Source organism: Thermobia domestica, chromosome 9 (genome assembly GCF_964235325.1).
Source record: "Thermobia domestica chromosome 9, izTheDome1.hap1.1, whole genome shotgun sequence".
Lineage (NCBI taxonomy): Eukaryota > Metazoa > Arthropoda > Insecta > Zygentoma > Lepismatidae > Thermobia > Thermobia domestica.
In genome coordinates this window covers 253,807,445-253,951,623 of record NC_137462.1, presented here as the reverse complement: position 1 = coordinate 253,951,623, position 144,179 = coordinate 253,807,445, and positions in this window count along the sequence as shown.

Below are 144,179 nucleotides of genomic sequence, written 5' to 3'. Positions count from 1 at the left end.
AGTCAAGAATTTAGAAAGTATCAACAAGACAATGAAGAGCTACAGACAAGAATAGAAGAGAGTGAACAATCAATGGAAAGATTAAAGATTCAAAATGAGAGTTTAAGTCATATAGCAGTAGCATATACAGACGATAATTCAAAAGATAATTGCTTAATCATATATAAGAAAAACAAACCTAATGATCCTTTCCCTTATTATGCTATCAGATGCCAAAAGAGAAGCCTATATAAGCCTCTTAATGAAGCAGAAGAAAAATATCCGAATCATGTAATAATATACGAAAAGGTTAGAGATCCTAACAGCATTAAACTATTCAACCTAATGCTGCAAGAACTAGATATTCGTAAAGGTAAAGGTAATGAGTTTTGGACATCACTATCAGAAGAAGAATTGATTAACAGTATAGATTGTTTATATTATCAGTTATTATCTGATAGTTAAGGTTACTACTTTTATGGTATAATAGCCATAAAAGGTAATTAGTTAAGGATTAAACAAACCAGCTGTTGTAACATCGAATGCCAAATTCAATATACTACCTAAATCAGAATTATCATATGATCAGATATCTTCTTATTATAACTCTCCAATCCACGAAATGTCTAAATAAATATATAAACTCTACAGAGAGGTCTTGATAACTTGAAATGTTATACCAATGAACACTGTCTTTGAACTCTGCAATAAATTATTCTGTTAAATTTGAAACATGGAAATCATTGCCCAACTTACTTTGTCAGCGTAATCTCTTATAAGGTTTTCTGATAATTGCTGGGTCCCACATAAGCGCCTCCAAGAAAGTTTATCTGCATGTTCTCTTATAAAAGCTTCAGAGAGATTGTTTGCATAAGATATACCATCAAAATCAACTTTGTCTATTGTATTACCCTAAGTAATGCCTTAAAGACATTCAGTTCAAAAGAACTGGAAGTAATACCGGGAAGTATGAGTTTGTATCGCAATCCCAGAGAAATCAAACAAATTGTTAAAAATTAGCAATAACAATATTTTATTTCAATAAGCGTCTGTGGCTGCCTGATTATTGTTAGTAACTAAGAGGAATATATACATGGCCAACTAAGGCAAATCTGAACAGTCGAGCCCAACCGAAAATGCTCGATAATATCTCGGATAACGTTAGTAATTAAACAGTCAAGCCCACGGCTCGGAAATATATATATATATGGTACTTAATTTCTTCCAAGCAAAAGTACGCGAAGTAGAATGCTCATTAAATAAGATATTACTTTTTGATTCTGTTTAATAGCGACCAAGCTAAGAGACTAGATATATTCTTAGTACCCAATAAGTTTTCTAGTATTTTAGAAGCATTAAATATATATATATATAATCATACGTATAATTCAAGCGGTTCCAATAACTGGCTAAATGTAATTGCATCCGATACCATACTTATCGAACCCAGAACGTTACCAGTCTTGACATAATAGTAACAAAATAGCCTCAAATTAATCTCTCAATTTAAATAAAAACCTTCTATATGCGTGTAATCACTTATACTGGGACGAGTATTCAATAATCATTAACGGGATCGAACCCAGGACCCTTAAGATACAAACACAAGACGTACCCAGTCCCTCTTGTACTCGATATATAACCATGAATTTTAATTTCTCTGTAATAATTGTACTAGTTTTTAAATAAACCCTTTTAATGGAATCAACAACCAATTTAGACAAGCTAAAAGGTTTTTTTTTTTTTTATTATTTGCGTTAATCGCCTTGAATTATAGAGCAAACATTACGAACTAACGTTGGTGTAAACTTTCAGTTAAACTTCTCCCTTTTATATATTCTTTATAATGTTATATTCTTTTTATTTTTTTAACAGCCACAAAACCAGGAGTTTTGAGTCGTGATATAAACGTTAATAGTATAATAATGAAACTGTATTGTTACTACAAGTTACTACTAGTTACATTTCGTTTTATAAAATTTTTTTTTTTTTAAACAAAATAGTAATGTTACGATCGTTCATTTTGACTCAAAAGCCCTGATTCCGTTGTATCCCTAGTAATTACCTGTTTTGCACTGCAACGAAGCATTCGTTGCAGCCAAGCAGGTAAGAGGCAGCTTACGTCATCGTGCGAAGCACGCACAAGTCCTTTAAGGGGCGTGGCTAGCTACGAACACCGAGACAACTGCCACGTAACAGCTGGTGGTTCAGAATACAGCACTCATAGCCTCAGCGCCCGGAGATTAAAGAATGCTTGATTTTCTCTCCCATTCTCTTTTTTTTATAAGGAATCAATAAATTTCGCTACATATAAAGTTAACCGGCCCCTCCAAAATTTTACCTACATAAAAAAAAGAAATTTATTGATTACGTGGAAGAATTTAAGTTTCATATATATATTTACAATTAGAAATAACAATTTAAACTCAGATGAACAATAACAAAATAACAAATTTATAATAGTTAAATATTTATATAGCTATTATTCGTTTTGAAGATCGTAATATCCTTATAAATTTAAATAATTACTGCTAAAGTAAGGAATTCATGTAACTTACAGTGACGCAGACTACTCTATCCAACATAAGAATTACAAAGGTGTTAGAACTCCGGAGTTTCTTTCCTTTATGTCGGAGAACGTAGCTACTGCGAACAACCTTACAACGCTTAGGACCAGGAGAACATTTTACAGGCGCCTGCAAATATAAAAGTTTAAACACAGTATGATTGGTATAACAATATCTCCTTAGTCTAAGCTACACAAATTAAATTAACTTACATTAGTTACACTATTTCGTGGTGGAATATATTTCTTTACAAACATAACATGTCTTTTTATACGAATACTCGGATCTTCTACTAGTTCAAGCCAGACAGTGTTTCTGGTCGGGTAGCTTAATATTTTATAAGGACCTGCAAATTGGGTAGCGAATTTAGGATTAAAGTTCCTTTCTAAAGAGGCTTTCATGATCTTTTTAACAAGTACGAGTTCCCCAACCTCCAACATATTTGGAACCCTCCTACTATTATATAGGGCTTCTCGCCTCTTCCAAGCCTTATCAATATTGGCAGCGACAATTTCAGCAACTTGCTCCTTCGTAGCGTTATTATCTAAGATTCCGAGGTCACAAATCCACTTTACATCTAGAGGCGTAAACAATTTCCTCCCTAAATAAATTTCACTCGGAGCTTTACCAGTCAGACTACTTTGACTCGCGTTAATGGTAAATTGTACTTGATCTAATAATTGGGCCCATTTCCTTTGACATCTATTAACGTACGATTTCAAAATAGCCTTTACCGAACGAATTCCTCTTTCCGTGATATTACTGGAAGGATTATAAGGAGAGGTTTTAATATCCTTTACGCCTATACTATAAAGAAAATGCTTGAAGTATTCGCTACAGAAATAGCTCGCCTGATCGTGCACGACCTTGTTACAGAATCCGTATGAGTAGAATAATTTATTCAATTTTTCACAGATTACCTTTGAAGTTATGTTTGTTAGAGGTTCTAAAATTATAAACCTACTGGCTGCATCCATAATAACTAATATATAATTATAACCATAACTAGTAGGCCATCTACCCGCTACATCCAAATACCAAACATTATTGGGTTGAGTTATAACAGGAGCATAATATTTTCCGACTAATTTTGTATTTCTATCTCTGCATCGCTGACAAACATCACACCGTTTTACATAATCTCTAATCTGCTCTATCATTCCCGGCCAGGTAAATCTGATAGCGATTTTATTAAGTGTTTTATAAAACCCTTGGTGAGAGCCACCGACAATTTGGTCGTGAAAATATTCAATAATAGTACTTTGTAATTTTTTAGGAACAACAGCTCTAAGTCCCCCATTAACCTTTCCTTTTGTTTCCTTTAATAATACTTTATCCTTTATTAGGTAACCATTAACATGTTCCCTCTTTTCTATCTTCTCTATAATCTCTCTTAACCTAGGATCATCTCGCTGCTGTTGAGCCAATGGTTTATTTAACAAAGGTAACTGCCAAAAGTTAGCATAATTTACAAAAACCTGTTTTTCATCATGTGATTGAAGTTCTACTATAGAGTCATCAACCGGCTCATAATCTAAATAATTGTACATCCTACTGAAAAAATCAGCGACTTGGTTAGCTTTACTCCGCAAATGGATTATCTTAAACTGAAATTTACTTACGGTCTCAATTAGTGTCCCATACTTTTTTTGTCTTTTGTGATTATGTAATAACCACTTCAAGGACCTATTGTCACAATATACTGTAAAAGGAGAATGTAAAAACATTTCAAATTTATTAAGAGCCATAATTAATGCATTCATTTCCAGTTCGTATATATTCTTACTCCAGTGAGCTTCAGGAATCATTTTAGAATGGAAATACACAGGACGCAATAACCCATCTTCGGTATATTGACTGAGTATACAACTATAAGCTTTCATTGAAGAATCAATATGCAGAACAAAACTACTATTAAAATCAGGCACTTTTAATAAAATATGATTAGCGAAAGCTTCCTTTATTTTCTCCAGAATCCTATCTTCCTGTTCTTCCCACCTAAAGGGTGTTTTTTCAGATCTTAATTTATTCAAAGGATCCACCAACTCACCATAATTAGGTATAAACCTCTTGTAATAATTACAAAGACCTAATATTTGTGACAAGGCTCTTCTATTTTTAGGCCGTGGGATGTCATTAATAGCTTGTAATCGATCATTATCGATAAACATATTGCCACCACCAAATTCAAATCCCAAATACTTAATATTAGTTTGGAAAAGGTTGGTCTTCTTTGGAGAAACTGTGATACCCCATTGTCTTAACCTCTCTAACACTTGCTCAAGGATTTGCTTATGTTTTTCTAAGTCATCTGTATGTATTAGGAGATCATCATAATATATATCAAAATATTCTCCTACAATGCCCTTGAACACCTTTTGCATCAAACTACTTAATATAAATCCGCTATTAATGAAACCCATTGGCAGACATCTATGTCTAAGTAATCTGCGCGGAGTAGCAAAAGTGGTATATACTTTACTATCATCCGTTAGTCGGCACTGATTAAATGCTGATTTTATATCCAGTTTAGATATAATTTTATGTTTTCCTAAATTTGCAATACAAGTATCGACCTGAGGACTCGGAAAAGCATTTATAATTACCCTAGAATTAATATCACCATAATTAATAACGAGCCGTTTGGATTTATCCTTGTTAACTACAAGGAAGCAAGGTGAAACAAAGGGAGAAGTATCAACTTCTTCAACCACACCCATTTCAATTAATTCATCCACATACTTTTCGAGTTCGGCAAGTTTATCTTTTGGCAACTGATACGGCTGTTTAACACAAGGAGATTTATCCCTTATCTGAATTTGATATCTAAAATTTTTCACTTCTCCCAACCTATCAGTTATAACGTCTCCATAGTTATTCATAAGATTTACAACATATTCATTTAAATTAGGAAACTGTTTATGTAATTCAGAGGAAATAATTATATTACCTTTTTCCGAATCATGCTGCTTGGTATCTAAGCATGCTTGACCCTTGGCTTCATGTCCCTTCAGTTGTAGCTCAGGTTGGTTCAGCTGACAGTTTGGGAACACCCCTTGTGACTCTGTTTCAAAATTCCCATGCCGCTCCTGACACCCTGTAGACCAACGCTGATTTTCGGAACGCCTTGTTGGATCTTGCTGAGGCTGGTCCGATGAACGATGCTTGGTAGTATAATCCTGTACGCCTATTGGGACGTTTAAACCAGACACCCTGTAGTTACTCGAAGACCCCATCGCTGAATGCGCCACTGGTTGCCGCTGGACCGAAATACCCTTAGAAGAACCACCATAGAACTCGTCCTGGTTCTGCTTGGCTACCATAGTTCTGCTCTGAGCAAATTGCCTGGACTTCTTTGGAATGGCACCCCTCGACTGCATACATGACTGCGAACCATCAGACCCAGCGCGAAGTTGGCTGTTTTCATAACCATCCATAGGTTGACAATGCATAGGGCCTGTATCCCCTCTTCCCCCAAGTCCAAGGTGGCGTGGTGGACCGGGATCCGATAAGGAGACCCTACAAGTAGAAACATTACTCGGCAGAAAACTATTATTTGGTAATGGCGTTACTAACAAATTTGCAGTTAAATTCTCACTCGGTATGGTAAGTTTCTTGGCCTTATAGTCAATGATAACAGGATGTCTTAGGAAAAACTGATTTCCCAGCAACAATTCAAAATCATCCGTTGGGACAACGTAAAAGCACTCCGAAAACCGTTTATTTTGGATCAAGAAGTATAGTTCCGCAGCTTTTGTAATGTTAACATTATTTTTTCCTAGGACGTTAAATTGTAATTTAACTTCCGAAACTTTTGGTGAACACTTTTTAATAAGGTTTTCAAAACAACTCTCACTTATAAAGCTCACGCTAGAAGCTGTGTCTATTATTGCACGTTTTATCAAACCACATAATTTTACATACACAAAAACCATATGTGAATATTCATCACTACTTACATTACAATGGAAGGTTTTATTTTTTGTTGATTGATCGCAGTAGCGTGCCACATGAAATTCAGAATTACATTTAAAACATCTACGCACATTCTTTGCTTTATTTGAAGAACTACTTGGGAAAACTTTACTTTGATTCTTTGGCAAAGCTTCTTTACCTAATGCAGAAGAAAACTGTTTCGGATTGTTTACTTGAAAACTAGGGTAAAGCAAATTACTAGCAGGACGTACTTGTTGATTTATTTTCACAAAATCCATAGTATACCTTTTATGTGAATCATAAAGATCAGCCATTTGACGTAACTGTGCCAATGTGTTAGGTATTCCATTACTTAGGTATAGAGTATGTATTTCGGGAACAACTAAATTACAAATGAGACTGACAAAAGAAGCTTCATCAAAGGTCATTCCCAAAACATTCGCAATAGATTGTTTTTCATGTACAAATTGCATGAACGACTCCGTAGAATTCATTACGCGATATAGTTTTTGTTGTATAAACGTACAACGTGCGATCGTAGAAATAAATTTAACAAATAATCGGGAACAAATATCCTTCCACCCAGTGGTGGTTCCTAAAAGACATAATAATTCACGATATAATTCTCCCTTGGTTCGGCTTAGACTAGCCACTAATACCGCATCTGACGGAATAGCTTGTCTTTCTATCATATCATCGATACCCACTAGGAATTCAAATAGCATGTCACTATTCATGCCATCAACGAGTGGCAATTGATTTATTTGCAATTGAATAGTACTATATAATGCCCTCGATAAATCCTTATTAAATTCAAATCTTATAGGTGGCCTATCCATAGTTACCATTGAAGATTCAGCTTGATTACGATCCGTTATATTTATTAAATCTCCTATACGAGAACTAGTATTATGCACTCTACTATAGGTCCCCACCTGACCCGGTGCACATGCTTGCATTACTAATGGTTTAAGGGGATCAAAGTCATCCGAAACATTTACACTTGAATTAAAGGACATATTACGATCTTCATTACAATCCATTATTGATAAATATATATATAACAGTAACACAATATCGGAAACGTTTAATTTTATATAGCAACAGTTAAATCCAGTATAGTACTACAACCATTTGACCTTGTTTGATTTCACTAGTCAAATTTTCTGGGACGCGTGTATTGCAAGCCTGCCCTTTTTTGCCCAAGCTAAGCAAGCAACACTGAAAAGGCAGTGCAAAACAGGTAACTTTTATATGTATTACCCTAAGTAATGCCTTAAAGACATTCAGTTCAAAAGAACTGGAAGTAATACCGGGAAGTATGAGTTTGTATCGCAATCCCAGAGAAATCAAACAAATTGTTAAAAATTAGCAATAACAATATTTTATTTCAATAAGCGTCTGTGGCTGCCTGATTATTGTTAGTAACTAAGAGGAATATATACATGGCCAACTAAGGCAAATCTGAACAGTCGAGCCCAACCGAAAATGCTCGATAATATCTCGGATAACGTTAGTAATTAAACAGTCAAGCCCACGGCTCGGAAATATATATATATATGGTACTTAATTTCTTCCAAGCAAAAGTACGCGAAGTAGAATGCTCATTAAATAAGATATTACTTTTTGATTCTGTTTAATAGCGACCAAGCTAAGAGACTAGATATATTCTTAGTACCCAATAAGTTTTCTAGTATTTTAGAAGCATTAAATATATATATATATAATCATACGTATAATTCAAGCGGTTCCAATAACTGGCTAAATGTAATTGCATCCGATACCATACTTATCGAACCCAGAACGTTACCAGTCTTGACATAATAGTAACAAAATAGCCTCAAATTAATCTCTCAATTTAAATAAAAACCTTCTATATGCGTGTAATCACTTATACTGGGACGAGTATTCAATAATCATTAACGGGATCGAACCCAGGACCCTTAAGATACAAACACAAGACGTACCCAGTCCCTCTTGTACTCGATATATAACCATGAATTTTAATTTCTCTGTAATAATTGTACTAGTTTTTAAATAAACCCTTTTAATGGAATCAACAACCAATTTAGACAAGCTAAAAGGTTTTTTTTTTTTTTTTATTATTTGCGTTAATCGCCTTGAATTATAGAGCAAACATTACGAACTAACGTTGGTGTAAACTTTCAGTTAAACTTCTCCCTTTTATATATTCTTTATAATGTTATATTCTTTTTATTTTTTTAACAGCCACAAAACCAGGAGTTTTGAGTCGTGATATAAACGTTAATAGTATAATAATGAAACTGTATTGTTACTACAAGTTACTACTAGTTACATTTCGTTTTATAAATTTTTTTTTTTTTTTAAACAAAATAGTAATGTTACGATCGTTCATTTTGACTCAAAAGCCCTGATTCCGTTGTATCCCTAGTAATTACCTGTTTTGCACTGCAACGAAGCATTCGTTGCAGCCAAGCAGGTAAGAGGCAGCTTACGTCATCGTGCGAAGCACGCACAAGTCCTTTAAGGGGCGTGGCTAGCTACGAACACCGAGACAACTGCCACGTAACAGCTGGTGGTTCAGAATACAGCACTCATAGCCTCAGCGCCCGGAGATTAAAGAATGCTTGATTTTCTCTCCCATTCTCTTTTTTTTTATAAGGAATCAATAAATTTCGCTACACTATAAACTCATTAATAAATTCTTCAGATAGGTTTTGATTAAACGATACTTCTCTCCAATGAATTCTATCAGCAAATTCTCTTATAAAGTCTTCTGATAAGTCTTGGCTCTCCGAAATAATCTCCCAATCAACTTTATCAGCCAATTTTCTTATAAACTCTTCTGATAACTTTTTCCATGAACATATTTCACTCAAATTAACTTTCTGCTGATATTTGCGTATAAAGTCTTCTGTAATGTGATCATAGTTATTTTCCTCCTCATAATCATCATAACCTATAGATAACCATTGCTCATCAGTCAGTGAATCTAACATCTCATCGGACAAGTTCATAACGTTTGCATAGAGATTGTTTTGTATAAGATACGAATTCTTTTCTTTAGTAGCTTTCTTGAACAAATGATCTAACATACCTACGGATATGCTAAAATTTATTTTTTGTTCATCAGTATAGTCTCCAATATCTAAATGTTTACATACAGAATCAAATATAGGTTTGTAAGATAATATTTCCTTAGCACTAGTCATATTCACCTGTTCGTTTTTATTTTTAGATTTTATAAAATTTATTTCATTTTTGGTTTTCTATATAATAAATATGGAAAATAATAGTGATTTAATATATGCTCAGCTTAAACTTATTCACGAGGATCTTAAAGTAATAGAAGCATTACTATAGAAGCAAGCTCTGTTAATAGCGAAGAAAGCTTTGTTAATAGAGAAGCAAATACTGTTAAAGGAAAAAGAATTATTAATAACACAACAAAAAACACCTTATTTGCGTAGTGATAAATACGAATATGATAGTGATGATTATGACGATGAGTAAGTTTACAAAAATGATTCAGTTTTAAAATGTGTATATGTAACTTTGATGGGTTATTCCCATGAAAGCCATGTTCTAATACAACGCGTAATATGTAGACAATGGCAGGAGTGTACAATATTAAGTGTTGTATTAAGACATAGGAAAATAAAAATAGTACGAAAATGATTAAAAAAATTTTGATGAACATAAAAAATTGAAGAGTGATAATAAGATTTTCTATATAATAAATAAGATCAGTAATTATAAAAGATTTACTGTAATAGAGTTAAAAGGACAATGTAAAGAGAAGGGAATCAAAAGATATTCCCGATTACGAAAACATGAACAAATAAACCTTCCTAAAAAACATGACGATGAACAAAGCAAAAGACAGATTAGAAATATATTCCTATTTAAACAAGAAGTATTTGAAGAACCGAAACCAACACGTATACCTATAAAAGTAGAATTAGAAGAAATAGCAATTAAGAAACGATTAAAAACCATTAAAGTTAAAAACACAGGCGGTTATAAAGATCCGTTAAAATTTTTAGATACAAGTGGAAGAGTTGCTATTAACAAAATTTAAGGGGAATTAAAATTTCACCCTGTTAAAGTTAACCTTGTTTTCATTTGTGTTTATAATAACGATAAAGAATTTCAAGAACGCAATTTCAAAACATCAAATGAGAGAATATTAGAATCAACCGACTTAAATGAATATATATCTCATGCAAAACAAAAACTTCGTAGAGAAATGGAAGAATTTGAAGGTAGAGGATCAGGATGGACATTACACCAAATTAAATACTTACAAATCAGATTAAACAAATATGTACATTAAGAGCTTCTTCCTATATTGAATTTCCTAAATGAATTAAAGACAAAAAAGCAGCTATTAATATTAAAAATAAAGATAATAAATGTTTCTTATATTCTATTGGAAGTTACTTAAAACCTATTGAATTACATCCTGAAAGCTCTTCACAGTATAAACGACTTGTTGATAAATTAGAAAAGAAGTATTGTGATAACATTGAATTTCCAGTACAATTAAAAGATATTCCAAAATTTGAAAGAAGAAGTAATATTTGTATCAATGTTTACAGCTATGACAAGAACTATAATGTATATCCACTTCAAATCACAAAAACAAAGCAAGAAAAACATGTTAATTTATTATATGTAAAAGATGATCAAAATAATAATCATTTTTGTTGGATAAAAGACCTATCACGATTAATAAGAAGTCAAGTGACAAAACATACCGAGAAGTTATACATTTGTGATAGATGTTTAACAAGACACTTTCGAAATGAAAAGTAGTTGCAAAACCATGAGCTATATTGTAAAGAGCATGAGGCTGTTAGGATAGAACTTCCTAAATCATATGACAATCAAATAGAGTTTCAAAACTATAATCGATCATTAAGAGTTCCATTTGTGATAATTGCTGACTTTGAATGTATGTTATGTAAGTTAAAAATAGAGCATAATTGTAGTAAAACAGTAAAATATGAAAAGCATGAACCAATGAGTTTTTGTTCCCATGTCAAATATTCGAACGCAAAGTATAAAGCCCCTGTTAGTTATATTGATCCAGATGCTGCAAAAGTATTTATTGAAATGTTACAAAAAGAAGCAATAGAAATTATGAAAATATATAAAAGGATAGTTAATATGAACCCGCTTACCAAGGAGGAAACAGGAGCTTATAACAGTTCGGATACTTGTCATATATGTGAGAAAAACTTGAGTGACTTACCACCAGCCGTCGAGAAAAAATAAATATATTAAAGAAGAAAATACGGGGATAAAGATGATATGAGTGAAAAAATAAAAGAATGGAAATATGAATTAAGAAAATGTTTGTATAAGATAAATAAAAATAAAGCAAAAGTAAGAGACCATGATAATTTAACTGGAAAGTTTAGAGGTGCAGATCACAGTTATTGCAATTTAAACTACAAAAATCCTACCTTTGTTCCAGTATTTCTTCGCAACTTAACTGGCTATGATACGCATTTATTCATTAGAGAGTTAGCTTATGATACACAGAAAATTAAACTGATCGCAAATAATGAAGAAAGGTACATAACATATGAAAAATATATAAAAGCAGGACCAAAAGATGGAATTAATTTAAGATTTGTTGATTTATTTAGATTTGTCAAAGAGTCTAGTAGAATTAACTAGTAATTTACAACCAGAACAATTTCGAGAAATATTTAAGTTTTTCCCAAATGATAAACTTGATCTAGTTACTACTAAAGGTGATTATCCCTTTGGGTTTGTTGATTCATTTGAAAAATTGAAAGAACCTGTTCCATTATCACCAGACAAATTTACAAACAGATTAACAGGAGAAAAAATGAGTCCTGAACGCCACAAGCATCATGTACGAGTTTGTAAAGAATTCGATCTAAAGTTAACGGAGGACTTAACTGAACACTATAACAAAACAGATGTCCTTCAATTAGCAGATATATTTGAAAACTTTAGAGATGTGTGTTTAAAGGCATACATATTAGATCATGCTTGGTATTATACAGCTCCTGGCTTATCGTGGGATGCAATGTTAAAGGTGACTAAGATTAACTTAGAAATGTTAACTGATTATGATAAAATACTAATGCTAGAAAAGTGTATACGAGGAGGAATCTCACAATGTAATAAAAGATACGTAAAAGCGAACAACAAATATATACAAGATTATAATAAAGATGAGTGTTCAAGATATTTAGCGTATCTAGACGCAAACAACTTATATGGATGTACGATGAGCCAATGCATGCTCTATAAAGATTTTAAGTGGGTTAAACCTTACATAGATATAATGAACATTCCAGAGGACTCAGAAACTGGTTACATATTAGATATAGATTTAGAATATCCGAGGTATTTACACAACAAACATTCTGATTTACCATTAGCTCCAGCAAACATCTGTCCACCAGAATCTAAACAACCAAAACTACTAACAACACTTTATAATAAGAAAAGATATGCAATTCACTATAGGAACTTAAAACTATATATAACACCGTGTGCGTGGGTTTTCTCGGGGTTCTCCCGTTTCCTCCCACTTTCTTCATTCCACCATTTCATTCATCACTCATCATCACCGTCTCCTTTAGCCTAACCGGCATAACTGTGGGACGTAAAACTCAAAGATTTCATTTCATTTTTTAAAACGATATATGTCGCTTGGAATAAAATTAAAGAAAGTGCATAGAGTATTATAATTCAAGCAATCAGACTGGTTAAAGAAGTACATAGATTTAAATACAAATATGAGAACGCAAGCTAAAAATGACTTTGAAAAACATTTTTATAAGCTCATGAATAACTCAATATTCGGAAAAACAATGGAAAATATTCGAAAGAGACAACCCATACAATTAGAATGTGATCCTGAAAGAGTAGAAAAATAATTGAAAAACCAAATTTTGATTACAGAACAATATCTGCAGAGAATTTGTGTGCTATACATATGAAAAAGAGCGATTGACATTTAATAAGCCAATATACGTTGGTATGAGCGTATTAGAACTATCAAAACTATTACTGTATGATTTTCACTATAACACTATGAAAACGAAATATGGAAATAATATAGATTTATGTTACATGGATACTGATAGCTTTATATATGAGATTGAGACTGAAGACTTTTACAAGGATATGGCAGAAATAATTGACCAATTTGATACGAGCGAATACGAGGAAAATAACATATATGGACTACCACTAATAAACAAGAAAGTAATAGGTAAGATGAAAGATGAGAACAATAGTAAGATAATGACAGAGTTTATTGGATTGAGATCAGAGATGTATGCTTATAGAGTAGAAAATAAAGAAAATAAAAAAGCTAAAGGAGCAACTAAGTGTGTAATATCAAAACAGTTACAGTTTAATGATTATAAAGAAAGCTTATTTAAAAATGTTAAAACATATAAAGACATAAACCTCATCAGAAGTTATAAGCATGATATATATAATGTAACCGTTCATATGCTAGCATTAGATTCTTCAGACGATAAAATATATATATTAGGAGATGGTGTAAACACATTAGCTTGGGGCATTATAAGATAGAAAAGAAAAAGATGTAAGTCAGTTATAAGTTTTTAGATTTAAGTTTTTATGCTTTTAAATGTCATAAAAGCCTATGTGCAGTGCAATTACTCAATCTACTTTATGCTATCCTTCTGTGTTAAAGTACAATGATCTGTGGCGACTTCATAATTTTTTGGCAGTTAGGGCGGAGGGGGAAAAGTGTCCTAGAACATACATACATACCCTACTAGTGAGGGTGATGTAGTCAACTGAGGGTGAGGGTAGCTGAGAGTGAGAGTGAAGGAGTCAACTGAGGGTAAGGGTGGATGAGGGTGAGGGTGAGGAAGTCGATTGAGGGTGAGGGTGAATGAAGGTAAGGGTGAGGGAATTGATTGAGGGTGAGGGTGAGTGAAGGTTAGCAAAAGTGCCCATCACCAATGCAATCTCTTGGACCTTTCTCCACGTTGAGTGAGTCAGGTGAAGAAAGCAATCCTGTACACGAGTTGAGTTTCCGAAAGTTGCTTTTGCAGCCTGCATTTCCGCTATCTCGAAATCCATAACCACAGTTACAGGGTCCTGGTATTCACTAAATTCACTGCACTGGTGCACCACCGCACGAAACAGTTCTTCATATGAATTTTGTGTCTTGCTCTGGATTACGGCATACACCTAGTAAAGGAAGTCTCACCTCAAATAACATATAGGGCTTGCGTGATTTTTTAAAGGAGGAATTGAAAAGTTTCCATCCACCATCCATGTTTCACTTCTTAATAGTTCCATAAGGCTATATTTAAAGGGAATTGTTAGGAATATTTATATATTTGTCTTCCTTTATATAAATTTGTTTTCTTCACATATATATCCAATAACAATTCGTCAATGTTTAATCAGAGTTGAAATGTAACCTTTTTCTTTTAATAGCTTCTAAAAAGATCACTCTTTTCACATGACTCAGTTAACGTGGAGGAAGGTCCAAGATTTTGGGCTCGGAGAACGGTACAAGAACGATGCAAATTTCCGTCTAGTTTGCGGGAAAATGAACGGATAGGTATATCTTCTCATATTTGTTTGCAATTTTCTGTTCTGAAATTTTGATATTGGCGAAACTTAATATTTGCAAATAATGATATGTAAACCCATTAGTTCCCCACGTTGCCTTTGCTTTTAACATTTGCTGAAGTTGGCACTATTTTCTTGCACTGGTGCTTGCTTCTGCGTCGTGTACCCGAAACTTAAATTTTGCAGAGTTCAACAACAACCGAATTGATTTCCAAGTTTGATTAAAATAACGTAAGATGTTTTGGTCATTTAATTTGCCACTACTTAGTTCAAGAAATGTAAAAAAAAAAACGTGACAAAATTTCCTATATGATATGTATTTCTGTGATAGAATTACTAGAAACTTTTATCTCTTACCTCAAACACGATATCAAAATATGTAACGTTTTAATAATAATAATAATAATAATAATAATAATAATAATAATAATAATAATAATAATAAATAATAATAATAATAATAATAATAATAATAAATAATAATAATAATAATAATAAATAATAATAATAATAATAATAATAATAATAATAATTATTATTATTATTATTATTATTAGTATTATTATTATATTTCGACTAGCTTCAGTTGAAGATTAAAGAAAGCAATTTCAATAGGTTTTTCGAATCATACATTGTACTTGTATTATTTTCTGAGAGACACTGGTGATGAAATTATCGTGACAAAATTTTTGGTGACGAAATTACCTATATGTTAATATTTTGGTGGCAAAATTACCGGTGACGTAATTACCGTGACGAACTTTCCGGTGACAAAATTACCGCCGCCTGTCGGACATAAGCTCACCGGCAAAAAGCTCACCGGACATAAGTTCATCGGTAGTCTCATATTACAGGGGCGGAAAAAAGCTCATCGATAGCAAACATAAGCTCATTTCAGAGACTTTTAATAAAATTCACCGAATACTAAAATTTAGGCGTTGGCTGCTTCCTAAGCGGAAAATAGAGCTACTATCTTATATCACTTATCTAGCTACTATCATATTTTGTTACAAGTTCCTCCAGGTCTGTCCACGTTTAATAGAACGCAACTCCCCAATGTCCTTATTTTTATTTTATTATTTTTTTACACTTATCAGGTGTAAAAAAATAATAAAATAAAAATAAGAACATTGGGGAGTTGCGTTTTATTAAACGTGGACAGACCTGGAGGAACTTGTCACAAAATACCCTGGATATTAAAATCTAGACATTGACTACAATTACAAATAGGCCTAAGAAATCAGTAGATAAAAGAGCTACTAATGTTGTATAGCAGTTATCAGATATCAGAATAAAATAGGGATGTTGCAAGTTTAATGTGTGAAGCATGGACGACAGTAGACTTAATTTTTGCCCTGGAAGTTTTGAAACCAAATTTGTTTTATAGGTCGGACAATTCATCACTGCATTAAAATATTTTCATGATTAGGCATGCATACTTACATAATAGAATTTGGTTACTTAACGGGATTCGTGATTCTGATTTGCGACGTTTTTTGTTTTAACGAATTCATCATACTCAGATGTATTTAGGTCTTGCTTCTTAGTGCTGTCGTAGTGTATGCAGCTTAACCCTCAAAGAAATCTCTTTGTTATTTACTAACACAAAGGTTTTTCTTTTGGTTCATAAATTGTTGTTTTGTTCTTAATAAATAAAATAAGAAAGAGATTCACTTGATGAGCATTGGTCTGCAAGTCCAATAACAGCCTTAAGACTTGAACTCTGCAACACTCTTAATATTTTATTCTGATGTCTGATAACTTCTGTATGACGTTAGTCATATAGCCTACTTTCTATTGAGAATGTAGGCTTACTAGTAGACAAACCCAGATTTAAATATCTGTAGCATTTTATTACAAATTCCTCAAAGTCAACCCACTTTTTACACATTAAACCCTGCAACATCCTTATTATTTTATTATGATATCTGATAACTGATATATAGCACAAGTTGCTCTATTTTCTACTGAATTAGGCCTACTACTAGTCAAAGTCTAGAATTTAATACCTATTCATACCCATCATACGTTTTTCTAAAGGGGAGAGCGGTAGCTCAGTAGTAGAGCTTTCACCTCTGGTGCTTCGGTCCCGGGTTCCATCACAGTCCCCGCCAAGTAAACCTTGTGGTGGACTACTACCCTGTGTGTGGGTATCCTCGGGGTTCTCCCACTTTCTTCATTCCACCATTTCATTTGGTATTCATCAGTTTTCTTTAGCCTAACGGACATAATCGTGGGACGTAAAACTTAAAAGATTTCAATTTCATTTTTTTCTAAAGGAGAATTAAATATTTCTGAGTTGATTTCAGCCATAGTAAAAAAAAACTAACAAGGAGACACCATTCCACCAAAATTTCGTTTACCAATATTTCTGTGCTGCAAAATTTACTGCACCTTAAGTGTCAGCATAGAAGGGGGGGGGGTTGGATTACTTTCTTCAGTAAAAGGAATTAGTACTCTTTTGTTTGTCGAAATCCGTTTTCAATTTATATTTTAATATTCAAAATCTTCATATTAACATTCAAAATCTGATTTTCATTTTTGAAATATTTTCTGTTTGCTATTTTTCAGTTGCTTCTTTTATTTTATTCAGGTTTATTTTCCTTTGTAATTAAATTAGTTAACCTATAAATGTATTTAGTTATCATTATTGTATTCTTCATTGCATTAATTATCTTAAATATAATTATAGTATAGTGGTGAGCTTATGTCCGGGGAGCTTATGTCCGTTTTTGCATTAACAAAGGTGAGCTTATGCCTGGTGAGCTTATTGCCGGTGAGCTTATGTCCGCGACCCTTTGATATTCTTTTTTGTCTTGGTGAACCCGAACGCGAGCGATCCTAGTGCAAAATGGCCATCTATTATATATATATATACAAGTATATGAAATATAAATAATATTATACCATAGATATAATGTATATCTACGTATATTACACTATATAAATTTCAATCACTTGAATGAGAGTCATATTAACCGTTAATTAATGTTTATTAAGTACATAAAAGAAACTGTGAGGAAGACGAATGACGGTGAGGGTGGGTGAGGGTGAGGAAGGCGAATGAGGGTGTCTGAGGGTGAGGGTAAGGAGTCGACTGAGGGTGAGGGTGAGGAAGTCGATTGAGGGTGAGGGTGGCTGAGGGTGAGGGTGAGGGAATTAGTTGAGGGTGGGCAAAAATGCCCATCTCTGCTATATATGTATTAATTTTGACGAAAATCGGATGAGTGAACCTACCTCGTTTACATTTTCATTTTTTGGACTTAACCTGTTTTTGCCCCATAGCAAAGACGCTTTGTCAAGAGAGAATTCGACACCCCTGGCAGATCAACAGGATATATATCCGGATGTTGATTGACACCAGTTTATCCCTGCTAGTGCAGAGAAAGATATTCATCGTTCCAAATGATCAGGACGACGCCATTCTAGTTGGAATATCAGCCCATTGCACATTCCTTTATCTTAGCTAAAACCTTACTCTTTCTCTCACGTTTCCCACAACTAGTCATTTTCAAAACAAAAGAATTTGAATTTCATTTAAATTCAAATATAATTTTACAGTTAATTACCGTCTTGTGCATCAGTTTCATCCCAAGTTTGTTGCGTCCATTTAATAATGTTCTGAGCTACAACTGATTGCACGGCACCGCGATGTTAATAAAAGTAGAGACTGGATTCAATTAGCTAAGGATAGAAGTCAGTGGAGAGCTTTTGTGAACGCGAAATTGAACCTCCGGGTTCCATAGGCCATAGAGTTAGTTTTTTAGTTATATATATATATATATATATATATATATATGCATAGCAGTGTAAGATATTTATTTATTAATGTGATTAGGAATTGTGATTTAGACAATAGCTATAATGGAGAATACTAGTGTAATTTCATCTAGTAGAACCCTACAGATTTTCTGGCAAATTGGACGAATCAGTTCAGTCATTTTTTAATCATATCGAAAACTTTTCAATCCTTCATAACCTTGGTGAAGTACAGGAAAGCATTTGTAGCCATTTTGAATAGAAAATGGGCTGGTGCATTTTTGTTGGCTTTACAGAATACCTCAGAATATGATAATCTTATGTACGTTCAGATTGAGAAGAAATTAATAGAGGCTTATGAAGATAAAATAGTTTAGCAAGTTATAGAGCAACAAATGAGAAATACAGAATAGTTAGATACTGAGCCTGTTTTATATTACATTTTTCATAAGTGGAAATAAATACTAGAGTGCGATCCTAAGATGCTGTTAACCGAGAAAATGAACTTGATAATCGATAGGCAATTGCTGTGGTACTATTCACTACTAGCCAGAAAATCATTTGAGACTGTTATTGAATTTCCAAAGTTCTAATTTTTAGAGGAAATAACTAATTTCGTTGTGAGCATGCGTAGTGAGCGATCGGCGTCCTTGGAAATAACAGACGAACATAACGAACATGCTGGTAATAATGGTATACAACGAAGAGACAATACTTCAGACTTTAATACTCAGAACATAAATGAAGTTGTCATTCAGCCTGAAGAGAAAAATAGTTTGATAGCTCAATTAGAGGATATCAAAGTTGAACTTGAAAGTCTTATGCAGCGAACTGCGTTCACAAAAGCTTCTCACGCACATAAAGAAAAATCTGTGTGTATACAATCTTATGAGCGTTCACGTTTGAATAGAAGAAATCCAGTTCTTGCATCCTCCTCTCATTTACAGCCTATTGCTTCAGTTAATACAGTCAATGTAAATGAAAATGTTAAGTCGAATAATAGGATTAAGCAGACAATAATATGTGTAATAATATTAGAAATAGTAAGATATATTATGTCCCTATTCAAAATGAAATTAATTTGCCTCATGTTAAAGCATATATTGATAATAAGCCGCATTTATTTCTATTGGATTCAGGCAGCACTATCAGCATAATTTCTTGCAATATTTTAAGTAATAAGCATGCAATACTCGAAAGAACGACTTTTATTCTCGGTGTTACTGCAAATTCTCAGGAAAGTGATCAAATTGCTTTAGTGAAACTTAAATTAGGAGGACAAATTCTACGAATCTTTTCGAGTGTATAAAGATTTCCATATAATAGTATAATTGTGCAATTTTTTTAAAAAAATGATCTTCCAATGGTTGATCAGAATTAAAACTGTTTCACTTTTGTGAAATTTGGTATTCCTCCAAGAGTTGAATTACCGCGGTATGTATGTTTTGATGAAACTTTTAACGATATAGCGAAATTATATAAACATCAATTTCTAGTGGCTCCTGTTGTTTCACCTCCGAATTCAAGTGCTCAGGTTGCATTAAAGAAAGTAAATGATCTTGCTGGTACTCGGAATTCAGTTATTCTCAATGAGTAAATAGGTACGCAGGCAGATATTTTTGTGCGAAAATCAGTAGGCGACGAAATTCACCCAGTAATTTCTTTAATTAATCCTAAAAAAAGAATCTGTTTTGCGTTCTGCCGAACAGATTATCAGTACTACCAACTCAAATAAACAAAATTGCGCTAATAATAAAGTATGCCAAGTAAATGCAGTAGATATAAATCTTTTCCAGAAGGTTATGATAAATAACGTGTAAATTTTAACCCAGAATTTTTGCCACGTCATTTTTGCTCGAAGCTTGCCGAGACTCTCGATGCAAGAAAAATTAATGCGCATATTTTATCGAATTTATAACTAATTCTTAGTGATACATTAATTAGGTGGCAACAATGTGAGTGATTTTACAGTACACGTCGTCTTTTCGACGCTAAAACTGACTTTTCTTGTGTATTTCTGCGTGTGGAGAACAATAGCCTTTTGTTTCGAAGGTACTGGAATTTCTTTCTGCGTAGTTGTCTGGAACGTTCGAGAAGTTGTTATGTCATGCAATGCCTTCAGTTACTTCCAAGGCACTATTTTGATTTAACAACTTTTCGATTATCAACCAATAGGAAACAGTGTTATGTCCAGTACTTGCTAGCTTTTCACGTGCTTTGTGGTGACCGAAAAGTGGGCCAAGCAATCGGGCTGGAATTGCATGAGAGGCGACCACGCAATTTGCGTGTGGGTAACTACTTCAACATAAACCATGGTCTGTGCATAAACCGTATATTTACGAAAATACTAGAAAAAAATTTTCTATATTTATTCCAAGGCTGCGGCGAACTCAAGTTTACGTTTGTCAGAAGTTATCTTCTATTAGTGATGTTAAACTAGTTGTATCTACACTCAGCAGTTATAGGATATATCAAGTACAAAAGGGAAGATCCCGAATTAGGAGAGACATTTGTAAGTAATTTTGTAAGTATACTTGATACAGCTACAAGAAGCTAGCACTAGGACCGTCCGAAGGACGTTATTAATAGAAGAAAATCGCAGTGACAAGATAAATTGAATTGTTTAATCAGTGCGCCAGTTTTATCGTCACGTCGTGAAAAAAACCAACGAAAATTAGCCACTAGCAACGTGCACGAAATGTTATTATCCAAAAATAAATATATACATTTAGCGAGGTAGGGACACTATTAAGGAAAGAGAAATCTGCAATTTTGTATATGTGATTTTTTTAAGATTGTATATTTGATACAAACAGTGCAAGTTTCACTTTATTATGCTTATGTTTAATATTTGTACATGTTTTAGTTCATATTGGTAGATCAAATTCATTGTGTCATTTCTTCCATGTAAGACAGATTATTTTATGGACAAATATGAGTATTTAAAGCGAACTCCCGGTGTTCGCTGTGTTACTTGATTTTCTTTGAGTGTAAAGCCTAATTGCAACGCGAGAGTTTAGGTTCCGGCATATACTTCGTTTTGATATGGAAGCAGTGAACTATCCCTCGCGGTAGACAATTATAGATAAATAAAGGAGGTAGAGTTAATATTCATTTTCTTTTTGCTTCTTAAATCAGGATAGTTCATACGTAACCGACCACGTTGCGACCAATCTTGTCATTCAAGTCTTGGATGGAGGTTGGCAATGCGTGTTTATGCATCCAGACGAAGGTGAGGATTGGCAGAGTTTTACTTTATCGTTAACTTAAATCGGAAGTGCATGGACTGATTTACACGACCTCCTTCATCAAGCGATAACATAATTAATTGGTGGCCCGGTCCAGGAGACCTTTACAATAACGCGGAAAAGTTCTTTTAGTTACCGGTATTAAAAGAAAAATAATAATAATAATTTTGTGCATTACTAGTGTGAAGTGTATGTTTTGTTTAATGGTTTTGTATGTGTATTAGTTCTATTAATGTCATTGTAGAGAGGAATTTAGCTGCATTTAGAGAAATTATTAGCTTCTCTTAGAGGAATTACTAGTTTAGTTAGTGTCAATTAAGAGAATAATTCACAATGGCAGATTCTGAGGAGTTGAAGGAAATGCTTACCACTTTGCTAGAGAAACAGTCAGCACAATTGCGTATAAAGTTGGAAGAAAATAATGATAAAATTGCTAGTTTAAGGGAAGAAATTTACCACGGTTCTTGATTTGCAAGAGAGTTATCTAGAAACCGAATTACATCCGGATTTTCAGCCATACTTTGCTTCTAATTTTGAGGGTTTATGTTACCAATACCAACGAGTAGCATTCGGATATCGTAACGGATCATCTGCTTTGAACGCGATGATGGCATATGTTTTGGGACCAGAATTACATAGTAAAATTATCCGATATGTGGATGACAATTTAGTAATGACGAATAGTTTTGAAGAACATTTACAGTTGTTAGAAGAAATTTTTAAGAAATTCAAAGAATACGGCATCACTTCAAAAATTGATGACTGCTTATTTTGCGCTAAGGAAGTTCTGTTTTTAGGCTATGTACTTAGTAAGAAAGGAATAGGTAAAGATGAACGTAGTATAACAGCACTTCGAGATTTACCAAAACCAATCAATATTAAAACTTGACGCTCACTGTTAGGATTGTTTTTTCGGTCAAGATCGTTTGTTCCAAATTTTTTAATGAAAGCTGCCGCTTTATATAATTTGTTGAAAGAGAAAAAGAAATGGCAATGGAACGAACAATGTGAAATAGATTTTAATCAAATTAAACAGTATATTTGCAATAATATCATGTTAGCTCACCCGGACTTTACAAAAGACGTTTACGTACAGTCAGATGCCGCATAATATGGAATAGGAAGCGTCCTCTGGCAAAAACACGGTGATGAGAAACGTATAATACAGTGTATCAGTAGAACTTTAAAACCTACAGAGCAGAGGTATTTTACCACTGAGGCCGAATTTCTTGGGGTCATCTTTGCGATTAGAAAATGGAAATCAATGTTGTTGGGCAACCATGTGATTGTTGTCACCGATCATCATGCCTTATCTTACCTAGATCGAGTTAAGCTTTGGAACAACCGTTTACTTAGATGGGCTGTTGAGTTACAAGAATTAAATTACGAGGTACAATTTATACCAGGTTCTGAAAACACTATAAGTGACACCTTAAGCAGGCTATTCCCCACCCATGAACATCGCCTACTAAAAATCCATACCAATCCATACCTTCCATACCTTCAGGAAGAAATCATGAACTTAACACCTGAATGGTTAGCTGCACTCCAACGTGAATGCCCTGATTACATTAATGTTTTTAACGTTTCAGAGGGTAATGTAGACGAAACTGAGTTTAAGAATGGTAGATCGTGAAAAAAGTTTTACAAGCTAGACAATCACATCTTGTTAGTTAGACTTTCACCAACCGGATCAATGGAAAATTTGTGTTCTTCCAGCACTTATACAGAACATTTTGGTTGCGTACCATACAGACATTTATCACCCAGGTGTTGAAAAAAACATTTTCAATAATTTCCAAAGCATTCAATTGGAAGGGTTTGCGAAAATCCGTTGAAAACTTCATTCGTAATTGTATTATCTGTCAACGTATGAAACCTGATCAACATCCACACGCCAAATTGATGGACACAATCTCTGTAAATGCAACTCGAGATGCAATTAGCATAGATTTTCTAGGAAGTTATCCCACGGGTCAAACTCAGAAAAGATTTGCTCTAGTAATAATGGATCTTTACACTCGTTACTGTACGGCATTTGCGTTACGCACTTTAACAGCAAAGGCAGTAGTAAGGTGTTTGGAAGAACTCTACTTCCCCATGTTAGGATTAGTCCGAGTTATTATTACTGACAATGTATCCGTATTCCACTCGAAACAGTTCGTAAAGGCCATGAAAATGTACAACGTAGTTTGCGCCATATTACTCCGTATCACCCCATGGCATCATTAGTGGAAAATGTCAATAAATATTTGGTACAAACTCTTAGAACGTTGTGTTTGTCATCCCACAAAGAGTGGGCAGAACACTTAACCCAAGCAGTACTTTTGTACAATTACTCAAAATCTTGGTGTCTCACCTGCCAGCCTACATTTAAATATCAATTCATCAACACCCATATTCACCAAGTTTGGGATGAACGTACAGGAAGCAATTACATGCGAGGATTCGATCAATTGGAGTAATAAGCTTGTTCTGGCTGATTTACGCAGAAAACGAAAGATCGCCGCACGTAATGAAAAGTGGAATCAAGCCCAACATGGAAAAAGACTTGTTAAGGGAGACCTAGTGTTTGTCCGTCAACGAAACGTGACTAGCCTTGTTAAGAAAGAAATTGCGAGGTTCTTCGAAAACTTCCGTGGGCCGTATATTTGTACTTCAGTTACGAGTAATAATCGTGCTGTCGAATTATGGGACCCACACAATGATCAGAGTATTGGTTTCCACTCCATGGACAGGGTAATAATTTGGAACCCTACCCCAAAGACCTATAACACTTGGATCCTTATGGCCAGAAAACATTTGCCCCAGGAACTACTAGCCAAACTAGATGTTTCTTATCATCCGTTGACGCACGAGAAATCATTAGCCTTCCTTTACCCAGAAGTAGACATTGTCAACCAACCCGATGAAGTTGACGAAAATAATTCTGAAACGTTAATAAAGCAAGTATGTGTTAAATTGCAACATTGCGATCGTTTGGACTACTTTCTGCATAAATTGGGACTTTCTGCACTTGCACATCACACACCATTGCAAAAACTCTGCAGAATGATCGGACGAGTGTATTAAGGCCATCATGACAAATTTTTCCAGTGGGCTACAGTTACTCCATTAAAAAAGGAAAACCACTAATCCGTTTGTTGAGGGATTTCTCTTCCAGCTTACCAAAGAAGACCATTCATCTATCCAGCCGCATCCTTTACCATTATGACAGGTATATAAAATAATAAACATGTTTAATGAAACTTTATTTTAGGATTATTCAAGATTGAAGATATCCAGGAAGAGGAATGGACCCAGAAAGGATAAATAAAAGTAAGGAAAGGTAAAGTAAATCAAAATTATTCGCGACTTTTTTTCAAAATTTTGAAATTTTATAACCCCAATCCATTTTGATAACTACTATGATTTTCTTTTAAATACGTGGACGTCACCACATTTATGTAGTTTCAAGAATTTGCTTGTGTGTTTGTATTTATTCCAGGATAAAAGAAGGATACCTCAATGAAGCTAGACCCATAATATTCTGTGTTGTTTTATTACTACAGTGTTTAAAGATGTATATTATGAAATTCATCGACCCTATTAGAAGCTTTTTTTAGGAATTTTAGAGATTGGTTAGGCATATTTAGGGAATTTTGTAGGATTCATGGATATGTGCACATACATATTTAAAATCGTCCATAAATATTGTTGTTTAATCTAATGATATCGAAAAATAAATAAAATTATATATAAATGCATGTTTCGAAAAAAAAATGAAAGTGATCGCATTGTCATTTTCATGAAAGTTAAAATTATGAATGTTTAAGTAAGTCAAGATTATTATGGTGTTTATGAAAATGTAAAATCAGGAAACTTCCATCTTTTTTCGTGGATTATTATCTTTTGTATTTACAAAGTGTAGAATTGCATACTCTTTTTAATACAGAGGTACAATATATGTGTGTTATGTTTACCAAAGATACAGGACGAACTGAAAATTAATTTCTGGGTATTATGTCATTCCAATTGGAAAAGAAAACAGAATGATCAATGTTTTTGTAAGGTGAAAAGTAAAACCTTACAGGGACTCATTGAGGAAAGATATGGGCCAGGAGTTAGACGTCTGATCATGTCAGGAGTCTATGACGAGAATTTGTCGTTAACACTCGTCAATCTAAATTAATTAAATTCGCTAATAATGTCATTTTTTGGTCATAATTATATTTTTGGCAATTATTAATGAAACCTTGACGAAAGGAAATTAATGAAAACATATATGATAAAGAAAAACTTTAAATGGAGTATGTAGTATAAAAATAATTGCAAAATGTATAAGTTTATAATTAAAGGCTGTAATATGCAGTAAAAGTATTAAATTCGATTCCCGGCGGGAGCTCATGTGGTTCGGATTCCACGTTAATCAGTAGGTCCACGTCTCATATAGCCTCGCTGCTGAACGGGACGTTAAACCCAAAATCAATTCAACTCAAAAGTATTAAACTAAGACTAAAACTACCGCATGAGACATAATAAAACCTGAATGAGACTTGTTGATGATAGAATAATTTATATTTTATAGGCCAGTGTCCAGTTCATAGAGTTGCTAGATGATAGTACAGACGTGCACAGAGTTAATTGCGTTGCACGTATGGACAGGTCAATTTAGTCTTTTGTAAGTAAGATGTTATTTAAGACGAATAATTGTTAATATGAGAGCTGTTATCAGTTACCTTCCATTAAAAAATGTATCGCACATTTTTATTTTTTCAGGGGAGAATACCGTCATTTTTTGAATGTCCTTTTCTTTTTTATATATAATGCCATCGCCTCACGATGTTTTGGTAACAGCTTAAAGGGGGAGGTACCGATTCATGACTACAAGGGAAGGAAACAGTGGGATTTATTGTAGGAGTCACTGAAACCTTACGAGTGTCAGTAAAGATCAGCACTTACTGCAAAACTCCAGCTTCGGGTATTTCGAGTATTGTTCCTATTGGCTCTAGGGGTCAACTCATTAACCTATTGTTATTTTATTTTTGTGGGACTGGACTTTGTGCTGCGACATTGAAAAAAAAGAGGTCAAACTTATAGTACAAGGAGGCATATTTCAAGGATAGACTTCATGTAAAACTTAATGATGATACGTAAAGTTAAAAATTGTATTATTGAATCGTATTTATGCTAAGTTAGGATAAATAAATTCATTAGTGAATAATTTTGTTGTTTGCATCAGAAAGATCAGTTAGTTCAGTAAAGTGTTTCAATAACTGACTCCCTCCTAAGGTTACGAGTAATAAATTTAAACAGCAATATCCTTGAGGCATACCAACTTTTTACTAACTTTTAATACCAAAAATTAATGCTCATATTTTATCGAATTTATAACTAGTTCTTAGTGATATATCAATTAGTTGGCAACAATGTGAGTGATTTTACAGTACACGTCGTCTTTTCGACGCTAAAACTGACTTTTCTTGTGTATTTCTGCGTGTGGAGAACAATAGCCTTTTGTTCCGAAGGTACTGGAATTTCTTTCTGCGTAGTTGTCTGGAACATTCGAGAAGTTACTATATCATGCAATGCCTTCAGTCACTTCCAAGGCACTATTTTGATTGGACAACTTTTCGATTATCAACCAATAGGAAACAGTGTTATGTCCAGTACTTGCTTCCTGGTCACGTGCTTTGTGGTGACCGAAAAGTGGGCCAAGCAATCGGGCTGGAATCGCATGAGAGGCGACCACGCAATTTGCGTGTGAGTAACTACTTCAACATAAACCATGGTCTGTGCATAAACCGTATATTTAAGAAAATACTAGAAAAAAATTTATATATTTATTCCAAGGCTGCGGCGAACTCAAGTTTACGTTTGTCAGAAGTTATCTTCTATTAGTGATGTTAAACTAGTTTTATCTATACTCAGCAGTTATAGGACAGTACAAAAGGGAAGATCCCGACTTACGAGAGACATTTGTAAGTAATTTTGTAAGTATACTTGATACAGCTACAAGAAGCTAGCACTAGGACCGTCCGAAGGACGTTATTAATAGAAGAAAATCGTAGTGACAAGATAAAGTGAATTGTTTGATTATTGCGCCAGTTTTACAGTCACGTCGGAAAAGGAAAAAAAGCAACGAAAATTAGCCACTAGCTACGTGCACGAAATGTTATTGTCCGAAGATAAATATATACATTTAGCGAGGTAGGGACACTATTAAGGAAAGAGTATATATATGTGATTTTTTTATATATGTGATTTTATTACGATTGTATATTTCGTACAAACAGTGCAAGTTTCACTTTATTATTTCTATATTTAATATTTGTACATGTTTTAGTTCATATTGGTAGATCAAATTCATTGTGTCATTTCTTCCATGTAAGACAGATTATTTTATGGCAAATATGAGTATTTAAAGCGAACTCCCGGTGTTCGCTTTGTTACTTGATTTTCTTTGAGTGTAAAGCCTAATTTCAACGCGAGAGTTTAGGTTGCATCATGTACTTCGTTTTGATATGGAAGTAGTGAACTATCCCTCGCGGTAGACAATTATAGATAAATAATGGAGGTAGACTTAATATTCATTTTTTTTTTTTTGCTTCTTAAATTAGGATCGTTCATACGTAACCGACCATGTTGCGACAAATCTTGTCATTCAAGTCTTCCCGAGCTTGAATGGAGGTTCGCAAATCATGTTTATGCATCCAGACGAAGGTGAGGATTGGGAAAGTTTTACTTTATGGTTAACTTAAATCGGAAGTGCAAGGACTGATTTACACGACCTCCTTCATCAAGCGATAGCAATCAACAACATCAATCATATGGCATAGTAGAAGAATGTTATTCTAGGTTTTACTTTAATGAAGTTGTTTTTTTTGTGCTAAAGGAAATAAGCGTAACATTGAATTAGTAGAAAATATTCCAGTCAATTGTTTGGAATTTGCCATCCCATATCATCTATGAGATGAGATTAAAAAACGAAGGGACATTTTATTGAAAAGTAAGACCATTGAGCCTAGTATTAATTCAAATAATTCCCCGGTAAGGTTGTTAGAAAGAAGAATGGACAGTATCGATTTATTGAGTATGCGAGATACATCAATAAAAATTAGTTCCTGACTACTTTCCGGTTACTCCTATCCAGGAAATTTTGACTAATTTAGCAGGATGCAAATATTTGTGTTCTAGCGATGTTTTGGAGCAACTTTTAATATTCCTCTTACTGAAGAGTCAAAACCTAGTACAGCTTTTTCGGTTCCTCTCCTTGCCTCATACCATTTTAATTTTCTGCCCCATGGTGTTGAATTATCTACTAGTGGTATGAATAGATTAGTGAAACTTACTTTAGAATTTCTTCCAGAAGACAAAATATTTGCCTGTATTATCGTTTATTTTGGTCTAGTGATAGTTTTAATGAAATTGTGCAGGTAACTCGTATGTGGTTTCAATGAACAAATGAATTATTTTAATGCTTTGTCCAGAAAAATGAGTTTTTTTGTGCTAATAGTTTTTAAAAGTTGAACGTTGATTATTTTCAATACTATCTTGCGAATGCACTTAAAATGATTCAATTTAGAGTAGAACGTATTAATAACTTAAAAAAGACAGTTGAGAAAATTGGTACGAAACAGATCGGATTGTTTTCGCTGAAGGCGAGCAATGCCGTAAAATAGTCACTGTGTTAATAATGTGACTCTGAATGCGTTTCCATCCTTATTTGTGTACCCACGAACACAGGTGCATGACAGTATAAAGCTCAATACACCTCCAAAAAATTTCTTGACTTGCAAATAATCCTCATAGTGGATGTATGACGGGGTCACTTTTCGACAGAGTATTAGAGCAAGAAAGCACCACACACGTACTAATAAGGATAATCCGATCTCAATTTTAATGGACAACCACGAAACTTACTATACTCTAGACACTGGCGGATCCAAGGGAGGTGGAGGGCCGACTGCCCCCTTCCCCCAAAGGTTTGGTTTTTACTTCCAGTATTTATTGTTGGAAAATACAAATATGGTCTTTTCCCGACCGATTCAATCTGTGTGAAAAGCCTAGGAGAGTCTAATCAAAATGTGTGGTACTAAATGCAGACACATTTGAAGTGTTAACACTTGTGTCCCTAGTTAATTGAGGCGATCACCATAAGCCCCAAAGCAGCAAGAGTTTGATTCATTCGTTAGACCAACAGTTGTAGGAAGGTGGGTAAGCCGGTTCACTCTTTAAACTAAAAAGGTATATTTTAAAATTGTGTCCTAGAAAAAGGTTATGGAAATGTAAATCGGGCCACGAAACTTCAAGTACTTTTACCTTGAATAAAGAGAAATATAGAATCTTTAGCACTCCTTACCGAAAAGCTCTCTCAATCTGAGACTTTTCGGTTGGTTACGTGGTTTGTCAAATGCGATACTTTACAGAACGAGAACTAAAGTTTAAAGTTAGATCTTAACTACTGTAGTGCGTTCGATGCTCGCTCACCGGGAATCAAACTACAGAACGTCATGTATCAAAAATACGTTCGCTAGCTACTACATCAACAGAGAGAGCCGTGAGTTATGGGTTTCAACGCGGAAACATTAGAAAGGGACCAGAGATTTATTGTGACTTGTAATGGCATTTCATCTTTTCTTAGGAAATAGCACAAGCTACAAGCTATTATACAAAAGACGAAGTATTGAGTGAATAACTGATGGCACAGGCCAAACTGCTCAAGCCAGAAACTTGGACTTCGGACAGCGGGTAAGTGTTTCTGACGTATGGTATCACTAAGGAAGGATTTCTTGGAATTCGAAGAAATGAAGAATTGGTCATCTCTCCGAATCCCGTAAGGACAGAGGCTTAAAATTTTGTTTTTGGATTTCTCATTTTAAATAACTTGACAAGCGTTTCAGCGTTTTATGATACTTTAGTAAAATGGGGGAAAGGAGGTGAAAAGAAAAGGGATGGAATATGCAATTATTATAATTTCAATATCTAAGAATCTTTGAAGGTTAGAAACATGTTGGTGTATGGACTTCTCACTCAAATAGTTCAATACGCATTCCAGCGTTTTGGATATTTTACCTAGAAGAAAAGAAAAGGGATGAAATTAATAATAATAATAATAATAATAATAATAATAATAATAATAATAATAATAATAATAATAATAATAATAATAATAATTATTATTATTATTATTATTATTATTATTATTATTATTATTATTATTATTATTATTATAAGGTACCCAATCTCGGGATCCCTTACGGTTAGAGACATGAAAGTATATTTTTTCATTTAAAATAAACATGTATTTAAGCGTTTTTGTTACTTAACATAGAAGGAAAGGAAAAGAGTTGGGGTGGTTCACTAAAATGCCTTTCGAGGTGTTTGAATTTCATGACAGAGTTTCAGCTCAATCCAATTCTACATGAAAGACACATAAGGAAGAACGCGAAATATTGTGGCACAGTAGCACGTAGGAACATTTTCTATTTTGTGCGAGGCCGTATGAAGAGAAAATGGGGGTCTGGGGGCTACTACCTAGACGAAGGCTAGTAAAATACAATTTTATTATTGGAAGCAAAGCTATAATTATACTATGTTTGTAAAAACTGCATTTAAGAAATTACCTAATAGAGCCAATTTCCAACTCCCTGTTCCTAGTCTGGTGTAATGCTTTTTTTTCTTTACATACTCAATTATACCACTGCAAAAGAGGTGTAGTCCAGACAAAATACCCTATACAGAGCATCAGCCGAAAGAACATTTTCAACACTAAGAAGGTTGAAGACATGGCTACGATCCCGGATGAGTGCAGATCGACTTAGTGGCCTGGCACTACTGTATATGCACTGGGACAAACGTAAATTACGATGGTGTCATCTACAGATTTGCCAGGAACAAGAAAGGACTTAGATTTGAGTTTGTGCTGTAACGTTCACAGAGATGAACTGCAAAGTGACTAAGGCCCTTGTGTGGTTTCCACCCGTCGCGGTTTTTGACATAATTATTTTCAACTCGTGGGTATTCCCCAAAAATCATGAGTCTGAATATAAAGTTGAACTTCTTAGACGTATCTGTTTCGCAAACAAAATCAAGGAAGATGAACGAACTCAAAAGAGTTTTTGAAATTGCTTTTTTCTAAATCTTTAACTGATATAAAAGAGCACAACTACAATCGTAAAAAATGTGTACCGGTATATAGGCTATATTATATTTTTAATGAACAGTTATATATTATACATATGCTATTTGTTTGTTTAACGCCCCATGGTTCTGCCAGGACGGCTAAAGGAGATATGGAACTACTGATTATAGTGGAATCCGAACCAATATTTTCCTTCAACTGTACCCTCAGCGGGAATCGAACCCGGGGTCACGCGCACCATAGGCATGCGTGTTAGACATTAGACTAAACGGGTCCATATTATATCTGAGGTGAAAGCAAAACTACAAGTTTTACGTACTTTATTCTCTATTGGTAATTTCGTTTAAAGGTGAGAATTTTTCAAAATTAAATTTTTAATTTGCATTCTTTTCAAATAACTGATATTGTCAATTAATAACGCCAGTCGGTGTGTTTTAGGAAATGTAGTTTGTGTGCTGTGATATACGGAAACATCACTTTGGTTTTACATCTCTGATTTTTGTTCATTTTGTTGTAAGCTTTGCTAATCTTTCACTTTTTTCTATTTATTCATTATAATAGCTTATATTGTGATTATATATATAATTTAATCCATATTTTAATTCATGTAAAATTTATACACATTTCGTGCTACGTCTGACAAAATTTCTGTTGAGTTAATGTAAGAGAAAGTTTAGTATTGATATTTTTGTTATTACATTATTTGTAGTATTTTATGAATAAATCGTGCATTTACCTTCTTAGTGATTTATATGGTTAAGGATTACTGCAATGTATTATATTTATATAGGATTTATATTCATAAATCATGTCAATACATGTTACTGCTGTAGCTTAACTTCAAACAATCGCTCTGGGTTACTGTTAGTAATATAGTAGAAGGTTTCAATACAGTGAAGATTAGTATTATGAATTAGGAAGTGTAGCCATTTCACTCTCCTGTACTTGATCAGTGCCCTTGAGTGTGCGGTCCACTTCTTTTAAGGCAAAAACCATAACATTTTTGTTTGGGGGGAAAGCCACGAAATTCATGTTCGGGCAATCACTATCACGGGGAATAATCACAGAGCCACTAAACATCCTTCGAGTTCTGTTTGAATATTGTATTCTTTTCTTTTCAATTTTTAATTTGCTGAATTATATCTGATATAAGCAGAAATGAAAGGAACCTGTAAAGATTGCTCCCCCACATTTTGGACCATTTGGAACACTGTGTGCCATATACTATTAAACATCACTTTTTAATTAATTATTGCATTATTTTTACTACCAAGAAATGTACAATCATGTGCAAAACTATTGAAGCATATCTATAAATATGTTGTTGTAGGAATATAATTCCATAACAATTTTGCCCAGTATTTCTTGTAATATTAGTATATGTATAATCGGCAACGGCATGTATGTAGCAAATTTCATGTCAAACGAGCAGTAAATAAGAACAACGAAACGAAAATAAAACTTTCTTGTCCGTTTAGCAACATTTTGTATTACTCATTCTAATTTTCGTATTTATAATTCTTTTCCTATGAGATTTACCATAATATACATTTCCCAATTATACACTTAGTATCAGTATCAAAACTACGTTGCAATATCATTATCAATTTATATTCGTACAAGAAGACAATTATAGATATGCGACAATCATTTTGAATATGAGTGCACATAGAAATGTTATAATGCCTTTTGTTATTCGTTGACACTTTGTGTTATTCTTTATGCATGTATACTTTTGTTATCTATTTTTGCGTAGATCGAGTGTGTCATTTTTTCCAATTGTTGCAGAGCAATTTTTATTCAAAACATAAGTGATTAGTGCAAATTGCCCACTTTTTCGTTAAAATGAATGCCATCGTCAATACAGTATTTTTTTTGTGCAAGTACTGTGCAAGACAGTGCATCTGATATATAGCGGTGACTAGTGAATCATGATACCACCATGTCTCCGAAACGAAAGTGCGCATTTAATTTAAATCTACAGAAGGAATATACTTTCGTCTAAAAAAAAAAATACAAATTCGAGTCCCAAAATGGAATCTGGTAATCAGGTTTACCCCCCTCCAGTCCCGCAATCATATGCGCCAGAATCTTGCAAAATAAAATTCTTTTCGCCTTGAGGCTATGCTCATCTTCGAGGCAGCAGACCGCTCCCCAAACGATCCATCTAGATCCACTAATGACTCCAGATGCTATTCGTTATGCGAATGAAAATGAATACTTTACTTACTTTTTAGTGACATTCTTCTCTATGTCTACAGTCACCTGATGTTGCAGTATAGGGTCCGTTGAAATCTAAACTAGCGCAATGTGAAAATTACTGTCTCATTAATCATTCTCGTACGATAATTTATTTTAGTAATTTAACTGGTATTGTTGGAGTAGTAATGAATCTTTCATTTAGAAGGAAAAATATAATCTCGGGTTTCCAGTAGCCAGGAATATGGTTTTTCTCAATCATAACATTCACGGAAGGAGACTTCGACTGTGCTCGAAACATTACACCTCCAACTCCATCACCTATTACTGAACATGTAAAGCACCCTTCAAAATCGCGTTGGCATGCGCATCAACCTTCAACACCAAGTGTACTTGTACATATCGACTTTTATCTTCGTATAAAATACATTGTACTTGGTCTGGAATTATCAGCCCTGTGTGTGTTCGTCCGTTTCTGGCATTCAAAAAATCTGTATCTACGAGAACCGCGTGTGATTCAGCCCAGAATATGAACCGATACTTCTGAGAATACTACACTTGAAGAGTTACATAGGAAAGAGAAGAAAAAAAAACGCAAACTTATTATTCCGGAGAAACATAAAGAAAATTATAGTGTCATTGATATCAATTATTCTTCTGATACAACTGACGAACAATGTTGTCCTCACGATGAGAGTGATCTTTAACCTTCTGAAGAAATGGATAAGTTTGTGGACAGTGACAACAGTCTAAATTTAAACTTTACTAATAAGTTTCCTAATTTGTCCTCGGTTGCTAAAAGTGATTGTATTTTAGTTGAGTTTGGTTCTAAAAAGAATATTATGCTTATTCCTTATAGGTCGCTTTGAAGGAAAACTAAATTCTGTTGAGTGTTCTGTTATTTCTGTGTTTCCAAAGAGAATAAGAAATCATTTTGTATTTCCAGATAGAGAAGATAAATACCAGTTCCAGGGTTTCACACAATATGTAAGCTTCCTGCTCCTGTTTCAGCAGGAGTGACACAACTCGTTTCATTTTTTCTCATTTTAATGTGAATTTTGAATGTATCAGAATGGTGTAATTTTTCCTGTTGTTTTTAAGGTTTTCACTACTGTATTGATATAAAATTAACCAAGAAATGTCTGTCGCTTTTTGTGGAGGTCTTATTCAATTATCCCTCACAGCATGAGTTTAATGCGAATGGAGATACTGCGAACGGTTAGTTGTCGGTGTGAGTACATCCAACGTACTACCTGTTTGGGGCAGTTCAGTTACACCGTGAACTTCGTAAGGACAGAGTGAACATGGGACTTCCACAGAGCGTCATAAGGACGTGTATGTTGTACCAGTCCAACTGGGATCAAACGCTGCTGCAACGCACAGTAGAGCGAAATACTTAAAACTTGGCCAACAATCAAAATGTATAAGTTAATATTTGGTTATTTCTAAGTATCAGGTTGGCTACAGTGACAGTTTTACAGCTACAGTTGTCTCCTAAATGTCATCCATGCAAAAAGTCCAGTCCTTATACCAGAGCTAGTATTGGAAGTCAAAGTTAACCTTCTTGTGTGTGTCTCCTAATAGTTGATGCGCACGAGAAATATAGGTCGAGTTTCATATGAAATATTTAATTGCATACCATTCCGAACTATTTAAATCAAAATATAAGTTGTTTCGGGAGGTATGCAAGGGATTTTACGACCATATAATATTTATAATTCATTATTTATTGTACATTGATTTTCAATATTTTATATCAAACACTTATTGAAATTGTTACACAGTGGAAAAAAGAATGAAATCAAAAGTTATACATGAAGCTCCATTCCGCTAAATTCTGTATTCGTGCATAATCTATGATCAATTTTCTACGAGAATGTGATAAGAACAGCTGTGTCTTCTTTGTACGTTACAAATGAATAAAACGTTGCAGTTAATGAATATTTAAATATTTTGTTATTGTTGAAAGGAAAGTTAATAACAAAGCTAAAGTTATTACAAAATAAGTGAAAATGATGTTTATAAGGTACACACAAAAAGATATTGGAGTTCAAAAAATACAGGAAAAGAAATATTACTTCAGTATAACATAGAAAAGGATATTTAATTCTTACATATTTAACTTTCCATTATTTCATAATTCATTTCAAATGTATACAATAATTTGAAATAAATAAAATTACAAAAATGTAAGAAGTGATTATTTGATTTCAGGTTCAAAAGATGAAATCATCCAGTTATCGAGAAAATATATATTTGTTTTCTTGGAAGATAATAGGAGAAGCGATCTAGAAAATAATAGTTGAAAATTTGAAAAATCGTCTATCTTTCAAGTAGTGGTCGTAGTATTAACAGACGACTAGGAGTGGTCCTCCAGCTTTATGGTTTGGGTAAGGCTCATCCAGTAAAAAAAAAGGCACTAGTTCAGAAACATTCACAAAAGCCTCGGACAAGGACTGATAATTTGGCACGACCTCAGAAAAAGAAAATTGATATGAGATTTGGAACATGGAATATTAGGAGTCTTTATAGGGCAGGCGCATTAAAATCCGTAACGAGTGAGTTAGAGATGTACAGGATGGACCTACTAGGAGTTGAGGAAGTTACTTGGGAAGGAAATGGATCTGTGAATTCCGGAAATTCTTACGTTCTTTTACGGGGAAGGAAATAAAAATCACCAGTTAGGAACAGGGTTTTTCGTTCACAAACGAATATTACGAGCAATTAAACGGGATAAATTTGTTGTGATAGACTTTCTTCTATTACTCTTAATGGACTGTGGTATGATATTATTGTTCTAAATGTACATGCTCCAACCAAAGATAAGGGAGACGATATATAAGATGGTTTTTACGAAATAGTGAAATATATATTTGACCAACTTCCGCGATACCATATGAAAATTATATTAGGGGAATTCAATGCGCCGGTACAATACCCCGGTACATCAATTATTTATTGATTTTAGAAAGGCGTACGACTCGGTTAGGAGAGAAACATTGTACAACGTTCTTACAGAACTTGGAATACCCAGACATCTAATTAGATTAATTAAGATATATTCAAATGAATCCCAAAGTATAGTCAGGGTAGGATGATTTTTGTCCACGAGCTTTCACGTCGAAAATGGCATGAAGCAAGGAGATGCGTATTCGCCATTATTATTTAACTTTGTGCTGGAATACGCAATAAGGAAAATCAAAGATAGCAACCAGGGCCTAGAGTTTAACGGTATTCACCAGGTTATGCCATTTGCTGATGATGTAAATTTAATAGGGTATGATAGGAGAAGAGTAGAAATAAATGCAGAGATCTTATTAAACTCTTGCAGGGACATGGGTTTAGAAGTAAATGCAGAGAAAACAAAATACATGGAAGTGCGTCGGGACCGGAATACGGTAAATTATGGATGCGTTAAAATATTAAATAGCCTACTTCAGCCTAACAAGCTGAAAAACCATGAACCACAAAGTTAAGAACTTATTTAAACTCGTTTGTTATTATACCTAATAATTAGGATAGTGTAGAAATCAGATAATTGCAACTACTAATTAAATCCAGTAACGTTCACATAGCAAGTTCTTTAAATTTCGACTAATAATTATATTACATTATTATAACACGCCGAATGATAATTACCTCTAAATTAACAATCATAAACGTATCTAAGTAGTCAGCTCCGGTATATTGCAACGAACGGTTATTGATGGACGATTTAGATCCAAATAAAATTCTAAATAAAATCATAAATAAAGAATAAAGAATATAAGAAAATCTAAATTATAGTCTAAATAAAGAATATAAGAAAATTAATGAATGAGTGGTAGAAAATAGTACCAATGTTTCCACCACACGAAACTCTCGGTTACAACTCATTTCAAAATAAATACGCAAACACACTCGAATCCCCGGGTTCAATCTATAATACTATTTTGTGTGTGAGAATTTTTCGTTCTAGAAGTTTCATTCTCGAAGCCTTTCAGCAGACGCCTGCCCAGGTGAGAGAAGTGAGTGAACCTGCGCGCCTTGCATTGGGGATAACTGAATATTCATTTTCCTTTTTATTTGTAGTAAAACATTATTAATTTTTATCATTTAATTATCAATTTACTTCTAAAAGAAATTTGTCACTTTTCCTTTGTTATTTTTACTAAGCTACCTACAAAAGTATGCAGATATAATGAACAAATCATAATGTGCACAAGACAAGACTGCCTCCTCCTCTGAGGGCCTAATTTGCCAATAATTAACTTTACAGTGTTGCACCAAAGCTCAAAAAAATTTCCTACAATATTAATTCAAGAAATTAATAGCAATTGAGATAACATATCATCAAGGATCTAGTGAGACACTATTTAAAGAAAAGAAAGAGAGGAAATCGGCATACAATTTTGAAAAATATGCACGTCAACTGAGAATTGCTCAAATGCTTGTTATGCCCTCTTGTGGGATATGTCTTATCTTGAACACTATACGTACACAAGTTGTAATAAGGCGTAAAAACTAGAATTGAATATTAATTATGAAATATTATATGTTTCAAATTTATATCACCTTTCCTGAGATTTTTAAAAAAAAAATAGTTTAATTAATTGACAAAAATATTGTAGATACCTTGGAACTACCCCCTAACTGGCATAATTGTAAAGGTACAAGAAATTTAATTAAATCTTGTTGAATCTAAGATCTGCTTGATAATCCTATGGTTCACTAACTTACATGGAAGCATTTCATCAACACGTTAAGTTTTATCTTTTTAAAATTAAATTTTAAAAAAACGTAGATAATGTTAACATCCCAAGGTGTAAAATACCGTATACAACACAGTTTCTACACTCATGCATAGCAGTCCAAAAGACCGACCACACTCATTTTCTATTTTAGAAATAAATACAAATATACTTATCTGACAGTGTTATTATGTCCCTGGTCTGAAGTGCTTGGCGAACTGGTAGAGTAGAAGGGCGTCTTTAACAAGTATACGAGATATTCTCTCTCGGTTACGTTGCTAAACTTCCTTTACTTCCCTCACCCCCGAACATTCGTAAGCAGAGCTGATAATTTACAAACCACATATCATTACACCAAGCTGCATAATTAGCTAACTTCCGCCAAGCGGACTCAACCCAAACTTCCTTTTTACACCCTACCACTCACCTTGACCACTTCTGAAAACAAAATATACGGTGAATGTATGTTAATAAGACAACTAATTCCCGACATTTTAATAACATACAAGGTATTGCCCATCTTGTTAATTACCTGGGATTTAGTCACCATATGACTCATCACCCACTAATCATTCTAGTATATGAAAATTATATTTGACAGTCCACTTTCCTCCATCATTATTGTTCCACTCACAAAGAAACAGACCAGATTAAGTAAATCAATCATCTTGTGAAAAACTTCTCCTACCGGGGTTTTATCTTTATCTTCACACACAGACACAGCTCGAAACACAATTTTCATCCTAATTGTGATGTGTGGTCAGCGCAGCTACACATATTTCCAGGTTCCAGGTTTCATTTGTTCGTGTTACAAAATTGATTCTTAACCTCTTTCTGATATATCTATACATAGTCTCTGACGATGTGTGGAGAGCACACTCAGGACATCTGGATAAAAACATTTTCCCCGTTAGACTCTCACTTTCAGATAGCTTCATTATTGGTAACCTTCGCAGGTTCCATCAATCACTATGCCTTTCCTAAACTGATATGCCTTTCCTAAACTAAAATGATGAACAATTACACCTATCCTCCCGAGAAAGATACGTTTGATCATCCCATTTAAACAAGTACTCTGCACAAACCAAGGTTATTATGTCAAGCATTAATGATAATGTAGTCTAGGAGTCTCTTTGATTTCAGGTTGATGTCAGAGTTTCATTGCTTTCCCAGTGTGATGCCTAGAGTAATGCCCCAACAGTCCTAGTATCTGTCGATACCAAAGGGTCCAGATCACAGCTTCTTGACCCCATCCAGGGCTGATCCAGATTGACGATACGGAAACATATATATATATATATATATTTGCGATCCATAAACTTTTATTACTGGACAACAGTTATGTAAAATCCGAACCTCCATCCGGATACAGAACCTCTCTGTGCCACAAAAACTTATGAACTTCTGCAGTGACAAAGAAATTTCTCCCATCTACAAACAGACTCCCATTTACAAACATCAGTTCATTTTTTCTACAGGTGAAAAATTCTTCTTGTCCCGGAACAAACACAAAACTTGGACAAGTGATAATTCTCATAAGCAAAAGGAATAAAAATTATTTCCAATCGGCTTTGTGACAAATCATAAGAAGATTGTAATAATAAACAAACAGCAAACGTCAAGAGACCATGAAACTCTACTCGGAATAACTCAATTTCAAAGTAATAACCACGATAATAATGCACAGAAACCATTGGAACTTGTCGCATGATACATAATTCAAATTCCTATTTTTTGGCCAAGTAAACACAAAACTCGTTTCAGACAATTGAGAAGCCTATATGTAAGTATGGTAATTGTATCTCCACATTCTCATTCCACTATGTTAGAGACCGTAATTTTTTGTAACCCCTGTACATTTATCTTTTGTCAAAAAATTGAGAAAGAACAAGGAAGTATTTTATTGAATTATCCACTGCACATGGAAATTAATCATATCTACATTCAACCGTTGCTCAACAACAGGATATATCCATGTATTTAGTATCTATGTAAAATTATTCTCTGTATATCTAAGTCACAATATGTGTTTAAGTTTACAACAGAAGAGTTCGCCACAGAAGGAAGCATATGGTTGAGTTATCAATCAAGGCCATTTGATTTAAAAGTGGAGAACGGAACATACTTCCGGTGTTAAAAAATGTTAAATCTTCTATCACAACCTTAGCATTGTGGTGGTTAACTTTTGTGTTTAAAATCTAACCTATAAAAACAACAGGAACCACCAACATGATGGAACACGATCCCTGTAACTTTACGACGTAGATTTCCTTCTAACTTTAAAGAAATCCCTCTCGACTTCGTTTGTATGTAGGGAAATAAAATAAAATACAAATGCTAATACAAATACTACTTCTAATACTAATAATAATAAGAATAAGAATACTAACAATACTAACCTATAGACCCCTCAAACATTCCCCTAATTACGACGATAATTTATAGCTTTTTCTTGTACAGTCACCTTCAAAAACATGTACTCTAGTATTGTTAATGTAACTGACTCCCTGACCATTAAAATTCGTCACTATTATTTCCCCCTCACTCGAATGTCCCTCCGTTATTACCGTAGGCCATTAGGGCATAGACTAACACACTAACCATAGGGCCAGCTCTTCAACTGTTAAATCTCCTTCTTGCTGACAGAACAGATCCATACTTATTCGTATTCAATCTCTAGGTGCGCTAAAGTGCGCTGATCAGTTTGTAATGTTTGTATATTGCCAGTATATGTAAATGCCAATGCGTCTAGCGTGATGCATACCACACAGGATGAGAGAACCAAATCAAGGTCGCTTCTGCAAACCAAATGAGTAAATTAAAAAAATACTTTGATCACTAGTATAGGACAGAGTTATGCAGTAAGATTGTAATATATTACACTTATTGCAACCAATGTAGATAGTAATAGCTAATAATGTTAGTTATATTTTTAGATAAAATTAGATTTAACTTTAATATCAAATATTTATAGACGAACTCGAAAAATTTAGTAAGCATTGTTTATTAATCGTTAGTTACTCATTATTCAACATGCAATACCACATTCAAGTTATATTACATACTCGCTTTAAGCATTTAGCATGCGATCGATTCTTGTGTTACAAGAAATGTATTACAATATATATATATCATTGTACTTAAATAATTTTCAAGTGATATTTTTTTATGTGCCATAAATATTCAACATCATTGTACTTAAATAATTTTCAAGTGATATTTTTTATGTGCCATAAATATTCAACATTCACTTGATTCTTGTTTTATAAGAAAGTAGAGTATCGCCTATGCTTGGTTAATTATAAATGATATATTGGAATAACATAATGAATTTTATTCACTAACTGTAAGGCACAACCCCGCAAGGTTTTCAGAAATAGGGCAAAAAAGGTCGAGTGTACTATTCTATATCGTTATGTGTTTCCCATTTGGTTTATACTATAGCCAAGGGAAACTGGTCTTGTAATTTTGTTGTACAGATCAGTCAAACTTTAAAGCGCTTCACGCTATTTCTTGGGTGTAATTGATTTTGATCTTTTTATTTCTTTGCTGAATCATGTTATTGGCCTGAGACAATCACATTTAACACGTGTGACAATCTACACAAAGAACATTGGTTACATGTATCTGTAATTCAATGATGTACTATTCTTAACTCATTATTTACCAGTAAATTTGATTGTACTTAGCAAATCAGTTTATTCACAAAATCTTAATTTTCTAGCTATAACACTAGCGGTTGCACTCGTTATTGGTTCGAATTTATACTTACGCGTAATACTAGGGTTAGAAACTGGTATCTAAAAAATCTATTAATTTGATTTCACACAAAACCTCTTTGCAGTTATATGCTAGAAGGATACCAAGGTTGTAAGATTTCATTTTACAAATTTCGAGTCATAGTGCCTTGTATATACTATTTACCTGTTCTACAGAAAGCAATATTATACATGGTTCTCTAATCTACTACTTGTTAATGAAATTATTGTAGCATTTAAACATAGTATAGTCGAAAGATATGAAATCTTACAATTCCGCTCTCTTGTAATTCATTCGTTCATATGCTCCAGATTCTCGGTAATTTTTATTGGTTCCTTAGCGCCTTAAGTAAGGCCCGTTCTATATTAACCCTTTAAATTCCAGCAACTTGCCTTGGATAACCGTTTCCGTATTTGGATACATTCTATTAGGAATATAACTTTCGACATTTTTTGTATTTTTTTAATGAGGTCGGCGGATAGCTGTTACACAGTTAAGCCGGACTCAAATTATGGGGTGAGACGCCCGCGCTTTTCTAATTGTGAGTGTCGCAGAGAAAGAGAGAAAGGGAGAATGGAGTCAAGTGAGGCTTTGATTGTATTAGCAATCTAATGCCTCATTGACACCAACCCACACGCATGTAATAGTGGTACGACCCTGGCTTTGATTTACCCAAATCACAGTGCTGGGTCGCGGCTGTAAATTTATTAAACATCACGCAAGCTGTAAGTACATAAAACATTATGTATTTGGAGCTAAACGTGAAAAAAAGAGGTTTTAGTAAATGTAAAATAGATACTTCCGCCCCGGCGTGATGGGGAAAATCATAGAAAAATTAGAAGTCTAGGCCACTATTGGGCATGCGCGTGAACAAGCTTCTCCAAGCTCGTCAAGGCTCGTGACGCAGCTCTCGAGCGACGTCAGAACTAGCAGAAATGCGTGGGACGAAGTCGCTATATAAGCGAGGCTGTTAACTGAGCTCAGTTTGTTCATTTCCGGCGTTTATGAAGTGCACTTCGATTCTTCGCTCCGGACGCTCATTATAGGATCAGGTATGTAATTATTTTTCCAAGTCCCCCGATATGGGACGAGCACTTGAGACTTGTTAGAAATTAACGTTAAGTTACGACTTAAAAATGAGACCAAGTTTCCACTTCGGAAATTACCACTTCCCCTTTTGGCCAATGCAAGTTGCAAGTACGAATCATCAAAATTACTACTTTCAATAAATCGCGGCTTCACGTGATAAACTTCCAGCACTCGTTTTGTAATGTAGGGGTTGTGCCCATACATGTCATTTAGTAATACTTTAAGGTTATATTTTCAAATATCCGAATTGTAAAATTCTTTGATTTTTCATTTTTCATTTTTATATTCTTATAAATAAAAATTAACGACGGAAATGGTCTCTTTAATTTAGTCATGCTATCCCTCCCTATCTGGAATCAGTTCACAGTCTTCATGAGTTACCTGGGTTTCGATTTCCAGTACAAGCTCTACCTCTGAGATACAAGTCTCCCCCCACCCCATTTATTGAGACTTTTAGTTAGAAAGAAAGTGTATACAAATCATAACGACATTCTCAAAAACACAAAACAATATATTTTTCCACAGAGTTTTTCTTACAATATAATGACATAGGGCCTAACTTAAGGAAAAGTCATAACATACACAAACCTCATTGCAACGTACTGTACACAGTACAATATCATTAGCATAGTTTGTTATTCAAATAAAATCGAGACGAGTAAATGGTGACTGTTCCCTGCAACCTTTAGGTCAGGTACCCGTGAGCCACAGACTTTAGGTTTGGAATCACTGATCTGATACATTGAATCATGAACATAGAACAGTGTTTTATCCTGATTGACTGTAGTTCAAATTTTACAATCGGATTGATGCCCAGCCACAGGAAGATGAGACATTTTAGACTTTAAAAATAGTAAATTATTTGGGTTACTCGAATTGTTGAAGCATTTGGACATGTTAATTGCATTACAGATTCATACTGTTTCATAGTCTAAATAGGGACACTAAAAACCATGAGGAAACGTTTTCATCCACATGATTTACATTTTTTGTTGCTGAAGACCCAATTGTCCTATTGCAATATTTCCTTTGCCAGTCTGTTTCTTTTTTTACACCCTTTCATTTGGTATGTCGCAATGTATATTTTCCCACTTCAAATTTTGGAGTTGGGGGGCTTTGTGACTTGGTAGAGGTTTCCGCGCATCGTCAATAACGTACACATACGTCCCCCTTCTTTCCTACACGTTTCTCAACAGCATACACGTATCTTTTGTGACTCACCAGCAATTGCACTGGCTCGTTTTCAAATGTGCACACTGTATAATTCAATAATAATGGTAATACAAATTTAATATTAATTTTCTATATATTATTTATATGAGATGTTAGCCTATATTTTAACATGAACGCCGAACCACGTGATACTTAACAGTAGTACAATCTTTCTGAGTAGTTTACAGTAAAAGATAATTCCTAAACCATACTCTATTGGGAGGATACTCTACGCCAAATTGAAAAGAAACACACTTTAAGTTCCTGACACACTCTAGGATACAATAGATTGTGTTAGGATATTTAGTATGAAAGTGTACTAATAATTCTTTTTCAAAAGGTGTTGAAACTATATTTCAAATTTCGTGGGTGACATATACAACACATCTTATTTCATTTACATATTTGGTAAGTGTGATTGGTTGGAGTTTAGAGTCTCTTTTCAATACTTAGGCAATATGAGACCTACAATTAAAGATAGGGTCCGAACCAGCGTCACGTGTTCAAGTTTCAAGATCTCGCCAGGAATTACACCCAGTTTCTCATGCATAGTAAGTTTGATGGTCCAGAATCAACGAAACATGTCGGATTCCAATCAAAATAAAAGAAAATTAATTAATTGAATTCTACAAACAATTGTGTAAATTTTGCTTTGAAACTATTACAGTAAAATGCCAATTATATTCATATACGTGTTCTGGTATTCGATGTTTGCTAGCAAGTAATTACAAATTTTTATAATTAAAAGTTTTGAAGCATATGTATGTATTTATAAGTTACATTTATATAATTATATATCTAATTATATATAATTATATGTTTAACAAAATACCTCACTTATACTACTTCAACCTGCATGTATGTTTTCCAGTAAATTGTTCACGTATACTCTCCCTGCTCACATGTGTGCACACATCAAAGGTTCTCATATTTACTGTTTCTGTTGGGACGTGTGTAAAGAAAGTTTCTCATATATTTGGTTTCAGGTGGTAAGGGTGTGTTTCTTGGTGTGTGTCAAGATTCTTGATTTCGAGGGTAACGTACAAGCCCATTATTTCTATGGGTTCCCGTTATGTAGGCCTCCAGCTCATTACCCCGGAATGTAGCAAAAACAAACCTGTGTTTTGTGTGAGTGTATCGCTAACCAGACTTATGCTATATTGTTAAATGTTATTTTTTAACCTCTGCTCTACTGTTGAAATAGTCTTTTTTTACATCAAAAAGGTGCTACTAAAAGATAACTACTACTCCCCTTATGTTATAATGGTTGAAAAACATTACCGGCAGTGTCATGGTCGTTCTACTATGTTTATAGTCTTGCTATTGTGTGCAATTCGAACTGTAATGTTTCTGCGCATGTGTGGTCCAGTGGTGTTCATAGCCGTAAAAGGCTACCCTTTGCGTAGTCTGCTCTGAGGAACACGAAACAGGAACTAGTCGAAACATGAGTCGAAACAAGGGTCGGAGCAGCAACTGGAAAAAGAATCGGAACAGGAACAGGAACTGGGACAGGTAGACATAGTAATCTCAGGTAAATAAATAGAAACAAATGCCAAAAAAGAAAAAAAAACGAAAATACAGATTATAAAAGTAAAATGTAGACAAACTCACCACTGTTCAGAGGATGATATATACAATGCACTAAGCAGATTCTGTCGGTGGGTCGTAGTGAATCTATAAGTTATGGTGGATTGCTGGTTTATGGTGGGTCACGCTGGGTGGTGTGTTGCAGTGGGTCAAATCCTGTTGACCCACGACACTAACCGATTTGCACATCTTGACCCACATGTCTCACTTGACACAGGACCCACTTCAGCACTGGTGAGAGGTTTCCAATTCAGCATGGGCGAGACAATATAGGCTTTGTTAAATCAGAGGCTTTGTCTCGTCTCGTTTTCCGAAACGAAAAGTGGCCTGTGTTTGTTTAGACTCGTCGCGTTTTAAATGTCATGAAAACATTCCATATCCCTCTCTTGTCCGATTATCAAGTCTAACTTGTAAACTTCGTTACATTTCGACGTCGCATGGCTTCCAATTTTACTTCTATTATTATGAGGTTTACGAAAGAAAATTAGACGAAAGGAGATGAGATAACAATTAGACTCGTTTTGGAAACACGAGATGATACTGGGATAGCCACGAGACGAGACACAGGCTCGTCTTGCATCGCTAAAATGAGGCAATTTAACATGAGGAGAGGAAACAGGCAATCATGTTGTGTCTAGTATATCATAATAATTTCTATTCTAAAGTTCTGTTTCCATTTCATTATCAAATTATTTCTCAACGTAAGACATCGGATCATGTTTCACTGAACATCACGGTTCCGGGACCTTAGGTGATAATGCTTGCAATTATCACTTTGATGTTTTATAGTTGTTCGTATTCCGTATTCTCATTATGAAAGCGTCTATTTCTCATCACGTTGATTTGAATGGAAGCAGCTCACTCTCAGTTCCGGGAACATTTCTCTCTCTCTCTCTCTCTCTCTCTCTCTCTCTCTCTCTCTCTCTCTGAGGCAAAAGAGCAAAATTGCATAGAAATTTTACGGCATTTCTGGCAAGGTGGTCTCTGCAATACACGCATTTCTGAAGAAATTTGCCTATCGTAAAGACTCACATGTGCGAAATTCGGGAAAATGTGCAGTTTTTCCGATCACCACCCTCTGATACATACCCCTAAATATACCTGCTTCCACGTTTTCATTGTTTCACTTCTCTAATAAATTTCACAGAAATGTTTAACTCTTTTTCACTTGACGTAGTAAACGGATAATACGCTCTCTTTCACTATCTCTCATGTGCTATACGTATTATTTTTGAAAAACTAAAAAAGTATATACTCTTTGGAGCAATTCGAACCGCTGTCCTTTGGATTTGTAATCTAGCGTCTTAATCACTACACGAAGATCGTTGCTTGGTAAACGTTTAGTTGTTGGAATATATGTGCGCATTTGTATATTATGTTCCCACTTCGACAATTTCTACTCTTTTTTTCTGCGCTTTCTCCTTATTGAATGAATTCTCTTATTCTAGATGGTTAGGGCGCAAAAATGTAATGGCTAAGACGCTAGATTGAATATAGAAGGAACATAAGTTCGAATCCATTACAAGCAGGATCATTTTTTAATAATGCATACAGCACGTATGAGGTGGTAAAAAAAAGCGTATTACCCGTTTGAGATATTAAGTGAAGACGAGTTAAAAATTCCAGTGACATTTATTAGAGAAGTGATACAATGAAAACGAGGAAGCAGGTATATTTAATCAGGGGTATGAATCAGAGGGCGGTTATAGACAAAACGAAATTTTTTCGAATTTCATACATGTGAGTCTCTACAATAGGCAAACTTCTTTTGAAATGTGCCTATTGCAGGGACCATCATACTCCATCGATTGCGCTAGCCAAAGTTAGTTTAGGAAATTTTGTAGTGTTTTTTCCTTAGAACGATAAATTAAAAAGTGCATACTCCAGACGAACGAAGTGTTTCGAATGTCCTAGTAATTCCCTTGCCCTTTTACAATTAACATGCGTAAATCGTCTCTATCAGGCGTTTGTGTCCACTTTCCTAAGGATTCCTCATTTAGTATTAGAAGTCACTCTTTGATTCTTTACGACCGCTTTGAAAAAAAACTGGAAAAGGATTTGAAGCTATATTGATTGTCTGTATTACTCAGAAGTCCAGCACTTCATACCTACATTATCTTCTCATGCAACATCATCAGCTAAATATTGCTAAGTTCAGCCCTGATGTTTGGAACGAACCGGCAATTTTCTTCCTGTAATGATATTTCCACCAAAGTGCATGCCGTAGTTAATTTATTCGATGATTTGGCGATAATTTAGTGACCATTAATAACCTAAATAACATACAATGGAGGAAAATGACAGAAATGATATCGTATTATACAATACTTTGACCGTGCAAGTTCAACAGAATAATAATAATAATAATAATAATAATAATAATAATAATAATAATAATAATAATAATAATAATAATAATAATAATAATAATAATAATAATAATAATAATCAATGTGTAGTCAAGGTAAGGAGAAAAGCCTAAACGAATAAGACATTGAAGCGGGGCACAAGCTGGGAATAAAAATAATGCATGGTGTAAACAAAGTACGACACCGAAAGAGAAATCCAGAAACAGGAGGTAAACAGAGAAAAAAGAGTAGAAATTGTGTAACTGGAAACATAAAATACAAATACGAATAGGGACGAGCACGAGTCGAGCCAAAATTTGACTCGACACGAATTCAATGCGAGTCGAGTCAAAGGTAATTTTCTTCAATTCCGAGCCAAGTCGCTGTTTTCGAGGTCGAGTTTCCAGTTGAGTCGAGTTTGATAATGGCTTGCTCGCTCGTTCAGCTCGTCTTAACTCGTTTTGAAATAATGGCCTGATTAGACTGGAAAACGAAAACCATGTGAAATGTAAGTAGTAATGTGGAATACTTTTAGTGTTGCTCACGACAGTGGTGCATCTCGTTTCATAATTTTAGTGCATCTCGTGGGGCAATTTTAGTGTATCTTGTCTCATCTAGATAATGAGACGACAAGAGTTTTTTTTTTATTAGAAGACAGCCTCAAATGTCGTGATCACCAATATCAGTATATACTGTAGTTCTTAAAATCAAGGCTGTGACCTGCACGGTCGAATTCTTCAGCCCAAACAGAAGACCAACCCGGGTAGTGACATCAACCGGCTCGGATAGGATGAGCCGTCGGCTCGTCCCAATTGAGCGTATGACCTAAGGCGGCTCAGTTAGAACGAGCCATCCACTCGTATCGATTGTGCCGTTGGCTCGATTCGGATGGGATGGGATGGGTCACCTACTCGGCTTATGCGAACCATCGGTTCGTGCCAGCTAAGTTGAAACTAGTCCATCGGCACGGTTCGACTCAGCTCAACTAAGCCGATAGCTTGAACTGGCTCGGTTGGGTTAGCTGTTGGCTAGGCCTACTTCTCGGTCCGGTTCGGTAGTGAATGAACTGTAAGTCGAGCCGGTCGAGCCTTTGAAGAGTCTAAACCCGGTCCCAGCTGTTTTCAACGTTTGACTATAACTTTTAACAATTTTTGGCTCGAGACCGAATACTTGCCCCTTCGGAACTCAAACCCAGAATGTGACCGATGTCCTTGCCTCCTGAAGACTTCTCGACGACCGAGATCGACAGTCTATTAGCTTTTACTATTCAGATACAAACCGCATATCTTTTAAAGATTATACACGGTGCTGATATAATAATAATAATAATAATAATAATAATAATAATAATAATAATAATAATAATAATAATAATAATAATAATAATAATAATAATAATAATAATGGTATTAAAAGTTTCGAACTTGCTCTTAAATCTGGCAAAACTTACTTAAAAGTAGAGATGCGGCGAAAGCGTTCCGTACTTTTAAGACACACCTCTGCAGCTACCAAAATTTTAAACTAGAGCGTTCCACTAAAGTATCATGTAGAAAGTATTCTACTCCATGTTTTAAGGAAAATAACTGTAATAAAAATAACTGAATATCAAGCAACAGTAACGCATATAATAAACTAATTTTTACTGTATGAAGTGGTAAATATATAAAGGCTTTGCTACAAAAATATCTACACAGACCATAATTCACTGAGCTCTGAAACACAATGTAACGATCTACAGAGCAATTTTTACCTAAAGAAGTGGCATACACTATTTACAGAATCGAGACAAGACGGGAAATATTTACGATACTTTTGTCTTGTTTTGATTCTCATCTCCAATTTAGACGATAATTTGAGTTAGCATTGTCCCGTCTCGAATGTAAAATGTTAATTCTCGTATTGTTTTGTTTGTTTTAGAAACGAAATAATAAATTCCTCTTATCGTGGGCAACATTAAACCAAGCCAAAATATTATTTCCAAATGTCATGTTTCTGTTTGTAATGATATGACCTGAGCCATAATTAGCTCTAAGCTTTTAATCTTCTTCGAGATAAAAATTATTATTATTACTATTATTATTCATGAAGATTTGATAGTTCAAGTACTGAAACATCCGAGTTTTCAAATATCTGAATATAATAAAGCGTATGTCATCAACGACCAATCGCCATCAAAAATCCTAAAGTAAAAAAAGTGGGCGACGTGTATTCGAACAAGCACCGCGATCGCTTTGCGGTAAACGATTCGTCTTTAGTCTGGTTACGCTAGGTTTCTTTGCCTCCGCTTGCAAAGTTATATGTTATATTTCTTCGATTCAAAATGCCTTTCGTATTTTTTTTGTGAATTATCTTCGCCAAACTTTATATTAATAAGTTGAGTTGTTTTTAAACCTTCGGTTCACAAGTTTTTTTCTCTCTACACGAAACTACAGATAGACAGATTGAATTCTCATACTTCGCATTTGTTTCAAAGCAGTCGCCACTACCTTGTCAAAGACTTATGTCCACCATGTTACAGATTAACCAACAGAAATTCATTTTCCGGAGCGGAAGTTTCACTTTCCGGAATTCGAAAAATTATAGAATTCAATAAAATTCAGGAATTCAGAAAAATTCCGGAACTCGGAAAGAATCTGGAATGTAGAAAATTTCGAAATTCAGAAAAATCCAGGAATTCGGAAATATTAAGGATTTTTCCGAATTTCGGAATGTTTACTAAATCAGAAATTCTTAAATTCCTGGTTTTTCGGAATTCCCAAATTATTCCAAAATCGGAATTTTCCAAATTCCGGAATTTCTCCGATTTTACTTGCGGGAGTCTGGAAAGTAAAAATTCAGGAATTAGACATCCATAGTTTACACATAACCTTTCAGAACACTATACTAATTGCTGTCTACAAACAAAGAAGTAATGCAAAGCATTTTGAATCCTGCAAACCTAATGCATCAAATTCCGACAGCAGTTTCAGTATCTAACCAGAAATTGCATGTATCTAGCTACTGAAAGCTGAACAATTGTATTGTGTCTTATCTGTTTGTGTCTTATACAACCCTGAAAACCACTGAACGTCTAAACGGCTTTCGGTAAATCCAAGTTGCAGTATTCACAGTTACATCCATTTGTGTCTATATGATCGAGTTAGTAAAGCTTTCTATATGATAGTGTAAGTAAGTCTTTCTCTGCTCTCCCGTAAAGTTGTAATACGAGCTACTACAGGATAAAGAACGAAATATCAATTTAACCAAATTTGTTGTATTACAACACATCTAATTCCGCCTCTGTCAACTCTGGTCGATCTCGTTGACGCAACAAGTTTGCTTTTTATACCCCTTTCTTCGTTTACTGAACTAAACAGTAACTATTCTGAATTATATTACTGCGCATGCGTCGTAGATAAATATTTCTGATGGCAATATTTTCCGTTTTGTCCAAACACTGTTCTTTTTCTTATACCCAGCTTGACCCTTTTATTACATTATATGAAAAGCGTGTAGATCTAGATACCTCATGTATTACATAGCATGTAGCTTTAACTACTTCTGGTAAGAGCATTGTCGACTTCCAGCAAATAAGTAACATATGATCATAGTATACAACCATGGAAGTGATAGCTGCTAATTCAGTGTTTGTATCCCCTAAAGACACAGTAGGTGAGTGGACAAAGCACTTTCTTTTCGCGCTGTCCACCCGAGTTCGGATCTATCGTGGTTTGATTTTATCAGTTTGAGAGAAAGTATTGTTTCTTTTCACTACAGGTAGTCACTCTTTTCGTATTTTTCGTCATCCTTCTTAGTTAAAGTACTGTCTATTCTATTCTTTCTACGAATGTTTTATCTTCTGTTTCGTTTCATGTCAAACATGCATGCACTCGTAATGAAAAGACGCTGTTGATAATAATAATAATAATGATATGAAATATTTCTAGCTACCTCGTTCCTATATTTCGCACAATATAATTTTATATTATCATGTAGGAATAAGTAAGGCTGAATGGCACCCCCTAATAATTTTTTAACTGTGCCTTATGGGTCCACTGTGTCCAACGTTGTTCCCCTCCCACTATCACCTCCTGTTCTGTCGATATAAGTTATCGAAATTTTACATAAAGAGTGCTCTGCCGTGGCCCAATGTGTCCCCATCCCAATGCCTCTTCGTTCTTTGTGAATTGAAATCACTTATTATTCTGAGTACTATGAGTGCATACTGTCCAACATTGCTTCCATCACTCTAGCTTTCCCGTTCTCTCGATATAAATTGCTAATATTTTGATTGTAAGGGAGATATGGCATTTCAATCATTACGTTTGATGAAAAATTGAGGGAGATATTGCGTTGCCACAAACAACACCTATAATTATTATTATTATTATTATTATTATTATTATTATTATTATTATTATTATTATACTTCCCATTAATGTTGCTTCCCACTACTTGCAATGCAATGTGTTATTGAAAAGCAAATCAAATAACACTCCTCACCTTTCACGTTCCAGAACTCGAAATACATAATTTACAGTTCTCTGTGTTAGGGGAAAGCATATTTATTGTATTCTTCTTCCAAATAACAAGTTTCAAAAGTTACTTCATATTCAATGTGTAACTTCATATCTTCACTAACAATCCTCTTATTCCGATAGCAAAATATCCCCCACCCTCTGCAAAAAATGAAAGTTTGACCGTAGCGAAAGGGCAAAAACCTTCCTTAGGTGATTAATCGGGTCCAATATTTCAATAAAAGATGATAAGTCCCTCCACACAAACATTTTAGTATAATAGGAAAGGTCATTCAAATATTGTGAAAACCCATTTATGGGCGAAATTGCTTTCGCTTGTAAGTTTCTAAGAGTTTCAAGGGCCGCCATTTCGAGCATTTCCATCTGATTATTCAGGCTAATGAACTCATTCAAGATATTTCAACAATTAACGTTTGTGCCAAGTTTGGTCTCAATCCGCGGAAAATTACAGTGGTTGTGGCATTCACAAATAGCGTTATATATATACAGATAGATAAATACACACACAGAGGGAGAGAGAAAAAGTGCCTTGCACCCTTTTCCCCTTTCGCTTCGGTGCTGTGTCAGAACTAAACCGGGTCTCTTTGCAAAACGTATTGACCAGCGTAAGCTAAACCTAAGCCTCTTACTATTCAAACTAGAAACGTGGTCGAGAGGTTAAGGCATGTAATTATTGTATTTTTAATAATCATGAGTATGGGTTTCGAACCCCTCCACATCCAGTTTCTCTTTTTTTTTTACTTTTTGCATCTACGTCGGAACGTTCAATTGTTATTCATTACTAATTACAAATGGCGTTTACATTCAAAATAAGAGGAATTTACGTGGCATTTGTTCAGATATTCTTCTCTTTCGAAATGAAGACAAGAATAAAAGCATTACGCAAAGACAAAAATATTATCAGTACTAAATATTACCAATAATAATTGCTACGAAAGACTAAATACGACCTCTTTTAAGATCTCTCATGAGGTGTATGTATTATTAAAAAAATTAAAAATCTCCTTGCAGGGGATTCCAACTGTCGCCCTTTCCATTTCTAAGCAAACACCTTAACCACTACACCAGGGCCATGGTTTGGTTAACGTTTAGTTGTCGGCGTATTTGTTCTATTTGTGTTTTATTTTCCGAATTCGACAATTTTTACTCATTTTTCTCCGCTTAGCAGCTTTTTCTGGCTTTCTCTTTCGGTGTCGTCCTTTATTTACACTATGCACTATTCGTATTCAAAGCTTGTGCCCCTGCGCAATGTCTTATTCAGATTAGACTTTTGTTCTTGCTCCTCAGTAAACATTTGATTGTTTTAATTCTAATCTTCTCCATGGATGGAGCGCAGGAATGCCAGACTCAAAACACAGGTGTACATTTACTTTCCTGACAGACTATACATACAATAGAACATTCAAATACATTTTATCATTTCACTAGTTTGCTGTGTTGCCACGTAATATCTAAAAGAATTTCAAGAATGGTCTTTTATTGACATTTTCTTAAATATCCCTCAGTTTTATTTTGTACGCAGAAATGTTTCGTTCATTACGTAAACTAAAAGCACTCTTACAAATCGATCGAGGCATAACTTGGTAGCTAGTAATATTTCATATCATTATTATTATTATTATCAACAGCGTCTGTTCATTACGAGTGCATGCATGTTTGACATGAAACGAAACATAATATAAAACATTCGTAGAAAGAATAAGAATAGACAGTACTTTAACTAAGAAGGATGACGAAAAATACGAAAAGAGTGACTACCTGTAGTGAAAAGAAACAATACTTTCTCTCAAACTGATAAAATCAAACCACGATAGATCCGAACTCGGGTGGACAGCGCGAAAAGAAAGTGCTTTGTCCACTCACCTACTGTGTCTTTAGGGGATACAAACACTGAATTAGCAGCTATCACTTCCATGGTTGTATACTATGATCATATGTTACTTATTTGCTGGAAGTCGACAATGCTCTTACCAGAAGTAGTTAAAGCTACATGCTATGTAATACATGAGGTATCTAGATCTACACGCTTTTCATATAATGTAATAAAAGGGTCAAGCTGGGTATAAGAAAAAGAACAGTGTTTGGACAAAACGGAAAATATTGCCATCAGAAATATTTATCTACGACGCATGCGCAGTAATATAATTCAGAATAGTTTCTGTTTAGTTCAGTAAACGAAGAAAGGGTTATAAAAAGCAAACTTGTTGCGTCAACGAGATCGACCAGAGTTGACAGAGGCGGAATTAGATGTGTTGTAATACAACAAATTTGGTTAAATTGATATTTCGTTCTTTATCCTGTAGTAGCTCGTATTACAACTTTACGGGAGAGCAGAGAAAGACTTACTTACACTATCATATAGAAAGCTTTACTAACCCGATCATATAGACACAAATGGATGTAACTGTGAATACTGCAACTTGGATTTAACGAAAGCCGTTTAGACGTTCAGTGGTTTTCAGGGTTGTATAAGACACAAACAGATAAGACACAATACAATTGTTCAGCTTTCAGTAGCTAGATACATGCAATTTCTGGTTAGATACTGAAACTGCTGTCGGAATTTGATGCATTAGGTTTGCAGGATTCAAAATGCTTTGCATTACTTCTTTGTTTGTAGACAGCAATTAGTATAGTGTTCTGAAAGGTTATGTGTAAACTATGGATGTCTAATTCCTGAATTTTTACTTTCCAGACTCCCGAAAGTAAAATCGGAGAAATTCCGGAATTTGGAAAATTACGATTTTGGAATAATTCGGGAATTCCGAAAAACCAGGAATTTAAGAATTTCTGATTTAGTAAACATTCCGAAATTCGGAAAAATCCTTAATACTTCCGAATTCCTGGATTTTTCTGAATTTCGAAATTTTCTACATTCCAGATTCTTTCCGAGTTCCGGAATTTTTCTGAATTCCTGAATTTTATTGAATTCTATAATTTTCCGAATTCCGGAAAGTGAAACTTCCGCTTCCGGAAAATGAATTTCTGTTGGTTAATCTGTAACATGGTGGACATAAGTCTTTGACAAGGTAGTGGCGACTGCTTTGAAACAAATGCGAAGTATGAGAATTCAATCTGTTTATCTGTAGTTTCGTGTAGAGAGAAAAAAAAACTTGTGAACCGAAGGTTTAAAAACAACTCAACTTATTAATATAAAGTTTGGCGAAGATAATTCACAAAAAAAATACGAAAGGCATTTTGAATCGAAGAAATATAACATATAACTTTGCAAGCGGAGGCAAAGAAACCTAGCGTAACCAGACTAAAGACGAATCGTTTACCGCAAAGCGATCGCGGTGCTTGTTCGAATACACGTCGCCCACTTTTTTTACTTTAGGATTTTTGATGGCGATTGGTCGTTGATGACATACGCTTTATTATATTCAGATATTTGAAAACTCGGATGTTTCAGTACTTGAACTATCAAATCTTCATGAATGATAATAGTAATAATAATAATTTTTATCTCGAAGAAGATTAAAAGCTTAGAGCTAATTATGGCTCAGGTCATATCATTACAAACTGAAACATGACACTTGGAAATAATATTTTGGCTTGGTTTAATGTTGCCCACGAGAAGAGGAATTTATTATTTCGTTTCTAAAACAAAAAAAAAAACAATACGAGAATTAACATTTTACATTCGAGACGGGACAATGCTAACTCAAATTATTGTCTAAATTGGAGATGAGAATCAAAACAAGACAAAAGTATCGTAAATATTTCCCGTCTTGTCTCGATTCTGTAAATAGTGTATGCCACTTCTTTAGGTAAAAATTGCTCTGTAGATCGTTACATTGTGTTTCAGAGCTCAGTGAATTATGGTCTGTGTAGATATTTTTGTAGCAAAGCCTTTATATATTTACCACTTCATACAGTAAAAATTAGTTTATTATATGCGTTACTGTTGCTTGATATTCAGTTATTTTTATTACAGTTATTTTCCTTAAAACATGGAGTAGAATACTTTCTACATGATACTTTAGTGGAAAGCTCTAGTTTAAAATTTTGGTAGCTGCAGAAGTGTGTCTTAAAAGTACGGAACGCTTTCGCCGCATCTCTACTTTTAAGTAAGTTTTGCCAGATTTTAGAGCTAGTTTGAAACTTTTAATACCATTATTATTATTATTATTATTATTATTATTATTATTATTATTATTATTATTATTATTATTATTATTATTATTATTATTATTATTATATCAACACCGTGTATAATCTTTAAAAGATATGCGGTTTGTATCTGAATAGTAAAAGCTAATAGACTGTCGATCTCGGTCGTCGAGAAGTCTTCAGGAGGCAAGGACATCGGTCACATTCTGGGTTTGAGTTCCGAAGGGGCAAGTATTCGGTCTCGAGCCAAAAATTGTTAAAAGTTATAGTCAAACGTTGAAAACAGCTGGGACCGGGTTTAGACTCTTCAAAGGCTCGACCGGCTCGACTTACAGTTCATTCACTACCGAACCGGACCGAGAAGTAGGCCTAGCCAACAGCTCACCCAACCGAGCCGGTTCAAGCCATCGGCTTAGTTGAGCTGAGTCGAACCGTGCCGATGGACTAGTTTCAACTTAGCTGGCACGAACCGATGGTTCGCATAAGCCGAGTAGGTGACCCATCCCATCCCATCCGAATCGAGCCAACGGCACAATCGATACGAGTGGATGGCTCGTTCTAACTGAGCCGCCTTAGGTCATACGCTCAATTGGGACGAGCCGACGGCTCATCCTATCCGAGCCGGTTGATGTCACTACCCGGGTTGGTCTTCTGTTTGGGCTGAAGAATTCGACCGTGCAGGTCACAGCCTTGATTTTAAGAACTACAGTATATACTGATATTGGTGATCACGACATTTGAGGCTGTCTTCTAATAAAAAAAACTCTTGTCGTCTCATTATCTAGATGAGACAAGATACACTAAAATTGCCCCACGAGATGCACTAAAATTATGAAACGAGATGCACCACTGTCGTGAGCAACACTAAAAGTATTCCACATTACTACTTACATTTCACATGGTTTTCGTTTTCCAGTCTAATCAGGCCATTATTTCAAAACGAGTTAAGACGAGCTGAACGAGCGAGCAAGCCATTATCAAACTCGACTCAACTGGAAACTCGACCTCGAAAACAGCGACTTGGCTCGGAATTGAAGAAAATTACCTTTGACTCGACTCGCATTGAATTCGTGTCGAGTCAAATTTTGGCTCGACTCGTGCTCGTCCCTATTCGTATTTGTATTTTATGTTTCCAGTTACACAATTTCTACTCTTTTTTCTCTGTTTACCTCCTGTTTCTGGATTTCTCTTTCGGTGTCGTACTTTGTTTACACCATGCATTATTTTTATTCCCAGCTTGTGCCCCGCTTCAATGTCTTATTCGTTTAGGCTTTTCTCCTTACCTTGACTACACATTGATTATTATTATTATTATTATTATTATTATTATTATTATTATTATTATTATTATTATTATTATTATTATTATTATTATTATTCTGTTGAACTTGCACGGTCAAAGTATTGTATAATACGATATCATTTCTGTCATTTTCCTCCATTGTATGTTATTTAGGTTATTAATGGTCACTAAATTATCGCCAAATCATCGAATAAATTAACTACGGCATGCACTTTGGTGGAAATATCATTACAGGAAGAAAATTGCCGGTTCGTTCCAAACATCAGGGCTGAACTTAGCAATATTTAGCTTATGATGTTGCATGAGAAGATAATGGAGGTATGAAGTGCTGGACTTCTGAGTAATACAGGTAATCAATATAGCTTCAAATCCTTTTCCAGTTTTTTTTCAAAGCGGTCGTAAAGAATCAAAGAGTGACTTCTAATACTAAATGAGGAATCCTTAGGAAAGTGGACACAAACGCCTGATAGAGACGATTTACGCCTGTTAATTGTAAAAGGGCAAGGGAATTACTAGGACATTCGAAACACTTCGTTCGTCTGGAGTATGCACTTTTTAATTTATCGTTCTAAGGAAAAAACACTACAAAATTTCCTAAACTAACTTTGGCTAGTGCAATCGATGGAGTATGATGGTCCCTGCAATAGGCACATTTCAAAAGAAGTTTGCCTATTGTAGAGACTCACATGTGTGAAATTCGAAAAAATTTCGTTTTGTCGATAACCGCCCTCTGATTCATACCCCTGATTAAATATACCTGCTTCCTCGTTTTCATTGTATCACTTCTCTAATAAATGTCACTGGAATTTTTAACTCGTCTTCACTTAATATCTCAAACGGGTAATACGCTTTTTTTTACCACCTCATACGTGCTGTATGCATTATTAAAAAATGATCCTACTTGTAATGGATTCGAACTTATGTTCCTTCTATATTCAATCTAGCGTCTTAGCCATTACATTTTTGCGCCCTAACCATCTAGAATAAGAGAATTCATTCAATAAGGAGAAAGCGCAGAAAAAAAGAGTAGAAATTGTCGAAGTGGGAACATAATATACAAATGCGCACATATATTCCAACAACTAAACGTTTACCAAGCAACGATCTTCGTCTAGTGATTAAGACGCTAGATTACAAATCCAAAAGACAGCGGTTCGAATTGCTCCAAAGAGTATATACTTTTTTAGTTTTTCAAAAATAATACGTATAGCACATGAGAGATGGTGAAAGAGAGCGTATTATCCGTTTACTACGTCAAGTGAAAAAGAGTTAAACATTTCTGTGAAATTTATTAGAGAAGTGAAACAATGAAAACGTGGAAGCAGGTATATTTAGGGGTATGTATCAGAGGGTGGTGATCGGAAAAACTGCACATTTTCCCGAATTTCGCACATGTGAGTCTTTACGATAGGCAAATTTCTTCAGAAATGCGTGTATTGCAGAGACCACCTTGCCAGAAATGCCGTAAAATTTCTATGCAATTTTGCCCTTTTGCCTCAGAGAGAGAGAGAGAGAGAGAGAGAGAGAGAGAGAGAGAGAGCGAGAGAGAGAGAGAGAAAGAGAGAGATGTTCCCGGAACTGGGAGTGAGCTGCTTCCATTCAAATCAACGTGATGAGAAATAGACGCTTTCATAATGAGAATACGGAATACGAACAACTATAAAACATCAAAGTGATAATTGCAAGCATTATCACCTAAGGTCCCGGAACCGTGATGTTCAATGAAACATGATCCGATGTCTTATGTTGAGAAATAATTTGATAATGAAATGGAAACAGAACTTTAGAATAGAAATTATTATGATACACTAGACACAACATGATTGCCTGTTTCCTCTCCTCATGTTAAATTGCCTCATTTTAGCGATGCAAGACGAGCCTGTGTCTCGTCTCGTGGCTATCCCAGTATCATCTCGTGTTTCCAAAACGAGTCTAATTGTTATCTCATCTCCTTTCGTCTAATTTTCTTTCGTAAACCTCATAATAATAGAAGTAAAATTGGAAGCCATGCGACGTCGAAATGTAACGAAGTTTACAAGTTAGACTTGATAATCGGACAAGAGAGGGATATGGAATGTTTTCATGACATTTAAAACGCGACGAGTCTAAACAAACACAGGCCACTTTTCGTTTCGGAAAACGAGACGAGACAAAGCCTCTGATTTAACAAAGCCTATATTGTCTCGCCCATGCTGAATTGGAAACCTCTCACCAGTGCTGAAGTGGGTCCTGTGTCAAGTGAGACATGTGGGTCAAGATGTGCAAATCGGTTAGTGTCGTGGGTCAACAGGATTTGCCCCACTGCAACACACCACCCAGCGTGACCCACCATAAACCAGCAATCCACCATAACTTATAGATTCACTACGACCCACCGACAGAATCTGCTTAGTGCATTGTATATATCATCCTCTGAACAGTGGTGAGTTTGTCTACATTTTACTTTTATAATCTGTATTTTCGTTTTTTTTTCTTTTTTGGCATTTGTTTCTATTTATTTACCTGAGATTACTATGTCTACCTGTCCCAGTTCCTGTTCCTGTTCCGATTCTTTTTCCAGTTGCTGCTCCGACCCTTGTTTCGACTCATGTTTCGACTAGTTCCTGTTTCGTGTTCCTCAGAGAAGACTACGCAAAGGGTAGCCTTTTACGGCTATGAACACCACTGGACCACACATGCGCAGAAACATTACAGTTCGAATTGCACACAATAGCAAGACTATAAACATAGTAGAACGACCATGACACTGCCGGTAATGTTTTTCAACCATTATGACATAAGGGGAGTAGTAGTTATCTTTTAGTAGCACCTTTTTGATGTAAAAAAAGACTATTTCAACAGTAGAGCAGAGGTTAAAAAATAACATTTAACAATATAGCATAAGTCTGGTTAGCGATACACTCACACAAAACACAGGTTTGTTTTTGCTACATTCCGGGGTAATGAGCTGGAGGCCTACATAACGGGAACCCATAGAAATAATGGGCTTGTACGTTACCCTCAAAATCAAGAATCTTGACACACACCAAGAAACACACCCTTACCACCTGAAACCAAATATATGAGAAACTTTCTTTACACACGTCCCAACAGAAACAGTAAATATGAGAACCTTTGATGTGTGCACACATGTGAGCAGGGAGAGTATACGTGAACAATTTACTGGAAAACATACATGCAGCTTGAAGTAGTATAAGTGAGGTATTTTGTTAAACATATAATTATATATAATTAGATATATAATTATATAAATGTAACTTATAAATACATACATAAGCTTCAAAACTTTTAATTATAAAAATTTGTAATTACTTGCTAGCAAACATCGAATACCAGAACACGTATATGAATATAATTGGCATTTTACTGTAATAGTTTAAAAGCAAAATTTACTCAATTGTTTGTAGAATTCAATTAATTAATTTCCTTTTATTTTGATTGGAATCCGACATGTTTCGTTGATTCTGGACCATCAAACTTACTATGCATGAGAAACTGGGTGTAATTCCTGGCGAGATCTTGAAACTTGAACACGTGACGCTGGTTCGGACTCTTTCTTTAATTGTATGTCTCATATTGCCTAAGTATTGAAAAGAGACTCTAAACTCCAACCAATCACACTTACCAAATATGTAAATGAAATAAGATGTGTTGTATATGTCACCCACGAAATTTGAAATATAGTTTCAACACCTTTTGAAAAAGAATTATTAGTACACTTTCATACTAAATATCCTAACACAATCTATTGTATCCTAGAGTGTGTCAGGAACTTAAAGTGTGTTTCTTTTCAATTGGCGTAGAGTATCCTCCCAATAGAGTATGGTTTAGGAATTGTCTTTTACTGTAAACTACTCAGAAAGATTGTACTACTGTTAAGTATCACGTGGTGTGGCGTTCATGTTAAAATATAGGCTAACATCTCATATAAATAATATATAGAAAATTAATATTAAATTTGTATTACCATTATTATTGAATTATACAGTGTGCACATTTGAAAACGAGCCAGTGCAATTGCTGGTGAGTCACAAAAGATACGTGTATGCTGTTGAGAAACGTGTAGGAAAGAAGGGGGACGTATGTGTACGTTATTGACGATGCGCGGAAACCTCTACCAAGTCACAAAGCCCCCCAACTCCAAAATTTGAAGTGGGAAAATATACATTGCGACATACCAAATGAAAGGGTGTAAAAAAAGAAACAGACTGGCTAAGGAAATATTGCAATAGGACAATTGGGTCTTCAGCAACAAAAAATGTAAATCATGTGGATGAAAACGTTTCCTCATGGCTTTTAGTGTAGCTATTTAGACTATGAAACAGTATGAATCTGTAATGCAACTAACATGTCCAAATGCTTCAACAATTCGAGTAACCAAAATAATTTACTATTTTTAAAGTCTAAAATGTCTCATCTTCCTGTGGCTGGGCATCAATCCGATTGTAAAATTTGAACTACAGTCAATCAGGATAAAACACTGTTCTATGTTCATGATTCAATGTATCAGATCAGTGATTCCAAACCTAAAGTCTGTGGCTCACGGGTACCTGACCTAAAGGTTGCAGGGAACAGTCACCATTTACTCGTCTCGATTTTATTTGAATAACAAACTATGCTAATGATATTGTACTGTGTACAGTACGTTGCAATGAGGTTTGTGTATGTTATGACTTTTCCTTAAGTTAGGCCCTATGTCATTATATTGTAAGAAAAACTCTGTGGAAAAATATATTGTTTTGTGTTTTTGAGAATGTCGTTATGATTTGTATACACTTTCTTTCTAACTAAAAGTCTCAATAAATGGGGTGGGGGGAGACTTGTATCTCAGAGGTAGAGCTTGTACTGGAAATCGAAACCCAGGTAACTCATGAAGACTGTGAACTGATTCCAGATAGGGAGGGATAGCATGACTAAATTAAAGAGACCATTTCCATCGTTAATTTTTATTTATAAGAATATAAAAATGAAAAATGAAAAATCAAAGAATTTTACAATTCGGATATTTGAAAATATAACCTTAAAGTATTACTACATGGCATGTATGGGCACAACCCCTACATTACAAAACGAGTGCTGGAAGTTTATCACGTGAAGCCGCGATTTATTGAAAGTAGTAATTTTGATGATTCGTACTTGCAACTTGCATTGGCCAAAAGGGGAAGTGGTAATTTCCGAAGTGGAAACTTGGTCTCATTTTTAAGTCGTAACTTAACGTTAATTTCTAACAAGTCTGAAGTGCTCGTCCCATATCGGGGGACTTGGAAAAATAAATACATACCTGATCCTATAATGAGCGTCCGGAGCGAAGAATCCAAGTGCACTTCATAAACGCCGAAAATGAACAACCTGAGCTCAGTTAACATCCTCGCTTATATAGCGACTTCGTCCCACGCATTTCTGCTAGTTCTGACGTCGCTCGAGAGCTGCGTCACGAGCCTTGACGAGCTTGGAGAAGCTTGTTCACGCGCATGCCCAATAGTGGCCTAGACTTCTAATTTTTCTATGATTTTCCCCATCACGCCGGAGCGGAAGTATCTATTTTACATTTACTAAAACCTCTTTTTTTCACGTTTAGCTCCAAATACATAATGTTTTATGTACTTACAGCTTGCGTGATGTTTAATAAATTTACAGCCGCGACCCAGCACTGTGATTTGGGTAAATCAAAGCCAGGGTCATACCACTATTACATGCGTGTGGGTTGGTGTCAATGAGGCATCAGATTGCTAATACAATCAAAGCCTCACTTGACTCCATTCTCCCTTTCTCTCTTTCTCTGCGACACTCACAATTAGAAAAGCGCGGGCGTCTCACCCCATAATTTGAGTCCGGCTTAACTGTGTAACAGCTATCCGCCGACCTCATTAAAAAAATACAAAAAATGTCGAAAGTTATATTCCTAATAGAATGTATCCAAATACGGAAACGGTTATCCAAGGCAAGTTGCTGGAATTTAAAGGGTTTATATAGAACGGGCCTTACTTAAGGCGCTAAGGAACCAATAAAAATTACCGAGAATCTGGAGCATATGAACGAATGAATTACAAGAGAGCGGAATTGTAAGATTTCATATCTTTCAACTATACTATGTTTAAATGCTACAATAGTTTCATTAACAAGTAGTAGATTAGAGAACCATGTATAATATTGCTTTCAGTAGAACAGGTAAATAGTATATACGAGGCACTATGACTCGAAATTTGTAAAATGAAATCTTACAATCTTGGTATCCTACTAGCATATAACTGCAAAGAGGTTTTGTGTGAAATCAAATTAATAGATTTTTTAGATACCAGTTTCTAACCCTAGTATTACGCGTAAGTATAAATTCGAACCAATAACGAGTGCAACCGCTAGTGTTATAGCTAGAAAATTAAGATTTTGTGAATAAACTGATTTGCTAAGTACAATCAAATTTACTGGTAAATAATGAGTTAAGAATAGTACATCATTGAATTACAGATACATGTAACCAATGTTCTTTGTGTAGATTGTCACACGTGTTAAATGTGATTGTCTCAGGCCAATAACATGATTCAGCAAAGAAATAAAAAGATCAAAATCAATTACACCCAAGAAATAGCGTGAAGCGCTTTAAAGTTTGACTGATCTGTACAACAAAATTACAAGACCAGTTTCCCTTGGCTATAGTATAAACCAAATGGGAAACACATAACGATATAGAATAGTACACTCGACCGTTTTTGCCCTATTTCTGAAAACCTTGCGGGGTTGTGCCTTACAGTTAGTGAATAAAATTCATTATGTTATTCCAATATACCATTTATAATTAACCAAGCATAGGCGATACTCTACTTTCTTATAAAACAAGAATCAAGTGAATGTTGAATATTTATGGCACATAAAAAATATCACTTGAAAATTATTTAAGTACAATGATGTTGAATATTTATGGCACATAAAAAAATATCACTTGAAAATTATTTAAGTACAATGATATATATATCTTGTAATACATTTCTTGTAACACAAGAATCGATCGCATGCTAAATGCTTAAAGCGAGTATGTAATATAACTTGAATGTGGTATTGCATGTTGAATAATGAGTAACTAACGATTAATAAACAATGCTTACTAAATTTTTCGAGTTCGTCTATAAATATTTGATATTAAAGTTAAATCTAATTTTATCTAAAAATATAACTAACATTATTAGCTATTACTATCTACATTGGTTGCAATAAGTGTAATATATTACAATCTTACTGCATAACTCTGTCCTATACTAGTGATCAAAGTATTTTTTTAATTTACTCATTTGGTTTGCAGAAGCGACCTTGATTTGGTTCTCTCATCCTGTGTGGTATGCATCACGCTAGACGCATTGGCATTTACATATACTGGCAATATACAAACATTACAAACTGATCAGCGCACTTTAGCGCACCTAGAGATTGAATACGAATAAGTATGGATCTGTTCTGTCAGCAAGAAGGAGATTTAATAGTTGAAGAGCTGGCCCTGTGGTTAGTGTGTTAGTCTATGCCCTAATGGCCTACGGTAATAACGGAGGGACATTCGAGTGAGGGGGAAATAATAGTGACGAATTTTAATGGTCAGGGAGTCAGTTACATTAACAATACTAGAGTACATGTTTTTGAAGGTGACTGTACAAGAAAAAGCTATAAATTATCGTCGTAATTAGGGGGAATGTTTGAGGGGTCTATAGGTTAGTATTGTTAGTATTCTTATTCTTATTATTATTAGTATTAGAAGTAGTATTTGTATTAGCATTTGTATTTTATTTTATTTCCCTACATACAAACGAAGTCGAGAGGGATTTCTTTAAAGTTAGAAGGAAATCTACGTCGTAAAGTTACAAGGATCGTGTTCCATCATGTTGGTGGTTCCTGTTGTTTTTATAGGTTAGATTTTAAACACAAAAGTTAACCACAACAATGCTAAGGTTGTGATAGAAGATTTAACATTTTTTAACACCGGAAGTATGTTCCGTTCTCCACTTTTAAATCAAATGGCCTTGATTGATAACTCAACCATATGCTTCCTTCTGTGGCGAACTCTTCTGTTGTAAACTTAAACACATATTGTAACTTAGATATACAGAGAATAATTTTACATAGATACTAAATACATGGATATATCCTGTTGTTGAGCAACGGTTGAATGTAGATATGATTAATTTCCATGTGCAGTGGATAATTCAATAAAATACTTCCTTGTTCTTTCTCAATTTTTTGACAAAAGATAAATGTACAGGGGTTACAAAAAATTACGGTCTCTAACATAGTGGAATGAGAATGTGGAGATACAATTACCATACTCACATATAGGCTTCTCAATTGTCTGAAACGAGTTTTGTGTTTACTTGACCAAAAAATAGGAATTTGAATTATGTATCATGCGACAAGTTCCAATGGTTTCTGTGCATTATTATCGTGGTTATTACTTTGAAATTGAGTTATTCCGAGTAGAGTTTCATGGTCTCTTGACGTTTGCTGTTTGTTTATTATTACAATCTTCTTATGATTTGTCACAAAGCCGATTGGAAATAATTTTTATTCCTTTTGCTTATGAGAATTATCACTTGTCCAAGTTTTGTGTTTGTTCCGGGACAAGAAGAATTTTTCACCTGTAGAAAAAATGAACTGATGTTTGTAAATGGGAGTCTGTTTGTAGATGGGAGAAATTTCTTTGTCACTGCAGAAGTTCATAAGTTTTTGTGGCACAGAGAGGTTCTGTATCCGGATGGAGGTTCGGATTTTACATAACTGTTGTCCAGTAATAAAAGTTTATGGATCGCAAAAATATATATATATATATGTTTCCGTATCGTCAATCTGGATCAGCCCTGGATGGGGCCAAGAAGCTGTGATCTGGACCCTTTGGTATCGACAGATACTAGGACTGTTGGGGCATTACTCTAGGCATCACACTGGGAAAGCAATGAAACTCTGACATCAACCTGAAATCAAAGAGACTCCTAGACTACATTATCATTAATGCTTGATATAATAACCTTGGTTTGTGCAGAGTACTTGTTTAAATGGGATGATCAAACGTATCTTTCTCGGGAGGATAGGTGTAATTGTTCATCATTAATGCATAGCATAGGTATTACTTAGGGTGTGTGTCGGGGATTAGGACATGAGAGCATGAATCAGAATATGTTGACTTAATGCAGGAATGTTGTTTTTTTAATGGGCTGACATCACATCAGTTTAGGAAAGGCATAGTGATTGATGGAACCTGCGAAGGTTACCAATAATGAAGCTATCTGAAAGTGAGAGTCTAACGGGGAAAATGTTTTTATCCAGATGTCCTGAGTGTGCTGTCCACACATCGTCAGAGACTATGTATAGATATATCAGAAAGAGGTTAAGAATCAATTTTGTAACACGAACAAATGAAACCTGGAACCTGGAAATATGTGTAGCTGCGCTGACCACACATCACAATTAGGATGAAAATTGTGTTTCGAGCTGTGTCTGTGTGTGAAGATAAAGATAAAACCCCGGCAGGAGAAGTTTTTCACAAGATGATTGATTTACTTAATCTGGTCTGTTTCTTTGTGAGTGGAACAATAATGATGGAGGAAAGTGGACTGTCAAATATAATTTTCATATACTAGAATGATTAGTGGGTTATGAGTCATATGGTGACTAAATCCCAGGTAATTAACAAGATGGGCAATACCTTGTATGTTATTAAAATGTCGGGAATTAGTTGTCTTATTAACATACATTCACCGTATATTTTGTTTTCAGAAGTGGTCAAGGTGAGTGGTAGGGTGTAAAAAGGAAGTTTGGGTTGAGTCCGCTTGGCGGAAGTTAGCTAATTATGCAGCTTGGTGTAATGATATGTGGTTTGTAAATTATCAGCTCTGCTTACGAATGTTCGGGGGTGAGGGAAGTAAAGGAAGTTTAGCAACGTAACCGAGAGAGAATATCTCGTATACTTGTTAAAGACGCCCTTCTACTCTACCAGTTCGCCAAGCACTTCAGACCAGGGACATAATAACACTGTCAGATAAGTATATTTGTATTTATTTCTAAAATAGAAAATGAGTGTGGTCGGTCTTTTGGACTGCTATGCATGAGTGTAGAAACTGTGTTGTATACGGTATTTTACACCTTGGGATGTTAACATTATCTACGTTTTTTTAAAATTTAATTTTAAAAAGATAAAACTTAACGTGTTGATGAAATGCTTCCATGTAAGTTAGTGAACCATAGGATTATCAAGCAGATCTTAGATTCAACAAGATTTAATTAAATTTCTTGTACCTTTACAATTATGCCAGTTAGGGGGTAGTTCCAAGGTATCTACAATATTTTTGTCAATTAATTAAACTATTTTTTTTTAAAAATCTCAGGAAAGGTGATATAAATTTGAAACATATAATATTTCATAATTAATATTCAATTCTAGTTTTTACGCCTTATTACAACTTGTGTACGTATAGTGTTCAAGATAAGACATATCCCACAAGAGGGCATAACAAGCATTTGAGCAATTCTCAGTTGACGTGCATATTTTTCAAAATTGTATGCCGATTTCCTCTCTTTCTTTTCTTTAAATAGTGTCTCACTAGATCCTTGATGATATGTTATCTCAATTGCTATTAATTTCTTGAATTAATATTGTAGGAAATTTTTTTGAGCTTTGGTGCAACACTGTAAAGTTAATTATTGGCAAATTAGGCCCTCAGAGGAGGAGGCAGTCTTGTCTTGTGCACATTATGATTTGTTCATTATATCTGCATACTTTTGTAGGTAGCTTAGTAAAAATAACAAAGGAAAAGTGACAAATTTCTTTTAGAAGTAAATTGATAATTAAATGATAAAAATTAATAATGTTTTACTACAAATAAAAAGGAAAATGAATATTCAGTTATCCCCAATGCAAGGCGCGCAGGTTCACTCACTTCTCTCACCTGGGCAGGCGTCTGCTGAAAGGCTTCGAGAATGAAACTTCTAGAACGAAAAATTCTCACACACAAAATAGTATTATAGATTGAACCCGGGGATTCGAGTGTGTTTGCGTATTTATTTTGAAATGAGTTGTAACCGAGAGTTTCGTGTGGTGGAAACATTGGTACTATTTTCTACCACTCATTCATTAATTTTCTTATATTCTTTATTTAGACTATAATTTAGATTTTCTTATATTCTTTATTCTTTATTTATGATTTTATTTAGAATTTTATTTGGATCTAAATCGTCCATCAATAACCGTTCGTTGCAATATACCGGAGCTGACTACTTAGATACGTTTATGATTGTTAATTTAGAGGTAATTATCATTCGGCGTGTTATAATAATGTAATATAATTATTAGTCGAAATTTAAAGAACTTGCTATGTGAACGTTACTGAATTTAATTAGTAGTTGCAATTATCTGATTTCTACACTATCCTAATTATTAGGTATAATAACAAACGAGTTTAAATAAGTTCTTAACTTTGTGGTTTATGGTTTTTCAGCTTGTTAGGGTATACTTATCATCTTTGCTCGAAGAACGCAAAGGAAAGAAAAGGGAGGACTTACGTTTCCAAACACAATGTGGGGAGATCTCCTGTTACCAGAAGAATTTCTTGAAGGAGAACAAAAAAGAAAAAAGGGGTAAGTACTATCTCCCTGAGTTTTTAGTGTATTATACTAGAAGCATGTATTTTCAATTACTTCACTTCAAGTTACCAATTCGTTTAGCTATTGAGTGTTGACATGGTTCAGTGCTGAACTATAGTGTGCAACGAAATCGAGGTTCGTATCCCGGGAGTATCCCATACCGCTTGCTATTATCACTGAATTAAGTGAAAGCCACAACGAAAGATAGTGTCCGCAGTTGCAGTTTAACAGTGATTACAAGGAGTGCGTTTTGCATTACCGATAGTTGAAGTCGAGGCTTCAGATAGTGTACTCCTTTGTGTGACTTCGATAGCTATGAATTTAGTAAGTGTTTCCCTAGGTAAAAAACAAATACGGTGTTTACTATAGTTTAAAGCGTGTAACGCATACAGAAAGTGCGTGAGTCAGTTTTCGATCTCAGACTTATCTGTTTCTTTTCAAAGTTGGACACGACTGTATAAATGTCAATAAGCACCGGAAACTGGGATCATTTTGACCATGATATTGTTTTGACAAGAATATTCCGGTATCTCGAATTCGGGACCCATAGTGTAGATAGTGATGATATATGGTAAACTAGATTCCTATTGAAGGTATTTGATTTTAACCCACTTACACGTAACCAATCCGATTATAATTTTGAGCTCGTGCGGAGCGATAATTCAGCTATAGGATAAAAGAAGTAATTCATCGGGAATTTTACCAGGGGTATTTAATAACCAATTGCTCAACAGAGACTACGCTGTATCCCAATCATGATGATTAGTCGGGCAACATGATTGTTATTATTCGTTTCATTGTAGTTTCATTCCCATATCCTTAATTATTTATATATTTTCTCGTTGTAAATGTTGGTGTGTTCTTCAATGTTAAAGTTACGTGCAATTATCATGAGTCCCTGATTGGGGTTCACTTTCGTAACCTGATAAAAGGTGATTTGCTTTAGTTTTAACACTGAATGAAAGGTGGGTTTTTAGGAACTATCCACAGTCATTTTAAGAAATTTCATTAAACAAATGATATTCGATTAAATTTTAAGTTTGAAAGAGTACTACTTTTGTTTGTTTGTTTTGACATTTAATTTATTTTACTTAAAATTATAAATAACGTCAAGTTCTTAAATGTATATCCTAAATTTCGTATATCACTCTCACGTATTATCTGGCTTTGACTTACCGCGTGTCAAAGGTGCTGTGCGCTGTTGTGATGTGATGTTACCCACCTACCAAACAGGGCCGCTTATGGAGGGTGCCACCAAATTTGAAAGTCTCATGACATAGTTTTTAAGTCTTTTGTTTGGTTTAATCATAATTTTTATTCTGACTAGAATTAAGTTCGCTTATACCGGATTTATTAAAAACGAGTTGACAGAACTCGAGTGTCCTTAATGTGTATCACGTAAATTGTGATGGATTCTATTATTCGATTTTTGAACCCAATAACGAAATGATGTATACGTAATGATTCTGTTCCAGTGTTTATTCGTTTACTTATTTATGTATATAATTAATTTTGGACCATATATATACGAGGGTCATTCGAAAAGTAAAGAACGTTTTGCGCTAGCGCGTGCGTGTGTTCCCCCACCCCCGCTGCCGCTGGGTTATTGACCTGGGCATGCTTTAGCCTCAGTCTGGCACCAGCTGCGATCCGCTACGGTCCGTTATTGCTTCGCTGTGCGACTGTAAAATGTGCGATAAAATTACTGATCCCGCCAAGTTCGTAGTGTCCTGAGGTTCGTAGTGTAATAAGATTTTTGAATGCAAGAAAAGTGCGTCCGATAGAAATTTATAGACAAATCACTGAGGTGTATGGAAATGTGATGAATGAAGCATCAGTTTGTAAGTTGTGCATCATGTTTAATGACGGACGGACGAATATGCACGATGAGGAACGTTCGGGCCGGCCTTCTGTTGTGACTGACGAACTCAAAGGAAGAATTGAGCGGAAAATTCAAGAGGATAGGCGATGGACTTAGCCCCCAGTGACTTCCACCTATTCCCAAAGTTGAAAGACTTTTTGGGTGGAAGCCACTACGGCAGTGATGATGAACCTAAAGAAGCTGTGGTTGGTTCAACAGTTTGGCGGCAACTGTGTATGCCGAAGGCATAGAAAAACTTGTACCATGGCATGACAAGTGTTTAAATTTACACGGCGACTATGTCGAAAAGTAACTTAAGTATCACATAGTATATAACACAAATTTCGCCTTTGTATATGAGTTATTAAAGTGTTTATACAAAAACGTTCTTTACTTTCCGAATGACCCTCGTATATATATATATATATATATATATATATATATATATATATATATATATTATTTGATTTGATTTTTTTTAAATACGCAAGTGAGAGCGTGATTTAATAGCACTCTGCTTTGTATTATCGGCGTTGTGTGCGTTTTAATCAAACCAAGCTAAACTTTTAACTTGCATCAAGGCAGCTATACAGGGATGATTGAACAACACGAATATAGTGGTGTAGTGGTAAGACAACATCTAGCAAGTCACTATAGCCCACAATGATGTTATTTAGGTAACCGTTACTTTACATAACATATTGATAAGTAATATAATCAAGTTAGTTACAATAATTAAACTAGTAGCGGGTTCGAGCCCATTACAAGATGCGGGGAGGACAAAAAAATGGGGGCCTCGATCTACACCCAATGTCCTTACGAAATACATATGGTAGCATTAACACTAAGTATACTAATATTTATAGATTTAATAGCAATAGATAAGCTAACATGTTTAACTATTTACCATCCTTGATGGAGTGTTAAAATATGTGGTGTCTGTAACTATTTAACTAGAATGTTAGCAAGGAGATCAAGAGGTCGTCATACTTAAGTTCAGCATGCCACAATGAACAAGAGATAGTGATACAGTATGATACTACCAATTAGTTTGATAAATATCATTAATGTCCTTATAACTGAAAACATTAGGCTAGAATGAGCATCAGCTTTAATGAGCATAACTGTTATTACTTGATCATAATTCGACATGGGTTGAACATAACTAAAGGTAGCGTAATCTTACTAACTAAAGGTAGCGAAGTATAGTACACAGGTAGCTATTTAAATTCTTTAAAAAAATGGCCGATACATATATAATTGTAAATGCATTATGTACAATATGCGCAGTATGCTAGTACATCGCCGTTTTTTTAAAAAAAATGGCCGGTACATATATAATTGTAAATGCATTATGTACAATATGCGCAGTATTCTAGTACATCGCCTTTTTTTCCAATCTCTTAGCAATTTTAAAGCAACATAATTTCACTTGTGTTCGCCCAGGAAAGTTGCACGTATATATATGGTGTTCACAGCAGCAGAAGAAGAAGCATAACAGAGACTAAGGCGTATTTCTCCCTATTTTTTGTCTAAACTTAATAGGCTTCCCGTCTGAACTACGCGGAAAGAAAAAAAAGAACATAATAATCGCTAAATAGGCTCAAAAGAAAAAAAACGGGGCAAGCGATTGGTGGAGTACACAAAGGCAGGTGAGAGTTGTAGCACTCGAAGAGGGAGAGCAGACGAAAGCTCATAAAAAGGCTAGAGAAATATGAGCGCCTCTGGCAAAGAGAAGGTAGCATCAACACACAAAAAAAGAATAAGTCTGTAGGAGAGAGAGAGGGAGAAGGAAGGGGGAGGAGGCTGGCCGTACCTAGGGAGTACCAGTTGGGTACGACAACCACGCCATGGACAACACCCTGGACGCTTCGTCCGTGTTTAGTGGTAGCTGTAGTCCATTCATGTGAGGTGTCTGATTTATTCGCCTCAGAAGCGGTCGCAAGGAGGCACTGGCTCAATGCTATATAGCATGCACACTGAACAGTTGTGGGACTGCAATGGCGCCCCCCCCGAAATGACACCTGTCACCAGACAATGGGGTCATACCCATCTGGTGTGCAAATTGTCCCGGGTGCGAGACTGGGTAGGCTACACCCCAGAGGTCCCCGAGTCCGGATCCCAGTTACTGGGATTAGGGGAAGGCAAATTCCAATTAATGTACGAGGTGTACATACGTTCTAGCATGCTGTGGCTACAGCGCGTGGGGTCGATTCCATGATGTGCCACCACCGGGCAGGTAAAGTCAATCCCCAACTCCGGACACATGAGCCAATGGTGCCAGGGGTTGGGGCATACCACTACCAGGTCCATAAACAGTCGCTTAGGAAGTTTGACCTGTAGCAACTTGGTGGCGGCCTTACCGTAAGTAAAAATGACCGTCCCATAAGGGACATGAGTCATTAGCCTCCCCAGTACATCATCAAAGAGGTGATGGCCAGAATTAAAGGCGGTGTTAGTGGACGCTACGTGTATTGCTATACGTAGCTGGTTAGCATAGGAAAGGTCAGCTGTGGAAGAAAATGGATTATCCAGAAGGTAATTATCGAAATCATACAGGACAGGTCCGTCCATGGGGACTTCATTAGTAACAAGGAAAGATAATTCATAGGGGATAAAGAGATTGGGGTCCAAAGTGACCCAGCAATGGAGAGAAAATAAGCGGAAGCGACAGAATTAACATTAACGAGCGGTAGATGTTGCTCTTCTTGGTCACCTCGTGCCATAGCCATGGTAAAACGCAAGATTCAAGATGACACTCTGGAAAGGAATAACGGGCATAGTTAAAGGAGCCTATGTAAATGTCTGGCGGGGAGAGCCAAGCCCCCTTTTTTAATTTAGGGGTAGATAACCCAGGACAAATGTAAAGCGAAACGTAAAGATTAAGATGTGTATCATAGGTAGGAGTAAGTTTGTAGGTGAGCAAAAATACTGAATCTATGTTATGTTGCATTTCAATACATTCCTAGACACGAAGAGGGAGAGCGGCGGGTTTCTTAGAGAGGAAATAAAGTAATCAGGCGTTGGCAACGGATGGATCCCTGTAATGTGAATGAGGAGTTTGCAGCTGCAACGAAGTATACTAAAAGCCGGAGTTGAGTATACGCGGTAGTACAGGGATTTACGCATGGATGTATAAATGTTCAGGATCACTCAGTAATTTCTCTTTCAGCTATGTCAACACTTGTTTTCCTTATATGTTCTCCGTGTTTGTCAGCATATTGGGAGTCTTATAGGAGAAGAAGAAGGGTAACTCAGTCGTGGCAAGCCACATTCACAGAAAGAACAAAAAAAAATCATCCCAATATGTTGGCAAAACATTTATTTAGGTATCGACTCGACGTAATATTTCCTGTGACGCGTCTAACATACTTGGTATAGTAGGGCCCTAATTCTAAAAGTGACTTCTTTGATCCTCAGATCAGTCTTAGCGCCACCGAACTAAGATAAGTGCCTATTACACATGGCCTACTAGTGCCTCTTACAGCACCGAGGGGAGAGGGGAATGGGTCCCAGGAATTAAGAGGAGAAGCAACTTTTTTTTGTTTCTGATTCTCGAAGAGTATACAATACAGTTTTTTATTTCACAGTTTTACTGTTTGTAAGATATCCTTTCGTTGCTTTTGGGGAAAATCTAGGGAGACTTAGTGTTCATACTTGAGATAAAGTGAGACTTACTTTATGAGAAAGTGACAGGAGTTGACCATAGTGACCCATCCCTCTGTTGCTGGGGTGGAGTTCAAACTATCCTGAGGGAGGGGATCTCGAGTCATGGTAATATGTATGTATACCTTTAGGCTCTATTTACAGCTCTATATCCACGTGCTCCGGTGTGCCAGAGGTCATGTTTAAATACGTGTATTCCACCTTTTAGTGGTCTATGCGATATATGAGATATTCAACACACTCAATAAATAATATACTCCAAGCTTTCCCTTTCTTTTTTTTGGTAGGACATTAGTCCGTCTAAATTTAGGGGACTAGACCTCAGGGTCAACCTATACGTTACACCTCACATTCCTCGTTCTCACTATCGCTAGAAACTTCCAGCATGCGTGAGTTATCCCGGGCGAAATACTTCTTTAACCTTTCGATGGTTACAATATGAGTGTGGTTAGGGTTCGCCACTAATTCGATTTTACAGGCATTTGTGGGAGAAATACTTCTTAGGTAATACGGCCCCATAAACTTTGGTGTCAATTTAGGAGAAATATCCTTCTTTGGTTGATAATCTCTACATAAAACTAAGTCACCAACCTTTAGTTTAATAGGTTGTCTAGTGCGGTCAACCCGTAATTTAGTCTGCTGCTGTACATGTGTCATGGCCTGCTGAGCTAGCTTACGGATTAACTTTAGTTGTTTCTGATGTTCCTGTATTTTTGTAAATTGATACTGGGTGTCCAACTGAGTGGGGAATCTTACCTTTTGACCAAAGACAATCTCGTATGTTGAGTATTTTCTAAAAGGGGAGGTTGATACATTATAAGCGTATGCACACAATCGGACGTATTCTGCCCACTTGGTAGGCTACTTAGCCGTGTACTTAGTTAGAAAATTTGGAATGACAGAGTTAAATTGCTAACATAGCCCGTTTGTTGATGGTTTGAATGCTGCAGTCCGAACATGTTTAATGTCAAATAAGTCATTTAGTTCGGCCATTATTGCTGCTAGAAAATTAGTTCCCCTGTCCGTTAATATCTCCTTTGGGGGGCCAAACCTCGTCCAAGATAGCTCTAGCCACTGTAGGAGCTTTCACGTTTCGAAGCGGAACTAATATTGCGAAATAACTGATATTCTATCATAACCAGGATGTAACTGTAGCCTGCGGTACAATGTAGCGGGCCAAAAATATCCAAACCCCAAAGGGAGAATAGTTCCTCTTTTACAGGTAAGGGGTGAAGAAAACCTTGTTTCTTTTCTCGAGGGATGTTCACCTTTGACGTTCGTCACAAGAGCGAACATAGTCCTTAACTGTATTCCCCATGTTAGGAAAGTAGTAACGTTCGTTCACTTTAGAGCACGTGCGAGAGAATCCCGTGTGGCCTCCACACAGCACGATCTGTAGGGTTATGTTTCTTCTTTTGTATTAGTTCTCTAATTTTATCGTCCACTCTTTGCATTGTCCTTATATCTATCTTGGGGCATAACACTAGGTTGCACACGTCTGCACAATCTTCTTCTTGACTAAATTTGGAGGGTAACTCATCCTTCAACGGACACCTTGACAAGAAATCTGCGGTAACGTTATTGCAGCCTTTTATATGTTCAATCCTAAACTGGTAAGGTTGTTAACTGATGGCTCAGTGCATAAGACGAGAATTTAGCATCTTATTATTTCTTAGATAGCAAATGCCGCAGGCGTCACTCCGAACAATAAAGGAGCGATCTGCCAATAAAAAGTGGAAGTGCAAAATTGTCTTAGTAACACCTAAAGCTTCAAGCTCAACCGTGGAATAGTTAAGCTCCGCTGGAGTCAAAGATTTCGAAAAATAGGCTATCGGGTGTTCTTTATTACCTTCCTTAATTTGTGCGATGTATCCACCGATTCCGTCTCGACAGGCATCCGAATAGACTATGCCGTCCTGAGTCGGATCAAAGTATGCGAGGACTTTGGAGTAGTGAAAAAATAATCGATCTGGCTCAGCGTTTAACAACTGACAAGCCCCTGGGAAAATGACCACCGTGCACCGTGAGCCCACGGTCTTTTACGACCTCCATTTAAGGGTGTATTCGTTCTCTTTTATGACCACTTTTTAGGGGTGTACTCATTCTCTTTTACGACCTCCTCCATTTTAAGTGGGTGTACTCGTTTTCAACCCCTACGAACACATAACACACAGTTCCAACCCCTATTTTAAGATAACAGAAATTACGAACACATAGAAGAGCAGATAACACATAACATAGCAGGGGTGAACTCGTTCCCTTTTTCAACCCCTATTTTAACATAGCAGAAATGACATAAGCATGTCCTCAAACTACTGACCATTGTGAACAAAGGTCAAACTAAGAAACGAAACAACATATCGAGGTGCTGTTTCCACATTTAGCAATTGGTCATCAAGGTCGAAAACAGAGCCACATTTAGCAATAGGTCATCAGGTACTACATGTCCCAAAATTAGTGGTCATCGAGGTCAAAGGTCAACATACTTAAAACCAAATAACTCTTAAATGGATCCACATATTGAGGTGCTGTTTCCACATTTAGTAATAGATCATCATCGAGGTCAAAGGTCAACATACTTAAAACCTAATAACTCGAAAACGGAGCCAAATATCGAAGTGGTGTTGGTCATAAGTTCCAAAATACTGATCATCGGGGTCAAAGGTCAACATACTTAAGACTGAGCCACATATTGAGGTGCTGTTTCCACATTTAGTAATAATATTGCTGAGATTCGGATATTATATTAAATCGCTCCATTTTTGCTGTTTATCTAACTTTTAGAATATTGCTGTCTTCCAACTATAGAACACCAATTAGTGTTTTTTCTAATAACCTATTATTCTTAACGTTCAACAATTATTCACTGTAAAGCAATGCTTATAGAATTCTTTTCTCGGAAAAATCAGCTGTTGGCATGAAAAAGTAATTCGGGCTGTTCCCACTATAGAACACCAATTAGTGTTTTTTCTAATAACGATCAACAATTATTCACTGTAACGCTATATTGAAAGCAAAATTCTTCTCGGAAAAAATCAGGTGTTTGCAAGAAAAATTAATTGGGGCTGTTCCCACTATAGAACACCAAGAAGTGTTTTTCCCAATAACGTATTCTTCCTAACAGTGGTGATATTTTCTAAACCTGAAAATAGAAAAAAGCAAATTATTATTATTATTACATTTCTTTCTTACATTCAAAAATCGCAATTTAGGCGTATCCCACATAACTGGCTCAGCGTTTAACAACTCACAAGCCCCTGGGAAATTGAGCACCTTACACCGTGAACCCACGGTCTTTTACGACCTCCATTTTAGGGGTATACTCGTTCTCTTTTATGAGCACTTTTTCAACATAGCAGACAAAGAACATAGCAAAGGGGTACGAACACATAACATCCTTCATTTTAAGGGTGTACTCGTTCTCATTTTTCAACCCTTATTTGAACATAACAGATAATACATTCGAACACTATAGCAAAGATTCTTTTAAGGAGTGAACTTGTTTTAACCTATATTTGAACACAGCAGAGATTATTTAAAGAATGCGAAACGTCCGTGTTTTGTTATCAGTTACATAATAACTTCCGCCATATGTAGATAATTCTCATTACGTCATTCATCCGGATTTTAAAAAACATTGACCAAGTTTTCTCGTTAATAGACAATAACTTGTCGTCATTCAACGACAGGAATCCCTGAACGTAATGTAATCAATCACAAAGGTATAAAAAAGAGGGGAATCCCCGAGGATGACTCATACTATTGCGCAATATTACGCAATGGGGTCAGACAGATATAAAAGACTGACCGACATGTTTTTTTGTAATCACTTCATGTTTACCGTGTGAAGCGTAAAGTTCAGATATTTTTGTGTGTGTGGTTTATTAATAGTGTGGTTTTGTTTTCTTTTGTAAGTAAGACATTTTATAATAATATTATATTATAAAAACTCAGTTCAAAATTATTATAGTAACTTTGAAGAGTTAGTTTAAAAAATGGCAACAAAAAAGGTTAAATCAAATACTATCAATTCTGATACTCTATTTAATAATAATTTAAAAAAATATATTTTAAAATGTGATACTGATTTAAATGAGGATAGTGGATGTTTTTTAAAGAATAAAAGAAAAGACTGTTTAGATATATTAAAACAGGAACAAGATAATTCAGCATTTAAAGTAAATTTTTCTTTGGCTACAACTTTTGTAAAACCAGTAGATTTAGAAACATGTCGATTCTTTGTAACGAAATTATTTTACCGAGTACAGATGTGAATTCTATAATGGAAAAACTATTTAATAAAATTTTAGTTGAACAAGAAAATAGAGCAATTAAGAAATCAGGGTGGTCTTTATGTTCTGAACCAAACCATCACTTAGAAATTAAAATCAGTAAATATGATCCTCTTTCCGCTTCTTTTATAAAATTACCTCAATGGATTTTATCCAAAAAGAATTGTGTTTTAAATATTCAAAATAACGATAAAAGATGTTTTATGTACTGCATTCTAGCTGCGTTGCATCCCGCAAAAGATAATCCATATCGTGTAAATAATGACATACAATATATTAATACTTTATTACCATTATTTGAAAAAAAAAACAATATAAAGTTTCCCGTTGAAATAGAACACATAAGCAAATTTAAACATATGTATAATTCTGTATTTCCTAAGGAACAAATTTCCATTAATATATGTGGCATTAATTATGATCATGAAACTATTTTCCCGTTACGTATAAGCGAAAACACAGCTGTAGGTAAACATATAGATTTATTATATTTAAACTCTCATTATTGTTTAATTACAAATTTAAATGGTTTAGTTAGACATCAGTTAGGTATTCATCAAACATTTATTTGTAGACGATGTTTAATATCTTTTTATAACAAATCATAATTAGATGAACATGACAAATTATGTAAAGAACACACTCCAACCAACATTAACATACCGAAACAAGGAGAAGTTTTAAAATTTCGAAAATTGAAATTGTTATTACAGAATGATGTGATAATAATTGCAGATATGGAAAGTTTATTAAAACCTATAAATAAACAAAGTGGATCTGATACAATACAAATTCACCAACATATACCATGCAGTTTTGGTTATATTGTATGTTGGAGTAACAACTATATGAAATCAGATTTAGTTATTTATCGGGGAGAAAATGTATCGATGAAGTTTATGTCTGCTATGGAGAATGAATTAAGAAAAATCATAAACATATTAGATCAACAAAAACCATTAATACCATTAAATAGTTCTCAGTTACAGGAGTTTAACCTATCCACTGAATGCTCGGTTTGCGATAGTAAATATACGAGTAACAATAGAAAAGTTAAACATCATAACCATTTAACTGGTCAATTTATTGCCACGGTGTGCAACAATTGTAATTTACAAATTAAACGTCAAAGTAATTTTAACCCTGTCTTCTTCCATAATTTGATGGGTATGATGCACATTTATTTGTGAAAGAATCAGGTTGCACCCTTGGAAATATTTCGGTAATTGCTGAAAGCACTGAGAAATACATAACACTCTCTAAACACTTTAATTTTAATGGTAGACCTATCGAGTTACGTTTTGTAGACTTATTTAAATTCCTACCGTATAGTCTCGAAAATTTGGTGTCAAAATTAAAACCTGAGCAATTTGTCTATACAAAGCAATATTTTTCCGATGAAAAGTTTCCTTTAATTCTCCGTAAGGGGATTTACTTTTATGAATACATAACAAATTTAGATACATTTAAAGAAACTGAATTTCCTGGAAGAGAGGCGTTCAGTAGTAAATTGAATGGAACACAAATTTCCGAGACTGATTATCAATATGCAAAACTGATTTGGCGTGTGTTTAAATGTGAAAATTTAGGGGACTACCACGATCTATATTTAAAATGTGATGTACTTCTCACAGCAGATGTGTTGGGGAATTTTAGAAAGACATGTTTAAATGCTTTTTGTATTGATCCGATTAATTGTTTTACTGCACCTGGGTTGGCATGGCCAGCCATGTTATATAGAACAAAAATTGAACTTGAACTTTTATTAGATATCAATATATATATGTTTGTAGAAAAATCGATTCGCGGAGGTATTACTCAAGCTGTGTTAAGGTATGCCAAAGCTAATAATTCTTACGTACATGATTTTGATGCGGAAAAAGAAAAATCTTATTTACTGTATATTGACATGAACAATCTGTACGGACTATCAATGATTGACTGTTTACCATATGGTGGTTTTCGGTGGGAGGATAAAATTGACAATTGGCAAGACAAACATAAAATTATCAATTGGCCCACGGATAGTGAATGGGGATTTTTTCTAGAAGTGGACTTAGAGTATCCAAATTATTTACACGAATACCATTCTGATTTTCCGTGTGCTCCAACTAATGAAGTTCCACCGAATGGTAAATATTCAAAATTACTATTGACACTTAAATCGAAATCCAATTATATCTTGCATTATAGAGTATTACAATTTTATCTAAAACAAGGTTATAATTGGTAAAAGTACATAAAATATTATGGTTTCGTCAATCTGAATGGCTTGCATCTTATATTCAAGAAAATACTCAACGCCGTGCAAATGCTACAATTGAATTTGAAAAAGATTTCTATAAGTTACTAATAATTCTGTATACGGAAAGACAATGGAGAATGTACGAAAACGAATTGATATAAAATTAATTAACAATGAAAAAAGTGTAAAAAATTAGTAGCGCAAAATCAGTTTCAATATTGGGTAAAATTGGATGATAATTTGGCATTGTTTCATATGGTAAAAAAATCGGTAACCCTTAATAAACCAATTTACGTAGGAGCAACAGTTTTAGAATTATCAAAATTAGCACTATATAACTTTCATTATAATATAATGAAACCGCGATATAGAGATAATATTAGAATTGCATATATGGATACTGACTCTTTTATTTACCATATTAAAACTAACAATATTTATAACGATATAAAAGATATGAATGAGTATTTTGACACCTCAAATTTTAATGAAAATAATTCTTTATATAGCACACAAAATAAACACGTTTTGGGTAAAATGAAAGACGAATTAGGTGGAGTTCCTATGATTGAGTATGTAGGCCTACGAGCCAAAACTTATGCAATAAAAACTGGTGAAAATAAAGAATTGAAAAAATGTAAAGGGATCAAGAAAAATATAGTTAAAGAACAAATTACGTTTGACGATTATAAATTATGTATATTTAAAACGAAACGATGCATAAAACACAATTTGAAATTAAAACTAAATACCATAATTTAACAACAAATCAGGTAACAAAATTAGCGTTAGATCCGTATGATGACAAAAGAAAAATTTTAAATTGTAATATACACACTGTTCCTTGGGGGTAATATAATAAAAATGTAAAATGTACGATTTGTATATTATAAATATGATATAATTTTTTTGGATATATTAGTATTAAAAAAATATGTCACAATCAGTTCGAGAACAAATAGTTGCAGAATTACATAAAAGTTCAAGATGAAACTATCCTCGAATACCCGTTATATCGAAAGGGATTCATGATTTATGGCAAGCTGATTTAGTTGAAATGTATAGTGGAAAATTGAAAGGTCTAGCAAAAATTAATCGAAATTTCAAATATTTATTAACTGTGATAGATACATTCTCTAAATATGCTTTGGCTATTCCTGTGAAAAATAAAACTGGGAAAGAAATTACACAAGCATTTATAACAGTACTGAGAAAAGCAAACAAAAGCCCTAAATTTTTACAAACTGACAGGGGTCGAGAATTTTATAATTCAGAGTTTCAGAAGGCGATGAACCAAAATAGTATTAAACATTATTCCACGTATAGTGATGTGAAAGCAAGTATTATTGAAAGATTTAATAGATCATTACGTAATTTAATGTGGAGAAAATTTACACGGCAGGGAAATTATAAATGGATTGGCATTCTGCCGGAATTACTACATAATTATAATAATACTATTCATTCCACTATTAAAATGAAACCTATCGACGCTATTAAAAAAGAAAATGAAAAACATCTATTGACAAACATCTATTGCAAAAAGCTTTCTGTGATAAAAAGAAAAAGTAAATTTAAGATAGGTGAATATGTAAGAATTAGTAAACTTAAGCGTCCTGGTTTTGATAGAGGTTTTACACGCAATTGGAGTACAGAAATTTTTCGAAATGCTAAAGTTTTCTTCACTAATCCTCCGACATATCACTTAGTAGACTCAAATAATAAACCTATTGAAGGAAGATTTTACGGACACGAATTACAATTAACGAAATTTCCAAAAACATATTTAATTGAAAAAGTGTTGCGAAAGAAAAATAATAAGGCCTATGTGAAATGGTTAGGTCTGCCAAAAAGTGAAAATTCTTGGAATGATTTAAAACATACTATATTGTAAAAAAAGAGAAGTCAAGAATTTATAGGTGAAGCATGTCGTCACAAGTATTTTAAATTCTAGCATTATATCTGTAATAGAAATGGAATGGAAAATTCTTTTTACATGTATGGTAGCAGGTCCTACAGGATGTGGAAAATCATATTTTGTTAAAACATTTCTTGACCAATATATAGTTATAGTTAACATTTTAAAAATACTGTATGGTGTTATGGTGAATGGCAACCGTTGTATGATACTCTTTCAAACTGTACGTTTAAAGAAGGTTTACCTCAAAATAATGAATTTCAAGCACATGAGGGTCCACATCATGTCATTATAGATGATTTAATGCGTGAGTGTGACCATCGGATTGTAGATATTTTTACTAAGGGTAGCCATCATAGAAATATAAGTGTAATATTTATCACACAGAATACTTTTCATCAACAAAAAGGAATGCGGGATATTTCGTTAAATTGTCATTATATTGTTTGTTTTAAAAATCCTAGAGACCAAGCTCAAATTAATTATCTCGCACGACAATTGTATCCAGGTAATACAAAATTTATTCAAGAAGCATATCAAGATGCAACTCGAATTGTACATGGTTATTTACTCTTTGATTTAAAACAAAATACTCCTGATGAGCAGCGAGTTCGAACAAATATCTTTCCAACAGTTTCTTTTAATTATGTTTATGTACCTGTAAAAAATAATAATTGTAATATGGTTTATATTCTAACAACTATTTGTGCATTAATAGCCGTAAAAAAATGATTAGTAAGGAAAATGCACATATGTTAAAATTTTTAGCAAAGTCAAAACCGAAAGCACGTAAGGCAATTTTACAAAATGCAGATCCTGATTTAATTCGCCCTATTTGTGAATGTTCCTATAACGTATTACAGGGAAATGTTCCATTAAATAAAACAGAGATAAATAAGCTAAAAAAAATTAAAAAGGAACTGAGATATTTGGTGAAAAAAGGTCCGTCATTAAAACAAAAGAAAAAACGAATAATTATACAAAAAGGTGGTTTTCTTACTGCTTTGCTTGCACCTATTATTGGAGGTATACTATCTAGTTTAATTAAATAATTATGCAAAACGCACAAAAACTTATTTTAATCTCAGCAGAAAAATTACATCATTATCAAACGATATCTAATCTTGATGATGAAATGAAAGAAATTTTAAATAATAAAAGTTTAAATGCAGAAGAAAAATGGACAAAATATAGAGAAGTCTTACAAAAATATTTAAATATAATTCAAAAACCGGCAGCAGTTACAACAGCAACAACTACTACTCAGGAAGAAGAACAAGAGGACGAGGAGTAGGAGGAGGAGGATGGTGAAATAATATCTACTCTCCCTGAAATTTGTAAATGTAAAGCAAGACCTTTATTACGTAAATTGAAAGAAAATCCAAATATTCAATGGGACGATAATGGAAATGTGAATATTAATAATAAATTAATTCCAGGTGCAAATATAGTGGATTTCATATCCGATTTTGTTAGATGTCGTAAGAAAAATATTTCAGTTGCCAGCTGGAAACCTTTTGCTACATTATTAGCAAAAGCCAATATACCATTAGAGTACATTGGTAATCCTCAACGAATAGATTATATTAGAAAACTAACAGAAGACGAAGAGGACGAAGAAGATGGTCCTCCACCCGGAAACGCAAATGGTGTACTTATAAGCAATAATACTAATATTCTATTGTAATCTATTGATATTTTTAAGTATATAGAAAGATGAATGAGCCCTACCTTAATTATTACATACATCAAGCAGGAGGTAATTATAACGTGTATAGAGGTACAGCATATCAAGAAGGTTATGGCATTGGTAGTTTTCTAGGAGGTTTATTTCGTACTGTATTTCCTTTATTAAAACAAGGTGCAAAAACTGTTGGTAAAGAATTGATACGTACAGGAATTAATGTAGCAGGAGATGTACTAGATAATAATAGACCTATTGAAGAGTCTTTGCATGATCGATGGCAAGAAGCTAAAACAAATTTAAAAAATAAAGCTCAAAATAAATTAAATCAAGTGTTGGAAGGATCTGGAAGAAGAAAAAGAAAGAAAGTTCATTTTAGTGGTGTGAAGCGGATAAAAAGATCCAAAGATATTTTTGATTGATTAATTATTTTTGATTGGTAAATTCCGAAGTGGAAACTTGGTCTCATTTTAAAGTCGTAACTTAACGTTAATTTCTAACAAGTCTCAAGTGCTCGTCCCATATCGGGGGACTTGGAAAAATAATTACATACCTGATTCTATAATGAGCGTCCGGAGCGAAGAATCCAAGTGCACTTCATAAACGCCGGAAATGAACAACCTGAGCTCAGTTAAGAGCCTCGCATATATAGCGACTTCGTCCCACGCATTTCTGCTAGTTCTGACGTCGCTCGAGAGCTGCGTCACGAGCCTTGACGAGCTTGGAGAAGCTTGTTCACGCGCATGCCCAATAGTGGCCTAGACTTCTAAATTTTCTATGATTTTCCCCATCACGCCGGGGCGGAAGTATCTATTTTACATTTACTAATACCTTTTTATTTCAAGTTTAGCTCCAAATACATAATGTTTATGTACTTACAGCTTGCGTGATGTTTAATAAATTTACAGCCGCGACCCAGCACTGTGATTTGGGTAAATCAAAGCCAGGGTCATACCACTATTACATGCGTGTGGGTTGGTGTCAATGAGGCATCAGATTGCTAATACAATCAAAGCCTCACTTGACTCCATTCTCCCTTTCTCTCTTTCTCTGGGACACACACAATTAGAAAAGCGCGGGCGTGTCACCCCATAATTTGAGTCCGTCTTAGGACTTCGACGCTTAACTGTCACAATATATATATATATATATATATATATATATATATATATATATATATATATATATATGTGTGTGTGTGTGTGTGTGTGTGTTCCTGGGGAATATATAAAACGTTGTATTACGGGCAAGATCCCTCTAATGTCACAGTTGCTCAGATATGGTCACCGACCGTCTTCCCTCCCTCCTCCCTCCACTATATGTTACTAGCATGCTACCTTTTGATAATAGACAGCAACTACTCTAAATTAAAACCTATTTAGCAGAGAAAAGATTCTTCCTCTTTGCAAATCTGAGAACAATACAGTAGACAGAAAATTCAATTTAAATATTTTGCCGGTTTCAGGTGATGATTGCACAGACAGTCAGTGTTTCTTCCAGACCTGTTTGTGAGGGCACTGCACCACTCCTGTTGATCTCTTATAGTGCCCCCTCTGGAGCAGGCCAAAATAATACTAGTCCGTAGGATTAAATAAAAAATGTGCATTTTATATAAAAGCATGAAACTTGCTGTACCTGTTATTTATATAGAATTAATAATTTTAAGCGTTGTAGGCATCGGCGGATTGCCCTTTGATTCGCCATATTGGAAAATGGCGGCCAAAATAGGTTTTTAGCCTATAACTTTTGAACGAATAGTCCGATTTAATTTTTTTTTATTTTAAAGCTCTCTTTAAGGCAAAACTTTTTATTATAACAAAGACTTCCCGAAACTTTAAGGTTTCAGCACAATTTTTAAAAATATTTTTAAATTTTTCGATGAAAGTTGACTTTATCATTCTATAACTTTTATATGGTGCACAAAATCACTTCTTATCTCTGAATAAACGAAAGTGATTTCATGATCTTTCCTTTGATATATGTTAAGTTATAATTTGAACTGCCGTTTCCTCATAAATCGTTACTCAAAATAAGCATGTTAAGGAAATATAAGGTGCTCAGTTATAATGAACTCTTACAATTTCAAAGTTACCACTATCCAGTTTCATCTTTTAGATATAAAATGAACAATTTTGTTTAATCCTCCAAACTGTAGTTAGAATCAGCACTCAAGTTCTTTGTTGAGTGCGTCAATTTCTATATATCCTACAGCATTTTGTTTTTGAAATCATGTAAACAAGTTTTCTTTTGTTTAATTTTGTTTTATTTGTACAAAACTTAACTTCCATGTAATAACTCTTTTCTCTTTCCTTTATATATCTTTCAGGTCTAGAGATATTAGCAACAGAAGCGAATATTATGCACTTCTGAACTTGTGAAATCTACTCTAAAGTTCTTCGCCTATGATCAAAACATTTCGTAGATCAAACGAAAGTCAAAAAAAGAAAAAGAAAATGAAATGAACATTCAAATTAGTTGAAGGTGGTAGCCCTCCAACCCCCAAAACTACTAGTACAGATTGAGAAAAATGTATTTTTTTGTCAAAGAACCAAAGTTGGCAAGCTCACTTTTCCGACGGACTGCGAATCCTGGATATGGGACAATTGAGAAGAATCTCTTGTCATTACGAGCGGTTCAGGGTCTTCTTGAGGAGATAGGTTCACCCAAACGACTGAACGACGGAAGTGCTATTAGAACAACTCTTTTAAATAACAAAGCAAAGTTCCACCGGAAGTGTAATTTACGTTACATAAAAAAGAAGTTGTTCGAGGTACTCAACGTTGGGCGAAGAAAAGGAAGGTGGTGTGTTCTTCAGGAATACACGAGGAAGAGGTGCAACCTCCCAGGACAAGTCTGAGAAGACGTGTTTTTTCTTTGATAACAAAGATCCCCTGCTCCAAGACAAACCGACAAACCCCTGTCACTTGTTACGACCTTTAAAGTTGGTAGCCGAGTGCGGCAGTGCGCTGTGAATTAACAAGATGAATCTCTCATAGCAAAATGGAGTGAGGGTGACATGATCGCTAGAGATGCTGTGTATCACGCGAAGTGTCTCACTAGCTAATACAATAGGAATGCAAATCTACATAGTCCGACACAGAAAAACGATTAACAGCAATTAATACTCAAAAGTTCTTTTGGGGAGCTTATGTCTTTTTTTGAATTCTGCCTTGAAAATGAAGAAAAGGTGCCAGTTTTTAAATTTAGCGAATTAAAGAGGATCTAGTGCACAAGAATTAAGCAGCTCGGGAGCGAAACATCTAATGTGCATTCAACTAGACTAAAAGAACAAATATTATCTAACTTTCCTGAACGTGAGGCGTACCCAGAAGGTAGATGAGTTCTTATAGTTATCAACAGAGAAGTGGGACGTTTTCTGAGGCAAACATGTATTCTAGACAATGACTCAGAAGCGGTTATCCTAGCTCGTGCTGCGAGAATATTGCGCAGAGATATTCTCAAACATAAACAGCCGCCATTTGAGAGATCATTTTCAGAAGGATGTCAAGAGAGGTCAGTTCCTCCTACCTTGGTAAGTTTCCTGTCCATGGTCATGCACGAAACCAGAATTCAAAGTGAAGAGGCAGCCAACGCATCACAGTCAAATCTTACTCTAGCACAGTTGATTAGTTACCACACTTGCAAAGACCGGTGTCGTACATCTATAGGAAGCAGACATTCTCGAGCTCAAGAGACACCAGTCCATTATTTTTTGGTAGTTATATCCACGCAAAAATGCGTTCGAAGGATTTAATTTATGTTTTGTTTAACTTGGGAATATCAGTGTCATATGATCGAGTGCTAAGTTTATCAGCAGATTTAGGGAACTCCGCCATTAACCATTTTTACAACATTGGAGCTGTAATCCCTCCAAATTTGAAGATTGGTATCTTTACACCTTTAGCAGTTGACAATATAGATCATAATACCAGTGCAACAAGCTCAAAAGGTTCATTTCATGGTACTGGGATTTCTCTTTTTCAGCAATCTAAAAAAAGTAATACTGGTTTAAATCAAACAACCAACTTCACGATCAAGTCCACCAAGAAAGTCATGAAACTACCAACAAGCTATTCAGCTCTTCCTCCAATTTGGATCAGTAAATTAATAAGTTCTCTCCCGAAAATCAAAGTTGCAGTTGCGTGGTAACTGCAACACTCTTGCTCTAGGTGTATGTTTCGACTCGACGAAACCCTGCCGCCATGGACACACTAGCGGCAATCTTTCGATGCGTAGCTATATCGACGATCAACATTTACCGGCAAGTGGGTCACTAGATAATGAGGACGTTAACGTTTCATCTCGCAAATGTGAGACATTCTATTTTTGGCATAAATTTTAATTCCTCTCCTCTGTTAGGATAGGCATTTTAATAAAAAAAAATGGGGTGACAATAAGCCAGTCCACGCATTCCACCCCAAAATGTTCTACGAGGGGCTATCTTCATGGTTGCTATAAATTACGTTTGGTATTTCTGATTGTATACATTTCGTGAGTCAGAGGGCGGCCCACCCTCCCCCTTCGGGTGGCCATAAGTCAGAGATCGGTGAAACTGTTAACTATTCAAAATCATTTCAAACGGTTAAGCCATTTTTTGTTCTGATAGACGACGTCTTTCTCATTTATATTCTATGTAGGTAGAAAGAGATTAATAGCATTATTACTGTCTTATTACTTATTTCATTTTTACCATATACTTTTCTCAACGTTTAAGTCCTTTAGGCTAAAGAAGACGAGAGATTCATGCAAATAAATTCTACTTCAAGTAAAATTTAAATGGACCCTTAATTGAACCCGCGAGAATAAAACCCATCAACGAACGCGCTAGACATTAGATATTGAAACAAAACTGACTTACCGAACGTTCCTCAGTAACTGATTTTTGATATTTTTTAATTGTTTTACTTGGTTTTATTGTTTTAGCAGCACCGCTTTAACAACAGGGGCACGAATATAGAATTATCACAGATAGGTATAAACACAAGCCTCTCCCAGCAGGAATATAACCCTGTACCCCGTACACTAAAGGCACATTTGCTAACCACTGGACTATCTGTGTAGGGTAAACGAAGGAGCAGAAATAAATATATATTGCGCATTCCGACGAAACGCAAACGTCCCAATGAAAGCAATATTAAAGGAAAGATGGAAAACTAATAAGTACTTGAAAGCGCTCAAAGACCACCTGTGTATGAAGACAAACCTTTATTCAGGTATTAATATCTCGTGTAATTGCCATTAGCTTCGATGACGCATCTTAATCTTCTTGGTAATGACTTAAGCATTCTAGCGACATATTGATGTCCCTGTGCCATTTCTTCTCACGCGTCAGAAAATAGCTTCCAAAGTGCGTCAGCTGTCCTTGGTAGAGGATCTGGCCAATTTTCGTGTAGAGTTCTTGTAACTTCCGCCCATAGATTCTCCATTGGGCTCAAGCCAGATCCTCTTGGAACCCAGTCGACTAGCTCAATATTGGATTGCTCTTGAAACTAGGCTTGAACTAGATGTTAATCATGTATTGAGCTATGATCTTGTTGAACTTCTACAATGCCGTCTTCAAACTAATTTCTCGCAGCGTGGAGCAAGCCATACTGCACAATATCCAGATACTTCTGGCTTTTCAATCGGCCTTTTATACTGTATAATTCACCAACTGTATCCTTACACAGCCATCCCAAAAAGTAAATAGTAACATGTCTCATTCGATGCGTTCTGTGCATTTACTGTGGATCGTAACGTTTTCCTCTGGGTCTATACACACGGCGAGGACCATCATTTGCTGAAGAGAATATCTTTTCGCCCAGTTACGATCAATATTAGCCTCAGCAAATGCTAGTCAATCAACTTTGTGACCATCCGTCAATTGCTCCTTAAACGCTGCTCAATATGCGTGAAGCTCTGCTTCTTTAAGGCGTCGTCGAGCAGTGAGGAAGGAGCCAAAAAAACGAGACGCTATCACTAACTGCCAGGATGACATGAAAGGATTGCGACGGCCTACATCAACTAAGGTCTGATCTTGTTCTGGGGTTGAAACCCTTTGAAAGCAAGTGCCAAGTTTTCTAGACACGTTACCTGTTTCTGAGTATTTCTTCCACCAAGTATATGCTGCAGAACAGGGAACACCAGGACGTTCACTAGCTTGTCTCATACTCATACCACCGTATTGAAAAAGAGGAATAAGCTGCTCGCGAACATTCTGAACACTATGAGCCATGACTAATGAATCAATTGCAGCTGTTTGGCTTGAGGTGATTTCGTTACTCGTAGGCTTAAGTTGAGAAACTCATCTGTTGCGACCAGGCATACGTCATGTTTTCATAGATGAGCATTTTTCACGAAAAAAGTGTTACAGACGCACAACACACACACACACACACACTCACTCATATATATATATATATATATATATATATATATATATATATCAGGAAAATGAATAATTTACATTTTTGATGTCTGTGTTAACGTTTTCACACATAAATTATGGAAATAGCATTCTTCGAAATGTAACAGAAATTTGAAAATCAACAGTTTGTCTGATTGTATTTCAAAGCACTTGTAAGTAGAAATTTATATTTATAACAATGTTCCCATATATTTAAAAAAGGAAGAAATAAAATCGAACTTTCCGCACGGAGACTCGAACCCTCGTCCTTCGCTTCAGAAATTTCAATCAGCATTACTAAACTCGCTTTGCTACAGAAGCACTTAGACGGAAATGCGTTATAATATTGATAGTTGTATCGCTCCATGCGCATTTTGACACTTGAAGTTTCAAATAGTTATTTTCGGCCTTTTTCAGTAATTTCTATTTAAGATATTGATTGCTTTTCCATATTGGAACTGTGCATGAAGTGTGCAATCAATATTAATCTCAGAAATAAGTAGTTTGATTTTGTTCTTACATTTTCGCTCGGATGACAGTACGGTTTGCAGCTAGTGTCTATATAAAGAACGGAGGGAAAATGCAATTCCTTGTGTATAGATCTGCGAGAATTGTGAAGGATCTAGGTTCAATTTTCCGTACTTAGATTCTGAACGAGTAACCAGAACAGGTGTGAACAGATGTCTACCAACAAGAAACTAAGAAAAGGAGCATTTTAGTTAGCTGAGTATTTTATACCATTTTGCAATATTTTAAAAAATAAAGAAATATATTTGTACTAACCTGTAAAAGCAGAAATGTACCATCTTAGGGCTTAGAAGTTCTATACCACTCTGTACTATTTAAACAAATGAAAGGAAAACTTATGAGTGAGCTATTCGATTTTGTAGAAAGAAAAGAAAGCGAAGAAGGACCACTTTTACTAACTCAGAATTTTATATCACTTCGTAATACTCAAATAAATAAATAAATAAATTTGGATGGAGTATTTAATTTTGTACCAACCAGAAAAAAGATTGAATTAATAAAATGTGAGTGTACTACTTGCTTTCCTACCAACTGGAATAAGTGAAGGGTCATTATACCTTTTTTTATTATTCAAATAAACCTAGGGATAGGTTTATACTGACCAGAAAATGCGAAGAAGGATCATTTTTACTAACTCAGCATTTTATAGCTTTTTGTGCTATTCAAGTAGTTCAGGGAATAACTTTGACTGGTTTATTTGATTTCTGTACAAGTCAGAAAAATCCAAAGAAGGACCAGTTTAGCAAGCTGAGTTTTTTTTACCGTTTTATAATATTTAAAGAAATGAATAAATTGGAGTGGTCTATGTTCTATGAATGTACCAACCTAAAAGGGCGAAGAAGGACTATATTAAATAGCTGGGTATTTTATATAATTTTGGACAACTCAAATAAACGAAAGAATAAATTTTAGTTGCAGTATTTCGTTTCGTACCACAGAGAAATACCATTTTAATAAATTAAGAATATTGTACCATTTTGAAGAATTCAAATAATCGAAGGAATAACTTTCAGTGCATTATTCTTTGTCAACTCTAAAGGGACCATTTTAGCTAACTCAGAATTTTATATCACATTCAACTACTCAAAGAAACGAAGTTATAAATTCGAGTGACATATATAATTTGGAACAACCAAAGAAAAACTCAAGAAGTATCATCTTAACTTGCTGAGTATTTTATACCATTTCTTTCAATTTCAATAAACAAAGGAGTAAATTTCTACAAACCAGAAAAAGCGAAGAAGGACCATTATAACTAACTCATAATTTTATATCATTCTGTACCTTTCAAATTAAAGAATAGATAAATTTGGATATAATATTTAGTTTTACACAAACCTAAAAGAAATTGAAGAATGAATAAAATTTGCTTGAAATATATCATTTTGTACCAACTAGTAAAAGTGAAGGACGATTATAGCTTTAGTATTATTCAAATAAACAAAGGAATACATTTTTACTTACCAAAAATGCCAAAGAAAGATAGTTTTAACTAACTCAGCATTCTATACTTTTTGTGCTATTCAGATAATCTAAGAAATATATTTGAGTTGTCTAGTTTATTTTTGTACAAATGAACAGAAAAGCAAAAAAAGTCCACTTTGTACCTTTTGTGTCATTTAAAAGCTCAACATTTTATATTTTTTTGTGTCATTTAAAGAAATGATTAAATTTGAGTGGTCTATTATATCTTTTTACCAACCTTAAAAAGCGAAGAAGGAGCATTTTTAAGTGGATTAGAATTTTATACGTTTTGTAATATATAAACAAAGAAAGGGTTAAATTTCTGTGACCTATTTAGTTTTGTACTAAAATAAAAACACATAAATAAACAAAGAAATAAATTTGAACTAATCAGAAATAGACAAGAAATGCCATGTTAACTAGTTTAGAATGTTATATATTTTTGTGCTACTCAAACAAACGAAGCAATAAATTTTGGTGGCTTATTCACTTTTGTACCAAAGAGAAACATCCAAGATGTACAAATAGCACAAAATAGTACCAAATAGTACCAAATAGTACAAAATGGTATAAAATACTAGCTGAGTATTTTATACAATTTTGTAGTATTTAAACAAAAAGTAATATATTTTTACTAACCAGAAAAAGACGAAAAGGAACATTTTAATAATCTGAAGATTTCTACCATTTGCACCACTCCAATAAACGAAAGAAGAAATTTGGGTGTTCAATTTTTCGTAAAAACCAGCGAAAAACGAAGAAGGACCATTTTAGCTACCTGAGTACTCTATAGGATTTTCTAATATATAAATAAACAAATATATTCATACTAAAAAGAAATTGAGGAAAAGGACTATTTTAACTATCTCAGAATTAAAGTACATTTTGTACCTTTCCAATAAACGAAAGAATGCATTTATGTATTGTAATTTTGTAACAACCAGTAAAATAGGAAGAAGCACAATTTTAGGTAGCTGAGTATTTCATACTATTTTGTAATATTTGAGCAAACAAAGGAATATATTTGTACCAACCAGAAAAGCGGAAAAGGACAATTTTAACTAGGTTATAAGTCCTATACCATTTGGTACTATATAAACAAACGAAAATATAACTTATTAGTGAGCTATTCAATTTTGTAGAAGAAAAAGCGAAGGACAATTTAAATAACTCAGAATTTTATATCATTTTGTACTACTCAAATAAACGAATATATAATTTGTATGGAGTATTAGTTTTGTACCAACCAGGAAAGTGAGAATCTATAACACTTGAGTCTACTATTTCCTTTTGCGCCAATTGGCAAAAGTCATTATAGATTTTTTATTATTTAAAAATAAATTAAGGAATAAATTTGAACTTACCAGAAAAGGCGAAGAAAGATTATTTTAATTAACTCAGAATATTTTACCTTTTTGTGCTATTCAAATATTGGAGAGAATAAATTTAAGCGGTATATTTTATTTTTGTACCTCTCAAGAAAAAAACGAAGCGCCATTTTAGCTACCTGAGTATTTTATACCATTTTGTAATATTTAAAGAAATGAATAAATTTTAGTTGTACATTCTTTGTGCAAACCTAAAAAAGGCGAAGAAGAGCAGTTTTAACTAGCTGAGAATTTTGTATCTTTTGTAGTACTCGAATAAACGATAGAATAAATTTCGATGGTGTATTTAGTTTTGTACCACAGAGAAATACCACTTTAACAAACCATGAATATTGTACCATTTTGGGGTACTCAAATAAACGAAGCATTAAATTTGAGTGATCCAATTTTGTAACAATGCAGGAAAGAAAATGAACACTTCATTACTTTTGAGCTAAGAAGATAAAAAAGTCCAGAATGCCAATTTTGAATAGCTTAGTATTTATGTACCCTTTGTACTACTCAATTAAAACGAAAGTATAAAATTGGACCTTCTAATTTTTGTCCCAAACTGAAAAAATGGAGGACTATTTTAATTTCCGGCGTATTTTATAAAATTTTGTACCCTAATGAACGAAGGAGTCAATCTGAGAAACCTACTCAATTTGTACCAACGTGAAATGCCATTTTAACCAGCTCAAAATTCCTATACCATTTTTGGACTTCTCAAAAAAACGCGGATTTTTTAAACTTAATAAATTTATAAATCTATAAAATGTGTAAATCTATATATCTATAAACTGGTCATTCTTCTTTTTTTTCTTATTGGTACGAAAATAAAATAGACCAGTCAAACTTATTGTCTGAACTATTTGAATAGCACAAAAAGGTATAAAATGCTGAGCTAGTTAAAATAATTCTTCTTCACCTTTTCTGGTTAGTAAAAACTTCACTTCGTTTATTTGAGTAACAAAAAACTATAATATCCCTTCACTTTTTCTAATTCCTACAACAGGAAATAGTCCACTAAAATTTTAATAATCCTTCACTTTTGTCTTGGTACAAAAGTAATTACTAGATCCTAATTTATTTGTCCTTTTATTGGAGAATTACAAAATAATATAACATTCTGAGTTAATTGAAAATAGCTCTTTTCTTCTTGCTCGAAAATTCAATAGCTCACTCAAATGTTACCTTTTTGTTTCTTTGAATAGTACCAAATAGTATAGAACTTCTAAAACATTTAAAATGCCAATTTTCCGCTTTTTCTGGTTAGTACACATATGTTACTTTGTTTATTTAAATGTTACAGAATAGTATAAAATTCTCAGCTAGTTAAAATTTTCCTTGTTTGTTTTCTTCTGGTTGGTACAAAAAGTAGAAGACTTACATTTGTTCTTTTGTTTATTACGCAAGTCAAAAGGTACATTAATGCTGATATAGTTAAAATAGTTCTTTTCCACTTTTTCGTGTCAGTACAAATATATTCCTTTGTTTGTTTAAATAGTACAAAATGGTATAAAATACTTAGCTAATTAAAATGTTATTTCTCGTTGGCACAAATTAGGTGTCACTCAAATTTATGACTTCTTTTGTTTAAGTTCTGCAAAATGGTATGCACTACGCAGCTACTTAAATTGGTATTTGTTTGCTTTTCTTGTTTGTCACAGAAGTAAATAGAACACTTAAGTTTATTGATTCTTTAGTTTTTTGTACATGGTACAAAACCAGATAGGTCATAAAATTTATCCGTAGCTCCGTTTACAAGTTATTTACCTTTAAATATTTGACCTTGACTTCGATGGTAACTAAGACTTGGACACGTTCTAGTTGATGATCTATTAATAAATGTGGAAACACCTCCTCAATATTTGGCTCCGTTTACGAGTTATTCGGTTGTAAATAGTTAACCTTTGACCTCGATGTTCACTACTACTCGTCATGTAGTAGTTGCTGACCTGTTTGTAAATTTGGAAACAGCACCTCAATATCTTGCTCCGTTTAGGAGTTACTCGAATTTAAATATTTGACCTTTGACTTCGATGGTCAGTACTTTCGGGCCATGCAGCATTTGATGACGTATTGCTAAATCTGTAAGCAGCACCTCAATATGTTGCTCCGTTTACGAGTTATCCCAGTTTAAATTTTTGACCTTTGACATCGATGGACAGTTCTTTAGGAACATGTAGTACTTGATGTTCTATTACAAAATGTGGAAAGAGCACATCAATACGTTCCTCCGTTTACGAGTTATTCGAGTTTAAATATTTGAATTATGACTTTGCTGGGCAGTTTTTGGAGCATGTAGTACTTGATGTCCTATTACTAAATGTGGAAAAAGCACATCAATACGTTGCTCTGTTTACGATTTATTCGGGTTTAAATATTTGACTTTTGACCTCCGTGGTCAGTACTTTTGGGACACAGTACTAGATGAATGCATGTGTAATTTCTGCTATGTTACATAGGGGTTGATAAAAGGGAACGAGTTACTCCTATCATTGTTTCATGTTCTCTACTGTATTAAATTGGAATTGTAATCTGTGATATGTTAAATAGTGGTTAAAATAGGAGGTTACGAAAATACGTGTTCGTAGCCTCTGTGTAATTTCTGTTTTGATGATGTGCTTTAGTCTTATGTAACTTCTCCTATGGTAAAGTAGGGTTTTAAAAAAGTGGTCATAAAAGAGAACAAATACATCCCCCATCATTCTCTGTTAGGTTAGTAGTCTTTGCTATGTTACATAGAAGTACTGGTAAAACATGCGTTCGTACTTTCTGTGCTCATAGTCTTATGTAATTTTGCTATGTTAAAATAGTCGTGGAAAAATAAGCTAAACTCTTTTATTAAGCCTGCTATGTTATGGAATTTATGTTAGTTATATAGGGTTTGGAAAATGTGTTCATAGTTTTTTTTATTAGCTGTGCTGTGTTCGTAGTCTGTGTAATATCTGATTGGATTATGTGTTCATTGTATTAAGTAATCTCTGCTATGTTATATGAGTGTTGATAAAATTGCTCATAAAAGGGAACGAATACCCCTTAAACAGGGGTCGTAAAAGGGAACGAATACACCCTTAAAAAGGTGTCATAAAAGAGAACGAGTTTTCGGGGTTTTCGATTTTTCATGGTTGGACCATTGCTGGTCATGACGTATTGTGCGACACTGGACTCCTGAGTACTTCGAATTAGGGGGGACGTGGATTGAGCTAGTATCAGCCAGATCGGTAATTTTCCCACTACTCAATGCAACTGTAACACTCCTACCTTCTCCCAGCCAATGGTTACTGAATTTGAAATTAAACACCATTGAGAGTTCCGGCATTTATCTCAGTGACCCCTAAAACTTAGAATTTGAAACTAATATTGACCACTTGTGATTATCGTTTATGTCCCTATGAACTCACTCTCATTGATGCTCTGAAATAAACGCCATCGTGAGTTATACCATTTATCTCAGTGAACCCACAAACTATGGCTTTGACATGAATATTTGTCATTTTAGATTATGTTTACAGGTCCGTGTGAACCTCTTCAAGTTACCCTTCTTGACGTTCATTCTATCGGGTAGTACACCATTCATTACAGCGACAAAAGGAGGTATGAATTTAGATACACATATTCTCCATTTTTAATATTTCAACATGCACCAGTGAAACCACACCTTATCCTATACATTCGTGACTCCTCTGAAAGCTACCACCATCGGGTGTTAACCATTTATGTCAGGGAAAAGGGAAAATTATGTATTTAATTTAAATAGAATCTTTTCCGTTCCACGGTTATGTTGGCTAGGCTAAAGGAGATGGCAAAGCTGAAAAATGAAGGAAATGGTGGAAGAAGAAAGAGGGAGGAAACGATTGAACCTCCAGAAAACCCACAAACCTTAGAAATTAATAGTTGTAGACGAAAAAGACCTATTGGCAAAAGTATGGATTTGACAATAAATATTTGACTTTCAGTTTTTTTACTTGTCTCTGTGGAAACCCTTCCGTGACGCTCATGGAAATAAATAACATTGAGTTTCACCATTAAACTCAGCTACCTTCTGGCTATTTATCTGACACCAATATTGGTCCTTTTCTATTATTTTCTTCTACCTCTCACTGCAGATTGAAGCCGCTATGAGGAGCTATTGCCATGACGAGATTCATCATATTTCCGGCCGATCCATTGATTTGACACTAATAGTGTTAGTTTTCGATTATTTGTACATGTACCAGTGAATTGCTCCGCGATGTCCCTAATTCGAATTAAATTGAAATACGCTTTGTGTTACATTCGGGCCTGGATGACCAAATTTGGTAACTCGCTGTCTATTCTTCTGTAGCTTGTTAGACACAGACCGACAGATACACAAACTCTTTATTTTATGTAATTAGATATATGAGAGAGATAGATAGGTAGAATAAGAGAGTGAGAGAAAATTAGAGAGAAAGAAATTGAAATGGATAAAACGGAAACTGGAATGAGTTTGTAGCACAGTGTAGGAAAATCAAAATATTATTTAAGTGTGGGCCAAAAAAGAACGAAAGTTAACTGATGTAACAGAAGTTGATGACGATATACACAAGTATCTTTACTTTCAATTACTTTTGTTTTTTATCATTTCCCCCCTTGTCATTACTAAGGCAGTCGCTGCCATAAGAGTATTTCTTTAGTCATGCTCTCCCAAGAACAACCTTTCATTGGTTGTCTTTTTGCCAAATGTATCTAAACAAATAACTTCTTTCCCTGTTTGTTTGTGTCAGGCAATGTATTAAGCGAAACAATTAACAAACTTTGGTAAAGACAGTACAGAGAATCATTGAGTACTTTCTCAAATAAAATTGAATTCAGAAGGCGTATAATATTTTACCACTTCTTGTTTTACTAGACATGGCATGAATTCTATGGACGCTTAATCGATTACAGAAAACCACTTCTCGCTATATATCACCGTTTTTACTCTGCAGTGATCGACTTTCAAGTGTAAAGTGGTTAACGTTTACTAGTTTCGGTGTGAATAGAGGGGTAAACTGAAGATGATAACTATTAATGAAAGGATAATTCGATTAAAAATCTGTTCTCACTATCTCTAGTCTTTGATGTTGCATACAGATGAGTATTGAAATAGGACATTGTGGTATACCTCTAATATTAGAGATTATATTTCTGGAGAGCTAAGAATTGTGCCATTTTAACACGCTCATTACTGCTATCGCTTTCTATTATTGTTTTTACTCTATAGTGGTCGATGTTAAAAGCTAGTTGCTAATATTTATCACTTCCGGTCTGCCACATAAAATCGAAAGTTTGAGTATCGGTTTTCCAGGAGCACGGTTGTGTTTGCACATTGTCGAATAATAACCAATAATTGCTCTATGAATTTTTTTTACAAAAACTTTCGTTTCAAATATTAATATTTGGAAACAATGTTCACATCACAGTTCTCATTACTGAGAGATGAACTGGGAAATTCATGCTCATTGCGTTAATAATACTCTGTTCATTCACACATGTATGAATTTAATCAAGCCTTGTACATTTAAGACACTGGGATTGTACACGACTACGAATAGCATCTGTGCAAAAGTTCAAGTAATCTAATAGCACAACACTGGAGGTTCTATAATTTATGACAACGTGTTCAAAACACGGTAGAATTTCCAAGAAATAAAGCCAATTACTTGGAGTTAAGTATACACTACTTCGAGAAGGAAAACGCGTTCCTTAATTTTCAACGTCACTAATAGTTCACCAGATAGTTTTTGACAAGTCTTTCGTTATGCCGTCCAAGAGATTTTATAAATGTAATTTTCACTTAAGAATTCAAACATGGCCAATATTACAAGTTACTCCCACTTTGCCAATTTAACTTCGTTCCAAAGTTTAAGCGTTACGTATCAACGTACCTATGCCATGGATCCATATAAGATAATAAAATCTCATCATATGTTAATGACTGACCACGTGACCATAATAATATTTGAAAATTTTTTACCCAAAGAATGGGTTAACCTGAATCACGCAGTTTTCTGCAATGATACGTATTCACATTACAAGAACAATTACGATAAATTGGTTTGACAATTCCCTAACTTAATGGCGAAGGAATATTCCCCTCCCAAAATTTAAGATTGGTGCACAAATATATTTGTTTTTTATGAAGAGGAATAAACCCTATACTCATATAAGGTAATTACAGAAGATAAAATAGTTGAATAATCTTTGAAATTTGAATACTTGAACATTTTATACCCATAAAAGTAAACAAGATAGACACTAACATTGAAAATGGGTCCAAGAGAACGTTTACTGAATTTTGTTATTTGCTAATTTCCAAATTTAAGAAATGTTCCTATGTACCCCTACAAAATTTAAAAAGGGAGCATCGCAGTATTACTATAAAGGAAATAAACCCTGTACGTACACATATAACGTGTTAAATCCTTATCAAACGGGAGTCAATCACTTTCTAAAGGTGGGGTGGCGAAAAGGGCCAAAATCAGCCCCCATGGGGGGTGGTTTTTAAAGTAGCGGTACGGACTGAATTTGACCTATATGACCAATCTACAAGATATAAAACGTCCAAAATAAGCATTTTCATACAGTGCAGAGTGGTTTATAGGAAAATATTTGTAGAAGGGGGCTTGTTGCAAGAAAATCCTTGAAAAGGGGTTGTTTTTCGACATTTACTAAGTTATTACGTATATAGCGCAACGGAGTACGAAAATGATTTTTAAGTATGTTGTTCTCTTCTTATTCTCCTTTTGACTCATTGGAACATAAATATAATGATTAACATCATCAGGAAATATATTCGTTTGAGTGCAAATTGCATCTGCGTATTCTGGTTTAAGTCAATAAATCCATATAATAACTTTTTTGCATCGTTAAAGCTCTATTGCAAGATTTTGATTTCTCTGGAGTTAGTTGATAACCCATTTGTATAATGTGTGATTTACATCATGGATTTCTATATAATTCAAAATAAAATGAATTCAACCTCATGTTTCTGCTTCTTTTTCGATGATGAAATGTGTTTGTGTAATAAATATTACACCAAGATTTCTATGATGCGTACCATTTGTAAAGGAGTCAACTATATTACTGTTGGCTTCGAACATACGATCGTTAACAATAATAAGACGGGGTCCATTTTCAGGTAAAAAGTCTTTTGTTCGAAGTAAATAAATTTCATTCTCATTACAATTTCAGTGTACACATTTTACCAATCTCGATAGTATCAATAAATATTACCAAATAATGTATTAATCATATCATGTACTCTTTCTATATCATATCAATATCATCGTAAGCCCATCTTTCTCATTGCATCTGATACCATTCTACCATGTCGAACTCGTTCTTCATCGATATGATTACAAGTTGACTGATTCAATTTCTCAGAACATGTACGACAAAGTGGAAACATAAATCTGTCATTCGATTTACAAAATAACACACATAGAAATATAGTTTTGGAATTGGAAACCTAACTAATCCTGTTCAAAACTGTTACCATTTGAATCTATAAGGAAATAGATGGTCCTGTTACAAATTGCAAAATTTGTTTATTTTGCAAAATAATGAATATAGGCTATTAACATATACATACATTACCTTTTTCAGGCTCTTGCACTTCACGATACAATTGTACAGCATTCACACATTCTCCATAAAAAGCGGCAAGAGGAATTAGTATTGTTTCCTTTGTTTATGGATGATTCATAACATATTTTTCATCCTCTCATTTCCTGCTCAATGTTTTTTTTTAAATCACATCCCCATATTTCTTGAACATTACAATTTTCCCCAAGTCTTCCAATTTTTTATTTCTTTTTGTTCCTTCATATAAGAATACATTGGTGTTTTCAACGTTATTATATAGGGGTTTAAGTCTGTCATTAGTATAACAACCTTCATATTCTCACACATATTTTCTTCCTGTATCGTCTCTCCATTAACTATCTACTTTCTTTGATGTAATTTGCTTTTTCGACTACGGGCAGCATACGTAATTTCAATTTTTCTAGTTTTTAATTCCCCAAGCTAAACACTGTGCACCCCCAATCGATTTACAATAGCTATTCGATACCTCTCTCGATATCTATCCTTTGGCATGACTAAAATAGTATTTTCCTTTAAGAAATTTCTTCCACACACCAAGTCACAGGACCCCGCAATTGTAATACATTCCATTAACGCGTTTACATTTGTTTGTCACCCAAATATATTCATTAAAGAAATACAAGTTTAAAATACAACATACACATCCTGTACACTATACTTTATATGTTGTTTTTTCAACTTAAACGTTACCTCGTCCGTGATACTGTTTAGAGTACATTCCACTAATGAGAAGTGGGCCTCCGGGTTCAATTTCTTTTTCTGATATTATTTCATGTATACTGGGTTGTTTATCCTCGAGGGATTTCTCTCCATTTTTAGTGTACTTATCTTTGATATTCACAGTCTTCGATTTCCTTGATATGAATTTTTACCGAAATCCAGGCCATCAACATTTTCGGTTTCTTTCAAGGAAGTGGCCAGGTAGTGGCCAAAATGTCAGTGATTAGTGGTTCTATCTATAAAATGCTTGTCTCAGAATCACCAAATCTACAACATATCACAGTTTCAGTCATTTTACCGAAATCCAGAACAGCATTATCTTCCGTTACTTTCAAAAAAGTGGCGCTGTAGTAGCCAAACGGTCAGTAATTATTGGCTGTGGTAATTAACACCTTTTCTCAGAATGACAATATCTACAACATATCACAGTTTGTTACTTTTACCTAAATCCAGAACATGACCATTTTAGGTTACTTTAAAAATGTGGCCTGGTAGTGGCCAAATGGTTAGCGATTAGTGGTTGCGCCTGTTAAGATCTTTCCTCAGAATCAGAATATCTACAACATATAACAGTTTCAGTCATTTTTACCGAAATCCAGGCCATCAATATTTACGGTTACATTCAAGCAAGTGGGCAGGTGGTGGCCAAACGGTCAGTGATTAGTTGATGTGCCGATTAAGATCTTTCCTCAGAATCACAAGATCAACAGCATATCACATTTTGTCATTTTTACCGAAATCCAGAATATCACAATTTTCGCTTACTTTTAAAATGTGGCCTCATAATGTCCAAAGGCCAGTGATTATTGGCTGTGCCTAATAAGACATTTTGTCAGAATCACAATGTCTACAACATATCATATTTTCAGTCATTTTTACCGAAATGCAGGCCACCAAACTTTTTGGTTATTTTCAAGGAAGTGGCAGGGAGTGGCCTAACGGTCAGTGATTAGTGGTTGTATCCATAAAATCAGTGTCTCAGAATCATAAGATCTACAAGATATGAAAGTTTCAGTCATTTACACCGTAATCCAGAGCATCACCCTCTTTGGTTACTTTCAAAAACTGGTCGAGTAGTGCCCAAACCATCAGTGATTAGTGATTCTGCCTATTAAGATATTTTCTAAGAATCACAAGATCTACAACATATCACAGTTTCTGTAATTTTTACCGAAATCTAGAGCATCACCCCCTTCGGCTACTTTCAAAAAAGTGGTCAGTTAGTGGCCAAACCGTCAGTGATTACTGGTTGTGCCTATTAAGGCATTTTCTAAGAATTACAAGATCTACAACATATCACAGTTTCTCTCATTTTTACCGAAATCCAAAACATCATCATCTTCCGTTAGTTTCAAGAAAGTGTCCCTGTAGTGGCCAAACGGTCAGTAATTCTTGGCTGTGCCCATTAAAACATTTTCTCAGAATAACAATATCTACAACATATCAAAGTTTCAGCCATTTTTACCGAAATCCAGGCCATCAAAGTTTTCGGTTACTTTCAAGCAAGTGGCTAGGTAGTGGCCAAATGGTCAGTGATTAGTAGTTGTGCCCATAAAGATCTTTTCTCAGAATCACAAGACTTACAACATATCACAGTTTCAGTCATTAACCGAAATCCAGATCATCTCCATCTTCGGTTGCTTTCACGAAAGTGGCCTCGTTTTGGCCAAACGTTCGGTGGTTAGTGGTTGGGCCTATTACGACCTTTTCTCAGAATCACAATAACCGCAACATATCACAGTTTCTGTCATTTATACCTTAATCCAGAACATCACCATATTCGTGTACTTTCAAAACAGTGGACTCGTAGTGGCCAAACGGTCAGTGATTAGTGATTGTGCCCATTAAGACTTTTTCTCAGTATCACTATATCTACAATATATCACGGTTTCAGGCAATTCCAATGAAATCCAAAATAACGTTAAGTTGTACTGTTTGCAAAAATGTGGCTCTGTAGTTACCAAGCTGCCAGTTGTTTGCGGTTGTGCTTTTTGAGACTTTCTCATGATCACTACGTCTACAATATATCACAGCTTCAATCATTTTCATTGCAATTCATTATATCACTAAATTTGGCTGTTTTCAAAAAAATGGCTCGGTAGTGGCCAAAAAATCAGTGATTGGTGGTTATGCTCATTGAGACGTTTTCTCGGAATCAAAATATTTACAACATCACGGTTTAGGTTATTTTGTCCGAAATCTCAAATGTAATTTTCTTCGTCTTTTTTTAAAAGTGGCCTTGTGGTGGCCAAACGGCCAATGATTTGTGGTTGTGCACATTGAGACTTTTTTCTCAGGAATATTATATCTACAACATAACACGGTTTCAAGAAATTCCACCGGAATCCAATTTCCGTAAAGATTTGCCGGGTCCTTTTGTCACTTGGAGCATTGCATCTGCAAAACTTATCTCTAAAAAACGACAAAACTCGTATTTTGTACTTTGAAGTCATCTTTACATCGGCAGAGTTTCGTTTCTTTAATATGGCCCTTTTGAATCAAGGGACCCTTTTTTGAAAAGGGACCCTTTAGACCCCTAAACCTGTTCTCTGAAAGATACAAAAGAACACGCGTGTATTTATTTTCGGTCTAGTATATGTGTGCCGAGTTTGAAGAAAATCGGATGAAGAGAAACCCTTGTGAAGCTATCTCCTTTATACTTTCACTTTTTGGACTTGGCAGTTTTTTTGCCCCAAAGTCTTCAATTTCTTTATGACCTCAAATTGCGTTGTAAATTAATTCGCTTGCAAATTTGCAACGTTATACACTTTAATTTCTTAGCCGATAAAATTTTCTGTCCCCGAAAAACAAAAAAGCACCTGTCAAAAGCAATTCTTCGAACTTTCTCCTAGAATTTATCATAAGAAAGTTTTTGGTTCCTCTCTCTTAGAGATTTGCGTCTCTTTCGGCCTTTAAAGCCCTCACTGACAAAAGGTGCACACATGACCGCTATATGCAGACATGCTCTTACGTAGAGTTAGAGATTTGGAAAGTAAACGATGTTGTAATAATAATAATAATAATAATAATAATAATAATAATAATAATAATAATAATAATAATAATAATAATAATAATAAGGTTTACAAGCTAGTCAGCTAAGCCACTGATGTTCCTTTTTCTTTGTTTATCTCTCTGTGTCATGTGGATGTTTTTTTTTTTTTGACAATTAGGCTTTTATATTAAACCTTTACATTTGTAACCTTTTTTTTTTTTACGAGATTTTCGTTTGAAAACGGAAAGAAACTGATTTTCTCTTATGTCTGTTTGTTACCATTCACCTTGTTTATACCGCTTAAGTAATATGATTTTGTAACTTTTATGACATCCATTGCCCTCCCGATAATAAAATGGTAAGTCTTAAGAATTTATTTTATTCTCTTATTTGCATTTTGCCACACTGATATATTTGTATCAAAACACTAACTGGTGAGCAGTGTGAGCACTAAAATGACAAACATATTTCGGATTATACTTTTTACTAACACAATGAGAAAATAATGTTAAAAATATACCTAATAGCTTAAACAAATAATTAAATTAATCGTATACAAGACATTAATAGGACATAATGCAAGAACATTGTACATTAGAGTAAACATACTTATATTGGTGAATGCAAAGAATGCTTAAATGCATACTACGATGTGACACCGCTGTACGCATGGGTAATGACTTGTGAACTCATGCGGACCGGTAATCTAAACATACATAGGCGGTAACAAATTCCGCATATGGAAACTATCCATGGTATACTTAAATGCGTGCGAAAAAGATGTATTTTCTTATACATGTAAAGGTAAACAAATGTTTATGTTTTCTATTTATACAGGAGGTAAATATTAAAAATTGCATGTATTGCGAGAAGGACCAGGCCATTACTGACACATTCTGCACCCTAGAATTGCAGAAGGCAATACACTGTAAGTACAGGATACTTGCGCTAAAGGAAATATGTTAATTGGAACTACTCAGTTCAGAGACTATGTAAATTCCTTCCTAAAAATGAAGCAGAAGATTTCATCTTTTTCCTATAAAATGACAAATATATTAGTTATTTTTGATATGCAGATGAAGGCAAACAACTATGCTGAAACAACATTAGAACGAACCAGGATAGATGTATATTTCCAAAATATTCCTGAATTCGCTGCACGGGATATGAGGACAAAGAACGGATTTGACGGAATCTGTCATTGTGTATACTCCGGAAAAAATTTGAGTTATATATGGACACAGTAATAATGACGTCTCGTGGCAATAAAGGGAAATAATGGCGAAGAAAATCTAATTATCACATACAAAGACATCGATAATAAAAGTAAATCTATAAAGTTTTTCAAACTTTGTTCTAGCTGCTTTCATTACAGTTTGAAGAAGCGTTCGGTTTCATGACTTATTTTAAACAGCTATATTACCTAATACTCTATAATGCAACACGGACATCATTATTTGTATTGAAAGACGAAATGAGAAACTTAAGTTTATCACGAGTTACGTTTATCTGCGTGAACTAACATATCAGTTAAAACCATGTGGGAAATATATATGTTTATCGGTTTAGATGCCAAACATTATGCATATATGTTGAACGAAATGGGACCGGAAAATTTGATTATGTTTGTAAAATCAGTGATTTCACTTTGCAAAGTAGTACACAGAAAAAATCATGCTTGCGAAAAGTTCAACGAGCTTGTGTCTCCACTTAGAACTAATCATTTATTTGCTGACACTGGTGTTGAACTATTATTTTAACCTAAAACCTTATCAGGATAAAATTATGTTACACTACACGTATGCGTATTAAGGAAATCGAAGACAATAACATGTGAATATCAAAGATAAGTACACTAAAAATGGAGAGAAATCCCTCGAGGATAAACAACCCAGTATACATGAAATGATATCAGAAAAAAGAAATTGAACCCGGAGGCCCACTTCTCATTAGTGGAATGTACTCTAAACAGTATCACGGACGAGGTAACGTTTAAGTTGAAAGAACAACATAAAAAGTATAGTGTACAGGATGTGTATGTTGTATTTTAAACTTGTATTTCTTTAATGAATATATTTGGGTGACAAACAAATGTAAACGCGTTAATGGAATGTATTACAATTGCGGGGTCCTGTGACTTGGTGTGTGGAAGAAATTTCTTAAAGGAAAATACTATTTTAGTCATGCCAAAGGACAGATATCGAGAGAGGTATCGAATAGCTATTGTAAATCGATTGAGGGTGTACAGTGTTTAGCTTGGAGAATTGAAAACTAGAAAAATTGAAATTACGTATGCTGCCCGTAGTCGAAAAAGCAAATTACATCAAAGAAAGTAGATAGTTAATGGAGAGACGATACAGGAAGAAAATATGTGTGAGAATATGAAGGTTGTTATACTAATGACAGACTTAAACCCCTATATAATAACGTTGAAAACACCAATGTATTCTTATATGAAGGAACAAAAAGAAATAAAAAATTGGAAGACTTGGGGAAAATTGTAATGTTCAAGAAATATGGGGATGTGATTTAAAAAAAACATTGAGCAGGAAATGAGAGGATGAAAAATATGTTATAAGTCATCCATAAACAAAGGAAACACCACTAATTCCTCTTGCCGCTTTTTATGGAGAATGTGTGAATGCTGTACAATTGTATCGTGAAGTGCAAGAGCCTGAAAAAGGTAATGTATGTATACGTTAATAGCCTATATTCATTATTTTGCAAACTAACAAATTTTGCAATTTGTAACAGGACCATCTATTTCCTTATAGATTCAAATGGTAACAGTTTTGAACAGGATTAGTTAGGTTTCCAATTCCAAAACTATATTTCTATGTGTGTTAGTTTGTAAATCGAATGACAGATTTATGTTTCCACTTTGTCGTACATGTTCTGAGAAATTGAATCAGTCAACTTGTAATCATATCGATGAAGAACGAGTTCGACATGGTAGAATGGTATCAGATGCAATGAGAAAGATGGGCTTACGATGATATTGATATGATATAGAAAGAGTACATGATATGATTAATACATTATTTGGTAATATTTATTGATACTATCGAGATTGGTAAAATGTGTACACTGAAATTGTAATGAGAATGAAATTTATTTACTTCGAACAAAAGACTTTTTTACCAGAAAATGGACCTCGTCTTATTATTGTTAACGATCGTATGTTCGAAGCCAACAGTAATATAGTTGACTCCTTTACAAAAGTTTCGCATCATAGAAATCTTGGTGTAATATTTATTACACAAACATATTTCATCATCGAAAAGGAAGCAGAAATATGAGGTTGAATTCATTTTATTTTGAATTATATAGAAATCCATGAGATAAATCACACATTATACAAATGGGTTATCAACTAACTCCAGAGAAATCAAAATCTTGCAATAGAGCTTTAACGATGCAAAAAAGTTATTATATGGATTTATTGACTTAAACCAGAATACGCAGATGCAATTTGCACACAAACGAATATATTTCCTGATGATGTTAATCATTATATTTATGTTCCAATGAGTCAAAAGGAGAATAAGAAGAGGAAGAAAATATTAAAGATTTTTTGTAATGCTAGTTTACAATGTGCGTCATCATTGTATCAATATGCCTCCAGCAGTAAAAGATGGGGATCTTCTTCGTACGATATGCAAAGTAAATATTAATTTACGTATAGCTATAGTTTACAAATGCGGACCCCTCGGTGATTCGTGATATATGTGATTGCTGTTATAATGTATTATATGTAATGTGCCTTTTAAAGACGCATAAAGCAATATTAAAGCGATAGAAGAGGACGCCTTAATATCTTGTGTACAAAGGAAATCCCTACGAAAAGCGGAAAAGTCTTTAGTAGAGTAACAAAGTAGATACTTACAGATATTATTAGCTGCTATTTGAAGTCGTGTGTTATGAAGTTTTCAATTACGTTAGTGATATGGAACACACGAAGGAAATTATTTTAGTTCCATTTGAAGATTTTGATCGTATATAATCACCAGAATCATCAATCCTAGAGAAATGTGAACCTAGTTTGAATCAGAAAGGCACAACATTTTACATTTATCCTCTCTTAGTAATTAGGCAAAATGAATCCATATCGTGCAAACACTTTTACATTAATATGAAAACAAGAAGAAGCTATGACACTTTCGATTACGTCACCAAAACAAAGAAGAAGAAACCTTAAATAGAAATGAAATATTTCTGTCTGCAGCGAATTTTTTTTCAAAAAGAGCAAAATTGCTACTACATCGAATGAAAGAATATGATAAAGTTACGTGGAATAATAAAGTATCGTTTACATCAGTAGTACTGACCCGCTTATGGCTTAATGACCATTGTCTCAGGACCCATGGTCATTGGTGCAGGGTCAATGACCTGGTCCAATGGTAACTAGGGCCACCCCGTCTACATTTTGGCAGGGTTATCTTGGCCCATCCATTAATTTTTGACAGAGGAGCATAATACCACCCCCTTAAAGTTTCGAAATTGTCAAATCTAAAAATTCGATATGGCAGCATAGAACTAGGGTATGTACCATCTACTTTCGGGTGTCCATCTCGTGTCCGTGAATGAGTTTTGGGGTCCATCTCGTTCCATTTTATGGATAAAACATTGCCAAAATATAAACGCAAGCATTACGTTGTACATCGTGTTCGTTTTTTCAACTAATTTATCCCCTTTGATGAGGTTCTATTACCTTATATAATTATATGGGAATGTATATACAGAAGTCTATTCTATGTCTTAAGAAGGAGATACGTTGGTGCAATCCTTTCAAAATTTGGGAGGGCTCTATTGGCACCAACTTCATGTTATGAAAATTGGCGAATTTTAAAATTCGATATAGGAGTATATGATCTTAAAATTTGCCACCATCAACTTCGGTGGTCCACCTACTTCGCTTTTACGGTTAAAAAATTGCCAAAAAATTAGTGTGAACATGTGTTCGGTTATTGACCCATTTTATTCCCTTCGATGAGGTCTTATTACCTTATGTGCTTAAATGGACGTGCACAGATGTCTATTCAATTTCTTAAGATATAGGTACATTATCAACGCCTCTGAAAACTTAAGAGCCGTACATAAGCCTACCACTTAAATTTTAGTAATTCTCCAATTTGAACATTTGGTATAATAGTACAGGGCTATAAAAATACCATTATAAATTTCGTCCATGGGTAAAAAATTGTCAAATATGTAAAGGAAGGATGGCGAAAAGGGCCAAAATCGGCCCTTTTGATTTTTCAATTCATTTATGCTATAATGGTAGTACTAGAGCAGATATATATGAAAAACTGTATGTTAACCAAATATATTTTGCAATTAAGATCTCACACAGCACCATTTGTTAACAAAAAATGCACAATCTTATTATATTGTAGGTAGCATGGGCAAGAATCTAACATTACTGATGAAAACGAAACAAAATGAATATTAAAAATACATAACGTTTCCTTTTTATGTTGTCAAAACACTATTTGTAGTATCCCCTATTAGAACTTCGTGGTATAGGCCTACTAGAGAATGACAATATCACAATAGTCATTTTATTAGTTTGTTCTTCACATACCACTCAGTGCCGTAACACAACATGTAGAGAGACACACATTCTATTTTCACTTTCCTGTCAATCTGAGTCTCCTGCTTTTTCATCATCAGCACCTTCGTCACCAACTGCTGCATCTTGTATAAAATCTTGATAATGTGCGAACTGTCTTTCTTGTTGGTGATGAAGGTGTCGATAGTAACCAAGAAACCACAACACAGAAGCAATGTGAGTACAGCATCCAACAACACGTGCTCCAACTTTACACTGGCAATACCAAGATCCAACTGTAGCTATATTATACTGTATCCATAGAGTGTGTATCTTGGACAATGTGTGTCGGCTCTGAATTAAAACTCTTATTACATCTGAACATTCTCTGTGTGAGAACTACTTGTAAAGGCCTAGTTCATCTGTATAAGAGGTCGCCAGTTTCAGCTGATATATGCCCAAGGTCAGTTGTTTAAGTTCTTCAAGTGTTAAACGAGGGAAGTCGGTCAAAGTTTCAGCAGTCATTTCTTGCCAAATAACCCTTTTTCTTAACCACTTTTCTGCAGTCACGCGGTGTTGCAACTCATTGGGATGGAAGTGCAATGCTAACATTCTTTCTCTAATTATTTTTGCACTTTTATCATCTTCCATTATTCCAGAAGGCCTAAATGCATTGCAGATGCTACTTACAATTTTTACATAGTCTCCTGTGTATGGCACTTGAGAATTGGACATGACGTGGGCTAGTGCTTGAAAAGTTTTTAGTATACCATTTGAGGCTTCTACTACCCATCTCACTGATGTAACTAATCTCGACTCATTAGCCTCTTGTGTAGTATGTTGACTCTGTTTCTGTAGGAAATGTGGCATCTTTACTATTAGATTCAAGTCTTCCAAAAGATTCACACTGTCTCTGAATCCTCTATCTACGATGATGGCATCATCCTCATTAAGCCAACGTCTTAAACCCTCTGCTTGTTGTCCCATATGCTCTGTGATAATAGAGGCATCGTTGTTCTTCCATCTGCAAAAAATGGACCTAAGACATCCAACATGTACTCTGTGGTGCTCACAATCAACATGGGTTTAACCAGGGTCTACCTTTATGGATTGAATATGTCCTCCTCTGAAACTGGTAGTTCGAGCTCTTCTCTATATAAATGTAAGTTCCATCCACAACTATTACAGGTTTATCCTCTCCTTGTGTGAAGATGGTCTTCGTAAATGCTCTGGTGTGTTTTGAATAAAATCATCCCTAGTAATATGATTGAAAACGATATGTTTCTGAACGAATTCAGACACGACAGCCTTATGAACAGTCTGAACACATCGTTTTATGACATCTTTTGATAAGGCAAAAATTGTAGATAGGATATTATAGGACAAACCACAGCGAAGTTTAGTTAAAATACCGCTAAACTAGTTCGGGCACTTCTATTGACTGTGTTTCACGTGACTACTTATGCTTTCAAGAAGAACAATGAACTGCTCAATTGTGGTCCCGGTTAGTCTCCAATAATCGTCATTATTCAAAACATCAGGAGTGTCAAAGTCTAATCCCTTCTTAGATGCAATGTTACGCAGTCCTTCAATCAGATCTTTTATTTCGGTTTTGTTGAAATTGGTCTGATGATACATTTTCGCGATCACTTCATTACTTCTGAGAAAATCACCTACTAAATGCCGTGAGCAACACCGCACTCCTTTAGGAATAATAACGCCATTTTCAACAAAGAACTTGCACCGAGCTCTTGCAGGTATCAGTTTAAGGTTTTTGTCAGTGTTGCAAATGATACATTTTTTATGCGTATTAGAAGTCCAACCTAAATCAAGGCAATTTTTTTTTTGGTGACGAGACATAAGTATTTCCTGCGATGAGGCAGTAGGCATCTCTTTTGCTGCGGGAGATGTCAAAGCGGACGGAGTTTGCGAAGAGCGGTCCTCCGAACGCGAACGTAATCTGCTTCGTCGTTTATTCTTGTATCCCTCAGTGTAACAGTTGTTACAAACTCTCGTATTAACCACCAAATGTTTGTTTTTCGTTTTCAAATACTCTACTATTTCCAAGTTGCGTAACGCTTTTAAAGCACGTAATGCCTTTCGAGATCCACAACAATCACAATTGTACTATTTAGGCATCTTCGAACAACTGTTCTTTACACTAAAAAACACGAAACATTCCCATCCGACCTTCACTCGACATACAACAGCACGACTTGGAAGCAAAGCTGTTACTGAGTAGTTACGATACAGAGTGGCCTTGTCAGCTGTGTTCTCAGTGTGCTGTAGTGGTTCAGGGAGGAAGGGGATGGGTTTCATTTTCACTATGAGCTCTGCGGAGTACTGTGGCCATTTTTACAAGTGTTAACGCTTATCCACTCCTACACAACATACTTAAAAATCACTTTCGTACTCCGTTGCGCTATATACGTAATAACTTAGTAAATGTCGAAAAACAACCCCTTTTCAAGGATTTTCTTGCAACAAGCCTCCTACTACAAATATTTTCCTATAAACCACTCTGCACTGTATGAAAATGCTTATTTTGGACGTTTTATATCTTGTAGATTGGTCATATAGGTCAAATTCAGTCCGTACCGCTACTTTAAAAACCACCCCCCATGGGGGCTGATTTTGGCCCTTTTCGCCACCCCACCTTTAGAAAGTGATTGACTCCCGTTTGATAAGGATTTAACACGTTATATGTGTACGTACAGGGTTTATTTCCTTTATAGTAATACTGCGATGCTCCCTTTTTAAATTTTGTAGGGGTACATAGGAACATTTCTTAAATTTGGAAATTAGCAAATAACAAAATTCAGTAAACGTTCTCTTGGACCCATTTTCAATGTTAGTGTCTATCTTGTTTACTTTTATGGGTATAAAATGTTCAAGTATTCAAATTTCAAAGATTATTCAACTATTTTATCTTCTTTAATTACCTTATATGAGTATAGGGTTTATTCCTCTTCATAAAAAAACAAATATATTTGTGCACCAATCTTAAATTTTGGGAGGGGAAAATTCCTTCGCCATTAAGTTAGGGAATTGTCAAACCAATTTATCGTAATTGTTCTTGTAATGTGAATACGTATCATTGCAGAAAACTGCGTGATTCAGGTTAACCCATTCTTTGGGTAAAAAATTTTCAAATATTATTATGGTCAAGTGGTCAGTCACTAACCTATGATGAAATTTTATTATCTTATATGGATCCATGACATAGGTACGTTGATACGTAACGCTTAAACTTTGGAGCGGAGTTAAATTGGCAAATTGGGAGTAAATATTAATATTTGTTTTGAAATATTAATATTTGAAACGAAAGTTTTTGTAAAAAAAATTCATAGAAGCAATTATTGGTTATTATTCGACAGTGTGCAAACACAACCGTGCTCCTGGAAAACCGATACTCAAACTTTCAATTTTATGTGGTAGACCGGAAGTGGTAAATGTTAGCAACTAGCTTTTAACATCGACCACTATAGATTAAAAACAATAATAGAAAGCGATAGCAGTAATGAGCGTGTTAAAATGGCACAATTCTTAGCTCTCCAGAAATATAATCTCTAATATTAGACGTACACCACAATGTCCTATTTCAATACTCATCTGTATGCAACATCAAAGACTAGAGATAGTGAGAACAGATTTTTAATCGAATTATCCTTTCATTATTAGTTATCATCTTCAGTTTACCCCTCTATTCACACCGAAACTAGTAAACGTTAACCACTTTACACTTGAAAGTCGATCACTGCAGAGTAAAAACGGTGATATATAGCGAGAAGTGGTTTTCTGTAATCGATTAAGCGTCCATGGAATTCATGCCATGTCTACTAAAACAAGAAGTGGTAAAATATTATACGCCTTCTGAATTCAATTTTATTTGAGAAAGTACTCAATGATTCTCTGTACTGTCTTTACCAAAGTTTGTTAATTGTTTCGCTTAATACATTGCCTGACACAAACAGACAGGGAAAGAAGTTATTTGTTTAGATACATTTGGCAAAAAGACAACCAATGAAAGGTTGTTCTTGGGAGAACATGACTAAAGAAATACTCTTATGGCAGCGACTGCCTTAGTAATGACAAGGGGGGAAATGATAAAAAACAAAAGTAATTGAAAGTAAAGATACTTGTGTATATCGTCATCAACTTCTGTTACATCAGTTAACTTTCGTTCTTTTTTGGCCCACACTTAAATAATATTTTGATTTTCCTACACTGTGCTACAAACTCATTCCAGTTTCCGTTTTATCCATTTCAATTTCTTTCTCTCTAATTTTCTCTCACTCTCTTATTCTATCTATCTATCTCTCTCATATATCTGATTACATAAAATAAAGAGTTTGTGTATCTGTCGGTCTGTGTCTCCCAAGCTACAGAAGAATAGACAGCGAGTTACCAAATTTGGTCATCCAGGCCCGAATGCAACACAAAGCGTATTTCAATTTAATTCGAATTAAGGACATCGCGCAGCAATTCACTGGTACATGTACAAATAATCGAAAACTAACACTATTAGTGTCAAATCAATGGATCGGCCGGAAATATGATGAATCTCGTCATGGCAATAGCTCCTCATAGCGGCTTCAATCTGCAGTGAGATGTAGAAGAAAAATTATAGAAAAGGACCATTATTGGTGTCACATAAATAGCTAGAGGGTAGCTGAGTTTAATGGTGAAACTCTCAATGTTATTTATTTCCATGAGCGTCACGGAAGGGCATCCACAGAGACAAGTAAAAAAAACTGAAAGTCAAATATTTATTGTCAAATCCATACTTTTGAAAATAGGTCTTTTTCGTCTACAACTATTACCGATCTGTCTGATACTAGCTCAATCTACGTCCCCCCTAATTCGAAGTACTCAGGAGTCCAGTGTCGCACAATACGTCAAGACCAGCAATGGTCCAACCATGAAAAATCGAAAACCCCGAAAGCTTGTTCTCTTTTATGACCCCATTTTAAGGGTGTATTCGTTCCCTTTTACGACCCCTTTTTAAGGCATATTCGTTCCCTTTTATGAGCAATTTTATCAACACTCATGTAACATAGCAGAGATTACTTAATACAATGAACACATAATCCAATCAGATATTACACAGTCTACGAACACAGCACAGCTAATAAAAAAAACTATGAACACATTTTCCAAACCCTATATAACTAACAGAAATTCCATAACATAGCAAGCCTAATAAAAGAGTTTAGCTTATTTTTCCACGACTATTTTAACATAACAAAATTACATAAGACTATGAGCACAGAAACTACGAACGCATGTTTTACCAGTACTTCTATGTAACATAGCAAAAACTACTAACCTAACAGAGAATGATGGGGGATGTATTCGGTCTCTTTTATGACCACTCTTTTAAACCCCTACTTTACCATAGGAGAAATTACATAAGACTAAAGCACATAATCAAATCAGAAATTACACAGGGACTACGAACACGTATTTTCGTAACCTCCTATTTTAACCACTATTTGACATATCACAGATTACAACTCCAATTTAATACAGTAGAGAACATGAAACAATGATAGGACTAACTCGTTCCCTTTTATCAACCCCTATGTAACATAGTAGAAATTACACATGCATTCATCTAGTACTGTGTCCCAAAAGTACTGAGCATGGAGGTCAAAAGTCAAATATTTAAACCCGAATAAATCGTAAACAGAGCGACATATTGATGTGCTTTTTCCACATTTAGTAATAGAACATAAAGTAATACATGCCCCCAAAAAACTGCCAAGCGAGGTCAAAAGTCAAATATTTAAACTCGAATAACTGGTAAACGGAGGAACGTATTGATGTGCTCTTTCCACATTTTGTAATAGGACATCAAGTACTACATGTCCCTAAAGAACTGTACATCGATGTCAAAGGTCAAAAATTTAAACTGGGATAACTCGTAAACGGAGCAACATATTGAGGTGCTGCTTACATATTTAGCAATACGTCATCAAATGCTGCATGGCCCGAAAGTACTGACCATCGAAGTCAAAGGTCAAATATTTAAATTCGAGTAACTCCTAAACGGAGCCAACTATTGAGGAGGTGTTTCCACAATTATTAATAGATCATCAACTAAAACGTGTCCAAGACTTAGTTACCATCGAAGTCAAAGTCAAATATTTAAAGGTAAATAACTTGTAAACGGAGCTACGGATAAATTTTATGACCTATCTAGTTTTGTACCATGTACAAAAAACAAAAGAATCAATAAACTTAAGTGTTCTATTTTACTTCTGTGACAAACAAGAAAAGCAAACAAATGCCATTTTAAGTAGCTGAGTATTGTATACCATTTTGCAGAACTTAAACAAAAGAAGTCATAAATTTAAGTGACACCTAATTTGTGCCAACGAGAAAAGACATTTTAATTAGCTAAGTATTTTATACCATTTTGTACTATTTAAACAAACAAAGGAATATATTTGTACTGACACGAAAAAGTGGAAAAGAGCTATTTTAACTATATCAGCATTAATGTATCTTATGACTTCTGAAACAAACAAAAGGACGAATGTAAGTGTTCTATTTTTTGTACCAACCAGAAGAAAACAAACAAGGAAAATTTTAACAAGCTAAGTATTTTATGCTATTTTGTAACATTTAAATAAAGTAACATATGCGTACTAACCAGAAAAAGCAGAAAAGTGACATTTTAACTGTTTTAGAAGTTCTATACTATTTGGTACTATTCAAAGAAACAAAAAGGTTAACATTTGAGTGAGCTATTGAATTTTCGAGCAAGAAGAAAAAAGCTATTTTCAATTAACTCAGAATGTTATATCATTTTGTAATTCTCGAATAAAAGACAAATAAATTAGGATCTAGTAATTACTTTTGCACCAGGACAAAATTGAAGTATTATTATAATTTTAGTGGACTATTTCCTGTTGTAGGAATTTGAAAAAGTGAAGGGATATTATAGTTTTTTATTATTCAAATAAACGAAGTGAAATTTTTACTAACCAGAAAAGGTGAAGAAGAATTTTTTTAACTAGCTCAGCATTTTATACCTTTTTGTGCTATTCAAATAGTTCAGACAATACCAGTTTATAGATGTATAAATTTACACATTTTATAGATTTATAAATTTATTAAGTTAAAAAAATCCGCGTTTTTTCGAGAAGTCCAAAAATGGTATAGGAATTCTGAGCTAGTTAAAATGGCATTTCACGTTGGTACAAAATTGAGTAGGTTTCTCAGATTGACTCCTTCGTTTATTAGGGTACAAAATTGTATAAAATACGCCGGAAATTAAAATAGTCCTCCATTTTTTCAGTTTGGGACAAAAATTAGAAGGTCCAATTTTATACTTTCGTTTTAATTGAGTAGTACAAAGGGTACATAAATACTAAGCTATTCAAAATTGGCATTCTCGAATTTTTTATATTCTTATCTCAAAAGTAATGAAGTGCTCATTGTCTTACCTGCATTTTTACAAAATTCGATTTGTCACTAATATTTAACCCTTCGTTTATTTGAATAGCCCAAAGAGGTATAACGTAAAAATTTACCCTCTTTGGTAAAATCATAGAATGGACCACTCTCATTTATTGCTAGCTTTATTTGAGTAGTACAATAGTTATAAAATTTCAGTTAGTTAAAACAGCATTTCTTCGTTTTATAGTTTTTTTTACAAATTTATCTCTTCGTTTGTTGAAATAGTACGAAATGGTATAAAATACTCAGGTATAGAAGATGATACTTCTTCCATTTTTCTCGTTGGTACAAAAGTAATTAAGCCAGACAAATTGATTACCTCGTTATTTTCAGTAGTTCAAAACTGATATACAACTATGAGTTATTTAAATTTGTCATTCGCTTTTTTCTACTACAAAATTGAATAGCTCACTCATAAGTTATATTTTCGTTTGTTTAGATAGTACCAAATGGTATAGGACTTCTAACCTAGTTAAAATTGTCCTTTTCCGCTTTTTTGGTTGTTACAAATATATTTTTTTGTTTACTTAAATATTACAAAATAGTATGAAATACTCAGCTATCTAAAATTGTGCTTCTTCCTATTTTACTGGTTGTTACAAAATTACAACACATAAATATATTCTTTTGTTTATTGGAAAGGTACGAAAGGTACTTTAATTCTGAGATAGTTAAAATAGTCCTTTTCCTCCTTTTCTTTTTAGTACGAATATATTCCTTTGTTTATTTATATATTACAAAATTGTATAGAGTCCTCAGCTAGCTAAAATGGTCCTTCTTCGTTTTTCGCTGGTTTCTACGAAAAATTGAACACCCAAATTTCTTCTTTCGTTTTTTAGAGTGGTGCAAATGGTAGAAATCTTCAGATTATTAAAATGTTCCCTTTCCTCTTTTTCTGGTTAGTAAAAATATATTTCTTTTTGTTTAAATACTACAAAACTGTATAAAATACTCAGCTAGTATTTTATACCATTTTGTATTATTTGGTACAATTTGTGCTATTTGTACATCTTGAATTTTTCTCCTTGGTACAAAAGTGAATAAGCCACCAACTTTTATTGCTTCGTTTGTTTGAGTAGCACAAAAGTATCTAACATTCTGAGCTAGTTAAAATGGCATTTCTTGTCTATTTCTGATTAGTACAAATTTATTTCTTTGTTTATTTATGTGTTTTTTATTTTAGTACAGAACTAAATAGATCACAGAAATTAAACCCTTCCTTTGTTTATATATTACAAAACGTATAAAATTTTAATCCAGTTAAAAGTGCTCCTTCTTCGCTTTTTAAGATTGGTAAAAAGATATATTAGACCACTCAAATTTAATCATTTCTTTAAATGACACAAAAAGGTATAAAATGTTGAGATTTTAAATGACACAAAAGGTACAAAGTGGACTTTTTTGCTTTTCTGTTCATTTGTACAAAAATAAATTAGACAACTCAATTGCATTCCTTAGATTATCTGAATAGCACAAAAAAAGTATAGAATGCTGAGTTAGTTAAAACTATCTTTCTTTGGCATTTTTGGTAAGTAAAAATGTATTCCTTTGTTTATTTGAATAATACTAAAGCTATAATCGTCCTTCACTTTTACTAGTTGGTACAAAATGATATATTTCAAGCAAATTTTATTCATTCTTCAATTTCTTTTAGGTTTGTGTAAAACTAAATATTATATCCAAATTTATCTATTCTTTAATTTGAAAGGTACAGAATGATATAAAATTATGACTTAGTTAAAATGGTCCTTCTTCGCTTTTTCTGGTTTGTAGAAATTTACTCCTTTGTTTATTGAAATTGAAAGAAATGGTATAAAATACTCAGCAAGTTAAGATGATACTTCTTCAGATTTCCTTTGGTTGTTCGAAAATTATATATGTCACTCGAATTTATAACTTCGTTTTTTTGAGTAGTTAAATGTGATATAAAATTCTGAGTTAGCTAAAAATGGTCCCTTTAGCGTTGACAAAGAATAATGCACTGAAAGTTATTCCTTCGATTATTTGAATTCTCCAAAATGGTACAATATTCTTACTTTGTTAAAATATTCTTACTTTGTTAAACGAAATACTGCAACTAAAATTTATTCTTTCGTTTATTTGAGTAGTCCAAAATTATATAAAATACTCAGCTATTTAATATAGTCCTTGTTCGCCCTTTTAGGTTGGTACATTCATAGAACATAGACCACTCCAACTTATTCATTTCTTTAAATATTATAAAACGGTAAAAAAATACTCAGCTAGCTAAACTGGACCTTTTTTGGATTTTTCTGACTTGTACAGAAATCAAATAAACCAGTCAAAATTATTCCCTGAACTATTTGAATAGCACAAAAAGCTATAAAATGCTGAGTTAGTTAAAATGATCCTTCTTCGCATTTTCTGGTAAGTACAAACTCATTCCTAGGTTCATTTGAATAATAATAAAAAAACTATAATGGCCCTTGACTTATTCCAGTTGGTAGGAAAGTAAATAGTCCACTCAAATTTTATTAATGCTCCCATTTTTCTGGTTGGTACAAAATTAAATACTCCATCCAAATTTATTTATTTATTTATTTGAGTATTACGAAGTGATATAAAATTCTGAGTTAGTAAAAGTGGTCCTTCTTCGCTTTCTTTTCTTTCTACAAAATCGAATAGCTCACTCATAAGTTTTCCTTTCATTTGTTTAAATAGTACAGAGTGGTATAGAACTTCTAAGCCCTAAGATGGTACTTTTCTGCTTTTACAGGTTAGTACAAATATATTTCTTTATTTTTTAAAATATTACAAAATGGTATAAAATACTCAGCTAACTAAAATGCTCCTTTTCTTAGTTTCTTGTTGGTAGACATCTGTTCACACCTGTTCTGGTTACTCGTTCAGAATCTAAGTACGGAAAATTGAACCTAGATCCTTCACAATTCTCGCAGATCTATACACAAGGAATTGCATTTTCCCTCCGTTCTTTATATAGACACTAGCTGCAAACCGTACTGTCATCCGAGCGAAAATGTAAGAACAAAATCAAACTACTTATTTCTGAGATTAATATTGATTGCACACTTCATGCACAGTTCCAATATGGAAAAGCAATCAATATCTTAAATAGAAATTACTGAAAAAGGCCGAAAATAACTATTTGAAACTTCAAGTGTCAAAATGCGCATGGAGCGATACAATTATCAATATTATAACGCATTTCCGTCTAAGTGCTTCTGTAGCAAAGCGAGTTTAGTAATGCTGATTGAAATTTCTGAAGCGAAAGACGAGGGTTCGAGTCTCCGTGCGGAAAGTTCGATTTTATTTCTTCCTTTTTTAAATATATGGGAACATTGTTATAAATATAAATTTCTACTTACAAGTGCTTGGAAATACAATCAGACAAACTGTTGATTTTCAAATTTCCGTTACATTTCCAAGCCTGCTACTTCCATAATTTATGTGTGAAAACGTTAACACAGACATCAAAAATGTAAATTATTCATGTTCTTGATATATATATATATATATATATATATATATATATATATATATATATATGTGTGTGTGTGTGTGTGTGTGTGTGTGTGTGTGTTGTGCGTCACACAACTCTGTAACACTTTTTTCGTGAAAAATTTTGATCTACGAAAACATGACGTATGCCTGGTAGCAACAGATGAGTTTCTCAACTTAAGCCTACTAGTAACGAAATCACCTCAAGCCAAACAGCTGCAATTGATTCATTAGTCATGGGTCATAGGGTTCAGAATGTTCGCGAGCAGCTTATTCCTCTTTTTCAATGCGGTGGTATGAGTATGAGACAAGCTAGCGAACGTCCTGGTGTTCCCTGTTCTGCAGCATATACTTGGTGGAAGAAATACTCAGAAACAGGTAACGTGTCTAGAAAACTTGGCACTTGCTTTCAAAGGGTTTCAACCCCAGAACAAGATCGGGCCCTAGTTGATGTAAGCCGTCGCAATCCTTTCATGTCATCCTGGCAGTTAGTGAAAGCGTCTCGTTTTTTTGGCTCCTTCTTCACTGCTCGACGACGCCTTAAATATGAAGAGCTTCACGCATATCGAGCAGCCTGTAAGGAGCAATTGACGGATGGTCACAAAGTTGATTGACTAGCATTTGCTGAGGCAAATATTGATCGTAACTGGGATGATGTAATCTTCACGGGCGGAAAGATATTCTCTTCAGCAAATGATGGTCCTCGACGTGTGTATAGACCCAGAGGAAAACGTTACGATCCACAGTAAATGCACAGGACGCATCGAATGAGACATGTTACTATTTACTTTTTGGGATGGCTGTGTAAGGATACAGTTGGTGAATTATACAGTATAAAAGGCCGATTGAAAAGCCAGAAGTATCTGGATATTGTGCAGTATGGCTTGCTCCACGCTGCGAGAAATTAGTTTGAAGACGGCATTGTAGAAGTTCAACAAGATCATAGCTCAATACATGATTAACATCTAGTTCAAGCCTAGTTTCAAGAGCAATCCAATATTGAGCTAGTCGACTGGGTTCCAAGAGGATCTGGCTTGAGCCCAATGGAGAATCTATGGGCGGAAGTTACAAGAACTCTACACGAAAATTGGCCAGATCCTCTACCAAGGACAGCTGACGCACTTTGGAAGCTATTTTCTGACGCGTGAGAAGAAATGGCACAGGGACATCAATATGTCGCTAGAATGCTTAAGTCATTACCAAGAAGATTAAGATGCGTCATCGAAGCTAATGGCAATTACACGAGATATTAATACCTGAATAAAGGTTTGTCTTCATACACAGGTGGTCTTTGAGCGCTTTCAAGTACTTATTAGTTTTCCATTTTTCCTTTAATATTGCTTTCATTGGGAAGTTTGCGTTTCGTCGGAATGCGCAATATATATTTATTTCTGCTCCTTCGTTTACCCTACACAGATAGTCCAGTGGTTAGCAAATGTGCCTTTAGTGTACGGGGTACAGGGTTATATTCCTGCTGGGAGAGGCTTGTGTTTATACCTATCTGTGATAATTCTATATTCGTGCCCCTGTTGTTAAAGCGGTGCTGCTAAAACAATAAAACCAAGTAAAACAATTAAAAAATATCAAAAATCAGTTACTGAGGAACGTTCGGTAAGTCAGTTTTGTTTCAATATCTAATGTCTAGCGCGTTCGTTGATGGGTTTTATTCTCGCGGGTTCAATTAAGGGTCCATTTAAATTTTACTTGAAGTAGAATTTATTTGCATGAATCTCTCGTCTTCTTTAGCCTAAAGGACTTAAACGTTGAGAAAAGTATATGGTAAAAATGAAATAAATAATAAGACAGTAATAATGCTATTAATCTCTTTCTACCTACATAGAATATAAATGAGAAAGACGTCGTCTATCAGAACAAAAAATGGCTTAACCGTTTGAAATGATTTTGAATAGTTAACAGTTTCACCGATCTCTGACTTATGGCCACCCGAAGGGGGAGGGTGGGCCGCCCTCTGACTCACGAAATGTATACAATCAGAAATACCAAACGTAATTTATAGCAACCATGAAGATAGCCCCTCGTAGAACATTTTGGGGTGGAATGCGTGGACTGGCTTATTGTCGCGCCATTTTTTTATTAAAATGCCTATCCTAACAGAGGAGAGAAATTAAAATTTATGCCAAAAATAGAATGTCTCACATTTGCGAGATGAAACGTTGACGTCCTCATTATCTAGTGGCCCACTTGCCGGTAAATGTCGATCGTCGATATAGCTACGCATCGAAAGATTGCCGCTAGTGTGTCCATGGCGGCAGGGTTTCGTCGAGTCGCAATAGACATCTAGAGCAAGGGTGTTGCAGTTAAAACCACGTAGGAGCGATGGCATCTTTTCGGTCCATCTTTCGATTCGTCGCGGAGGAAGGACCGAAACGACTTATCGCCAGTCATATGAATAGGTTTATTATTAAATATTTTTTTTTTCCTTACGAATGTTCCTAAAGTGAGCTCGAGGGTCCAAAGTAATCCACGCTTCCACATCACAAGGATGCTGTTTCGCGCCATTCCGGGAGAACTTTATATATAGTTTGTAAGTGCTTTTTAGTCTCATCTCAATGTAAATGAATTATACATAAATGAATTATACATATAGGTTATTTAACATATTTTGGAGGTGTAATATTGTAATTCATTGGTATTTTATCGCGTCTCGGCCACCGGTGGCCCACTGTTGGTATAATTTTCAAAACAAAAGTGTGACCGCCGCGGATCGTTGCAGTGGGACCATCAATTTTTGGCGAAAGGTCGCTAGTTACGCATAGGTGGTCCATCGACGTTTACGGCACGGGGTAACTCTAAATCAAATTTAATTAGGAAATTACTATAGTTGCTATAAGAACTACTTTTTGAACTTGGACTGTGTAATATTGGTCTTTTTAGACAAACATTTCCTAAGTACAACTTCAAGTATCTTCGGGAAACAGTAAACCAAAGACGATAGGTTCGAACGCACAATCCAACGTTCACAATCGAAAACTTTCTGTAAATCTGTATTTTTCTCTTTTAAGTGTAATAAAATATGTTGATCCGTTATTAACTGTATTGTAGAAACAATTCATCATTGCAATACTTAAGGATAAAGTATTTCGAAATTATGTATACATGGGATTACATGGTAGTTGCATCAATCCTGCTATAATCAATGACCTCAATTTCCTTCGTGCAGTTAAAACCGATTTTCTTGCAAGCTGTTACAGGATGACAATTAGTCTAGTCGTATACTTGTCGAACTGCTGAGCCAAAGGACGAGGGATCGAATCTCTGAGATGGACATGAATTTTTTTATTACTTGCAGAATTATACATTCCACCCATAATCAAACGAGCATTCAGACAGTTTGTGTTCCGTAGAAAAGTAAGAATTTATTACAAGTTAAACTTGTGAGCAGTGAAGCAAAACGGATTGGGATCATGTTTTTCCGAATACCTGACGATTTCAATAAATCACAGACACGGCTTTAGTGTGGAGTTAAAGAGTTTTCTGATACTTATAAAGAAATCTGACTGACCTAAAATTTATTACAAAATGACCAACCAGAAGCTTCAACACCACGTCTGCGTCACTTCGGTGAACGCAGTATCGAAACTTCCTATATAAATTTCACTCACTTGACATCTAGTCAGTCGACCGTACTTGGCTTCTTAGCTAACTATATTGAAGGGGTATAGACGAAAAATATGCAAAATCCATTCTTGAATTTTGTTAGGAAACGACGAAAATGTGACGCCCTTATGTTTCAAAATTGTTGAACATTTTGGTGGGGGGTAGATTTCGCTCATCTGCTGTAAGTAGTGACTACTGCTATTAACCATTGCTTTCTTTTATTTTTCATTTACACATCCTATTTTCTTTCAAGGTCGTTCCATATGCCATTCCATTTAGTTTCATATATTCTTTTCGATCAAATACACATTCCTCAATCTCTTATAATATGTCGAAATTAACAAAACGGTTCTCTTGCTTTCTTTCTAATAATGTCGATTTACATTTCACGAAAGTTAATTTTAAATAACTTGCAACCAATTTGTTAATTACTACGAGTATTGAGTTCTTCCTCATTGTGTGTTCATATATATTCGTCAGTGTTTACGTTTTAAGAATAATAAATATTTATGCCAAAATTAGATATAATTTCAGTGTACGAAGGTGAAGTGTGTAATAAACAGTTCAAGATAATATCTTACTTCAATCTGTATCGTAGATTACAATTATCGTTAAAAGAAATTGAATATTCACATCCAAAATTGATTTTATCTAGGTAGGATGTATAGGGATGCGCACGAGACAAGATTTGAGGCCGTCTCGTCTCGACAATATGCTGTAAAAGTGATATCTCGACTCGAAAAATGTATATTCTTCTATCGGAAGAGCTGTGCCTCGACTCGAATTGTGTCAGGAAAATTCTGTCTCGACTCGACTTTGAGCATACCTAAGGATGGACAGTTTGAAGAGCTCAGTATTCCAAAGCTGGCGGTGATGTAATTGGTCAAAGTAACCAATTACATCATTAAGCAACATCTATTTCAGATACAACCATTATTATACACTTCATTTTCACAAGCTTCTTTTTATAATAACTATATCGGTTTCCTACTAAAATTCAATTATAGATAATTGCTTCTTATGTAGCAGCTAATATTCACGCTATACAGTATAATACAAGTACACATTCAATGTAAATAAATAAAAATGTAAGAATTACAGTTTACTGGCATTGTCATTTAATCCGATTTTAAGCAGTACCTATTTTTTAAATAATTGTCAAATTGATTTATAAGAATCCAAATTATGAGGTTGTAATGCTCCGTTTTTAAAATTGATTATCTTAAAACGGGTTTTCTTATATATACCATAAAATTTATTTATTTTCCTCCAATTGTTTTAATGCATTAGGAACAACAAATATATCCAGATGTTATTGTAACAACCTCGTACAACGATGTTGAAGTTCTTTGGTTCAGTTCTCCATTTCCCTGAAAACCACGAAGAACTGAACCTGTGGCCCAGTTAAACGTCGCCATCTCGGCTTGCGGAATCGAGAAGAAATATAGTTTAGGTCGTTTCGTGGCAAAACAAGCAAGATCACACGAAACAGAATATTTCCAATGCCATGTAAAAAATGCTGAAAAGAAGACATGACATAATGAAATCACGAACGAAGTTAATAATAAAATCAACATAATTGTACACACAAATAGTGATGTTTTCCAAAATAATATATTATTGACTTTATCAACATACGCAATTGATCTATTGTTTTACAAATGTTTACACAATAGTGTCCAAATACTCAAATGTACTTAAAAATTTTATATTCAACATTTCCGTGAATGAGTGTTGTTACATATAATTATTATTTGCCTAGAGAATTCAGGTAAGGTTCACGTAAGTATTATCAGTTGCAAGTAGCAGTAGGTTAGGTTTGATTTTAAAAGGATAAGTTCAGATAGAAAGTAATGAAGTAATTTCCAGACGAATTTCAAGTAAACTAAAGTTCATTTCCATAAGGTAAGTATTTAGCATAAATCCAGCCAATGAATTTCCAAAAGGTAAGTATCCAATATGTTTTCAGATAAATATTAAAAGAGTAACTATTAGTTTCCAAATAAGTTTGTTAGGATTAATTGCTAATGTATTTTTTAGTTGAACTTTTGAGCAATTGTTGCATTGTTTGTCTTTCTAAATATCCAGTAAGCTAAAAAGCTGGCTGTTTTCTGATCTTTCAGGTTTACGGATGTGTTAGACGTGGCAGATGTACCAACAGTAACGAAGTGATCCCGGTACTTGTTAAAATCTTATCCCTATATCCAAAACGTCATTCAATTTGTTTGTTTTATTTGTATATACTTGTATTCTCTTAATTGTTATTAACACATTTTCTTTATAATTTTATTTTACTTTTACTACCTTTTTACCACGTAGCTTTATTTTTATATACATTAATTATCAAATTATTTTTCTTTTCAGGGAATCGAAATCAACATTTTAGTACTAGGGATTATATTTTTAATACACACGTCATAAGGACATCTTCCTGCTGATGAATAGCTAAAGGATATATTTCCAAACCGTTACTACATCTATGAACACATTGCTCCATTACAAGAATATGCAGCCAATTTATGAATAACCTATGTAAATTTAAGTACCGTATGCATATTCAATAATTATAGGAAATTTTGAGTTGTGAAGGCAAACATTGATTACTAGAATTTTGTCATTATCTCTGTATATAAATCAAGAGTGCATATTATCAGGTGGAACATGAAACTTCGGGAAGATTAGCTTCCCGAGCAAAGATTACTTAGCTCATAGCCATTATTAATTTTCCTTTCCACCTTCAAAATAAATAATAATTTTTAGTAATTTGATAATCAAATTACCTGTTAGTTTCTTCAGAACTATTTTATTATAGTTTTCCGCACTTTTATAATATAAGCTTCAAGAATAATTTGAAGTTATCTTCAGCAAGTTTCCCTCTTTTCTTTCAAACGTTCAAAATCTCTTTCAGATCAATAAAGCAGATAATCGTTAATTTAATACATTTTCTTCTTCTTTTAATCCTTGTTTCTAGGGATGATACGGGCCACAAAACTAATTGCCCACATCTAAATATTTAACACTAAACATATGGTAAAGACGGGCCAAACGGACATGCTAAGCAGTTTTCTGTTGTTTGTATGAATACGAATGACCGAAGAGAACTCAATATATTTCTTACAAACCAGTATGCTTTGTACAAAGTAAAAGTATAACAAAGAAATCAGTTTTTCAATTAGTCAAGGATATATTGAACAATTAGTATACAAGGGTGCAAGATGTCCATATGCCCCATGGGGTGGGGCAGAAGGACAAAAATAGTGGGGCAAACGGACAGTTACAGTTACAGTTTATAAATCACTAACACTGTTACAATGAATGCGTACAAAGTATTCATCACGACCATTTGGATCGCATTTCACATGGAACCAGAAAAAACAACGTGTACACATTACCCAGTCTTCTCCCTCGAGATATCGTTTCCACGAGTTAAACTTCTAGCTATAGCATAGGAAAATGATTGCGCTACAAGCGCACTAAGTGTCTTGTGACGTTGTATGAAACTATGCTCCCAATCTTTACCAGCCATTTTTGCATCATTATTGAATATGTGTTTGTATTTGTTCTCAACAGCAAAGTTGTACGCCAACTTTCGTAATTCGCGTAGAGTTAGCCCAAATCCCATTTCGTCCAAGGCAAGTAGATAGATGCTTTTCTAATTCATTTTCTGCTGTGCTGAGAATGTTGTATGATTTCCAAACTTTCGGATTATGTGCGATGAAATAACGCTCGTCGTGGTGTATTACGAGGGACATTGAAAGCTGTCGCTGCAGTTGACAGAGACATCTTGTCTTCTCTAACAGCAGCGGCTATGGACTCATTTTCCTATTTGCATCTGTGTGTTGTACGAGATCGATAACGTACCATCTTTGGAAGAAATGGTAGTACTAGTAAGAAACCTCTTAAGTAATATACATACACAGAAATATTGTTTTTCTATTTCATACTAACCATTTAGGTCACTGTCCGTTTGCCCCTCTAATTGCGTGTTCGTCTGCACCGCACACACACATTGGTTTCAAATATTTCTGACCCTACTCAATAGATGGCACGCAACATTCATTTACTCTAGTGGTGCGTGTGACTATCCATCTATTGTCTGCTGCTCCTCCCGCGAATGTTTTGCAACTTTCCTTCCTTGTCAAATATTTAATTTCTGAAGTCGAGTTTTTAGAAATCACGTTTTGGGACACTTGCCTCCGTGTAATTGTGCCAATTTCTTTGCAATAGTGCTGTACACATACGATATTCAGTGAATCCTACTCCTGCGATGTGAAGCACGAATTATAACCAAACACCACACACGACTCAACTCACTGTTGCCAGGTTAGCATATTTCCTATTACTATATTTCTTAACTCCTGTCCGTCTGCCCCCACCGTCCATCTGCCCCGTCCTTACCATAATTAAAATTTTAAATTGAACTTATTTTAGAAATACAAATAAACAAAATTTAAGTACAAAATAAAAATTAAAAATATATGTAATGCACGGTATAGTTTCAGAATACCTGGGCATTACAAGGTACCCTAAGTTTTTTGTAATGCAAAAAAATACAATCATATATATATATATATATATATATATATATATATATATATATATATATATATATATATATATACATCATCACGGCATTGTCCAGGCTCTATATTTGTAGTTTACATTTAAAGTTGCAACCCTGTGTTTCTCGCTGCCGTATTCGGTAGCCCGATCGTCATCCCTGTTCTTCGCGCGCAGAGTATTCGAAGAACTGAAAACGTACCCTGTACACAAACAGTTTATGGTTGTGAACTCGGAGTGACATGAAGTTCTGAAAGCGCAGTACCTCGATCAATCTAAACTACTTTAGTATCAACATATATTGGTTTGTTAGGACAATAAAATGAGGAAATGTTTGCAAGTATTTTAATAACAAACTATGAACAATAATAAAAAAAAGTATTGAAGAAGATTTTGCAATATTTACGTTCTTCTCCTGTTTATTCAAATATAACAATTTTCCTTTCGTTATGACCTCAAATATTATAAAAAGTACATACTGAATACTGTCTTGTAAACTATCTTTTAATATAAATAAAATAAAGAGTTTGTTTGTGTGTTTGTCTGTCTGTGAGCGGCCTGGGGACCAGACGAGTGGACCGGGAGTTACCAAATTTTAATCAGGGGTACCTTCGCCCAGGCCCCAGATCAAGACGAAACGTTTTCTCAAATTTCGAAACAGTGGGGTCTCAGAGTTCGTTTACCGGAACCGGCTTGGGAACCAAAGAAATTGACCGAGAGTTACCAAATTTTAGTCACGAATACCTTGGTTCAGGCTCCAGACCAGAGTTAAACGTTTTGTCGAAATTCGAACCAGGGGGTCTCAGGGGGACGTTTACCGGGACATGTAAAAGTAGTAGAAAATGACCGATATTTATTTATTTATTTAACAATCACCAGATGCAGCTCAGAGGCCATTTTACATTGAATATCCAACAACATTAACAATGGAAAGGATTTGGGAAGGTATAGCCCAGGGCCTGTTTAGTAGGTACCATCCCGGCATTTGCCTGGTAGGACTGAGGGAAACCCTGGAAAACTTCAGTCAGGATGGTAGGCAGCGGCATTCGAAGCCACGACTTCCCGAATGCGAAGCCAACGCTCTACCACTTGAGCTATTAGTGCCGAATTCATATTTTCGCGGTCGCTGAAATCAATGGTGAAACTCCAGTCGAATTAACTTCCAAATTCACGCTATTCGGCTCCGGGCCGGGTTCACCGGAGGGGGGTGAGATACCAAGACACATAAAAGTAATCCAAAATGACCGATATTAGTGTCAAATCCATAGTTTTCGCGGTCACTGAAATTAATTGTGACACTTCCATTAGCGATGACTTGCAAGTATGCAGTCCGGGAGTCAGCGGGGGGTGGATACCGAGGCATGTAAAAAAAATATCCCAAAATGACCGATATTAGTACCAAATCCATAGTTATCATGGTCGCTGAGATCAATGGTGATACTCCCACATGCATTGACTTCCAAATACAGCCCCTGTGCGAAGCGTGTGTATATTCAACTAGTTTTACAATATATGCATTCCTTTCTCTTTTGAATCAAATGCTAACAGAACTTTCATTCAACATTCTTTTTATTATTATTCCGTCAACTACTGTCGGTTCCAAATGACAGATTAAAGGAGCAACAGAAAATTGTCCCTGAAATAAGATGTTTGATATTGCAAGGATGCGATGACGAAAAGTTATGATCAAAAATGTCCACGCTGTTACACAACGGCACTTACGTTTTGGAAAGCTTGAAATCTCGCTGACTAGTAGCAGGAATTCTGAGAATTCCATAACTTTTCTTGATTTTGCAAATTTCCTGACTCTTTCAGAATACCTCGCTTATCTCGCCACCATATTGCATGTAATACAAATCTCCTCATAAAAAAGAGTAAGCTAAAGCTTCCTGTAGTTTTCTTTTTAATTTTTAACGCTGATCCTTCTTTTTGTCATTTCATTTTGTTTTATCATTTCTTACTTTTTTCATTTCTGGTGTCGAAGGATGTCCGGACCCCCCAGATCTTCCCTTGGCTACGTACCTGAGTGTTGATTACAGATTTTTTCGTGGAAGAATTTCATTACACTATAAGTGAAAAGCAGTACTGCAAAAATACATGTAATTCATATTGAGCACGATAGGAGACAATGTTCATTTCAGATTTTCCAGTACGGGGGGATTGAATAAACGATGGGTGAAAATAGTACTATGAAAATTCCGGTAACTCAGATTGAGCACGCTGGGGAAATGCCCTAGAGGGAATTTCAAAGCTCTAGACCCAAGAGCCACCTCTATAATCATCACTGACTGCCATTTCGATAATGTGTTTTATGGTCTTATGTCCGTGTTCCCATCCTTTCCCTGATGGGATCACTGGATACTTGATACTTTTTCTATTCCAAATTTTTGTGCTAGTTTTCTGTCGAAACCTTGAGTTTTGTACTCTTATTGGTTTCGACTTAGTTAACTATTTAAGTTTAGGATTCTGCATCGAGGTTATATGAGACGTAGACTCAAAGATTATGATGAAACTCAAACACAGTAATCGTCCAAATTTTGTAAGAGACTTCCATTGGGAATCGAACGTGTTACTACGTGCAGGAAAGGCGCACGTGCTAGCTACTAGAATAACGGAAATGGCGTCACCATTTTTGAGTCTCTAAAATTAAATTGCATTTACACCTTACAAGTTGTGTGTACTTGCAATATAAGAAACAAACATAAATTAAAATTATAAGAAATCTTAAAAAAATCTTTATAAACGCTTAAGAATTTGTTGAAAAGCCCAGAAATCTCTCACACTCTCTCCCTCCCATGTCGTGGTGCTATTTAAAAGGTATACTTTAATAATAATAATAATAATAAACTCTACACTCGCACCTACCACTTTGGATGGCAAATAGTCTAGTTTTTATAAATGCAGAAGTTTACAATAATTAAATTCAAAAGTTGCATTCTAACTCGTTTTTAAATTTTCTTAGCACTATTCGTCTTAGCACTAATGAGAACTATGAATTCGCCTTTAATATCCGTCATTTTCGATTACTTTTAAAATGTCACTCTTCCCGATTTTTCAGGGATGAACTTAAACGGCATGGAAACAGTCATTATCCATATCAGCGACTGACCCGAAAACTATGGATTCAACACTAATATCGATCATTACAATTATTTTTAAAATCTTAGCCCTCCCATCCCCACTCCTTGAGATGCTAGGGATTCCTTACCCTCCCGAGTATTTATTTCCAGATTGTAAGACATATATGTATCAAGTTTAGTTGGAATTAAACCAAGTGTTACATAATTATGTAGGAAAACAATGTTTTAAAATTAAGGGAGATGACTCTTGAACTGGAAGTGGCAGATACCGACGACTTCTGGTTTAAGATTGATCACTGTAGAACAAAAGACGTTAGTAGAAAGCTAAAAGCTGTTTCTGAAAATCGATTAAGCGTCCTAAGAATGCATATTATCTCTGTTCTTAACGTACAACTAAAACAGGAAGTGGTAGCGATTAACTATTTCCTGTTTTTAACGTTGATTACTATGGAAGAAAAACTGTAATAGAACTCTGTTTTCCATAATCGATTAACCGTCTGTTCTAATTTCCATTCTTAACCCTATACTAAAACCGGAGGTGGTAGACATCAACCCTTTCCGGTTTTAACGTTGATCACTGCAGAGCTGAAATCGTAACCCGGTTTTCTACAATCGAGTAAGAATACACTTCATCTTCATCCTTTATCCTCTACTAAAACTGGAACTGGTAGATATCAACATCTATACGGAAGTAGGTAGCAAGACGCAGTTTCCTGCAATCAGTTAAGCATTCCAAGAATATAATTGTGTCACCAATCCAACCCCTCTACTAACACCGGAAGTGGTATAACTCTACTATCACTTCCTATTTCATTATTAATTAAGAAAATATTGTGTTAGCCTCCTCAATGTCTTCATCAGAGTTTATTCAATACAAGTCTTCGTCTCGCTGAAGGCTTTGGCCTCAGACCCGCAAATTTCTTCGGCCTAACCCTTTGCATCTCAAACCTGCAATCATCAGTGTTTGCTCGGCTTACGGCCTCGCACCTCACATACCTGCAAGTATACTGAATTTCAGTTGAAATACCTGGGGGCTTTGCTCCCAGGCCACCGTATTTGTTCGGCCTATGGCCTTGCACTTTATTTATCTGGAAGCATACCAATTTCAGTTCAAATACCACGTTTCGTGTCTTCAACTTCACGGGATCCCGAGATATAAACATCTTAGTAAAATAATAATTGTAATATCCACCTCTATTCTCTTCCAAACCCTTTTCTTTTCCTTCTAGATCACAATCAAAAACGCTGAAATATGTATCTAATTATTGGGATTACAGATTAAGATTTATAATAATATTGTACAGTTAGTGCTTTTGTCCATCTCGTCCGTTACTCCGCACGAAACTCTTGAACGAAACTGAATATAACTTCAGTTTTTTGCAATTGATAGCTAGAGTAATTATCTCGAAAGAGTTCATTAGTAGAGGATCATAAATCAGGAGGTTGTGGATCAGAAACCAGGAGTGGTAGAAATCAACCATTTTTGCTTTTAACCTTGATCCTGTAAACCAAAAAGCATAATAGATAGCAAGAAACGGTTTCCGGCAGTCGATTTAGCATCCCAAGAATACCTTTCAACTCCATCCATCCTTAATACTGTGTTGAAATAGAATGTGGCAGAAATAAACAAGTTTCCGCTTTAACATTGAATGGGGTAAAAAGGTAATATATAGCGAGAAGCAGTTTTGGGAAATCGACTAAAAGGTTACAAGTACACCTTTCATTTCTATTCTTAACACTTTCATAAAACTAGAACCGGTAGAAATCAAGAATTTTCGGTTTATTTTTCATTACTGTGGAGCAAAAGCTGTAATAGATAGCGAGAAGCTGTTTTCGATAATCGACGGAGCATCCCACGAATACATTTTGTCTTTCCATAACACTTTAATAAAATCAGAAATGACAGGGTGTCTACTAAAATTCCAAAATGAAATTTCATGACCTTTTCTTTAACAAACCATTAAATTTAGTAACATTCTCAAAAGCGAATTTGAGTGCGACTTGGGCCAATTTTCACGCACGTGATAGAAGCGTGCTTTACTTGTGATTTTATAGCGTCTAAAACCATAGACGTTTTTGGTGGTGAATTTTGACATTTTATAGAACAACATTTGCAAGTATGTACTTATATTAGTACAGATAAAATGAATCGTGACGCAAAAGCAAAATTTCTTGACTTTCATGACCATTTTCTGATTTCGTGACTTTCTTTAATCCTTTTCGTAACCGATAGACACCCTGGTAATCCAGTATGACTTCCAGGTTCAGTGTAATATACATAGAACATGACCTATAAGAGACAGCGAGAAGGGTTTTTTTTAATGAGTTACCGTTTTTAAAATAGGTACCATCTCTTCTTTTACCCTGTAATCAAAGATCCCTGTAATTATTAGAAATCAAAGACTTCCGGTTTTAACGTTCATCGTTGTACAGTCTTGTTCAAGAAATCTTGACCACTCACCTTGCTATGAAAGATGATATTCTTGCAACCGCAAAAGGAAATTATAATGCTGTGGCTCTAAATAAACTTCTTAATCGACGAAACAAAATTCACATTTATTTGATTTACTTCTAACTATAGGTAAGACCACAGGCCTTTTCAAAGAAAGATGAGTGGCAAAGTTTTCTTGAACAAGACTGTATATGACAAACGGCAATAGATAGGCACTGTGTTTGTATTCGATTAAGCGTCCCTAGACTATATTCCATCTCCACTATAATCACTAGTAAATAACACTAAGTGGTAGATATCTACTACAACTTCTGGTTTCAATTTTAATTGAAAAATATTGGGTGGTCCAGTTTAACGTCTTTAAGTGATTTTGTTTTAAATGAGAAGTCCCAAAGCCAAATTTCATGTTCGTAACTTTCAGAGATTCTGAGATACCGATATGCTATTATACGAGTAATAATTCCTATTCTTACCTTTTCCTTCCCCTTTATTACTAAGATATGAAAGAAATGCTGAAACATGTGTTAAATTATTTTAAATTGTTAATCCAAATACCAAATTTCAAGTTCTCAGTCCTATACGTTTCGGAGATAAGGGTATCTTATTAAAATAACTGTCACCCCAATTCCTCCTATTTTCGTGAATTTTCAAAAATTTTTCTTAGTGGTACCCCACGTCACAAATCCTATGTAGGTGTAAATTCAAAGTTTTTAAGTAGTCCTTAGAGCAGTGGCTCCTCATCTAAGGGCTCGAGTCTCTGACAGAACTAAATTTAAAACTACAAATATTACGAATGTTGTAACAAACATTAAATTAACTATCATTTAAACACGAAATCACTATTGTGTAAGAACAGTGGTTTCATTGACAAAACTGGTAAAATATAATATTCCACTGCACTAGAATGCTATGCAGGAGTCTTGTTGGAAATAAATATAAATTTGTGAGAATATGGCTATTATTATTTACTATTATTATATGCAAGCCCGGTCTTCGTACGAGTAGAATAGGTTTATGGGAAATATTTGAAAGTTATATTTGATCACCCTTTCCCCGTTACGTAACTTATTTGAACAAAAGTGAAATAAAACCCCTAGCTCGACCATGTTCAAAAATATGTTTCATACGATGCAGTATTTATTCTTTGCAAGAAATCTAAATTCTCTTCTGCTTTTACGATTCTTTTTTTCAAAGTGAGTTGATAAAATAGAAATGTCCCACATGCTCAATATGTTTAAAAATTCATTTCAGACGTTTCAAACACTTTGCCACGCTGTAACCTGCTTTGGAAGCAGAAGTTTCAAAAACGCTGGGGCATGTCCACATGGTGACCTCGTTAAGTAAAAAGTTTATATACCTAGTTTCATCTCTTTAGCTTGGAAGATATTTAATTTTCGCCGTATATATTAACTCCTTCACCCTCTTAGGATACGAATTTTAATGAAACTCACATGGTTAAAAAATGGCTTCAGCCAAGTGCTAACTATGTTGTAAAATTCTCAATCATTTTTCATGAGATGAGTGGAATTTCCTAGAACGCTGGATTGCGTATCTACTTGGTTTTCATATTAAATTTCATCTTCATACATGAGAGATTTTTAAGATACTGTATTTTTAGCAAATATTTTAGACCTTGACCCCTCCCCTTAGCATACACATTTCACTGAAAGTGATATGATGAAACCATGCTCTAGAGTAGTTCTAAATATGTTCAGTAATTCTCCTCGAACATTCTATGATGATGAGACAGCGAACGCCAATTTGAATGTCGAGAAATAAGTAAATTAATTCCTCCCTCCTTCTGCTTAAAAGGAGAATTTCGAAAACTCTGAAATACGTATTCCATTCTATTTACTTCAGAGTTGTTTTACGAAATTTCACATTACGAATTTAAGCGAATTTCACATTTCATAACACTTTCTGAATAAACAGTGATAAATTATAATATTATAGAAATCGTCTCTTTTCTCCATCTTTAAGAGGGGAATTTCCGGAAACATACGTTCAATTATTTATAGTTAAGAAATCAAAGCCAAATTTCACACCTCATACGTAAGCAAATGCAGAAATTTTAATAGGTAGACACTATCCTCCTTTCTCATCTTAGGACAGGATTTTCGGAAAACCTAAACATGTATTGGTTCGTTTCTAATTGAGTTTAATTTTGAAATTTCACGTCCCCAATATAAAGAATTCTTACATTTATCAAGAGGGCATTATGATGACAGTAGAAAATAAGAATGGGAAGGTAGTCAGCGAGAGAAATGAAGTCATAGAAAGGTGGAAAGAATACGTTGAAGACTTATATGAGAGTAGGGATAGACCGTGTAGCCTAAATGTTGATGTAGAAAATGAAGTAGGCAAGGATGATAAAGGATTTATTATTCTTAGGGATGAGTTTGAAAAGGCTATATCCGAGATTAGAAATGGAAAGGCAACCGGAATAGATAACATACCAATCGAATTCATTAAAAATATAGGAGACAAGGGAAAGAAAGTATTGTTCCGATTATGCAATGAAATATGTGAAACAGGAGAATGGCCAAAAGACTTTCTGAAATCGATCATGATACCGATGGCTAAGAAATCGAACCCAAAGAAATGTGAGGATTATAGAACTATTACTCTCATATCTCATGCAGCTAAAATTCTGCTCAGAATACTAAACAGAAGGTTATATGAAAGAACAAATAAAGAAGTAGAGGAAGAGCAGTTCGGGTTCAGAAGAGGCAAGGGCACAAGAGATGCAATTGGATTATTAAGGGCGATCGGTGAAAGATTTAAAGAAAAATGGAAAGAGGTATAAGCTATATTTATTGATCTAGAAAAGGGCTTTGACCGCGTGAATTGGGAATTGTTGTTGGGAGTTCTAACGAAGATAGGGTTGGAATTTAAAGATAGAAGACTAATAAGAAACGTATACATGAACAACAAGTAAGTGTTAGGATAGGGGAAGAACTGACTTAAGAGAATGTAATTGGAAGGGGAGTTTGACAAGGATGCTGCCTCTCGGCAACACTTTTTAATGTCTATCTAGAAGAGATAGTGAAAAAGAGTTTACATGATAATGATGGCATTTTGGTAGGAGATGGAATGATTAAATGCATAAGATTTGCAGACGATATGGCGCTTGTTGCAGAATCTGAAAAGAAAATCATTAAAATGTTAGAAAAAATGAGAAAGGGCTTTGAAGAATATGGGATGAAAATAAATTTTAGAAAGACAAAAGCGATGGTGATTGGAACGAAGGGGTCTTGTCAAATATAATAGTAGGAGGGGAGAAAATAGAACAAGTGAATAGTTTTCGATATCTGGGTAGTATTCTTAGTAATAACATGAAGTGCGAACTTGAAATAAAAGCAAGGATAGGAATGGCGAAAAAAGCCTTTAGGAGGAAGAAAAGTCTGTTTTGTGGGACCTTGAATAAAGAGTTGAGAAAAAGACTCATAAAATGCTTCGTGTGGAGTTTTGTACTGTATGGGGCGGAAGCGTGGGCATTACGTAAAGGTGATGAAAATCGGCTGGAAGCCTTCGAAATGTGGGTATGGAGAAGAATGGAAAGAATTAGCTTTGTCGAGCGGTAAACGAATGAGAGAGTGTTAGAGATGGTGGGTGAGAAAAGAACACTTTTAGATATTATTAGAAATTGGAAAAGAAATTTGTTGGGACATTGCCTAAGAAGAGATTGTATCATGAGGGATGTCCTAGAGGGTATGGTGGCGGGAAAGAGAGGGAGGGGGCGAAGGAGACTACAATTATTGGATTATATAAAAACAGAAGGATCATACGCGAAGACGAAGAGGTTAGCGGAGGACCGTGGAGCATGGAAGCTTCTCAGCTGCGGCAAGTGATCTGCCAATAAAGGCAGAATACCTATTATGATGACATTTATCATTTTCTAAAAATAAACGAAATAAAATACAGATGAAAAATTAATGTTATACGAATTACTCCTTTCTTATTTAGGTGCGGAATTTTCAGAAGCAGTGAGAAACATGTTCAGTTATTTGCAATGGTTAGTTTATATGCCTAGTTTCATATTCCTTACCTCAGGGATTAGCAAGATACACTATCCTATTTACACCCCTAAGGATACATATTTCCAAAAATTATTCTTTATCCATTGCTTTCGTCCAGAAGAGTATTCTTGCTAATTATAGCATTATGGCTTGGTCGATAATGAGTAACTCACTTATATTGTCTTATATACAGTATATGTTATTATTATTGTTATTATTTTTGTTGCTATTACTGATGATTTGAGAATATAATGCTGCAATTAAAATTGCAGAAACGGTAAAAGATATCGCGAATGATGTAGGCGTGAAGTATGTAGGGTTTAAGAATGTGGGCGCTTGTTAAAAATGTTGGAGGAATTGCCCTAGAAGATCCCAAAACTTCAATTTAGAAAACACAGCGTCTTGTATTATTTCCTACTTTATAACAATACCACGAATACTCTATAAGAACATTGTACTTCTGTTAAATTACCTCGCTGAACAGTACAAAATGATCACCGAAGGCTAACATGAAATGGAGGATTCACAGAACTAGATCCACTTTTTCTTGAGTTAAATAAACATTAAGTATAATACCGAAGTAGCACTATAGATAAAGTGAGACTGTAGAAAAAATGAACCTTTCCTCTAACAGTTAAAAGAATAACCGAACATAGACGCGATAATAATAATAATAATAATAATAATAATAATAATAATAATAATAATAATAATAATAATAATAATAATAATAATAATAATAATAATAATAATAATAATAGACCACGATAGCTGCTGCGACTAAGTTACTGCGCACGATAGCTCTTGAAAGAAAGCAAATTTTTATTTTATTTTATTTATTTATTTACTTATTTGCAAATTATGGGTGGAGTAATTATTTCGGAGGAGCTAGTTAATTGAAGTGATCCATAAACCGAAAGTGGTAGAAATCAACCTTTTCCAAGTTTTAACGTTGACCCCTATAAAACCAAAACGGTTTTCGGCAATCGATTAAGCATTCCAAGAATATTTTTCAACTCCTTTCGTTACCAACCGAAAGTGGTAGAAATAAACCATTTCCGGTTTTACGTTGAACACTATGAAGCAAAATCGATAAATAGTTACGAGCGGCTTTCTGTAATGGCAAATTCTTTAGATTGGATCTGACAAGAAATTACCGAGAAATAAAATACCACACGCAAATCAAGCCCAAAACTTGGCCAAACTCGACCAGCAAATGTAGAGATCTTAATTAGGTTGAGGGCTGCCCACCACCGAATTTTGTTCCGATTCGGCCAATAGTTATCAAGAAAACGCTGCTGGCTAATTAAGTAGTTATCGAGAAATAAGGTATGAAATGCAACCCACGTCCACCCTGTTCTTGGCCGAGTTTGACCACAGAATATGCCAGTACTTATTCCTTACGGAATGGGCTAGTAGTTCACAAAATTTAGTAAACACTCGGCTAGTATTTAATTTAAAAATAAACTCTAGTAAAAACCGTAAAGAGGATGACGTAATATGTTCTCAATTAATATGGATACCGGAATTTGTATCGTATTTCTTTCACTTCTGGTATTAATACAGAGATTACTGTCGAGATGGAATACACTCTTGCGGTACTTAATGAATTACATAAAATCCCTTCTAGCTCTCCAATCTATAACACTCAATTTATAACCGGAAGTGATGCCACTTCTGCTTTTAGTATAAAGATTACAAGAGTCGAGATAGAGTCGAGATAGAATATATTCTTAGCACACTAAATGATTATAGAAAACCGCTTCTCCTTATCTGTTATCTTTTCTAATCTATTGCGATCAACACTGAAACCGGAAGTAGTTCGATTTTCCTACTTCCGGTTTGGAGTTTAAGAGAGATAATAACTTACCTGTTCCCACAGCGTTAAATTGATTCCATAAAACTGCTTTTCCCTATATCTTATAGTTTATGCTTTATGTAAATTAAATTGAAAGCTGAAGTTATAGGTGATCTCTACACTTCCTTTTTACTAGGGTGTTAAGTACGAAGATGAAAGTTACTCCTGGAACGATTTATCGTTTGCCGAAAACTGCTTCTTACTATCTATTATCGTTTTTGCTCTATAGTAATGAGTGTTAAAACCGGAAATGGCTCATTTCTACTAGAATGTTAAGAATAAGAATAGAGATTCCCTTGAAACGTATAATCGATTGCCCAGAACCGCTTTTCGCTATCCATTATCGTTTTTGTTTTTTTATTGATCAACGTTAAAACCTGAAAAAAATCACTTCTAATATTTTGTTTGTCGAATCACCTCTATTAATGAAAATCACACTATCTACTTATTGAAAATAATAATAATAATAATAATAGAAAATCCGCATCATTTCAAATGTTATCTTTCGAAGTAACGGACTATGTATGTACGTACGTACTAACATTACAATATTACAAGTTCCACTACGTGATATTATAATAATAAAATCTTAAAGAGGATCATGTTATATTTTGTGTAGTGATTTGGGAACCAGAAGGTCTATTATATTTATTTCACTTCCGATTTGAGTACAGGGAT